The following is a 144,179-nucleotide window of genomic DNA, read 5'->3' as shown; positions in this document are numbered from 1 at the left end:
AGCAGGCAAGAGAGCTTGGGACAGGGGTCTTTCGGTCAGAGAGAAGAATGTGTTCCAAGCCCTGGTGTTAGCACAGCACACTAGAGGAAACCTACATGGTTTGGAATGATGTAGGCAGGACCAGGTCCAAGTCCCCAAGTACAAGAAGTGCAGGAGCATCCGAGATACAAGACTGGAGGAATAAGCAGGGTCAGATAAAATTGGATATTCTGTTCTGAGGCAATAGAGACCACCTGGAGGGTTTTAGGCAGGAAAAATGGCATAATTCACTTTGTGTTTAGCATAAAACTAGACAAAAGGAGATAAAAATGGAAGGGAGTAATGGACCAGGTGAGAGATGAAGGTGGCTTGAATGTGAGAGGTAGGACGGATGCCGGGAAGAAGTGAAGAGATTGGGCGGGGGGTGGAATCTAACAGAGCTTAGTGGCCGATTGGACGTGGCGGAATAATCATCAGTGACTTTCCTCCTGGTATCTATGTTGCCCAACTGGCTGGATGGTGGTGCCATTTAGTGGAAGAGTAGGAAGGTGTTTCGAGAGAAGACAAATGAGGGGTTCAAGTGTAGAGGAGTCCATGGGACATCAAAGCAGAGAGATGTCCAGAGGCTTCCTGGGAGCAGTCTGGGCTAGCAGCACCCGCATATAGGTGCTAATCAAGGCCACAGGACCAGATGAGATTACACAGGCAGATGTGGGTCCTGCAGCCACACCCTGCCCTATTCATTCTTCTCCTGCCAGACTCTTAACAGACCTGTCAGATCCCTGACCAGAGGTATGCATGTAGCTGAGCTCCCCTAAAATGGACTTTGTAGCAGCTTTTTTTTTTGGGGGGGGAGGGGAAGACAGCTTCCTTAGCATCAGGTTTGGGCAGCAGAAAAGCTTTCTGCTGTTTCCACTGTGATTCTTAGAGCCAGAAATGTGTATTTGGAAAGTTGGCTATTTTTATACTGCCTGTATTTGCTGCAATTATTTCCTTTCAGTTTCCCTTAGTGTTTAGTAAAAAATCTTTCTGAAAATATCAGCCTGTCTCAGTTGTGTTAAAGGGATGGAGGAAAACAGAGCCTTGTCAAGCTTGGGCTCAACTGTTGAAAGGGACGCTGTGGCCCTTGGAGGCTTGGCATGGTGTCCCAGGAGGAACCAGACAGAAAGAGACCCAAATGGAAGGTAAAACCCTAAGGAGTGGAGTCGGGGCCATTTGTACATCTGCCCACTCCAACCTGAAGATACAGTCTTCCAACCTGGTTCTCTACTCTCGCTTGCTCTGTGAGATATAGCAGAGTGCTGTGAAAAGAAAAAGAATGTGGGAGTCAGACAGAAATGGTTTTGACCCCTAATGCTGCCACTTAACAAGCTGAGAAACCTTGGGCAAATTATGTAAGCATTCTGAGCCTCTGTGTTCTCACAGTAAAATGGAAGTAATAATAACCAACCTGCAGGGTTGTGAAAATGATGTCTGTAAAGCTCCAGGCTTAGAGTAAGAACTCAGTAAATGGTGCCTGTTGTTATTATGATCCCTATCAGGGGTAGCCAGAAGTAGTGAAAACAGCAGAGAATTCAAACTCAGAAGTCAAAGAGGAGCCTAAAGGGAACGAATCTAGGGAACTTAAAGACAAAATTAGGTCAACAATGGGGGTGGGGCCAAAGCCAGGTTCGGATTCAAACCCAGCACCTGATCAGAAACAGGAGGCTTTTAGGAAGCAGAAGCAGAGAACAGAGAGGACATTAAGAGGCCCCAGCCTTCGAAAGATGTCAACTTGAGACTAAGTTATGCCCCCGCTCTTCCATTCTTGCATTTTTCCTGCTGGGATGGCAGCCTGGCCCTCAGCTCCACTTCCCTGTGATCTGAGGTTGGTCCAGTGGCCAGAGGGAGCATATAGCCAGAACTGAAGAGGGCATTCTGAGGTTCTTCCTGGGATGAAGTTCTCTATAGACCCATTCGCACTGAGCCCCTACAGCTCACCAGTGGCTCTAGGTGCAGCCCATAAGCTCTATCTACTTCCTACATCTACTCTTTCCTTCAATCCCCAAGACACCAAGCAGAAAAAGACCTCAGTTGCATCCCATACTGGTCACCTTTTAAAGGCTGGGTGAGTGACTACAAGAGCAGCCCATGTTCTCCAGTCTGCTTCCTCCCTTTACCGTTGTCTCCATTCTTCTCCCCACCTCCCATGGGAGGAGGCAGACAGAGAGCAGTCACTTCCTGGGAATTAGAACTGCAGAGATGACCAGATGGCTGGGAAGGAGGTACCCTGGCATGGATTTTTCTACATATTTTTAATGCCAGAGCTGGAAGCGTTCATTAGATCACAAAATCCAGGGGTTGCAAACTCAAACAGTCACCCCAATCCTGTGCCCTTGTCCCTAGGCCTATACCACCAGCCGTGGCATCCTCTTGTGGGAACAGGACTTATGCTGTCAAAAGAGAACAAGGTGCAAGACTTTTATTCACTGGTTGCTGGATGAAAGGCCATTTCCCTGCTCCTAGATGTGAGTGAAGAACCAAGTAGCCCCAGGAGCTGTCAGCATCTGTATCATTAACATAAGAAGTCAGCTTGAGATGAAAGCCAAACTACAAAGGAGAGAAGAACCAAGGGAGGTGGGGGGGGAACTGGAGCTGTGGCCCCACATCCATTGTGAGCCCCTAAATTAAACAGACCCTGAAACCTTCTCCACTTCTGGGTCAGTGCCAGTAAGCCAGCTTGAGGCAGATTTTCATTACTTGGAAACATCAGCACTCCTTCCTGACTTATTACTTTTAGAGACTCCTTCTCTTCTCCTCCCACTTTGGATCAACACGGGCCTCAAACAAGGGGCCATGTTGCCACACTCCTCACTCCCTCTGTTTGGAGTGAGGACTACCTTTTGACCCTGGATAAATTACTTAGCCTCTACACCTCTGGTTCTTTATCAGTAAAATGGGACAATAACAGATCCACCATATGTAATGTGCTTATGCCAGCACACGAGTGCTCAGTATATATTGGGAGTTGTTATTATAAGTAGTCGTAGAAGCAGTGGTAGAAATAGTATTACTGTGGGTATTACTACCCTCAACTCTGATTCTGGGCGAATCCTCATTCGCTTCCTTTTTCTGTAGCCTGGGTAAGTCACTGGGTAAAGATCAGTTAACTCTGTAACAAATATCCCCCAGGTCTGGGGAAGAGCCCAGGATCTGTGAGGTGCCTGGGCGGGACACCTAGTCAAGCATCAGTTCAGTGGACTGTGGTGTTATCTGGGTGACAAGGGGTGAGAGCCGGACTGAGGTTTCTTATCGAGGACTTGGGAAAGAAAACAGCTGACCAGGCAAGTCAAAGCAAAACCCTTACTGCTCATGGTTAGCCAACCTAGGCAAACTGAAGTCAACCAGCAAGCCCAAATGTGAAGAGCTGAGTCACAATTCAGGTACAAATCAGAACAGAACTGGAGCGGGGCAGGAGGAAAGAACAATTCTAAGGAGATTGCTATTCAGCTGTGAAGGCTTTGGTGAACTGGACCGCATCCTCTAGATACTATTGTTACCAAGGGAGATGCCATATTCTCCACTCCCTCTTACTGGTCACTGGCTGTGTGGGTCACAGGGCTGGGGTGGGTGAGGACTGGATTCAAGAATCAAGGTCCAAAGGGACAAGAGGTACTGAGGATTCGGTGTCAGTCATTGAGAAGCTTCTATGGGTTACATGATTCTGTGAACCCTAAAAACATAGGGGCCATCATCGCTGAGATTTACTTTGTGCAACTGGCAACATCAAAGCTTCCTGAAATCTTCCTCTGAGAAAGCAATCACCAGCCTGTCTGGTTCCTCCTTGATCAGCCCCTTCCCCTGCTACCAAATCACACCAGGTGGACAGAACAGTTCTCCAGGGAAACCAGGAGCTCTCACTTCCTTCCTTCCTAATACAATTGGTCTCTGACAATCTACTTGTCATATGTGACTTTCGCCCTCGCTAGCAGCAGCAACAAGGGCCCCTCTCATTACATGGCTGCCAGACCTGCTCCAGCCCAGCCTGCTGCAGAATTAACTTGTCATGTCCGCCCCACCACTGGGGACCCACAGGGTGTCACAGCCTCGAGCAGCTGAAGCGCCAGCGGGAACGAAGATTGGCCGCCTGAGTCACTCCCCATCTGCAGCACGTTAAGGAGTGCGCCGGAAGGTGCTGTGGACAGATCCACATACAAGCAGGATGGGGACCTGCTTTTGAACCCAAGGCCATAGGACACATGTTCATAAGACATTTTACACCTTCCGGAACAGCTTCTCACATTCTCATATGTGAAGCATGCCACGGGGAGGTGATTATTTCTCCTTTCACTGAGCTAGCTGCCAAGCTGCAGAGAAATCCCTAAACTCTGAGTCAGGGACACCCGTTGCAGTAATGTCTCTGCTCCTGACCAATTTGTGAATCTGTGCGAAGTCCCCTAGCTGTTTCGATCCTCCGTTTTCTCGGTTCCAAAATCAAAGCAATTAAAACCAATGTTAAGAGCACTCGATCAAACGAACAGAATTTTAAAATGCTTTGTAAATTTTAAGAGACTACACCCATCGATCCATTATAATGATTCTACTCTGAGATGATGAAGTGTCAGCAAAGGCAGGAAGAGGAGGGGGTGCCCTGGGGCCAGACTCCCTGGGCTCCAGTCTCTGCTCTTCCTCCTCCTCCTCCTCCTCACTCTGTGGCCTGGGGCATGTTCCTCGGCTTCCTTGTGGCTTCGTGATTGCATCTATAAAACGGAAAGTAATAAAAGCTACGTGGAGGTTTATTTTGAGGATTAAGTTAGACAGCACAGGCAAAGTCCACGGCACAGAGGCTAGAATAACACCGACGTGCAATGAATAGCTGGCATCCGTATCTTCACTACTAACTTCCAGTTACTGCACTTTAGGATCAGAATCCAGCCTCCATGATCACTGGTCCAGTGCTGCAGAAGTCCCCTGTCAACAGGATGACTCTAATGACCCTGACCTCAGACCACAGATGGCTGGAGTGAGGGGAACAGGCAACCACAGTCCCCCTTTCTGAAGTCCTCCACTTCACAGGTGGAGTTAGGGAAGGAGCTCAGACGTTAAGCCAAGTTCCTGGGCTCCCAATCCAATGCTCCTTCTACCATCCTGCTGACCCAGAGACTCACTGACCTTTGGCCTGCAGAAACTGAGAGACCACCGAGCTCACCCCTTTTCTCACAAAGGGAGGCAGTCTCGATGCGGACAAGGACAACCACATTGCTACCCAGCGTCTTCCTCACTCACCTCAAGCCGCCTTAGAACTTCACACTGACCACGACTGCGGAAGCGAAAATCGCGAACTTGCAAACAAAAAGGAGAAATCGCCTTCAGAGAAATAAAAAGGATAAGGTGACTCACTCATCAGCAGATACAAGGAATGCCAGAAACAAAAGAATGGCCGCTTTAAAGCTCTGGGGAAAACCAACCAACCAACCAACCAACCAACCAAACCAAACAATGGCCAGGCTAGAATTCTACTCAGAAAAACTGTGCTTCAAAAACGAAGATAAAATAAAGACATCCCCAGACAAACACATACTGAGAACATCTGTGACCAGTAGGCTTACACCACCAGGAATGGGTCTTTCCAGAATGCAGGGAAATATTCCAGACAGATGCATGCAAGTTCAAGAAAGAATGAACAAGCATTGGAGAGGATAAATATATGGGTCACGTTAACAAATATATTTACAGCTTAAAACAACAATAGTAACAATGCCTCTTAGAAAGCAGGCATGTGTTGAGGGAAACATACAACAACAAAAAACAGGATGAGGCTAAGTGGAGTTAAACTACAGAAAAGATGTAGCAGTGTTCTGAAGGTGATAAACAATAAAAAAAATTAGAGGGGATAAAACAGACGAAGGAAAATATGCACATGATAAATACCAAAACTAGTAAACAGGGAGTAATAAAGCAAAGAACATAAAGGACCCATAAAAAACAGCAAGATGATAAATTTGATCAATTTAACCTCAATTATATCAGTAGCGGTATTAAATTTAAATAAATAAATACTCCAATTAAAAGGGTGTCAGACTGAAGTAAAAAACAAAAACAAAACATAAGATGTGCCTATGTGCTGATTACAAGAAACATTTTTATTTTATTTTATTTTATTTTATTTTATTTTATTTTATTTTATTTTATTTTAAAGCAGGCTCCATTCCCAATGTGGGGCTCAAACTCACAACCCTGAAATTACGAGTCACATGCCCGACTAAGCCAGCCGGGCACCCCGAGAAACACATTTTAATTATTTATTTATTTTTAATTATTTTTTTTTTTATTTTAGAGAGAGAGAGAGAGAGAGAGAGTGGAGGAGAGGGGCAAACAGAAAGGGAGAGAATCTTAAGTAGGTTCTATGCTCTGCGTGGAGCCCGACCTGGGGCTCAATTCACAACCGTGAGATCATGACCTGAGCCAAAATCAAGAGTTAGAGGCTCAACTGAACCACTCAGGTGCCCCAAGAAAACACATTTTAAACATAAAGGACAGGTTGCCAGGATGGAAAAGTATATGTCATACAATATGCAAATGCTAAGCAAACATTACGCAAAAGAAAGCAGGCGTAGCTCCATTAATACGAAGGAATGGCAACTGCAAGGAGAGAGTTATGAGTGAAAATGAGGAACATATTATAACAAGACAGTAAATTTAATTGGAATATACAGCTATCCTCAAGTTGAAAGTACTTCATAATATACTGTTTATATAAACTTGAAGTAGGCAGAGCCAATAGGAGAGAGAGACACAAAACCACACAAAGGTTGTAAGTTGTCACACACGCATGTCAATAATCACAGACCAATCAGAAAATATTAGTGAGGGTACAAAAGATTAGAACCATGTGGCCAACCTGACCAGTCAGACCAAACTGAATACATTCAACCACGCCAAATATGTATCTGTTGCAAGTGTACGTGTAACATTCATCAAAACAGGCCAGACTATTTGCTAGGAATCCCATCTCAAAAAATTTCCAAAGAAGGCAATAACTTAATGTGTATACTCTGATGACTGTGGAATTAAATTAAAACTCAATCACAGAAAGATAACTAGAAAATCTTCAAATGATTGAAAATTAGATAACACATCTCAGACAGCCCATGTGCAAAATGGAAATTAGAATGGAATTTAGGAGATAGTTTCATCTGAATATTGAATATCTCAAACACTAAATATCTATATTTGTGAAATGAAGCTAAAGCAGAACCTGGAGGGAAAGTGTGTATTTATGTGCATATATTAGGGAAAGAAGAAAAGTTGAAAATCAATTATCTAAGCTTCTAACTCGATACACTTGAAAAATAAAAAAATAAATTAAGCCTAAAGAAAGTGAAAGGGAACAAAAGAAGAGCAGAAAAAACTATAAGACAGTGTAAAATATAAGACCTGTGACAGAGAAAGTAACACAGTCAAAAGTTAACTCCTGAAAACATTAATCACATAAATAAAAATAGAGCAAGACAAAGAGAAAATATGAAATACCCAACTACACATATCAAGAATAATCAGGTACATCATTATAGAATTTGCTGACATTTAAAGGTAAGAGTATACTATGAATAACTTTAGGCCAGTAAATCTTTTTTTTTTTTTTAATTTTTTTTTTCAACGTTTATTTATTTTTGGGACAGAGAGAGACAGAGCATGAACGGGGGAGGGGCAGAGAGAGAGGGAGACACAGAATCGGAAACAGGCTCCAGGCTCTGAGCCATCAGCCCAGAGCCCGACGCGGGGCTCGAACTCACGGAACGCGAGATCGTGACCTGGCTGAAGTCGGACGCTTAACCGAATGTGCCACCCAGGCGCCCCCAGGCCAGTAAATCTTTTAAACAGATGAAATGGACAAATTCTTGAAAATCATGATTTACCAAAACTCTTGCTAGAAGAAATGGAAAATGTTAGCTATCCTATAGCTAAATGGTTTCACTGGTGGGTGCTATCAGACAGTTGGGGAATAAATAATACAAATCTTTTTAAAACTCTTCCAGATAATGGAAAAACAGAGGACGCTCACTAACTTGTATTATGAATTCTTTATAATCTTGTCCTGAAGCCTGACAACAACATTCTAAGAAATAAAAATTAAGGTCAATATCCTTCATGAACACAGAAGCAACAATCCAAAACAGAATATTCTCAGTCTAATTCAGTGGCTATTTTTATTTGTTCCAGGAACACATTGAAAAAATAAAGATTACAAGAAACATTATTGAAAAACTGCATGTTAATCTCTCTTGTGAACATAGAAGTAAAAATCATAAATAGCAAGAAAAGGGGGGAGGGGAAGGAGAAAATCATGTAGTAAGATTTATTCTGGGAAGGCAAAGTTGATTTTATATTAAAAAATCAGTCCTATAATTCACCATAAACAGAAGAAAGACAAAAACTATATGATTATTTCAAAAGATGAAGAAAAAGCATTTGATAAAATTCAATACCCATTCATGATCTTAAAGAAAAATTCAATTGAAAAAGTTTTTCAATCTGATAAGGGATGTCTTCAACAAATACCTACCACTAACATACTTAATGGTGAAATACGACATTGGGAACAAGATTAAAGATTTCTACTAGGGTGACATTTATTCAATTGTACTGGAATTCTCAGAGCAATAGGACAAAAAAAAAATAGAAATAAGAGTCATAAAGATTCAAAAAGAAGGACTAAAACTATCTTTATTCCCAGAAAATGATTTGTAAAATTGTGTAAGGAGAAAATCCAAAGGATCCAACAAGGAAATTATTAGAGTTAATAAGTGGATTTAATAAAGTCAATGAAAACAATATAAGTATACAAAAAACAGGTCTATTTATATATGCCACAGCAAACAATTAAAAAATAAAATTTTTAAAAAGGAAAATATTTACAACAGCATCAAAAATATCAAATCCTGAAAGTGCTACACTTCCATACCAAAACAAAACAAAACAAAACAAATTAAAACATTGCTAAGGGACATTGGTGTGTTTAAATAAATAGATAATCCATATTTATAATTTAGAAGACTTCCTATGATAAAGATGTCAATCTTCCTTGAACGAATGTATAGATTAATGCAAAATAATTCCCATCAAAATACCAGAAGTGGTATGTGTGCACATGCATGTGTGTGTGTAAATTAACAAGCTAATACTAAAATTACATGAAAGTGGAAAGAACATACAGTAGTCAAGAAAATCGTGAAGATCAAATTTGGAGGGCTTCAACTATCACTATTAAGTTATAGTAATTATGACTGTGTGGTATTGGCTCAATGATAAATAGAACAATGAAAGACAATAGAAATGTATGTGAGACATAAATCCTCACATACATTGCACTTGATTTGTGGCGTGCACTCTGATGCAACTCATTTGGGGGCGGGGGGAAGAATGGTCTTTTAATACATGATTCTGAAACAACTGGATATTCATATGAAAGAAAAAAAAAGGACCTTGACTCCTATCCCACATCAAAAGTTCATTTGAGGTGATCACATTCCTAAGCATCAAAGGCAAAAATAGAAAGTTTCTGGATGAAAATGTGGGAGAATATTTTTATGACCCTGGGGAATGTGAAATTTTAAAAATAGGACAGAAAACAATAATCATAAATGAAAAATAGATAATTTGTACCTCATTAAAATTAAGAACTACTATTCATCAAAAGAAATGATAAGAAAGTAAATAGCCAAGCCACAGACTAGAAGAAATTCTCAATATATGTATCTGATGAGGACTCATCACCAGAAAGTATATTTTTTTAAATGTCAACCCAATTTAAAAATGGGCAAAAAAAATTGAATAGGCAGTTCACAAATGACAATATTCAACTGGCCAATAAGCCCATGTAAAGGTATTCAACACTGGGCAAATGCAACTCAAAATCACAATAGGACAGTGACTCACCCCCATGAGAATAGCTAAAACTAAAAAGACAATTCCAGATTTTGGCAAGGGTCATAAGTGACCAAGAAATCTCACTGCTATGTATGTATACGCAAGACAAATGAGTGTATATGCCCACCAAAAAATATGTACAAAATTTTTAGAGCAGTTTATTGATAATAGTCAAATCTTAGAAATGATCAAAATGTCTAACAACAGAGAAAGTGATAAAATTTGGTATATTTGGTACGGAACAATAAAATAAACAATAAAAAGGAACACAACATCCAAACATACAATAACATGAATGAATCTCATATTATCTGTATTAGGTTAAATGAAAGAAGCCAGTAGTTTCCATCTTCTGGTTGGACTCTGATGGATACAAGTACATACTATATGATTCCATTCATAGACCTTCAAGAACAGACCGAATTATTCTTTTTTTTTAAGTTTTTTTTAAAATTTATGTATTTTGAGAGAGAGAGCACACACAGTGGAGGAGAGGCAGAGAGAGACGGAGAGAGAGAGAATCCCAAGCAAGCTCTGCACTGTCAGCACAGCCCAATGCAGGACTCGAACCCATGAACTATGAGATCACAACCTGAGCCGAAACCAAGAGTCAGATGCTCAACTGACTGAACCGCCCAGGTGCCCCCAGACCAAATTATTCTATGGTTGATAGAAATCAGAACAGAAATTACCTCTGGGGTGGTGGTATTGACTAGAAAAAGGTAGGAAGGAATTTTCTGGGGTGTTGATGGTATTCTGTTTTGATCAGTATGGGAACTACACAGTTGTATACATATATATTCACTGAGTTCTTTACTGGATGTTAGGTCTCAATAAAAAAGAGAGCAAAAGGGGAACCTGGGTGGCTCAGTGGGTTAAGCGTCTGACTTCGGCTCAGGTCATGATCTCATGGTTCACTGGTTCAAGCCCTGCATCAGGCTCTGTGCTGATAGCTCAGAGCTTGAAGCCTGCTTCAGATTCTGTGTCTTCCTCTCTCTCTGCCCCTCCCATGCTCATGCTCTGTCTCTCTTTCTCAAAAATAAATAAAAAAACATTTTTAAAAATAAAAAAAAAGAGTGAATTATTGAACTGCCCTTTCAAATCAATTTTCCTGTTGTGTTATCTTTTCCTTGTCATATTTTAAGCACATTTTTATTTTATAGATGTCATGTCTTGATCTATTAGCAATATTAAACTTTTTCAGATCTATTATTTATTAATTCTGTCCACTGATTATGTTATGGTATCTTTCATCATACAGAGTTTTAAATTTTTTTTTTTAATTTTTTTTTTCAACGTTTATTTATTTTTGGGACAGAGAGAGACAGAGCATGAACGGGGGAGGGGCAGAGAGAGAGGGAGACACAGAATCGGAAACAGGCTCCAGGCTCTGAGCCATCAGCCCAGAGCCTGACACGGGGCTCGAACTCACGGACCGCGAGATCGTGACCTGGCTGAAGTCGGACGCTTAACCGACTGCGCCACCCAGGCGCCCCCAGAGTTTTAAATTTTTATATAGTTAAACATTTCTATCTTTTAAAGCATCTGGACCTGTAACTATGGTTAGGAAGTTCTCAAGATCAGATTGTACATGTAGCTCCCTGGACACTTTATAAGATTTTTATTCATTCATATATATGTATTTAAATATATTAATATATATTTAAAACTTTAATCTATATGGAATTTATTATTGTACATAGTGTTTTCTATGGACTGAATGGTGCCCCCCCAAATTCATATGTTGAAGCTCTAAACCCCAATGTAACATATTTGAAAGTAGGGCCAAATGGAGTAGTTCAGGTTAAATGAGGTCCTAAGAATGGGGTCCTGACACTACAGGATTAGTGCCCTTATAAGAAACATGAGAGAAATGATCTGCCTCTCCACCGTGTGAGGACCCAATGAGAAGGTGGTTGTCTACAAGACAGGAAGAGAATCCCCACCAGAAACCAAGCCCTTCCAGAACCTTCATCTTGGACATTTTAGCCTCCAGTACTGGGAAGAAATAAATCTCTGTTGTGTAAGCCACCCAATCTATGGTATATTTTTACAGCAGCCTGAGGAGACTAAAACAGCCTGTTATGGGAATCCATTCTTCTCTTCTCCCAGGTACATACTCAATCCCTCTTATTTATTTATTTTTTAATGTTTTTATTTATTTTTGAGACAGAGAGAGACAGAGTATGAGCAGGGGAGGGGCAGAGAGAGAGGGAGACACAGAATCTGAAGCAGGCTCCAGGCTCTGAGCTGTCAGCACAGAGCCCGACACGGGGCTCGAACTCACAGACTGTGAGATGACCTGATCTGTAGTCAGCCGCACAACCGACTGAGCCACCCAGGCGCCCCATAATCAATCCCTTTTAAATTACCTTTCTTTCATCTACTGATTGAACTTCTCAAGTATTTTGGGATCAACATGTGGATTCTCTATTCTATTCCATTGAAAAGTTTTCCATTTCCACATGAATTTCAATACCATATGAATGAAAAATGCCCAGGAACAGCCACGAAAAAGGAAGAAGAATACTAAGTATCAAACTATTATGGCTCCTGTCTGATTAATATGGGAGCTGCCAGTGGGCATCAACTGAGAAACATACGTTTATGTATTGTTGGTGGAAATGTGAAGGCCATAGCATTTGTAGAAAACGATGTGTTCAGCATCTATTAAATTTCATAATACATATTTCCTTCAATCCAGCCATTTCAATTCAGGGTACATGCCTATAGAAATAAAAGCTTAAGTACATGAAGACATGAATTCTAGGGTGTCCATTTCAATAGTGTTCTAAGAGGCAGTGTACTGGAAATAAAAGTGAATGTCCGTCAATAGAGAAATGGCTGAGTAAACTGTGGAGCATTCCTACCATTAACTACAGAAAATGAGTTAAAGTTACCTAAGGACTTGGAAAGCTTTCCAAAAGGCATCACTGAGTGAGAAAAGCAAGAAAATGCAGCAAATACTATGCAACTAAATGACTCTATTTCCTAACCTTCCTTGTAGAAAGGTGTGGCCATGTGACTAAGTTCTGTCCAAAGAAGATATAAAGGTAGTTGGTAACTGCTTCTTTTTTTTAAATTTTTTTGTTTGTTTATTTATTTTTGAGAGAGAGAGAGAGAGAGAGATGAAGACAGAGTGCAAGCCGAGAAGGGGTAGACAGAGAGGGAGACACTAAGTCCAAAGCAAGATCCAGGCTCTGAGCTGTCAGCACAGAGCTTGACACGGGGCTTGAACCCACAAACTGAGATCATGACTTGAGCCAAAGTTGGACACTTAACCAACTGAGCCATCTAGGCGCCCTTGGTAACGGCTTCTTGAAAGGAAGAGGATATGCTCATCCTTTGTCTCTTTTCTTCCACCTTATTTCCTCAAGTACGGATGTGATGCCTGGAATTTGAGCAGCCACCCTAGAATATGAGGATTAGCCATGAGGATTGAGTCTATCCCAGGAGTAACAGACACAAGAGCTGGAAAGTTCCAGAAGTAATCACCATTAGCAGTGGTCCCCAACTTGACTGCATATTTGAATCAGCTGGGTAGAATTTAAAACTCCTAATGTCCCCCCAAATTAGAACTTCTGTGGGCATCTGTATTTTTAATAGCTAGGGTTGCCTTGTATGGCCAAGGTTGAGAATGATTGTTTTAAATTCTCTTCAGTGTTTTCCCAATGGTGACCGAAGAATGACAAGAGTCCTTATGCCCATACGTGCCCATCCAATGGAAATTATAATTCAGTAGGGCTTAGGTGGGGGCCCAGGAATCTGTTTGGTTTTGGTTTGGTTTCTTGTTTTTACCAAGCACTCCAGGTGAAGCTTATCTTCAACCAGGTTTGGAAAACACTGGGTAGATCAGTGAGCCCAGATCAGTGCATCTAAATCAGAGTAAAGCATCAGGATCACTTGGAGAGCTTGTTTGGCTTTTTAACAGCTTTACTGAGGTATATTTTACATATCATAAAATTCACCCATTTCCAGTGTACAATTCAACGATTTTTAGTAACTTTACTAAATGGCATCGTAACTTTAGATGCATTTTCATCTAATTTTAGAACATTTTCATCCCCCCGCCCCCAGTAAGATCCCTCATGCCCATGGACAATTAATTCCTATTCCCACCCTCTGCCCCAGGCAACCACTAATATCCTTTCTGTCTGTATAAATTTGCCTTCTCTGGACATGCATAGAAATGGAATCACACAATACTTGTCCCATGTGTCTGGCTTCTTTCACCAAACATCATGTTTTTGAAGTTCATCCATGACAGCACTTGCCAGTAGTTTGTTCCCTGTTGCCGTAGTATGTGGAGAGTTTGTTAAAATCCAGACCTTGTCGGGCACCCGGGTGGCCCAGTCAGTTGAGCGTCTGACTTCGGCTCAGGTCATGATCTCACGGTTCATGAGTTTGAGCCCTGCATTGGGCTCCATGCTGACAGCTTGGAGCCTGGAGCCTGCTTCAGATTCTGTGTCTCCCTCTCTCTCTCTGCCCCTCCCCTGCTCATGCTTTCTCTCTCAAAAATAAATAAATACTTAAAAAATAAAATAAAATCCAGACCTTATCTTGGGCTCTGCCTTGGAGATTCTTATTCAGTGGGATTTGCATTTTTTAACATGCTCTCAGGTCCTGCTGCTGCTGCTGGTCTACAGACCACACCTGAGTATCACTGGTCCAGAAAATGCCAAACTAAGACCACCTAAAACTAACACACCAGCCTACAAGTTACCATTCCCCGCCAAGTTGCAAAACCTCATTAGGAATGTGCCCTGGGCACACGGATTCATCCTGAGAAGGTTTATCATCAGAAGTTGCCTTTTACTTTTACCTTGTCATTTACCAGCAAAGATGTCACTGCACACAGGTCCCTGACAAAAGCTCAGAGAAGCCAGTTAGAAAAATAAAGAGAAATCAGGTCATCAACACATGGGAGCAGTACATTTGTCCAACAATGGGGAAGAAAATGTTTAACTTCACTAATAGTTCGAAGGATAAAAAGTGAAATCATATTAACCGATTAAACTGCCAATGATACATTTAAATATCAAATAATCAGGGTGGATAAAGGCATAGCGAAATCAGTGCCACCATTTATAGCTGGCGGAAGATTAATTAATAAAACCATTTGGGATGGCAATACTGTCCGTATTGAGATCCTTAAAACGTTCACGCCCCTTTCTCTTCTTAATTCTGCTTTTTGAAATTAATCCTAACAAAATAGAAACACATGTATATATACAATGTTGTCTGAGGCTGTGTTGTCTTCATGTTGAAATGTCCAACACAGTAGAGAGAGGGGCTATACATATTTTAATGCATTTTAATGCATTAAAAATGGTCAGAGGCCAAGAGCAGTAATGAGTCTAACCTAGAGGAGTTGAGATCCCCGCTGTGCTGATTGCTGACCGCACGACAATGGGCAGATCACTTAATCTCTCTCTGCCTCAGCTTCTCCATCTGTAAAATGGCAATAATTATATTACTGACCTCAAAAATGTGTGATGATTATTTTTGTATGTCAACTTGATTGGGTCACAGGTCACAGACACTTGGTCAAATATTATCCTGGGTGTATCTGTGAGGGTGTGTTTGGGTGAGTTTAGACTGAGTAAAGTGTCCTTCTAATGTGAGCTTCATCCAGTCAACTAAATTAGGCATGAATAAAAAAAAAAAAAAAAAAAGGGTTGACATCTCCCCAGATAAGAGAGAATTCCTACTACCAGACTGCTTTCGAGCTGAGACATTGAAGTTTTCCTGCCTTTAGACTCAACTAAAATATTGGCTCTCCTGGGTCCCCAGCTTGCTGCCTACAGATCTTGGGACTTGTCAGCCTCCACAATTGTGTGAACCAATTCCTTATAATGAGTCTTTATTCCCCCTCTCTCTCTCTGTCTCATATCAATTGATTGGTCGATTGATCACCTATTGGTTCTGTTTTTCTAGAGAACTCTGATACAAAATAGCAATATGTCCAATAACTGGGAATAAAATGTTAAAAATAAATTTTAAATTTGTTCTGAAAATTAAAAATATAATTATCAAATGACTCAGCAATCCACTTCTGAGTATATACCAGAAGAATTGAAAGCAGGAACTCAAACAGGTATTTGTATATCTGTGTTCACAGCAGCATTATCACAATAGCCAAAAGGCAGAAGCAACTCAAGTGTCCATTTATCTATGAATTGATTTTTAAAATGGGATATATCCAGGGGTGTCCATGTGGGCCATTTGGTTAAGCTTCCCACTCTTGATTTCAACTCAGGTCATGATCTCACAGTTTGTGAGTTCAAGCCCTGCATTGGGCTCTGCACTGACAGCATGCAGCCTGCTTGGGATTCTCTTTCTGCCTCCCTCTCTCTTACTTTCTCTCTCTCTCTCTCTCTCTCTCTCTCTCTCTCTCTCTCTCCCCCCACCCCTCAAAATAAATAAATAAACTTAAAATATGTTTTTAATGGGGTATATCCATTCAGGCTTTAAATAAAGGAGATGCTGGCATGTGCTACAATGTGGATGAACCTTGAAGACATCATGCTCAGCAACATAAGCCAGTCACAAAAGGAAAAATACTGTGTGATTCCATACCTAGAATTATCAGATTCATAGACAGGAAGTAGAATGGCAGTTACTAGGGGCTGCAGTGTGCAGTGAAATGGGGGCTTAGTGTTTAATGGGTGCAGTTTTGGCTTGGAAGACAGAAAAGCCTAGAGGGGCACCTGGGTAGTTCAGTCAGTTAAGCGTCCAACTCTTGGTTTCAGCTCAGGTCATGATCTCATGGTTCATGAGTTCGAGCCCCACATTGGGCTCTGAGCTGACAGCACAGAGCCTACTTGGGATTCTCTGTCTCCCTCTCTCTCTCTGCCCCTCCTCTGCTCACTCTCTCTCCCTTCAAAAAAGTAAATAAATAAACTTTAAAAATTTTATTAAAAAATTTAAAAAAAGGAAAAGTCTAGGGATGGTTGGATGATAGTGCTGATCACACAACAATGCGAATGTACCTTGTGCTACGGAAACAAACACTTAAAACGGTAAATGTTACGTATATTTTACCACGATTAAAGAAATGGGGGAAAAAAGTATGTACCTCATAGGATATCTGTGAGAGGTAAATGAGTTAATATGTGTAAAATGGCCCAAAATAGGCATGATATCAGTAATATTTGATTCACAAATGAAGATCCTACATATTTCCAAGGTATATTTACATATGAAAATACTCATGGGAGAAGGTGAAATGAAAACACAGAATACAAAACCAGGCACTACCAGTATAATCTGAATTTGGCTTGAAATATTTTTTTGAGATCTACGAAGACCTGGGGCACCTGGGTGGCTCAGTCAGTTAAGCGCCTGATGTCGGCTCCTGTCATGATCTCGCGGTTCATGAGTTTGAGCCCCGCGTCTGGCTCTGTGCTGACAGCTCAGAGCCTGGAGCCTGCTTCAGATTCTGTGTCTCCCTCTCTCTCTGCCCCTCCCCCACTCATGCTCTGTCTCTCTCAAAAATAAGTAAACATTAAAAAAATTAAAATTAAAAAACAATGTACATATAGCTGTCTATGCACAGAAAATAATGCAATCAAGACCAAGCACATGTTAAACTAGTGAGTTCTGAGTGATGATATAGGATACTATATGTTCACTTGTCTTGATATGTTTCTGCTTGTCCCCATTTTGACTAAGGATATGTGTTATTTTTTATGTGTCACCCCTAAATGATGATTTTAGGTGTTTAAGGGGAGCATGTCTGCATCCCGTGACCTGTTTACATTTCCTCATTAACTGGATATGCCCTCCTCCTTCCAGGAGGCAGCCCGCTCTCTCCATCCCCACAAATGCCATCCACATGTCCAAGAAAGATCAGCAGTCCCTCTAGCATGGGCACGCCTGGCAGCTTCTGTCTCACTCCCTGCATACAGAAGAATTTCGAGAAGCAACAGGGACCTGGAGACTGGAAGTTCAAAGGAAGAGGTGTCAGGCAAGAGAGTTGGCTCTTGTCACTTATGGACACACTTGACACTTTTGTGTGTGACAATCGGTTCCGGTGACCTCAGGGAAGTCCCCCACATCCTGTGTAATCAGGGCTCATTTCAACATCTCCAAGACAGTACTCCTCTCTGGGCTCTCTGTGTCAATCACGCCCCCTCTCTTGGCTTCTGTGTGATTGGAGGGTTTCAGAAGAAAAGCAAAGCTCCAGAGAATGTCACTGCAGGTCCTTCACAATCCAGACTCAAGTGCCCCCACCCTGCTCCGGTGTCCGATATCTGAACATGAGGCTACAGCTTGCAGCATCCCATGCCATGAATGTTCAGACCGTGTGTGTGATTTTCTCTCTTCCTGGGCCAATTCTTCCTAGTCTTCTGCTTTTGTGAAAGTATTTCCCATTTTTCAAGGCCCAAGGGCATTGTCATCTATGTACAGCCTTTCCGATTCTCCAGGCAGAGTGGAGTTCTCCAGCCTCGGAGGGCAACTGGAAACTACCCAGCTGATTCTTGTGATGCACCTCCCCAGACAACTAGAATGTGAGTCTCCTATAGACCTGGGTGGTACTAACTCAGCTCTGCTAATACAGATCAGATATGTTTTGTTCAGTTTTACCTTGACTGTGACATATCACTAATGGGAGCCACAAGCTCATCTGTTACGTGGAGAGGCCATTCTTACCTACTCTGCATGGCTGGCAAGAGAAGGTGAAAATCTAAGAGGTTCTTCTGGTGGGGGTGGTGGAGGGGAGACAGTGAAATCTCTTATTCAGAAAGTTTTGAAATCATCCAAAGGATCGTGATAATAATCATGAACTTGCCTGACTCCAAATAAGCAAGTTGGGCCCAAAACATTGCCCTGGTCACAGCTTTGCTTTGTACTGCTAGAAATGGAAGCTTCGCTGCATTCGCCTGAATAATTGAATGGTTCACTGCTCGGGAGAGGAACAATTGAGCTCACTCCATTGTTTGGGAGAGGACTGATTGAATGTTTCATTGCTTGAGAGGAACAATTGAGCATGAGACTATTTGGAAGAGAAATAATTACGCATCCCATTGTTTCAGAGAGGAACAATTTAATATCTCATTCCTTGGGAGAGGAACATTTAAGGACAGACTTTCACCAATTTAGGACTCTATTCTACCTAAAAGTTAGCTTCCAAGCCATTTATTTGTTTGGAACAGAGAACACATTTACCCAGAGACACAATGTTTGCCATGATTTGTAGATTTGTAGGCTTCCTTCCAGAGTAGGACCTTCACCCCCATCAACGTCTATTATCTTTCCATTATATTTGAAGCACGCTGGCTTTGATTTCATTTATACCATACCGCCACTTCTGATACTGCATCCGTAAGGATTTTCATTTCCGAATCCAGCTCTAGGTGCCAAGAAGTTGCATGATCTGCCTTCACTGCAAACATGTGACCTCTGCTTCTACTGTCCTTGTCAGTTGTGTTCCTTCATAGATAGATAGGTTACATGATCCAGCTAGGTCGCTGTAACTCTCAACCCTTCCATGTAACTGAAGTCAGCTGTGTGTGTTTGCATGAGAGAAAGTAACTCTCTGGGCCAGTCACTCTCCCAGGTGTCGTAAGTGGAACACTGACTCAAATATTCTGCATCCAAAGGTCGTATTAAATCTCAGGTTACTAAAGTTCCATTGCTTTGTATGTATTGTCTTCCAAGTGTAAGTGACAATGAGTGGAACCATCTGCTGAGCCACTGGACAAGATTTTAAAGAGTTTCTTCAACTGGTTGTCCCATCTAGGCACTGAGATAAATCTCTGACATTGGGGCGCCTGGGTGGCACAGTCAGTTGAGTGTTCGACTCTTGATTTTGGCTTACGTCACGATCTCACAGTTCGTGGGATTAAGCCCTGCATCAGGCTTTGCACTGACAGCCTGCATGGAATTGTCTCTCTCCTCTCTCTCTGCCCCTCCCCACCCCTCTCACTCATGTGTGTGCTTCCTCTCCCCCTCTCTCTCTATCTCTCAATAAAAATAAACAAGCTTAAAATTTTTTAATAAAAAAATAAATAAATTTGACAGTGACAATGTCCTTCAGATAGGATCTTATTTTATTTTTTAAATGTTCGTTTATTTTTGAGAGAAAGACAGAGCATGAACAGGGGAGGGGCAGAGAAAGAGGGAGACACAGAATCCGAAGCAGCTCCAGGCTCTGAGCTCAAACTCACAGACAGTGAGATCATGACCTGAACTAAGGTTGGATGCTTAACTGACTGAGCCACCCAGGTACCCCCTTCAGATAGGATTTTAAGTAAGTCTTTCCATCTTTCCATCTCTCCATATTATGATGGATTGCTTGCAAAACTGGCTGCCGTGGTTATCCTCCCTGTAACCTCAGCCTTGGTTATCTCCTCCCATGCTGCCTTGGGTTTGGCTATATAACTTGACTGACCAATGGGACAACATGAAATACAATGCAGGCAGAGACTTGAAAAGTGCTTATGGACTGGAGCTTGCTCTATCCTTAAAACTCTGCTACCATGAGAAGAAGCCTGGGCTAGCTAGTTGGGTGATGACAGACACTTCGCCAAGTCCCCTCTATTGCCCCAACTCAAAGTCTGTAAACTTCCAGGTGTGTAAGTGAGGCCATAGATTACTCACTCAGTCACCAGTCTGCCAGCTGACAACACGTTCAAGAGCAACCTAGCAGAGCTCAACCACGATGACCCACACCAAGAGAACCAGCTGATCCACAGAATCAGAAGCTGAGGAAATCGTTGTTATTTTAAGCCAGTAAGTTTTGGAGTGTATTGTGACACAGAAAAAGCTAACTGGTACAGGAATTGATACCTAAAGGCTGGCTGCTGCCATTAGCAAAATCTTATACATGTGGCATTGGCTTTGGGACCAATGGATGGAGCCTGGAGAAGAAGCAAAGAAAATGTTAATGAAAGGGATAAAAATGATGAACAAAGTGTTAGTGGAAACTGGAGAAACAGTGATGGGAGTGCAAGAGAAACAGGAAAAAATGTTGACCTGTATTATATAGCAGTGGGGCAATCAGGGCAATCATCAACACTGTCATCCATGGTAAAATATAGCAAAGGGTCTCAAGCTTTTGGACTTTGGCAAAATCACTTCCAGGCATAATGTTGAAAGAATCAGTTGGCTTATTTAAGAGTCTGTGTAAAGATACAAAAAAAAAGAGGATAAAGGAACAATTATCCAGTTTTGGAAGCAGAATTTAGAAGGCATAGAAGGGTCAGAATTTTCTTGACGGTAACATAAATGTGTTTCTCAATCCAAGTCTTGAGCAGGCAAAAGATTCTCAAAGTAAGTAACAGCCTCAAGGTAGAGATAAATTAAGATGTGGCTCCAAAAAACTGTAAATCTCATGAAAAGACTTGATGAGCTGCCTATCAGACATTCTTAGTTAGAGAAAGGGACTTATCAGAGTCTTAGGGCAATTGTCCCATAGTAGAGATAAGCTTTTGTCAAATGGAGTGGAGTTATTATTTGATACCTAGAAAACCCACAATGTGCTGAGGGACTTTTATCAGTAAAAGAGCCATCAGCTTTAACTGGGTAAGACTGATATTGCTCAAACTGCAAAAAGACCTCTAGGCTCTGGGCTCTACATGGGCACAAAGTGAGCAGAGAAAGCTATTCAGCTGCCAACGTGGGCCATTTCTTATGGAAAAGGAAGTATATCTCAAAAGGTAAGGGTGAGAACCAAGAGAATGGACCCTTTAAAAATAATAGACTCAGAGTCCCTATCAAGGAGCTGACCTGAGTCCTCATCAAGGAACACTTCCTTTGTCCACAGTAGGGAGACAGGGCAGCATCTGCCTGGAGGGCTTTCAGAATTTCTCTGGGTCAGGATTGCCATGTGCATCCCATTATTTTCACTTGTATGGCTGTCCTTCCCTGTATTACTAAGGTATTTTGGAGGGGTTGGGGTCAGATAGCTTTACTAGTTCAAGGGCTCAAGATGAAGGGGAACCACATTCAAAGAACCACACCCAAGAAACCTTATCCATATCTGGACTTGATGGCGATCAGGAGATCCTGATGCTATAATTGGATGACATGTAGAGGACCCAGAGATGGGACAAGAACGTTTTGTGTGTGAGTGGAATGTAAACAATTTTGCAGAGGGCAGACTATGGTAGATTGGAAAGGTAGCCCAAGATCCTTCTTCAAAAGGCTTACCTCTGGGGTTTCCCAATCTTGGTCTTCTTGAATAAGCCATCATTTGAATAAGCTGGGCTAGCCTGCCACGTGAAAATTCCTGAGCTAGCCCCCTGGATGATTATAGATTGTGGCACAGTTACCCCCATTGCTCCTAACCAGCAAATCACCAGACATTTGAGCACCACCTACTATCACCCAGTACCAGCTAGCCTCCAGCCAACCTGCTAGGACCAAACGAACTTTTGATTGGATGCAAATATATGAGCAAACTCTACTGAGATTCACTGAGTCTAGCCAATCCAGAAGATCCACCCATCAGAAATGTGAGCAGAAGCTGACACACTTCTAAATATCTATGATCTATTATTAACCACCTTACCAGGAGGGAACTATAAAACCACTGGAATAAATTATACATATTCTAATTTGGAAGCCTTAACACTGGTTAATGACGTGCTCCATCCACGCTATGTATTTACCACTTCCCCTTCTCCATTCAAAACGCTTGCTACTTTATTTACTGTGGAGAAAACTCTCCCCTCTTTCCCAACTAGACTGTAAACTCTTTTAAGAGGAAATGTGGCATAGTAGTTAGTAGCACAGACTCTGCAGCCAGATTGCCTGGATTCAACCCCTAACTCCAGGACTACAAGTTCTATGACTCTGAGTGAGTCACGTGACCTCATTGTGCTCAAAGTCCTTAGCTCGAAAATAAGGAAAATAACGGTATTGGTTGTAGGGCTATGGGAGAATTACATGAATCAACATGTGCGTATCTGCTGACAATGGTTCCTAACATATATTAATAGTGAATGATATATGTTTGCATTATCTGAGGTTCAAGACGAGTCTTGGGAATGCTGGACCCCCTTCACTTCCTGGTGTTTTGAGGGGTAACACATATCTACAAGGAAGCAATCGTAAATCAAAGAAGTGGAGAATTCCAGGGCACTAATAAGACTATAAACCAGTGAAGCAGATGTAACATATTCATCCCATTACCAGTATAAGGTATGTGGGAAACACTTTTCATTTGAGGATCTGGGAGTGCTCCCCAGCTATTATCTCAACCAGCCCCGCCACACGCACTGCTAAGCTCTAAGCCCAAAAATAGGTAGATGATTTTTCCACATTGGTTCTCTGCTTTATTATCAGAATGTACCTTTGTGTGCAGAGGAAACAAGAAAACATCTGTTGTGCCACCTCAAAGGCTGGCCAAGGCTGAGAAGAGCCCCCACGTGTTGGCATCCCACTTTCTTGACAGAATCTACCATGTGGTCTGTGGGCTCTGATTTCACAAGAGATTTTTCAAATTGCTGGACAATGACTGGACAATCCCGCAGCACAGTTTCTTCGAAGGCAGTGCCACGACGCTGTTACCTGAGACAAAGCCTGGGAATGAGTCCTCTATGAGCCAATGACAGTAGAATTTCCTTCAAGGAGGATGAAATGATGAATGGATATTTCCATGAAAAGAGGAAGCTGCTTCAATGTCAAGAGTCTTCATCTCTTCAGACATGAGGTATGTCAACCTTGAGCCGCTCATGGTCCCAGTAAGAATGGGGACCATTGGGGCGCCTGGGTGGCGCAGTCGGTTAAGTGTCCGACTTCAGCCAGGTCACGATCTCGCGGTCCGTGAGTTCGAGCCCCGCGTCGGGCTCTGGGCTGATGGCTCAGAGCCTGGAGCCTGTTTCCGATTCTGTGTCTCCCTCTCTCTCTGCCCCTCCCCCGTTCATGCTCTGTCTCTCTCTGTCCCAAAAATAAATAAATAAACGTTGAAAAAAAAATTTAAAAAAAAAGAATGGGGACCATTGAGCAAGTCAGACACAGTTTGTTGGCATTGATGTAGACCTGCACAAATTCAATCTCTCCCTTTTGCTTATGGATATCTGTAAAATGTGGTCTTGACCCTGCATCAGTATCTCCAGGAAGCCAGCTACAAATCTGATGCTGAGGCTCAACTCAGACCTATCCAGTCAGTGTCCCTAGGGTGCATGGGGCCTGGGAAGCACCTCTCACCAATCTCCCCAAGAAGCACACCTTGTGTACAGTGACTGATATTTAGGTCAGGTGCTGGCTTGAACTATAATGACAAGAAGCACTGTGAAGAGATCTGGAAGTGAAGAATCAGATATCCTTTCTTAACAAGTTCCTCCAGTATTCAGAAGAAAGAGAGGCAGAGATAGAGGGAAAAGGAGGAGGAGGGGAGAAGGGTGGAGGAGAGAAGGAAGGGGGAGGGGGAGAAAGAGGGGAGGAGGAGGAGAAGGCAGGGAAGAAGAAAGCTAGAGAGAATGACTATTTATACAGAACACTTTTTACGTTGAGACCTGACATACAAGCCCACAAATGACACACACTTAACCAAAACAAAAGTCTCAGGAAACAATATTTACTGAAACCTCCTGACACAGTGTGGACACCTATTCTTTTTATTATATTTTTTGTGAATCCTGGTCACATCCAAGTAACTTGGTGCTTCCATCCACTAATGGATTGTAGAAAGTACTGGTGTGCAGGACCCAGGGGTAGTGGTAGTGGAAACGAAGGTAGACAAGAATCAAACAAGCCTGGGCTTTTTCTCTTTGCACTGACAGCTAGTGACTGTTACCAATCAGAAAGAGGATATGAGGAGACTCCTTCCTCCTCCAGCTTCAGCGATGAGCCTCCTGTCCTTTTTATGAAGCGCAAGTCACGAATCCCCTGAGATAACTAAAAATCTTGGGGAAAATGAATCGAGAACAAGAATGGTGGTTAGACAGGAACGAAACACACTGACCTGAGGGAAGAGAACAGAATACGATAATTTTTCTATTTGTGGGGACTCTGATGTTTCTCTCACGTACAAGAAACTGCACTTAGGTTAATATGAATCTATGAAGTTTCCAGAGACATTAACTGGTGCCTCTGTGGCCAGAACACTTAGTTTTCCATACCATTCTTTTGTTCGTTCAACATATATTTATTGAGTACCTCGTAGAACTAGCGATACAACAGCAAATGAGAGATGAATAGTCCCTGCCTTCATGGAGCTCACATATCAGCAGAAGAAGGCAGACTTTTTTTTTAATGAATGAAATATAGAATATACTAGATGGTGATAGAGAGTCCTTGTTTCCTCTGTTGGGAAGTGGTATCTGAAGACCACACTATGGAGACTCAGAGCGCTCACTGCTGCAAGGTTGGTCATTGTATCCAGGTCTTTCCAGTGGTCCAAGCTTGAAAACAAGGTTTTTGTGATCTTTTTGCATAGGAGGAAATTCATCACATGCCAAAACTTCCAAATCAAATTCAGGACTAAAGAGCCTTGACTTAATCTCTTCAATCTGACGCCTTCATATCATTTCCACCACACAAATAATTCTGGTCCTTGACAATATTAACACAAGCGCTTAATCTATCTCATGGCATACACACACACACAGGTCTCAGAAGAGCCCGATTAGGGGCACCTGGGTGGCTCAGTCGGTTGAGCAACCGACTCTTGATTTCGGCTCAAGTCATGATCTCACAGTTCGTGAGATCGAGCCCCACATTGGGCTCTGTGCTGACAGCGCAGAGCCTGCTTGGGATTCTCTCTCCCCTTCTCTCTTTCCGCCCCTCCCCCCTTGGCACTCTTTCACTCTCTCAAAATAAATAAATAAAAAGAAAAAAGAACCCCATTAACCCCACACCGACATTAGGACCACTGCAGATGTCCACGTTTATTTTACTAGTGTTTCTATCCATAGAGTATACGCCATTAGAGATGTAGTTATCTACATTTTGAAGTCATTTGAAACAATTCTTCTCTAATTTGATTGTTGAACACACACGTTCATTTATTTCACTTTGCTTTCAATCTTCAGAGACTGCTGTTTCCTAGGTGTGATTTTGCTTTGTAATTATGTAAAATGTCCTCCTGGTTCCAGGGTTCACCCTGCCTGTTTCCCTCATCTTGTTTCTTCACTGCTTTATAGATATGCGTAACCTTTCTTATCTGTGTTTGGTTTCTCTTCCTATCATTATATATATACATACACATATGTATACATACACATATACATATATACACACACATATATTTTATACATTTTATACATATACATTTATACACACACATATATTTAAAAACTTCTAAGTTTTTACATATATATGTGTGTGTATATATGTATACATATGTGTGTGTGTGTGTGTGTGTGTATATATATATATATATAATTTATATGCTTGTCCTCATGTTCTTAAATTACACATTCTTTTTTCCACTTTGCTTAATTTACTTCCTTTGGTCCAGAATATATTCCAGAGACCACTCCACTGTTGTCCTTAAACATATTCTCTCTTACAGCTTTGTGGAAATCTCAAGGTTTATTCAACTAGTGCCCTGTTGATGTACATTTAGCTTTTTCTACTCTTTTGGGCATCTTTCTGTTTGCCCAAGGGCATTTTTAGATCCTCCTGTAAATTTTATGAAAACTTTGGCTCTATAGACAACAGAAATCTCGAGAGACCAGTTTGGAGGTAATACATGGAGAGAAATATACCCTGTTTATGTCTTATTTCAACCTAACAAGGGTTATTGATCCTGTGTTGTGTCAAAAGCACAGCACTAAGTGTCAAGGGGGAACACCACAATATAGAGAACCATCCTGCCCTAAAGGGCCCCAAGTGGGTCAAAAAAGCAACAAACAATTAATTGTGTAATAAAAAAGTAGAATGAGCTCAATGTTACAATTATGGAGGAGAAAACAAAGAGAAAATATGTGATGATGTATAGATGGGAAGAATTAGATGTGACTCATGGTGAAAGACTACTGGATCCTTTAAAAAAAAACTGCAGACATTTTGGCCAACACGGGTGGAGGATGGTACCTGGGAAGAATTAAGGGCACAAACATAGATACGCTCAGGAGATATGTGAGGCAAAGCTTGCAACTATTAAGAGGTGACTTATGGAGAGTACAGTGGTTCAAGCTTGGGGTAGACACTGGAGTCCAAATCCCGGATGTTCACTTAACTCTGATCTTCACCAAGTTCACTCAACAGCTACCTATGCCTATACGGGATCAGGCATTGTGGGGTAGCCCTTGTCCAGCCAAGCCCTGAAATAGAATTTTGCAGTGTGTGACACCGTGGACGACCTCCGTCTTAAAACTCTTCGCCTTGAACTTCTTCCATGACCTCTCCATTTCCTAACAAAACTGTCTATTCTGCCCTCCCATGGGCTGCCTTTCTCCTAAGGACACAGGGGGCAATGTCTGCTGCAGAGGAAACCTGCCCTTTGTTCTTAGCACAAAGGTGTCTTCTTCCCCAGGTGGCCACCTCCTTGGCTGGAGATGTGTTGGCTTCCATGGCAACCACCTCTGCTACACACACATCTCTTCCCCCCCAGACACCTCCAGAGAACTTTCCCAAGCTTGGGATGTGGCTTGCACCTGTAGCGTCTCAGCCATCCCGTGATTCTATGTCAGACAAGATTCCCCACTTTGTCTTTGCCTCTAGCACACCTTATTCCTCAGAGCCGGATGAAACTCTTCCAGACATTGGGATGTAAAGTCACCCTTCATCTCTCCACAGTAACAACAATGGCTAGTTTGACAGCCAACATTTTCACATGCATTCGACAAATTTCTTTTGATTGCCTATCTTGTGTCTGGGAGGCTTTAGGCACTGAGGATAAAGGTGTGAACAAAACACCCGGATGAGGGGGTTATGGAGCACACAATATGTGCCAGGTGCTCTGCTAAATATTTTAGGGCAATCGGATGGTTGGATCCTTGCAATATGTCTCTGAGAGCAATATTTTTGTCAAGTCAATAGATAGGTGAATAAAACGAGTGTTGGTCAGATTAACTAACTCGATACCTGAGCTTGTATCTGGTTCTTGCTCTGACTTGTTATCCAACTTTAGGTAAGTTTCCTTAGAAGTGCTTGGGGCACCTGGGTGGCTCAGTCAGTTGAGCAACCAGCTTTAGCTCAGACCTTGATCTCACAGTCGGTGGGTTAGAGCCCCGGGCTCTGTGCTGACAGCTCAGAGCCTGGAGCCTGCTTTGGATTCTGTGTCTCCCTCTCTGTCTCTCCCCCACTCATGCTCTGTCTCTCTCTCTCTCTCTTTCTCTCTCAAAAATAAATAAATATTAAAAAAAAAAATCTTAAAAGAAGTGCTCTGCCTTACCTTCCCAATCTGGAAAATGGGGATTTTAGTAGCTACCTCATAGTGTTTTGTGAGAAATAAAGGAGCTTTTATCTGGAATGAAAGTAAAGGGGTACCTTACCTATTTCTAGTCTTATACGATGTAACGACCATTTGTTTAAGCATTTTCTCCTATTAGATCATGAGATTCTAAGGACTTCGAGTTTGTTTTTATCATCTTGTGTAAAATGGGGTTAATAATACTGACTTTGCAGCTGAGTTGCAGGATTAGGGAGAATGTTTCTACAAAGGACTTCACACAGTTCCTAATCTATGGTCAGTGCCCAGTAAATTTCCATTATTATAATTATGATTGTTATTGCTATTATTGCTACCAGTATTATTTTGTAATGATTAGCACAGTTCTAGGAATGGAAAGAGTGTTCAAAAAGCATTTTGTGACTCACATAGAAATAAATGGTGTAGCACTGATTCAGAAGCGCCCCCCACCGCCCATGGGACCTGAGGGATTAGTACTGCCTCCCTCTGTTTCCTGAGTGGCAACTCATCACTTGCTTTGGTTAACATTGAGCGGTAAGGGCTCACCCCTGCTAACTACTTAAAAACTAATATTGAGTTTGCAAAAACTGCTTTTTAATGATCTTTAACAGCCCTCCAGAAAACCTCATTAGCAGGCACCGAATCACTCAGGGCTGTGCAGAAGAAGGTTTGCACGCATGGCCAGTGGCCTTTAGCCTCATTTGTCTCTGACTGAAGGCCAAGCACACGAAATGTACAGGTTCACAGAGGCCCCTCCATGAGGTCTCTGAGTCACCCCTTCCCTCTTGTCCACCTTGTCGGGAGCCTTGGACCTTCCAGAAAGAGTATTGCAGTCACTTGTCAGCTGATCCAGCAGACTCCAGTATCTTTCTGGACAGAACCTCCCTGTTCCTAATAGCGAGGCATCACTCCTCTGCTCAAATGCCCAGCATGGCTCCCTATTGCCTCTTTTACCAACTCTGAGCTCTTCGCCGGGGACCCTTCCCACCTTCCTCCCTTGCCTCTCATGATACCCCCACACTGAGACTGCCTACATCAAATGAATTAGGATGCTTTTCCCAGATCAAAGGCTTGTGGTCCATTTTTCCTGCTTCTAAGTTTTTACACATACAGCTCCCATAGCCTGGCTTGGCATTGCTCATTCCACAGTTGTTGTTGGAACAATATAATGGAGGACAAAGAACTCAGAACATGGACTCTAGAGATAGGGGTTATCTCATTTTTGCCCTGACCAATTATTGGGTTGAGCCCAAATACATCATTCTATAGTCCACCTATTCTTTTCCATTGTTCAAAATATTACAACAGTGTTCCTAAAACTTGGCACAATTGATATCTAGGGCAGGATAATTCTTTGTTGGGGGGGAGTGCTGCCCTGTACATTGTAGAATATTTAGAAGCATCCCGGACCTTACCCACTAGATGCTAAGATCTGTCCCCTTTCCCCCAGTGATAACAATCAAAATGTATCCAGACATTTTCAAACGCCCCCCCTGGGAACAAAACTACCTACGGGGAAGGAGGTTTTCTTTACAATGACTATAAGAGCCCCTGTGATATTCTACCCAAGGTAGTATAATTTTCTCCTCTACTTGTCTGGACCCCTTGTTAATAAGAACAATCATAGCTAATACTTATGTAGCACCCACTATATGCTTGGCATTGTCCTTACGAGATTTACTTACATTAGCTAAGTCTCATCACTTACCCCGTGGAGTCCATGCTTTTGTTGTCCCCATTTTATAGATGAGGAAAATGAGACACAGAGAAGACAAATAACTTGTCAAAAGTCACACAGTCAGAATTCAGTTCCAGTTAGTGTGTCTCCAGATTCCCTCTTCTGAATCTATAATGCATCTTAGAATGAGCAGGTACTTTGAAATATGAAAGACCTACGCTTATATTCTAGCTCCAGCATCTATGAGCTCCAGAGCTCTGGGCAAAAGGTAGATCCCCAGTTTCCTTAGTCAGCAAGACAGAAATAATAAAATCTATACTGAGGGTTTGTTTGAAACTTAAAAATAACACATATATAAAACTCCTATCATTGGGTCTGACCAATAGAAAATGCTTAATGTTGGGGGCTGATGATGGTAGTGATTGAAATAAAAGAGACAAAGTTGAAAAAGCAGAAGGGAAACAACAAAACCCTGGGAAGAGTCAGTATATTCCTATGGTCCAGACAGTGCCTGGCATAGTATAGCTGCTACATCTCCGTCTTTCTGGAATCCTAGAGCATGAGTTGGCAAACTAGATCCCACAGGCCAACCCGGCCCTCCATCTATTTTTGTTAATAAAGTTTTATTGGAACACAGCCATGCCCACTCATTTATTCATTGTCTATGACTGCTTTCATGCTACAATGGCAGAGCTGAGCAGTTGCAACAGAGACTGATGACCCACAAAGCCAAAAATATTGCCATTAGGCATTTTTCACAATGGGGTCACTTACCTCTAATGTACAATTTAAATTAGAAAACACTGAATGTGAAGATCACTCATATCCTTTCGTGGCTCAAACACAATTCTGTGATTTTCTCAATTCTCAGCTCTAAATTTGCCTTATCTTTGTAACCTTCTGTAATTGACCGCATCCAGCAAGGGCTTTGTTGACTATTTCCTCTCATTGTCCACCCTGCACCCTTGGATGAAAGCACCATGCTATTAACTTTCACTATCTCTCGTGTTGTTCATATGCAGGTGTCCGTGAGTGCTCCCAGCATGTGCTTCTGCTGACAAACTCCCTAGTGTTTGCTCAATGGTGTTGCCACGGGCTGCCCTCTAAAGCTGTTTGACAGGGCAATTACCAGCCTCACATTCAAAGGGAATAACAGAAAAGACTCAGGCCAGCCCACAAGTGGCCCAGACCTTTCCATCTTCATTTCCCTTCCATCTTTGCTGGTGGCTCCAGACCTGGCTGGTCTCCTGTAGGCACCATCATGCTACTCCCTGCCTGTCAAAACTCTTCTCTGTCTTGACCAGTTATGGTAGGATAGATTCTCTCTTAAGAAGAATTCTGGGGATTCCTGGGTGGTTCAGTCAGTTAAGCAGCCAATTTCGGCCCAGGTCATGATCTCACGGTTCGTGGGTTCGAGCCCCGCATGGGGCTCGACGCTGACTGCTCAGAGCCTCGACCCTGCTTAAGATTTTGTGTCCCCCTCTCTGCCCCTCTCCTGCTCTCTCTCTCTCTCTCTCTCTCTCTCTCTCAAAAATAAACATTAATAAAAACTAAATATGAGCTCTGAACTGGAGAAGAACTCTGAAACTAGAGCAGGAAATAAAACAAATCTGAAAGTATAAAGAAAAATAATCTGAGTTAATTTTGTTTCCTAGGGACTAATGCTTAATTTCCAAGTTAGATTCCAACTCAGAAATTGCATCATTCTGCAGAGTGATGCTATGATATTAACAGGCATGGTGTTCAAAAACACAGCTCAGGGCCACCTATTCACCATGTGACAAGGAGGCATCTTTCTTCATTAGGGAAGAAAACTCTCCCCAGAAACACCCTCAGATAGGTTCCTGTGCTCCTGTCATAGCTGCAAGGGAGTCTGAGGAAGTAAACACCTATCATTTCAGCTTCTGTTGTGAGAAGTGGTCTCTTCCAGAAGGAAAAAGAGGTTGGGGAGCGGCTACTGAGCAGGAGCAATCTGTGTTTGCCCTAAGTAGTTTCCACTCGATAAAAACATATAATAAAACATCCCATTTCTATATCCAACAATGTATATTCTTGTTTACAAATGTCAGCTACTCAGAGGGCCCATGCTGTGAGCCTGCTTTCATCTTTGTTCTCAGAAGGACAGGCATCTGTTTTCTCTAGGATGATGAGTTTTTTCCCCTTCAAGAGGCCGGAAATTTCTAACAGATTCCTAGGGTCAATTTCCCAGAGTCTGGTGAGACTGGAACACTGGGGCTAAGAAAGGGAAGGCCCCAAATATTCACAGTTCCTGTAGATCAGACACTCTGCTAAGTACTATTTGTGTGTGTGTGTGTGTGTGTGTGTGTGCGTGTTTGTGTTTTATTTATTTTTGAGAGCAAGAGAGACAAAGCATGAGCAGGGAAGGGGCAGAGAGAGAGGGAGACACAGAATCCAAAGCAGGCTCCAGGCTCTGAGCTGTCAGCACAGAGCCCGACACGGGGCTCGAACTCACAGACCACGAGATCATGACCTGAGCCAAAGTCAGACGCTTAACTGACTGAGCCATCCAGGTGCCCCGTGTGTGTGGTTTTATTTGATTGTCACTGCAGTCCTATGGCATAGATATGATAATCACCAAGGCTGGGGGATGAGGGTGAGGAAGTGGGGTACGTAGGGCTAAAAATTTAAGGTGGCACTCATTCTCAGGGCCGAGCCAGTGGCATCCCTGCACCTACATGATCCAGAGAGTAAGTGCCCCCTTAAACTTTACCCACTAGGCTCATCACTCACCTCAGCCTTATCCTGGCCACAATCCTCGTGACTGTATAGATGAGACAATCAGGGAGGTGGCAATTTATCCAAAATTACATTCCTGAAAATTGACATTAAACCCAGTCTGCCCAACACCAGAGAACTCACACTGGGCAATGCTCCTTAGGGCATGAGTGATGCAAATATCATAGAAACAGGGTGGAGGTATGTTCAAAGAGCGGGAACCAACAGGTAGACCAGATACCTTGAAGAAGGAAGACTCTGCTTCACTGAGCGCTTATCCATTAAGCGCTCCATGTTGACCACAGCTGATAGAAGTGTCTGCCCACTTCCCCTCCCTGGTTTGCTGTCACTCCCACCCATGGCTCTGCCCCCTTTTGTTCCATTCTTCTTCTGTGCCATTTGCCATCCTTCCTGGTGAAACACACATGCAAGTCCCTATAGCACTACTGAACCTCTCTTTCAGATAACTAATTAAAAATCTAAAATGAAGCATTACCCAATGCCTTCCTGGTGTCACCCAATAAGAGATGTCTCCCAACTGGATGCCTTTGTTGTCTGCTCCTTAGTTCACATTTCCTGTATGGTAGCCACAGAGGAAACTGAGCAGCAGAGTTCTTTTCGACACGTGGGTAAATTTCACAGGCCAGTTCATCTAACTCTGCCTATGTTCTTCTAGCTAACCACTAGAATCTGAGTATAGAAAACAAATCCATCTGGCCCCTGGAAAAGAGGAACAGGTTCAAATGGTGTTTACTCCCTGATTAGCAAGTACACACTGAGCTGCTGTGATGTGTGAGCCACTGTGCACGTCTTTACCAAAGACACAAGGGCACATGTGCTGAGCTCCTGAGATTCTGCCCCCCTCCAACCTAAATGAATTTAAACTGGGGGCAATTAACCCCCACCCATAGGTCCACCCTGCCACAAACGTGAAGACCAGTGTTTATTAGCCAAGTAAGGGGTCCATTATGTGAACACCTCCAAATCTACCCAGTCCCTTGTTCTCACTTTTATTCCCCTACTTATAGGAAGTGGAATTTTATTATTTAACAATCAAGCTTCTCTCTACATTATATCCCCAGTTTAACAAGCCAGTCTCGGTCCATCCCACCAGACTCACACAGCTCCTCTCCTAGACCTGGGTAGACATCCCCGTGTGATGGAAAGAACACGGGCTTTGGAATGAGTTAGGTCTGCTTCAGAAAGCCTGAAGTTAAACAGAAAGACTAGCTCCTGGTCTAAACATACCCTGTTGACACCGGTTAACGATTATACAGCACAAATCACATGCCAGGGACTGTTCTAAGTGCTTAATGTAGATTGACCCATTGCATTCTCACAGAAGCTCTACGCAGTAGGCACAGTGTTGTATCTACCCGATCACTGAGGAGATCGAAGGGACAGAGAGGTTAAATTACTTGTCCAAATTTTCACAGCTGGAGAGCGGCAGAGGCAGGACAGCACAGCAGTCCAGCATGAGACACTGCACTCTTAACGACGGTGCTTCACAGCCTCTCGTACAGAATTCTTGGACAAAAATAATTACAACCAAGACAAAAATGCAGTAGCATTTGAAAGCAATAGGGAGGATTCTCCACTGCGAAAAAGAGGGAATTTAAAGCCAAGAGGTGAGCAAGGGCTGAGGGCAACATCCAAATTGGGCCTGGGGTTTTGATATCCACTCAGGAACAGGAACAGAGACCTCACTTCCTAGGTCCAGAGACACCTTTCCAGCACAGAATTTATAAAAACTCTGAGTAAAGTATAAACAAATGAGGAAATTCTACAGAAGCTAGAAATGATGGGAAAATAACAAGAGTCCGAAGAGAAAGTATCACTTTCGTTAGGGCTGACAATTCTGGGCAGCCAAGAACTTTGGTTTTAACAATCCATGCAGCTAGGGGACAGCAGACAAAATATAGGACTTGCAGTGGGGGGGGGGGGCTGGGGTGTCGGGGGAGTTGAATTTGGAACCCATATCTAAAGATAAGACTCTCAAAAGTGATTTAAGAAAAATTATTTTTTTAAGGTTTATTCATTTCTCAGAGACAGAGAGACAGAGCGTGAGCAGGGGAGGGGCAGAGAGAGAGAGAGAGGGAGACACAGAATCTGAAACAGGCTCCAGGCTCTGAGCTGTCAGCACAGAGCCTGATGCGGGGCTTGAACTCATGGACTGCGAGATTATGACCTGAGCCGAAGTTGGATGCTTAACCGACTGAGCCACCCAGGCACCCTAAAAATAATTTTTTTTAAAAGACTTGCTCTCCAAAAGCAAGGTTGGACTGTTTTTTTATCTCTTGGTAAACCAGATTAAAGCCTCTTCAAGAATCTCTCCTCTTGGGGCTCCTGGGTGGCCCAGTCAGTTAAGGGTCCGACTCTTGATTTCAGCTCAGGTCATGATATCACAGTTGTGATATCGAGCCCCACATTGGGCTCCATGTTGGGTGTGGAGCCTGCCTGGGAGTGTCTCTCTCCCACTCCTTCTTATGCCCTTCCCCACCATTCTCCTTCCCCCCCTCCCCCCCTTTCTAAAAACAAACAAATAGATAAAAAGGGTCCTTACCCATAAGTCTATCTGCATGTGGGTTCGGGTCCAGAATTCATATCTGATACATAGTCCAAAAAATATCCCAAACCAAAAATGTAGCTAAAAGTAGTCCAATATTGTAGTAGTGCCCCCAGGGTCCCTGGGGCCTCCCCTAAGAGGCCTCTGAAGAATGATGTTCCAGGGAACATGCACTCACAGTAACAAATTACATAACATATAGAAGCAAGTCAGTATGATTAAGATTAAAATCATGAACAACACTACCACCCCAAATTGCAGAACTAGACTCATAAAGACTCAGTGTTGGAACTGACATAGGAAGATAAAAATAAGTGTAAAAAATATATTTAAAGGGGTGCCTGGGTGGCTCAGTCGACTAAGCATCCAACCTCAGCTCAGGTCACGATCTCATGGTTCGTGAGTTCAAGCCCCATGTCAGGCTCTGTGCTGACAGCTCAGAGCCTGGAGCCTGCTTCAGATTCTGTGTCTCCCTCTCTCTCTGCCCCTTACTCACTTGTGTTCTGCCTCTCTCTCAAAAACTAAATAATAAACATTAAAAACAAAACTATATGTATATATATGTATATGTGTATATATATATACATATACTTAAAGAAATATAATAGGGTATTGAAGGTATGACAAAACACCATTCTCCCTCAAAAAAAAAAAAAAAAAACTATCAAAACCAACCAGGAAATATTGAAAAATAATAAAATGGAACTTTTAGAAATAATAAACAAATAAATGAAAATTAGAAACACTATGAATAGATTGAGAAGCAGATTACACAGAGATGAAGAAAGTCTTGCTGAACTGGAAAATAAGTTTAATTAATTACCAAGATTGTAGTCTGGAAAGACAGGAGGCAGGAAATATGGAAAAGGACTCACAGAGAATAGAGCAAGGAGGTCTAACAAACAAGCAACAAGTGTCCACAAGGGGCCAATAGAAAGACTAGGGAGATGGAAACCATGTGAAGATTACCATCAGAGAAATGTTCGGAATAACCAAAAGGCACAATTTCATAGGTGTGCTCAATCTAATGAATCCCAGAAACAAAAATGCACGTTACTATCAAAGGGGCTACGGACATAAGCTAACCTCTCATTCACCATCCACAAAAATGGAAGCCAGAAGTCAAAAGAATAATATCTTAAAAGTAGTGAAAGAAAATCTTTGTCACTCTAGAATATGTATTCTGAGAAATCATTTTTTTCAAGAACAATAGTGAAACGAAATCATATTCATACAGAAACCAAAAAAAAAGTACTTACTACCAAGAGACCTTCATAAAGAATGTATTTTGAAAAGAAGAAAAATGAGCCTCAAGAAAGGCATGGGATTCAAGGAGGGAGGGTGAAGGGGAAAAATTAACAGGTGTGAATCTCAACCACGTAGGAATGTATAAATAAATCAGATGTTCTCTTTGTGAGGTTTAAATAGAACGAAAATTGGACATCATTTTATTATTGGAGGGTAAGCAGCACAAAAACATCCTGTGATCCTTTTATTGTTTAGGAAGAAAATAAAGACAAATTTTGGGCTATTTGAAGTTAAGTGAAGCATCGAGGATAACCACAAAAAGAAACGAAATAGCTAACATGAACATGTGTAGTCATAAAAATATAATTGAAAAGATCTCAATTCAAAAGATGGCACAGAAGGCGTGACTGGGTGGCTCAGTCAGTTAAGCGTCCGACTTCGGCTCAGATCATGATCTCACAGTTCGTGAGTTTGAGCCCTGTGTCGGGCTCTGTGCTGACGGCTCAGAGCCTGGAGCCTGCTTCCGATTCTGTGTCTCCTCTCTCTGCCCCTCCCCAACTTGTGCTCTGTCTCTCTATGTCTCTCAAAAAATAAACAAATGTAAAAAAAATTAAAAAAAAGAAAAGATGGCACAGAGGGAGATAAAATTGATCAGCACATTGAAATCAAAAACAAACAAAAATAAAACGTATGATTTTTACCCCCTTCCACTGCTTGGAGAAGAGCAATGGAATCTGCTGATCCCCTGAGCTAGAGGAAGTCAGCCCTGAGTAATGGAAGCTCCCATCCTTGCCACGGAGCATGGCATCCAAGTTAACACTGTCCACATGGTGTCCACCCCAAACTGGGAAATGTACAAAAAGACTGATCCAGAACAAGTTAATCCTGTAGTTCCTCCATAGAGGCCAATGGTAAAATCCTCAATAGGATGCTTGCATAAGTCAGGACATGTAGGATTCACAAGAGAAAACAAATGCCACTGAAAACAAGCTTGCAGTGAAAAACTACAAAGTACAGGGGGAATAAATGTCAGTGTGACCCAGCCGATGGAGCAAATGTCAGAATCACATCCCATGGAAGAACCAAGGATAATAATAATAAGCAAAAAATAACAGCCACTATTCTGCAGACATAGAACTCAGTGTTTAGTGAAATTCAGTCGCCTTTCTAGTCCTCAGTATATTACACTTTATCCACATTTCTGACAGTTTTGGGGCCGAGGCCAGAGTGGAGATGCAGCTTCCACTTATGTATGTTTAAAATACTCAAAGAGAAAAAGGATGAAAGAGACTCAATAGTATAATAACTATGAAAAAAACTGCCTACAGATTTGAAAAAGAACCAAATACAAATTGTGGAAATAGAAAATATAGTAGTAGAAAATAAATAAATTAATTAATTAATTAATAAAACCTCAGTGGATAGCTTATATGATGAATCTGTAACAGAATTTCAATTCTACCACCTACTAACTAACCTTGGTTAAGGAAGTTATTTTATTTCTCTGACCCTTAAATTCCACATTTGTAAAATGGTCTTTTAATAGGTATTTCATTAGGTTATTGTGGCATTTAAATGAATAGTACACATAAAGCCTGGCACATGGTTAGTCTCAACCTTGTTCCTTTTTCACATTCCTGCCTAGTTTTCTGCTTTGTATTATAGTTATATCTGTATTTGGTTTTCCCACTATTAGACTGTGAGTCTTTCACAAGCAAGACCTAATACAGAGCTTGCATAAAGAAGTCTTTAGATAAATAAAATTGTATAGAATATACATAATATGGAACATACACAACATAAGGGAAGTAAAAATATATTTGAAAATGAAAGTAAGGGGAAAATCAAGGATCAGTATGCAGAGAGTAAATATTTTAGGCTTTGCAGATCACACGATTTCTGTTGCCACCACTCACTCGACTCTGCCCTTGTAGCTCAAAAGCAGCGGTAGACAGCATGTGAGTAAATCAGCATGGCAGTGCTCGCTAAGACTTTATTCATAAAAACAGGTATCAGGCTGAATGTGGCCCAAAAGCCACAGCTTTCCAACCTCCGAGGCAGGCTACTTTTTTTCTATGGCCTTCTGCCATTTAGTTCCTGCCTTTTCTAGCTTTTATCTCGCCACATGGATGTGAACTTCCCCAGGTTAGAGACACGAGTGATTCACTTCTACAGCCGCCATGAGTAGGTAGCAAAGGCCTGGCACTGGGTGGGTGGTCTGTAAATATTTGTTATGGAAGTGAGTGCTTGAGAGCTGAGGTCTATCTACTCCCCCTCCCCTTGAATCCATACCAGTTTTAAGGACTCCCTTGACTAACGGGATGTGATGAAAGTGACATGGGGGATGTCTGGGGCTATGACGTGAGAAGTCTGACAGCTTCTCTGTGGGTCTCCTGGAACACGGTCTGGTAGCCCTGAGAGCTATGTAAGAAGTCTGACTGCTCTGCAGGAGACCATTGGGAGAGGCAGACTCTGAGACTACATGGAAAAGGAGAGTGACCCAAGGCCATGCTGCCTGCTCTCGTCATCAAGGCATCGGGCATGTGAACAAGCCATACTGTGAACAAGCCCTACAGTAGCCCAGCCTCCACCAGCATGTGTGGCTGTAGCTGATGCAACGTAAGATGCAAAGATGTCACAGGAGACTACCATAAAATGGTGGCTGTTTCAGGCCACTACGTTTGGGGTAGTTTGTTATACCTCAGATTACTGGAACAGTTGGAGATATAACCACACCATTGGGCTCAGTAAGCTCCATCCACTTCTCTGAGTGCTACTGTCTGAGAAGCTGTCTCTCTCTGTCTTGGAATTTTCATGTCCTGTCCTTCACTCCCAGAGGGCTCCCCTGACTCTTGTTGACCTTTGAAAGTTCTGCCTTGATGTAGACCAGGCCACGGTCTACACCCTTCTCTGTATTTCAATAGTATGTATTTCCTGTACCACCCTTTGGAAATTCCATCCAAATCACTATTTGTATGAAATTGTTGTTTAAATCTTATCAGGGTTTTTTACTTTTGTTCCTGTATTTGTGGGAGGTGGAGCTATAGGACCCCTGAGTTCTCTTCCAGCTCAGCCATTTCAAGGTTCCACTGAGGATAGCTGAACACTTAACTCTAATCAGGTCTAAACTTCTCCTCTTTGGAGATCTATCAGGGATAGGGCCTGGGGCAAAGCCCAGGATGTCACTTAATGTGCAGGCAGAAGGGCAACAGCTCATGGCTCTCCCATCATCTCTGCATCCTGCAGCCGGGTGTGCTTAGACTTGGGCACAGCTGGACAACCTGTGGGTCTGGGCTCCAGGGAATGGACCCCTACCTGCTGCTCTGCCCTTTTAAGGGATGAGCATGAGAGTGGCCTCAGAGAAAGAAATAAACAATTTAGACTCAGATACCAACCAGATTGAGCCTAGCTGCCAGACATTTAGAGGAGCCCTGGAATGTCCAGATGCCAAGCACACAGAGACCTTGGGAAGTGGGTGTCAGGCATAACCCTTCCCACTAAAGGGTGGAGCTCAGACTTAGCTCACTGGTTGCCAAGCAATTTGAAGAGGGCTGAAGGGATCATTCAGCCCTTCTTGTCTGCACAGAGGGTCTTGCCTTCCCCTGTCATGTCCACTAAACCGTGGTCTCTCTTGTTTTGCCCCATTGACCCAAACCATCCTAAACCACTGTCTTTGTGTACCAGGCCTGTCCCCCACCAGCTTTGCCCAATGGAGAACAGACATGCTCTGTGCCTCTTCGGGGCTGTCAAGGATTTCTTTTGCTCACAGTCTGCATCCTTGAGCAGTCCTTCATGAATCCACAGCAGATGTTTCTTAGTCCTTTCATTTTCCGTTTTCAGAGGAATTGTAATCGGCTGTGCTTTAATTAGGATCTCCCTCAGGATACTCAGGCTTTTTTCCACACCCGGGAGTTTGCAGATTCCCTCTTAGTGCACCAGGCTGATTAGATTTCTTAATTCCCTAAAATTTGCTGTCTCAAAGCCTAATACCCTTGTAGTGATGAGGTCTGTTTCTCTTCCTCTCCTCTCCTTATTGGGCTAAATCCAGGTGCCAGTCACTGGTAAGGTGTTTAGTCTCTGACTTGGTATGAATGCCTTTCTGGACTGGGTGAGCTGGCCGTGCTGATGGAGCCTCTCCTGGATGGACAGATTTGCTGGAGCTGAAAGGTGCCTCTGCCCTGATTTGGACAGTCGTCCCCCATTCAGCAGAGTGGGGCTGGCCCCACTGCGTTGGATCTCACTTGGAGCGACCAGAGCAAGCCTAGCACAGCGCTTAGTTGTAGCCTCTCCTTTATTGTGCCATGAGTTTGTATTGGGGTCCCACTCTGTGCAAGGGGGACACAATGATAAGCATGGTTCTTAATTTGCTAAAAATTATTATCTAATGGGGGAGACCTATAAGTGAAAAGACAAATACTCTGTAATACTAAGAAATGTGCTTGCAGCAAAGCAGGACACCAGGCTCTGGGGGAACAGAGAAGGGTTTCTGGGAAAATCGACATCCAAATTGAGACTTGAAGGGTAAGTAGGAGTTTCGGGCCAAGGAGACTGAGGATAGGTTGAAAAGGCAAGGTAAGAAAGAGGAGAATTTTCTGGGCAAAGGGAAGACCCTATGAGGCAGTGAGGCTTGCCCTGGGATCTGCAAGCAACTCATGGCTGCTGGAGGACAACGCAAGGGGCAGAGAATTGAGGGGCATATGTGTGAGGGATCTTGAGAGCTGAGGAACAGCATGCAAGGACCAGTGGGCCATTTTAAGTCATTGACACTGCACTGGTGGAAGGGGATCTCGCCCCTTCCTATCATTTATAGTATGGATTTCAGGACCCAGAACATCATGCTCCCGGGAACTGAGAGAGCCCCTAAATACTCATGTGCTAGTGAAGACTGGTCCTGGTAGCAAGTGTCTCCAAAACCGAAAACACACACCATCTCTGCTAGTTGAGGCCTGCAAGCCTTCCGACAGAGGGAGCAGCCTTGGAAAGACAAAGTGGATCCAGCAGAGATGTAGATGGAAAATACCTACAGCCTCAGTGAACTAGGAGCTGGGTGTTCTGGGCACTGGAAGAAGAAGCCAGAGTGATGGGCCCGAAATGCTTTCAACTCTCTGTTGTCAGTAACATCCTTGCTAGTTCCACACATGGCCCAACAGCCGTGCCACGTAGACCTGAGTGTGAATACTTGTCACAGATACACGGGCAAGTTGTGACATTTCAGACTTTGTCTCAAAAGATTCTTGTTGGTCTGGAGGGTAGAAGAGTGGAGGAAAGGGGCAGAGAGGACAGGCATGTTTGTGTTATTTTTTTGTCCAGATTCAAAGCAAAGCAGAAAATAGAACTCTCTTGGAGGATACAAGTCCAGGAGAAACAGGAGCCCGTGGAGATTGTAGATCAGAGAAGGCTTGGAGTTAGGGATCAGGGTGGGAAAAACACAGATTAAAGGGTAAGAAGACACCAGAAGACGAAGTTGGCCAAAAGACAAAACCAAAAACCCCCAAGAGCGGATTGGACCAAACTATCAGCTACACAGAACATTACCAATTATCAATCAATTGATAACACTGTTACCAGTGTTAGTTGATAACAGTAATTGTTAGCAATGATACCATGGCTATCAACTGATTACATCAGCAATGATCATCATTGATAATAAAAATGACACGCGTTTGTCAGGCACTTCCTGTGTGTCAGACACTACATTTTATAGAAGATGGGCACACAGACACATGCATACATACATACATATATGCATGCATACAGTCAGGTTACTAGATACATAGGTAGACAGATAGCAGGAAGGTCTGTCTCCTTGTTCCCTCTGATAAGGAAATAAAACGTAAGGACTTCAAAGCCGTAATTGGGCAAAGTGCTTTCAAATTTAATAGAAAATGTCTATGTAGAGCAAGAAATAGACATATCCACTCTTATCAGATTAAAAATTATAGTAGTGTAAAAAATGGAATCTTATATGTATCCTGGGTGAGGACTATTGCTACAATATTAACCCATACAGGACAAGGTATCTGTTTTGTTTGGGGTGTTTTTGTGTTTTGTTTTGTTTTGTTTTGTTTTGTTTTGTTTTGTTTTGTTTTACTACTTCAGGATACTGAAGAAACATGGGGAGTAAAAAGTCAAAGGGGGATCCAAGAGCAGATGGTTCTCATGTCTTTCCCCAGCCCCACTGTGTCATCATGGCTTTCCATGTCCAGCTACTCAGCAGCAGAAACAGATGCAAGAATCCTGAGATGCAAAAGGAGCCTGGGAGCTTGACAATTGCTAGGGAAGAATGACGGTGTGGGGAAAGAAGGGAGAGGAAAGGAGGGGAGGAGGGGAGGGGGCTGCAGGAGAAAGGCAGTGACATTCTTCACTGGCTGAGAGATTGTCTGCAAGGCGCCTGGAGGCTGGCAGCTGGTGCCATGAGCTGCTGTGAAAGCCCTGTTATCTGGAATGATTAGAACCAGTGAGTTGAAAGAAGAAAATCTTTAAAAATGAAAGATGCACCCCTTAAACGGGGCGCCTGGGTGGCGCAGTCGGTTAAGCGTCCGACTTCAGCCAGGTCACGATCTCACGGTCCGTGAGTTCGAGCCCCGCGTCAGCCTCTGGGCTGATGGCTCGGAGCCTGGAGCCTGTTTCCCATTCTGTGTCTCCCTCTCTCTCTGCCCCTCCCCCGTTCATGCTCTGTCTCTGTCTGTCCCAAAAATAAATAAAAAACGTTGAAAAAAAAAATTAAAAAAAAAAAAAAAAAAAAAAAAAAAAATGAAAGATGCACCCCTTAAAGGTTTTGTTTCAATCTAAAACATATCAACGCACCTTTGTTTCCCTTTTGCTGTAGAGCGCACTTCTTTCTTCCAGTAGGGGCTTGCAAATTGGAAATCCCAATCTTCTTGTACAAAACTCCTTTCCCTTTCAATTTCCAGTTTCAAATCCGTTAAAACAGGATGAGGATGTAGAGACCGAGTGAAGGAGTGTGAGTGAAGGCTCGGTCTCTATTTTTATGATTGTTTTCCAGCCGCTTACAATGATCTCACACATATCTGAACAACATTTTTAAATGACTTGGCTTTTCAAGTTTTCTTCAACTGATTTAACTTAGTTTTTATGGAAACACTGCTCTATTTCCTTTTACATGCACATTTTATCGACTTATATAATTTCTAATTAGGTTAAGGTAATAAGAGTTGCGGGATAGCAAATGGAACTTTTACTGTTGACCCAGAATTAGCTACTCAGACTCAAAGCAAATGGCAAAGAGGCATCCAGTACCCCAAATTTTGAAGGGAACTGAGAGTACTGGGTGACCACACACCCCCTCTGGAGTGATGGCATCACTCAGCAGCTGAACCAATAACAACAGACTCCTTAATGCTATTAATAATATCCACTTCCCAAAAGCCTTATACCTCAACTACTACACATCTAGATTTAAAATCCCTTCCATTTGTTGTACATTTAAGTACATTATGTCAGTAATACAGAATGAAGTGATACAACGATATCAACTGTACATTAAGAAACAAAAATAAGTCCTCTTTGGGAGACCTGAAATGAGTTCCTAAGAAGAACGTATAAATACAGTAGTACTCTATGGAAAGTAACTTCTGTATAGTCAACCTCAAATAAAAAGGAATTGAATGGCTTAAAAACAAGGTTCTGATTAGAAAAATTATATCATCACAGGGTTTCATCAGAACAACTGAAGTTATGGTCTCATTAGTTTTCTGAGTATGTCTATTCTAATTATAAGAGAATAAGATTTAAAAGTGAAGCAGAAGAGGTGTGCATTGGTAGCTGGGTTTCCTTAGGAGAGAGAAAAAAATGGGTGGCTGTTTCTACACTAATTAGGAATAAATCATAAAAGGGAAGTCAAACTGCATATTGAACATGAACTTCTGCTCCCCAAGCCAGCAGACCAAGCTGTCCAGGGCAGCTTCGGTTAACATGCATCGTGATTTAGCAAGCATCTGTTTCTCCCCCACTTGTTGAAGATGTGCATTCAGATCCAGGCTGCAAAGTACCCTGAGTGAATATTAACCACTTGGCACTTGTGGGCTTCTGAATGGACTACCCTTGACACAGGTAAATCTGCTCTGAAGAAGGGATTAATAGGATCTTCAATTTTTGAAAAGCAGAGGCCAAGAAAGTATCTTGGTCAAATGTCTTTTGATTGCCAATGACAGAACCCAACTCAAACCACCTTTCAAAAGGGGGCGGGAGGGTGTGGTAAACTGTTTGTGGCTCGTTCAAAGAAAAAGTAGGGTATTCTAGCTTCAAGCAAGGCTGGATCCAGTTGGTCACACAATGTGGAAATAAATCAGTCTTTCTGTCCCTCAACTCTGCGTCCCATTATAGAGGCTTAATTTTCAGTCTTCTCCACACTGTGGAGGGTGGGGATAGAGGGAAGAAGCTCCTATGAGCTCGGTGCTTGTGTGATCCCAGCTTCAAATCAAGTGGAAAGACAGCTCCTTTCCAAAAGTAACAACAAAGTTCTATAAGTGCATTTCACTGAGGCCCAAAATAGGTAATATGCCCAGTGTCTTAGTCTGTTTAGCCTGCTCTAACAGAACACCACAGATTGGGTGGCTTAAACAATAGACATTTCTTTCTTGCAGTTCTGGAGGCTGGAAGTCCAAGATCAAGGTGCCAGCGTGGAGGTGTCTGGTTAGAGCCCTCTTCCTGGCTTTCAGACTGCTGCCTTCTTTCTGTGTCCTCACACAGTGGGGGGGGGGGGGTGGGGAGAGAGAGAGAGAGAACTCTAGTCTCTTCACTTCTTCTTACAAAGACACTAATCTCAGTACGGGGTTCCCCATCTTCATGACCTCACCTAAACTTATTACCTCCCAAAGGCCCACACTTACAGATACCATCACATGAGAATTTAGGGCCCCATATAATTTAGTGGGGACCCAAACATTCAGTCCGTAGCACTGAACCAACTACCGTTGAAAGGGATACTACACAGTGAATGGCCACACTCATGGGGTTTTATGCCCTTCCCTGATGCCAGAGGGGAAGTCAGCTCTGCCTGGACCATACACACTGACTGGACCAGGAGGGCTTTTTCAGAGGAATATTGAGACACTGTAATAAGGAGAAAGGGGATGGGTCCTTGGCAGGAAAAAGAGAGAGAGAGAGAGAGAGAGAGAGAGAGAGAGAGAGAGAGATTTCTTCTACAGCCAAGAAAGGTCATTGAACTACCATTAACTGAGCATATATTATGTGTGGAGTAGGCTACATGCGTTGTGTCTTTCGATCTATACAACCGCTTTCAGAGGTGGCTATCATTATCCCTATTTACTATAAAAGAAACTGAGCTCTGGAACCATTAGGAGACTTTGCCAGGCAGCACAGAACTAGTAAGTAGGGCTGCAGGGGCTCTAAGACAGAGATACCTCACCCAAGGCATCCGATGCCCAGTGCTCTGACTTCCACTGTGCCGTTTATAAGCCCACCAACATGGCATGCTCCTGCTCGGTCTGAGGCAGGGGTGAGGCTGGTGTGTATCTCCCACGTGCTTGGGGCCAGCAGGTAATTTCACAGATGAGCAGAGAACTGAACGGGACCCCGAAGTGGAGGCAGAGTTCATTCATTGGGAAGAAAAGGCACATTCAAAATTGTAAATACCAAAGAGTCTAATTCTGTAAAAATCCAGCCAGGAAAAAAAAAAGAAAAAGAAAAATATCTGCATCATATTCAAAAAGGTTGGGGAGTAGATGCTTCAGGGAGTTAAAACTTAAAGAAATTATTTTCTTCTTTATACTTTTCTGATCTTTCCAAATTTTATACCATGAGAATGATTTATTTTGAATCAGGGAAGATCTATTTTAAACAATCCTGGAAATACAAGGTGAGAAAAGGTAAAATAACCTCTAAGATTTTTGAACCAGGTTGATAAGCTGGAAAAAGCTGTAAAAACCTTGTCAGGTTTCTGTGAATGAATTTTTTTAAATGAAGCATTGGAGTTAATAGCAAATTCTCTGCATGAACAGAAGTTAATATTTTCGTGCCCTCCAGCACTTGGAGGCCAGCAGCACACAGTGCAGGCATATATATTAACAACCTGGACACTGGTGCAAATAGCAAGGTTGAAAAACTTGATGACTCAGCCAGGCTCCCCTGACTGGTGGGGTTGAAGCAAGGACAAATCCTGCGGACTCCTGAAGACTGGGAGATTCTAGGATCACAGGCAGAAGAAAAGTGAGCATAAACCTGAGAAAGGAAATAAAAGCGATTCTTCTCTGGAGCACAGGACCCTGGACAGCTCCCGCCCACTCGCCGCCTGAAATCCTGGTTCCTGGTGAAATCAGAGAAAAACAGTCCTCGTCACAATCATGATCCCTTAGGTGTCTATCACTCATCACAGTTTACAACCCGTTTTCTCATTCACTGTCTTATTTGAGCTTCACCTTTCCTCATGAGACAGGCAGAGCAGGAGAACCAGGTAAATAAAAGTCTGGCTGTAATTATCTCTCATTGGAAGATAAAGAAAACAGTAAACCTCAAGCTATGTTAGGGGCTGAACGAAGTGTTTTAAGAAAACCAAAGTGAGCCTGGAATTATTATCAACGGCTGATTGCAAAACTGTGTGCAGCGATGCTGTTGCTGTGTGTTGCACTGAGGGAGAAAAAAATAGATGTGAGCCATTAAGAACTAAGCCTCCCTCCAGTAATGGGACGAATCAACATCATAAGCCTCCCAACATGACACACCAAGAAGGACACAGCAGCACTTCTGTGATATCCCTGCCAAAAATTTGTAACCTGAATCTAATTGCAAGAAAACATCAGACAAACTCAAGTTGAGGAATATTCTGCAAACAACTGGCCTGTTCTCTTCGACAATAACAAGGTCATGAGCTACAAAGAGTGAGCAACTATTCAAAACTAAAAGACACCAAAAAGATGGCAACAACTGAATGCACCGTAGGATTCTAGATGGGATTGTAGACCAGCAAACGTTTTTGGTTTGTTTTTTTTGTTGTTGTTGTTGTTTGTTTTTTTACTGTAAAGATCATTATAAGGACTATTGACGAAATCTGAGTAAGTTCTATAGACTAGATAATATTATTAAATCAATGTTAATTTCCTGATTTTGATCATTGTACTCTGGCTATATAAGAGAATGTATGTTTTTAGGAAACACACACTGAAATATTTGGGGTAAAGGAGCAGGGGCATAAAGCTTGCAATTTGCTCTCAAAATGATAGCTGGATAGATAGATAGATAGATAGATAGATAGGTATATAATGATATAGAATGATAAAGCCAATAGTTACATAGGTAAAAAGACAGATATGTAGGTATAAGTATAGAAATGAAATGATAAAGCTTATTGACAATTGTGAAATCCAAGTGAAGTATTTCTTTGTACTATTCTTGCCACATTTTGAAACTATTTCAAAATAAACAGTTTGAAAAGAAGGAAAAAAATAAATAAGTCCTCATTTCTGTTTGGCAGGTCAGAAGCAAGTCTCCATAGCATTTGACAAAAGATGCAAGAAGAAATTAGGTGGTTGAATATGGTCACAGGTGAGACTCATAAAGTAAACATCGCTTGTTTGCGAAGTGGATTGGACCTGACTTGACCCTGTTCTTTCCTTACATATGCTACTGTCCTAGAGTACTCATTATGATCACTAAGAACTTCCAGCTGCACCTTTACCTGGAGAGACATCGCAGCTCAGGTGAATATCATCCCTGGAACCAAGGATTGGAGATGAGGGGGAACTAGTCGCTTATGACTCGTCTAATAAATAGACTTCAGTCTTAAAAAAAAAAGTAAGTGTTAAGGGGCACCTGGGTGGCTTAGTCAGTTGAGCATCTATCTGACTCTTGATTTCGGCTCTGGTCATGATATCACAGTCATGAGATCGAGCCCTATGAGGGGCTCCGCACTGAGTGTGGAGCCTGCTTGAGATTTTCTCTCCCTCTCTCTCTACTCCCCCGCTCAAAAAATTAAGTGTTAAAAGCACTTATTTGAGTTGGTCCAGGTGGACCGACTGCTGAGGACTGTAATAAGCTGTTCTTACAACTGAAATACTGGAGCTTACCCATGAGCTGAACACTACATCCATCACTTTAGCTATAGTAAGATGGCCCAGCAGAGCCCAAATGTTCCTGTCTTCATCCTACCCAAACAAAATGGATGGACCATAGAAACCCTGCCTCCTGCAAGATGCCAGAGTGGTGCATAAGACTCAGTACACAGACTAGAACAACATCTGCAGAAATGGGCACACAAAGACTTCTTAAATAATGTGTGTGACTTGTTCACAGTTTCTCAGAGGGCAATCGATACCATCCCACCAGTGGTTAAATTTCAAGTCCCCCAAGACAGGGTAAGGGCTGCTGCTTATTATTCTGGCTAACCCAAGGTCTATTTGGAGGAATAATATCATTTCCACCTTGAAGATGAGAAAAGCCGAGAGATGTTAAATGGCTTGCCCAAAGACACACAGAGCAAAAGCAGAGACCTGATAATTACACATTTTATATCCTCTAAATTACACACTTTACCTGAGACACTTCCAGAACTTGTGATTTCTACACTGTTTCCATTTTTTATCCCTGGCCATTAGACAAAAACATTTTGTGGACAAGATTTTTGTAGATTCAATTTTGAATGCACATCATTCCTGGTATAATACCACTTATATAGTTAGTGCACAATAAATGTGTTTTGACTAGATAGTAACGAAGGCTTTTGGCCATCTAGCCCTGTGGTTCTCAACCTTGGCTATTTATTAGATCTATCTTTGGATGGTTTTTTAAAAACCCCAAAGCCCAAGATCCACCTTAGACTGACTAAGTACAAACAGTTGGAGCTGTTTGTGTGAGGGGATGGGAAGGGATAGGTTCTATACCTCTTTAAAGTTCCCCAAATTGTTCTAATGCAGCCAGGATTGAAAACACAGATCTAACCAAAATATCTCACTTTTCAGATGTAGAATTCAGGTATGTGGAGAGGTGAAGTGGATTTCTTAAGGTCCTATGTAATTCAGTGGTACTATGGAACTAGAAGGCGCCCTTCCTGGCTCTCTGCCTTGCAATCTTTCCATTTATCATGCTGCTTCCTAATGCACTCATATTGTTTTAAACGCAATGATATGGGGTTCAGTGGTATGGAACAGAATGGAAAAGTATAGAAAGAACAGGAATAGGATGGGAAGGGATGGGATGGGATGGGAAGGGAAGGAATGGGATGGAATGGAATGAAATGGAATGGGATGGAATGGAATGGAATGGGATGGGATGGGATGGGATGGGATGGGATGGGATGGAAAAGAACAGAAAGAGGTGGGATAAAATGAGTTGGGTTAGGATGGATGGATGGATGGATAAAGTGGAGTGGGATGGGTGGGTGGATGGATGGATGGATATATGGACTGGAGTGGGATGGATGGATGGAGTGGAATGGAATGGAATGGAATGGAATGGAAGGAATGGGGGGGTGATGGAATGCTATGGGAAGTAAAGAAATAGGAGAGCTAGGGTGCAATGCAATACACTGCAATGTGATGTGAAAGGATTATAAAATGAGAAAGATACTGTCAAGCAGAAAACACAATGTGCATGGTAGCTCCTGACATTCATGGCATGAGATAACCTAGCACCTAGACAGTGCTCTTCAAACTCAAAATTTGGGGTGATTTTATTCCGTGCTTTTCTATCTTTTCTTCTCAGCTGAAGACACAAATCTATAACATAAGCATTTGATTTTCCAGTCAGGAAGCTCTGGATTTTTTTTTTACCCTGGCACCACCACTTTCCAGCTGGGAAATTTCTGGAAAGTCCTTCACATCACTAAACCCCAAACCCCCTTGATGGGAAATCATGCCTGTGTCACAGGGCTTTTGTGAGGAAATGTGAAATACGTGAGAAACATCAAAGAGAAAAGAACTTTTTATTCTGATTTTTATCCACTTTTACGTTCTCAGAATCTGGCTGCCTCTGTGTCCCAGAGGGACTGGAGAGCTAGGCCGAGCTGTAGGCTCTTCCCTTTGGAAGGGTTTCATCTCACCACTATCCACTGAGTGACCATGCCTGACCTAAGGCTGGGATCATGAACCACTGGGAAACCCAAGTTTCCTTATAGAAACTTATCCTCATACACACCAAGTAAACATTTTGAAAACATTTTATCCAAAAACAGATGATGAAACCATTAGCAAATGTAATGGAAAGTATAAAATGAACCACCTTATCTCTTTACAAAGCCACGAAAATGAGGCACCATTATTAATAATGAAAAGGGATGCTTCATTGCATTTGGCACAATTTGTGATTTTTGTATTTATTCGTTTTTTATTTTTACAGTGTCTCTCTCCCCTCTAGACTAAGCACCAGAGGGCAGGAATTAAGTCTTACTCATCAATGTTTCCCTAGTACCTAGTAGTTTCTAGCACATGGTAAGTGATAAATATATGTGTGTTAGGTGTATGAAGGGCAAATGAATGAATGAATGAATGGGATTTTCTAGGTCTGGAGGGGATTCTAAGAGCTGATGACTTTGGTTTGCATCCCTTGAACTTCTAACAGCCTATTCAATTCTCAAAAATTATCCATAGAGACTTGGAATATGTAAGTAGACATATTCTAAACCCATATTCTAATCTTGCCTACCTCAGTTTGCTGGGACTCATCCTGAGAGGATATGCCTCCAACCCCCTGGGTGCAACCATGTTGGAAGAGATTCCCTGTGTCCCTATTCTCAAAAAGCTGAAGATAAGTGTCCAGGGGACTGACCTGGAGCTATGTTCTGGAGGGATCTTGTCCCCTCCAGATGAAGAACCATCAGCCTTCCATTTACAAGCTAAAGTGGCCAATTAGTAGGGGACCTCAGAAACCAAAGGAGATCTGGAGGGGAGCCATTGGAAATCAAAGCCCATCTGCACAAGAGTCAGAGTAGAATGAGTTTCTGTGTCCTTACTACCTAGGCCTGAATCCCAGGTCCACCAGGCGGGTGCTCTGTGACCTGGGGAAAACCCCATCAGTTAGGAATACCTGTTTCCTTGTCCTTCAAATGGAATGGGACAATAGACTATATTTCAGAAGATTTTGTGAGCCATCAATGAGGTAATGCAAGTGAAGAAATTAGAACAGAACCAGGTACGTAGTAAGCACTCAGTCTTTGCTTTTTCTATGGCGAAAGATCCGGGGCAAAGAACGAACAGGTATCAACAAGAGACCAAAATAAGAAGACCTCAAAGTGGAGACAAAAAATGACTTAAAAACTTCATTAGAATGTTTCTGGGACAGGATGCTCTTAGAAGCCTGCAGCACAGCCTCTGGACCATGCTATAGCCTTCTCAAAGGTTCCAGGAGCATCTGATAATGGCCACTGCTGAGTGCTCAGAGAGCATGGCTGACTGGCAGAAATGCATTATGTGTCCTCTGCCTGAATTCAGGGTTTGCTCCCTCCTGCCCCATCACAGGCTCCTGAGAAGACCAACTTGAAGCTCATATCAACATTTAAATTGTCAGGATATGATTAAGCCTTGGAGAAGATTAATTACCAGCTTTCTTATGCATCAATCCCCCCTGCCCACAAATGTTCCCTACCCCCCACTAAGCCTCTGAAAGAATCTAACATTATAAACAAGGATCTAATTAGCAACTTGAATTCAGGCTTAAGATCTTTTGTGAAGGTTTGGTCACAGATGCTGCTTTAATCTCTGAGGATTATTCTTCAGCATCCGGAGAGACTTCAGTTACTTTCCTAGGCCTTTGAGGAATTTTATCTCACTTGAATACTGCTGCCAGCCCCAAGGACCTGCTGAGGAGTGGACCCAAGATTAGCCCTTGCTGGGCTATAAAGAACTCTCTTTTTTGTATTAGAATTCCTTCCCATTTCATTTGCATCTTCAGAGGAAGCTAAGTAGGGGGAGGCTCCCCCCACTTAAGTTTCTCTTAGCCGGGGTGACAAAGGAGATATGGATCTTCAAATGCTGGCTTCAAGCGGCAATTCAGCTTCAGTGGTAAAGGCTCACCATGTGGCCTCCAGGGCTCCTGTTTCTTCCCCTTCCTCATTCCCACTGTTCTGCCCTCGTGGACTCCACATCGCCTCTCGCCAGGACCACAGTCTATCTCCACTCCACCCCGTTTTCACTCCCAGATGGCTTTCACCTTCCAGCCAGATCACGGTCCTCCACATGGCTCTGGTCACATCGCTGTCCAAATAAAACCGTTAGAGGTTCCCAGCTGTCCAATGACGAACGTGCAGAGTCCTTACTCTGACACTGGCAAGCCTCCCTGCTATGGATCCAAACCACCATACCTGCCCTTCTGCTTTAGCTACTTTTCCACACCTCCATTCTATAGGTCTCCAAGCTGCAGGCAGTGGCTCATCAAGAAGGTCCTGAAATCAATCGTGTGTTGTGACCAGCATTTGTAATGTGGTTCACAGCAAAAGAGCAAACACTCACATGACTTTTACCATACAGCAGGCTCTGTGTTCAATCCTTCACATAGATTCACGGACTTCTCACACTGACCCAGTGATGTAGGCACTATTGCCATCCCTGTTTTACAGATGAGGATACCATCACATGGTGAGATTAAATAAATTGCCCAAGGTGATTAAGGTAGGCTTGCACCCAAGCAGCCATGGTGTCAGGGGCCATGTTCCTCATCACTATGCAATACTGCCTCAATATACTGTAGAACCGTGTGGAAGAGGATAGAAAATCTAGGGTGCACTGAACACAGAAAGGTGACTTTCATGAAGGTCTGTAGCAGATAACTAAAAATGTATACAGGCATAAGGGCAATAAAAAGTGTTCGTCGTATTGAGTGTACAATGTAAAATCTGTGTCTTGCTGTAGCTTGTGGTCAAAACAGGTGAAGTCCTAACCAAACCATAGGACTGGCCACCAGTCCCTCACCCTTCCTTGCCTCTGTGCCTTCTTCACCCACTCTGACCCTGGCCCTTAAAATGTCTTTCCTCATCTTTCCCCTCACTACACCTCTTCAGTCCAAATGTTGTCTCCTACACACAGCCTTTCTTAGTTCTTCTTCCATTCTGTCTTCTGAAGTATAAGCTTTCAGAGGACCTGGGTGCTTTGAGTTCCCCCCTGGGACTCACTTTCTGAATGGCTAAGCCCCATCTTCCCGGAGGCTTTCTTTTCTCCCTCGCTCCCTGTGGGTCTGACGGTTTTGCGGCACTCAACTTTCTGTGTTAATTCAGGGCAGTGGGAAGTGTGGTCCCCAGGCCAGCAGCTTCAGCACCCCCTAGGAACTTGTTAGAGATGCAAATTCTCAGGCCCCACCCAAGACCTGCTGGATCAGAAATTCTGAGGCGGGGCTACAGCCATTTGTGCTATAACAAGCCCTCCGGATGATTCTGATGTTCACGCAAATTTGAGAACCACAAGATTAAGGAAAAGCCATCTTTATTCAGTATCAGAGAAGGGGTCTCTCCATGAATCTGGGCCAGTTGACTGCAATGTGATGCTTATGAGGACAAGGTCATGAGATCATCCTCACGCATCAAGGCCAGTGATATTTCTCCCCCTATACCGAATCCCCTAACCCTAGCCTCTGTGCACTTGCAGGCTATTTAGTCCTAAGAGAAGGGAGGGACGTCGCAGTGCAAATCTGTTTGCTCAAGACTAATTCCCAGCTCTAAATTACTAGTGCAGTGTCCTTGCTCATTCGTGGAGCCCAGCTTAGGGCAGTGAGCTGTCTGCACCCAGAAGGAGGCAGTAAAAGCAAAACCAGGAATAGACAAGGATATTGTGCAAGGCCAAGGGAATTTGCGCAGAACACCAGTCTGTAAGGCGAAAGCATTTTAGGAGGTATGATCAAGACAGACTGCAAATGACAACAACAGGCAATGAAAGGACATGTGGGTTTAGAATAGGAATAAAATTTCACAGAAAATCCAAGGTCACGGAAACAACAAGCCAAGAAGGCCTGGGAGCTAGCTCTTGGATTCAGAAGCATTTGCATGAACATTTTATATTTGAAGAAACTCAGACCTGCATTCTCAGATCACACAGTGAGGAAGTGGCAAAGCTGGGGTGCAAACAGAGCTTTCACTGCTCCAGCCTGCCCACCCTCAGGGAGCTTCCCAGTCATCTGAGTGTTCCCCCCGCCCCATTCTCTTTCCTCTCTGCTCCTGCCACAGGTCCCTGATGTGCCACCATGCCTGACAGCAGGGCTCCACACCTTCTGGTCCTTCTGGAATCACCCTTCCCTAGATGTCCCTACAGCTGTCTCTGCTTATCCTTCCAGCCTCAACCCCAAGGTCACTTCCTCACAGAGGCCTTCCCTGACCCCTCAGCCGACCCTCTGCCCCATGCTAGTTTCCTGGGGCTGCCAAAGAAATCAATGACTACAGTGGGTGGCTTAAAACAACAGAAATGTATTCTCGTACAGATCTGAAGGCTGAAAGTCTGAATCACATCAGTCTCCGCCTGCATGCCACATGGCACTGTCCTTTCTGTGTCCATGTCCACATTTTTTTCACAAGGACACCAGTCATTGGAGTAGGACCCACCTTAACACAGTATGGCCTCATCGTTATATCCGCAAAGGCCCTCTTTCCAAATGAGGTCACGTTTCATAGGCACTGGGGGATTTCAACATGTATTTGGGCAAGGTGGTGGGGGACAGACATAATTCAGCCCGTAACAGTGCCAGACACTTCCCATCACAGCACTTTATTTTATCTTCTCCATAATGCTTTGCTTATCTCTACATGAAATTATCTATTTACTCAGAAGTGTATGTATCCATTGTCTTCCCGCTCCCATTGTAGAAAGTAAGCTCCTTGCAGCCAGGGTGCCTCTGTCTTGCTCACAGCTGAATCTCCAGCACCTAAAATGAAGCCTGGCACAAAGTAGTACTTAACAAATATTTACTGGCTGACAACTGTCTCTTCCCACTGGGGTCTTTCATTACACGGACCAAACTCACCAACCATAGGGATGAATATTTCCCCTAGGCTAGTCATTCAGAATCATTTTAAGAATAGACTGTGTGAGAGTGGGAGTCGTGCTCTTTCCTCTGAAGCTATTGGCTATGAGGATGATAGTCGCTAGCAAAAATACAGGATGCTTAATGCATTTTTAGTGTAAGTATATGCCAAACATTGCATGGGGTATACTTATGCATGCAACATACAATATTTTTTAAATGTATTAAGTTATCTGAAATTCAAATCTAACTGAGCTTCCTATATTTTTATTTGATAAATCCAGCAAATTAATGATGTCAGCCCCAATTTACCAGCAGCCATGTTTTCCACCCCATGTAGAAAGCCTGCCTAAAAGTGAAGGCTTTCTTCTTTTTTCATAGCTTTTTTTAAAGTTTCTTTGTTTCTTTTCTTTCTTTCTTTCTTTCTTTCTTTCTTTCTTTCTTTCTTTCTTTTCTTTCTTTCTTTCTTTCTTTCTTTCTTTCTTTCTTTCTTTCTTTTTTTGAGAGAGAGAGAGAACATGAGAGCTTGAAGGAAGGGCAGAGAGACAGAGACAGAGAGAAAATCCCAAACAGGTTCTGTGCTGTCAGTGCAGAGCCTGATGTGGGGCTCGATCTCACAAACCATGAGATCATGACCTGAGCCAAGATCAAAAGTCAGATGCTTAACCAACTGAGCCACCCAGTGTCCCAGGACAAAGCCTTTCTAGAAGAAAGCAGAACCAAGAAAGAAAGACTGATTCCTGGAGGTATTTTCCAAGTGCCTGGGTCCAGTCAGGCCTAAATGCTTCCTTCACCCCTGGGACTCCCCAGTAATCCAGGTCAATAAAATCCTCCTTTTTTTTTCTTTCTTAAACTTTTTGTTGTTGTCCGATTAAGCTTTGCCACTTTCAAATCAAGGAGGCCTGGGGCAAGCAAGTTACCTTGCAAGTTACCTTGCAAGTTACCTGCAAGTTACCTTGCAGTCTTCTCTCCAGGAATACCAGAAAGTGCACAATGTCTCAGTCTCCCTCCTTGCTCTTCCACCACTTCCCCAGGGGGCCCGATTTCTTTCTGATGTGGCCCTTTGTGTTCAGGCCAGACGTCTCAGCCACCACCCCTGCACCTGCATCATCAAGTCCCATCAAGACACAGAACAAGCACCAACAAGGCACAAAAAAGAAGTGAAGAAAGCAGAGAACCCCATCCTGGTTCAGCAAAAACCTCAGCCACGGCTCCAAAGAGACAGGCCCCGTTGCTAGGGCTGGGCACTGTGCTACAGGCAGCAGCAGAAGCCCAGCCTTTCGGTCTCTTCCCCAGCTTCACTGCAGTGGTTCAAGAAAGACCCAGTTGACCATACAAGAGTGAAGCAAAGGATGAGGTCCACAGAGGCAAGACAGCACCCAGACAGCTGTACCCACAGGTGATCTGTGCAGTATGCCGGCTATAAATTGTGTCCTTATGGTTCTGCATAATGAGTCTCTTGGGAAGTGACAGACAGCTGGGATTGATACATTTAGTTTTGGCAGAGCCTGATTTGATAAAGATCAACTCCTTCATTCCAAGAAGGAGAGAAAGAATAGGTCCAATACTAAGGTTTCAGTCCCTTAGCATCCGGGCAGGAGAGGAGACAGAAAACTCAGGGCCTTGCCAAGAAATCACTCAAATGGCCATGGGCAGAGACATTGACCTCCCTCCAAATTAAACACCCAGGCTTCTGAGCCGAGTATCTGCCAAGCATACACTTTGCAAATCGAGACATTGTTTATCCATCCCGCAAATATTTATTAAGATCAAACAACATGAAGACCCAGTGCTAGGCTCTTGGGAAACAATAACGGGCAAATGTAAACACTCCCCCTTCATCTGCCTGCTTCTCTCCTTGGGAATACAGACATTGATCAAATAAATACTTAGGTAAGTGGAAACATTATTGTGCTAAACGCTACCAAAGAGAGAAACGTGCAATATAAGAACAAGCGGGGGAGGCTTGACAGACTTCATTCGATATTCAACTAATTCTTTGCTGCTCTGTGCCAGACCCTGTTGTGAGTGCTAAGAGTGCTAAGCTACAACCACACTTTATCCATCCAGGGTTTGGATCTATTTATTAACTGGAATTATTTACACACACCCCCACCCCCATGTGGAAGCTCATCTCCGTCCTGGCTTGTGTGGTGAACGTTCCTCCCATCCGATTACCGGCTTCCTGGGTACCTCTGTCCCAGAATACACGCTCACCGTACTTATTAGTTCAAACCCAATGAAGTCCAGGGTCTGCAATCAGTCTCCCTGGGCTCCTGAGAAAGCAGGGCGCAGGCAAATGAGGACTCACATCAGAATGGAACAGGCTGTTATTTCAGTTTTTGGACTCCATCTGTGAGACTGTAGAATTCAGAGAATTACACAGTGGAATTAATGTAGTGCCCAACTGGTTCGTATTCAGGAGCTCTACACGTCGCTGGTGAGTCACAAGCCGGGCACTTTGGGATTTTAACTGCTACGTAGTAGCCTTTGCATTTTTGTTTAACATCCCTGGCCGCCCGTGGCTTCTCTCCAAGTCTGATGGTCCCCGTGACAGCTGGACTGCAGACCCACCCTCCACCGTTAGCTGAGGAAAACCCAGTGGTCCTTTCCTTGCCAGGAAAAGTGCCCTTGCTCTTCCCATAGAGTATTCTGGCTGTTTGCCCAGACTCAAAATTCTCAAAAATTCTATAAACTTAGAAAGCATCCTCCAGCTGCTCTGGACCTTAGCATCTCATGTGTTAGTCCTTTGGCTGAAGGTAAAAACAACCCACTTCAAATGAGCCTAAGCAGCAAAAATAGAAGTGGGGAGGGGGTGCAGGGGTTATTAATGGAACACGTGGATGAGTTACGAAACCCAAGGGAGAACACTGCTGGGCCCCACAAGGGTCGGGAGCCAGTAACTGAGAAGCCAACAGGAAGCAAGATGGCCCCAGATCCATCCCTCTGTGTCCCCAGGTCTGTCTCCACTGACCTCTGCCGTATCTGGATCATTCTCTTCCTCTGCAAAGTCCCTGTGTCTTTTTTCTGTGCGCAGATGGAGAGGATGACTCTTCTACAGCTCCTGCTCTTCCCTGTCCTTGCTTTCTGACACACCAGAGACTGACTAGCTGTCATTTTCTTCCGAGGTGCTAAAACCTGCCACTTATTCATTTCGCTGCAATTAGTAAGGACCCGCAACGTTCCAGACACCGTCCTAAGTGCACTACGAATATTCACTCATTGAGTCGGGCCCCTCAGAAACCCCAAATCATCACTGTTGGTTAGGGTCTTTTGTTTTTGTTTTTTAAAGTTTATTTATCCATCGAGAGAGAGAGTGGACAAGGAAGTGTGCGATGCGGGAAGAGGGAGAGAGAGAATCCCACAGAGCCTGATGCGGGGCTCACACTCACAAACTGTGAGATCATGACCTGAGCCGAAACCAAGAGTCCGATGCCCAGCCAACTGAGCCACAAGGTGTCCCAGTTCGGGTCTTCTGTAAGGGTCCAATAAACAGCATCCCCTCCCGCACCTGAGAGACGAGAATATCAAGCCAAAGTATTGTTTTTATTATTGATAAAGACTAGGTTGGATGTGTATGCTCTCTAAAACTGAACCCCAGAATTGAAGGGACTTACTTACCTTCTCAGACACAGACAAACCTGCCAGGATTGGCCTGGGGCTCTGAGCAAAGATAAGGTGCACTGCCTCAAGGAGAAGCTTAGAACTCATTTACCCTAAGGGCAGCTCAGTCCCAAGGAGAAACCAGGAAGAGCTGAGATGAGTGTGATCCATTTGCTTCTAAATTTACCAAATAGATAAATCCCTTCACCTCCCCTGGGGCAGGGTGTCTGAAGAAGCCAAGAGAGACAGAGAGAGGTCAGGAGGAGTGAAGCAACCTTTCCACGTGGAAACATTGAGAACAGGACAAGCACAGCGCATTAAAACAATCATATTCGGTACCTTTCTTTGTCTTCATCACTTAAGGGTTTTAAATCTTTCATTAAACAGTCTGATTTCCTACTTGGCCTAGTTATTATAGGGTTTATCATTCCAGGCCAATATCCCCAGGGTGTGTGAGTGTGTGTGTGTGTGTGTGTGTGTGTGCACATGTAATTTCTGAAAATTTTTCATGAATTATGTTTTGGTTGTTTTTCCATCCCACTATTTAAGAAAAAAATTTTTTAACGTTTTATCTTTTGAGAGACAGAGAGCAAGAGAAAGTGTAAACAGGGGACAGGGATAGATAATGGGAGACACAGAATCTAAAGCAGGCTCCAGGTTCTGAGCTGTCAGCACAGAGCCTGATGCAGTGCTTGAACCCACGAACACAGATCATGACTTGAATTGAAAGTGGATTCTCAACCAACTGAGGCACCCAGGTGCCCCCATCTTACTGCTTAAAAAGATGTATTCTCTGGGGCACCTGGGTGGCTCAGTCGGTTAAGCGTCCGACTTCAGCTCAGGTCACGATCTCGCGGTCCGTGAGTTCGAGCCCCGCGTCGGGCTCTGGGTTGATGGCTCAGAGCCTGGAGCCTGTTTCAGGTTCTGTGTCTCCCTCTCTCTGCCCCTCCCCCGTTCATGCTCTGTCTCTCTCTGTCTCAAAAATGAATAAACGTTAAAAAAATTTTTTTAAATAAATAAATAAAAAGATGTATTCTCTCACTGTGTTAAAAGGAAACTAAAAACAAAAACAAAAACAAAAATAGAGACCACCCATTATGTGTATGTTGTATCCCCTTTATCCACCTTCCATCACTATTGTTTTATTTCGAATCCATTCTCGTCCTCTCTCCAGGGACGTTTCATTTAACTCACTTTTCTTAATCTCTCTTCCACCTCACTCATTATGTTTTTCAGCCATGTGGAAGTCTTTATTATTGTGCCTCCTCTTGTAAAAATCTTCATTCTTGTGATGGTTTTATTTTTATCCTTCTCTCTCTTTTTTTTTTCCTGAGATCCACCAGATCACATTTAAACTTTTCTGTTGTTTTATGTTGTTTTATGTTATTTCCCCTGACCAATTTTATGTCCACTTTAGATTAATTTTACAAAGGTTTTTTTAACATAGTGATAAAATGTCTTTTCAAAATGTGCTTTATAGTAATATTTTGTAGAAAAAATGGCAAAGCCCCAGAGATCGGCTTGATCCTCAAATGCATATAACCCTGATGGGTATTGAGAAGGGCACCTTTTGGGATGAGCACTGGGTGTTGTATGGAAACCAATTTGACAATAAATTTCATATTAAAAAAAATAAATAAATAAAAAGTAAACAAACAAACAAACGAACGAACAAATGCATACAACCCTTGTGGTGCCTGGGTGGCTCAGTCGGTTAAGCATTCGACTTTGGCTCAGGTCATGAACTCGTGATTTGTGAGCTCGAGCCCCACATCAGGCTCTGTGCTGACAGCTTGGAGCCTGCTTTGGATTCTGTGTCTCCCTCTCTCTCTGCCCTTCCCCTGCTCATGCTCTGTCTCTCTCTGTCTCTCAAAAATAAATAAATGTTAAAAAAAAAAGTTTTAATGCATACAACCCTCCGACCAACCCACACTCATACACAAGGAACATACCCACAACCTCACCACCACAAACTGCCCGGGGAATGCACAAGACCAACCTCATCATGCCTGTATTTCTATTTGTCAGAACCACCAGACTTGTCAGACTCTCTGGATAGCACTTATCATTTTGACTCTCAATCCCAGCTGGTGATGTATACTCTTTTATTTAACCACTTGCCTACCTTGCTTCATTTCTGGGAAACTCTATTCTCTGCCCTCTGGAACTCATAGTCCATTATCAGCAAAGTCCCTTATATTCTCGCTTCTTCTCTGAGTTATTCCTTCATGTTCCTCCTCTCAGTGAAGCCTGGCCCTAACTAAAGACAGACAGTTAATCTCCTACAGAGTTTTCCAGAGCTGGCTGATTTCCCCCAAATCCCTCTGCACCACTGGACCTGGTATGGTGCTTGCCTGCCTACTCATCAGTGTTTTTTTCTCAAATAATTTTCACTGCTTTCCCCATGGAAAAACCTTGGCTTTGAAGCTTATACCATCAGCTTATACACCATTCACTACCCCACCCCTTCCTGCACTTGTCTACAGAAGTCTGGATCAATCCTCCTCATTCATCAAAGATTTTAGTACCTGGGTCACCTCAACACTCTCTGATACTATTCTCAATTATTTCAGTATCTCTACGTAAGATCCTCCCAATACCACATTCCCTGGGTTTCTTTTTGTCTTCTAGTTCAATGATTTCATTGTCCACCTAACCCAGGCTCTCATTCTTAGAATCACATTTGATTTTACCACTACTCCTGATTGCACTCCCTCCTCAACAGTTTTGTGCATCCTAGGCCCTACCTCCTTTGAAGTGTCCAGCCCATTCTTTCTCTTTTCCCAACACCAATGACTTCTGAATCCAACAAGGACCTTCAATATACTGATTCTGCCACCACTTTCCCAAATCCCATTTCATATGCTTATTTCCCTGCTTATCGAGCTCCGATTTTATGTTCCCTTATGTACATCTTCAAATACTTTCCTTTTTTCTCCCTTCAAGACATCATTAGCCTGGAGAAATAAAAGAATCTTGGTTAGATATTTCCTACCCAAACAAGTGAACCTGTTCATAAGATATGCATATTTACACACATGCACACACACACACACACACACACACACATACACATGCATATGCACACATTTTCGCTGGGCTTATTTGGCCCTGTGGCCATCAAATTCATATGGGCCCTTTAGGTATATCCAACAGCATAATAATAATTTTTTCCTTTGCCCCTTCATTCTCTCTTCTAGAAAATAGTTGTTAATTTTCTCTCTTCTCAAGTCTTCCACATGTCCTTCCCTACTCTAATCTCAGCTGATAGTAATGCCTTCTGTGACTTTGAAAGCATAGAAGCAATGAGAACCCCAATAAGCTCCTCCGACATACATGAACCCGCCAGATCTAATCCCATGTACTGCGTTCCCTTCTATTGCCAAAAATACACATGCTCCTGTTAAAAGTCTAGTTCTTCTCCTGTGTGGCAGACCCCCTCCTGTCTCACCTCTACAAGAATACTGCTCTCACATTTGCTTCCCTGTTCCCCCACCTTAGTGGGATCTCTCTTCTAGCAACTACCCTCAGCACCCTAGCATGCCCATGCTCTTGTATTAGTCAGGGTACTCCAGAGAAGCAGATCCAACCAATATATCTGTATCTATAAACAGAAAGAATTGACTGACCACACAAGCAGAGCTTTTGAACAAGATGATTTTGAAAAAGCCAAGGACATTTTAAGAAAGATGAGATCAAGTTAGAGAAGATTCCTCTCTACTGATTATTAGTTTAAAAGTTTTAAAAATAAAGTTCTTGTACGTTTCAAGAAAAAATCTATATCTACATCTTTTAAGAGTGTATTATGAGGAATGGGTTCATGCAACTCTGGAGGTGGAGAAGTCCTATAGTCTGCCATCTGCAAGCTGGAGACCCTACAAGCATTGGAGGCCAGTGGTGTAGTTCCAACCCAAGTCCAAAAACCCAAGAACCAGGAGAACCAATGATGTGAGTTCTAGTCCAAGTTTGAAGGTCTGAGAACCAGTAGCACTGATGATCAGAGTCTCAGTCCAAGTTAGGAGAAGATGGATATCTCTGCTCAGTCAGGCTGAGACAGCAAATTCCCCCTTCCTCCACCTTTTTGTTCTATCCAACCTCTGAACAGATTAGATGATGCCCACCCACACTGGAGAGGGCAATTGCCTTTACTCAATCTATGAATTCAAATGCTCATCTCATCCAGAAACACACACACAGACACACCCAGAAGTAATGTTTAACCACATATCTGGGCACACCATGACCCAGTCAAGTTGACACATAAAAATTAATCCTCACATTTCTCAACCCCACCTTCCTGCAGCTGCTACCCCATTGCTTTGCTCACCTTTATAGCAAAACTCGTGTTGCACTTCGTCACCGCCCATTTTGACCTTACCCACTGGGTTTTCATCTCTACCCTCCAACATCCCAGTAAATGTCATTCTCCTTTTCAACTGAGAAGGGCACCAGCCTCTTCTGAGCGAGTAAAATAAATAAGCTTCTTCATCACCATTTCTTTGTTTATTCGTGCCAGATGGTTAATACTGTTGCCAGGCTGGCTGAGAGCTATACACATTACTCTGTTCTGTAGGGGCTCACTATCTCTTCATCGTCTTGCAAGACTGATCCCAATCACTTCCTTTTCCACAATATTTCCCTTGAATTCTCCACCAGTTCAAAGTGAGGTCTTCGACTTCTGAGTTAGTTTGACACTTCTATCTGTATCTCTCTGATCATGTCTCTAATCTTCTACTTGACATTAAATAAACATGATGGAGGCTGCATTACCAGCCCCAAACCTTTTACTACCCTGTGATATTATAGATCTGCATTCTTGGTGTGGTCAGGAGTACTTGGCGTTGGGCTTTGACGTGTGACTTGCTTTGGCCAATGGGATTGTTAGAGAATGTGACTCAAGATGAAGCTTGAAATGGACCTGCAGAGCTGGGCCTGTCTTCTTGCATTTCGTTCTTTTTTTAATGTTCATTTATTTTTGAGAGAGAGCACAAGTGGGGGAGGGGCAGAGAGAGAGGGAGACACAGAATCAGAAGCAGGCTCCAGGTTCTGAACTGTGAGCATGGAGCCCGATGCGGGGCTCGAACTCACGAACCACAAGATCATGACCTGAGCCCAAGTTAGACGCTCAATCGACTGAGCCACCCAGGCACCCCTGTCTTCATGCATTTCTGCCTTTTGCCAGGAGAACATCCTGGAGGTACACACTGCTCTAAGAGGATCAGAAGGACCCAAACTACAACTTGAAACCAAGCCCAGCCTAACCTAGACCAGCCAAATCCCAGCCAATCCAGCATCTGCATGAGTGAAAAATACATGCTTGTTTTGCACGCCAGTGTGATTTTGCTAATGTTTTTATATGGCAGTCACAAACTAAACACACATCAATGCAATTTCAGCTCCTTTCTTAGCTGGGGCACTCCTGGAAGGCAAGCTTTCCAGCTTACTCTTTGTACAGCTTTGTGATGACAACTGCATCCAAACATTATAGGATGCTTACTACAGACCCTATGAAAAAGCTGAGGCCCAGAGAGGTTCAGTAAATTATCTAAAGTTCCCTAATGAACCAGTAGTGGAGATGGGGTTCCAATCCAGGCGGCCCGGCTACAAGGGCTTGATGCAATGCATCCATCTGCATAAATAAAAAGGTTCACAAAAATATTTGTGGATGCAAAGGAGAAAGAAAGGGAAAGATAAAATAAGAGGGGAATTAAGGAAGAGCTCTAAGATTTTTGTTGTATTTTTAAAAAATATTTCTACATTTACTACTGAGAGTTCTGAAGTATCATTGTAGTTTATGCCCTTGAAGAGGATGTTTATCGTTTGGATTGCTCAGGAGTCATTCCTCTCCTAAGAGCACCTGACTACCTTTTGGGGAACACCTGTACCCATATGTCTGGGTGAAGTGTGCATCCTGGCAAGGCCTCTCACTACAGAACCCCTCCATCTACAGGATTTCCTGCCCCTCTGCCACAGAACAGAACAGCCAAGGGATGGGCTTGTGAGCCAAACTGACCCACTGGCCACCCTTCCCAGGACTCAGGTGAGTGGTGGACGTGTGCACGCCAGACTCCCTGGTTGGGACCCATGGTTGGGGCTCCTATGCTGAGTTCTCCTTAGCTCTCCCCAGCTCCTCCCCCTTTCCCTGCCCAGTCTCAGCCTCCTTAATTTTTTTTTTTAAAGAGAGAGACACAGGCAGAGAGAGAGAGACAGACAGACAGATAGAATTTGAAGCAGGCTCCAGGCTCTGAGCTGTCAGCACAGAGCCTGACGCGGGGCTCAAACCCATGAACCATGAGATCGTGACCTGAGCCAAACTCAGACGCTCAACTGACTGAGCCACCCAGGTGCCCCTCAGCCTCCTTTAGACTGAGCCACCCAGGTGCCCCTCACCCTGCCAGTGAATCTTCTTGCACCTAAGAAACCCAGGGTTGGTTTCTGTTGCTTGCAACCAAAAACCCTGGTTGACTCTATTCTTCTTCCCAAAACAATCCACAGAGCTATGGAACTGTGTGCTCCATTGACCTGAAATCAGGAATGCCTTAGATTTTGAAAGAAGTCCGTTCAAGGCCAAGTTGCCTGTTGGTTGCTCTTTTGCCAACTGTGGTCTGAATGAGAACAGTTCTGGGCCCAGTAGTCAGTGGTTTGAACACATCTACTGTCCGGAGAGGAAAATGAACATGATCTATGTAACAGCTTCTGTCACTAAATCACAGAATGTTAAAGCTAGATAGGCTTTTAGAGAACATCTAGACCAACTCCCTCACTGAACACATGAAAATAAACAAGGCCCTGAGAGGGGAGATGACTTCTCTAGAGATGAACAACTTAACAGCAGGGCAGAGACTAGAATGAGGGTGTCCTGATTCTCATCCAGGTCGGGTTCCACCCCACCACCTGCTGTCCATCTGCCAGAATGTTTCATTCTCTTGGTATAGTGGTTAAGAGGGCAGTTTTAGTGGATAGACCACTGGGCTCATATCTTGGCTAAGCCACTTAGCAACTCTCCAACCTCAAGAGCACTGCTTGACTATTTGCACTTCGGTTTACACATCTGTAAAACAGAGATCATTACAGGATCTATCCCCTAGGACTGTGATGAGTAACAAAGAGTATAGATATATTATCTCAGTACCTGGCAGATAGCAAGTGCTCGATGAATATTAGACATCATTACAATTATTCATAGAGGAAGTGACCTTGAATATCAATTCTTCTTCATCTTAGCATTTTAGCAGAGGTAAAGGGAACGCACCAAGCTCATGCATCTTGAAACTGACATGCTATTCCCACACACCATGCATGTGTTGTCCAAGACCAGGCCATTTTCAGTTGCATTGACAGGAAATCTCAACCTCAGCAGTGAGAACTTACTGATTCATGTAACTGAAAACGATGGTTGCTGATGTCAGTACTGTTGGGTCCATCTACTTACACAGTGGTCTATCTGTCTGTCTGTCTCTTTCTTTCTCCCTCTGTCTCTTTCTCCTCCCACTGCTCCCCCACCTCTTGGCCTTGTTTCCTACTTGGTTGGTTTCATCCTTAAATAAGCCCTGCCCACATGGAGATTCATGTATCTCCAGGCTCAAATTATTATTATTAATTATTTTTATTATTTTGGGTGATAATCCCTGTGGGAAAAAAGAACTATTATTTCTCAACTATTCCTGCAAAATTTCTGGAATTCATGCTGATTAAAGTCAGGTGTTCGAGTCTAAACCAATCATGTTGGCCAGGGGCACTTGAGTGATGAGGCAGCCTGACTAATGTGCCCATTTCTGGATCTGATGGGATGGTCACTCCCACTTAATCACAGAGACAGAGTGTAGAAAGGGATTCAATACCAGAAGAGAGGATGGGGATGTGTGCGCCAATGCAACCAGAATCAGGGGCCCACCTTTCCACTCTTCTCTATTATGGAAAGACCCCTAAGGCACTCATTTGCCATCACTGCTCTTCCCTATGGCCTCCTCCATTCTGTCAATCTCTTCATTCTGCTTCTATTTCTTCTTAGAACTTAAAGTTTCTTTTTTTAATGTTTATTTATTTATCTTGAGAGGGAGAGACAGAGCACAAGCAGCGAGGGGCAGAGAGAGAGGGAGACAGAGAGAATCCCAAGCAGCCTCTGCATTGTCAGTGCAGAGCTCAATGCGGAGCTCCATCGCCCAAACTGCAAGATCATAACCTGAGCTGAAATCAAGAGTCAGACACTCAACAGACTGAGCCACCCAGGCACCCCTAGAACTTAACATTTCTGGACTCCTAAAAGATCCCCAGTCCCAAATCTGAGCCTCAGTCACCGTGTACAACTCCCTGCACCAAACACAGAAATGTGGTAACCTATAAGCACAGTTATCTCTGAAGCAGATCTGGAGACTCAGCCAAAAGGGTGACCTACTTCTCTTTTCTTTAGCACCTCAGACCCCTCCTGGGTCAGGGACTCATCCGTCAGCAGCCAGGATCCTCTAAAGAAGAAACAGTGGGGGCTCAGATTTGCTGAGAACCGGCATGGCCTTGAGCACGACCAGGGAAAGTCAGAGTCATCCTCTCCTACTGGTTATGGTACTGTAACAGCAAGCAGGCTGCCCACTTGCTCATTCATAAGCCTTGGGGCCATATAAAGGGGCACATTTAAGGGCTTTGGAAGCATGGGTTCTAATACCACATCTGCCATTAGTAGGCAATGACCTTGGGCAGGGCGCTTCTCCTCTTGGACGTCTCAGATTGTCACCTGTAATATAGAAACAATAATATCTATATGCCAGGGGTGACGTGAGCATCAGATGAGACAGTGCATGTGTTGACCTCTGGTGGGGCTCAGCACTCTTTGGTCCCCACCCCCTAGGCCCAGCCATTCCCCTCCTTTGGGATGAGCCAGGATCTGGGACAAATATCTCTACCTCCTTAAACAGAAGAATGCCAAACTCGTGAATTAGATCGCAAGACACAAATTGGGCTATGTGTTCAAAGGGTCAACTGTTCAATGGGTGAACAGGTCAGTCAGTGTAGACACACCAGGGCTCTCTTCCTCTTCCTCACCCCTGCAGTGTGAGCGCTGGGACTCCCTCTGGATGTGAGAGGACCCAGTTCTTTTTCTGTCTCTGTCTCTCTGTCTATCCCCTTGTGGCTACTGTTGTAGATTAAGAAATATTAGGGCAGGAGGTTCTCAACTTTGGGGTCGGCCTTTCTCTTTCTGTCTGTCATCCTGATGCCATACCCTCCAGGGCTGGGGGAGCCTCTCTTGCAGTGGCATACAGCTGTGTGACACTGGGCAAGAAATTTAGACTTTCCTGGCTTCAGTGCTCCTTTCCACAAAATAGAGATAAATAAGACCAGACCTCCAGGTCATTGTAAAGGTGATGTGGGATTTCAAGAGCAATGCAACTAGCACAGTGCTTGGAATATTGTAGGTACTAATTATAAGTCATTTATGCTTTGCTCTCGTTCTGCTTTTTTTTTCAATTTTTTTTTAACGTTTATTTATTTTTGAGACAGAGAGAGACAGAGCATGAACAGGGGAGGGGCAGAGAGAGAGGGAGACACAGAATCAGAAGCAGGCTCCAGGCTCTGAGCCATCAGCCCAGAGCCCAACGCGGGGCTCGAACTCACGGACCGCGAGATCGTGACCTGAGCTGAAGTTGGACGCTTAACTGACTGAGCCACCCAGGCGCCTCTTTCATTCTGCTTCTTGTAAACATAATGTAAACTGGCTCCCTGGCACAGCTCCATCAAGCAGCTTCTGATAAATGTATATCCTGCCCAGACAGTGGCCAGAACCCAGAACTTTCCTTTTGTTCCACTAGTTGTTTTTTTTTTTTTTTTATTCTCCTTGTTGGAATTCATGTGAACATCAGGTATTCCTGGCATTAGCAAGAACCATTTGTACGTTTGACATCTGACATTGGTCAAAAGGTGTCTGACCAATGTCCTGTCTACTCAGAGCTTCATGCCCTCACCGCAGCCAATAGGATCTTCTGATGGGCTTTTCTTATCTTTTTGGTGGCATTCATCCCATCTCGCTTTGTGGTTAAGGGGAAAAGAGTAGCCATGCATGGAGCCATGGACTTGTAGCCATCCTAGGTGTGAGTCTTGGCTCTCCTAAGTGCCAGCTGGGTGACTTTGGGCATATCACCGCCCCTCTGTGAACCTATTTCCTTTGGCGAGATGAAGATAATAATATTTTCTTCATTAGTATTGTGAGGATTTGGGGATGGTTATGATATAAACCCATGTACATATTGGGTATTACTGAATATTTTTTCTGTTTTCTAGAAATCTCTCTCCCTCTCCTACTACACAGTAGGTTCCTTAACGGTGATATATCATTGCATCGACAATACCATTCATTCATTTACCACTCATCATTTATCACTGATATGATTTGATGATGTCAATCATTCATTTGAGAACCCCACAAGTTCTAGAACACAGAACATATCCAATGTGTCGACTAATCAAAGGGATTGATGGGGATTCTCTTCTACAATATATTTAATTTATTTCGTTTACAGGACCCCTTGGTAAATAATCTTTCTGATTCATTTCTGGATCCCCATGTCTAGCAGCTCTCCAGTAAATACTTTCTAAAAGAATAATTGAATAAATGAGTGATAGAGAATTCATATCTTTCTTCTCTCCGTTCCTTTGTTTCTCCCTTCCTTTTAGCATACATCTACCACCTAGCTTGTGTTGGCCACTTTACTAGACTTCATTCACTCTGTGCCCTTGGCATACACAGCCTGCATCACACAGTAAGGAAGGGCATAAAGAGGCAGTATGGTGCTGCTGTTTAATTACCAGCCTCTGAACTAAGACTACCTGGGTGTGAATTCCAAATCTGCCACTTACTAACTATATGACCTTGTCCTGGTTAACCAACTCCTTCAACACTTAGCTTCCTCATTTATAAATTAGGAATGATAGTAACTATCTCACAGAACTTTTGTGAGAACTATATCAGTATGTATGTAGAACAGTACTTAGAACAGTACCAATACATATTATTAGTAGTACTACGGGCTGAACTGTGTCCCCTAAAAAGATATGCTGAGTCTAACCCCTGGTATCTGCGACTGTGGCTTTATTTGGAACTAGGGTCGCTGCAGATGTAATCAAGTTAAGATGAAGTCCTTAGGGTAGGACCTAATCCAATATGACTGATGTCCTTATGAGAAAGGGAAATTTGGACACGGAGACACAGACCTGCACAGAGGGAAGATAATGTAAAGACATGGGGAGAACACCATGTGAAGGAAGAGAGAGAGATTGGAGTGAGCCTCTATAAGCCAAGGAATGGCAAGGATTGCCAGCAAATAGCAGAGGCTACAAAGGAGCCAGGAAGGATCCTCCCTTAAAGCCTGGAGAGAGGGCATTGCCCTGCCAACACCTTGATTTTGGACTTCTACTCTCCAGAACTGTGAGATGATACAGTTCTGTTATTTTGAGTCAACCCACTGTGGTACCTTGTTATGGAAAGCCACAGAAATGAACACAATTAGCCGCCATTATGAGTATGTGGTTTAAGTGCTTTTTAAAAAAATTTTTAATGTTTATTTATTTATTTTTATGTTTTATTTATTTTTGAGAGCAAGAGAGACAGAGCATAAGTGGGGGAGGGGCAGAGAGAGAGGGAGACACAGAATCTGAAACAGGCTCCAGGCTCTGAGCTGTCAACACAGGGCCGGACAAGGGGCTCAAACTCACAGACTGTGAGATCATGACCTGGGCTGAAGACAGATGCTTAACTGAGCCCCTAGGTACCCCATGTTTATTTATTTTTGAGACAGAGAGCGCGCAGGGGAGGGGCAGAGAGAGAGGGAGACACAGAATCCAAAGCAGGCTCTAGGCTCCAGCTGTCAGCACAGAGCCTGATGTGGGGCTCAAACCCATGAACTGTAAGATCATGACCTGACCCAAAGTGAGACTCTTAACTGACTGAGCCACCCAGGCACCCCTTAAATGCTTATTGAATACAAGAATGACAAAGGGCACCTGGGTGGCTCAGTCAGTTAAGCATCTGATTCTTGATTTCAGCTCAGGTAATGATCTCACAGTTCATGAGTTCAAGCCCCACATCAGGCTCCATGCTGACAGCACAGAGCCTACTTGGGATTCTCTCTCTCTCTCTCTCTCTCTCTCTCTCTCTTCCCCTCCCCATTCACACTGTATCTCTCTCAAAATAAATAAACTTTAAAAAAAAAAGAATGAATTCATGTATTTTGGACTCTCTCTCTGGGTTTCTGGGACCCTTTGGGAGTCCAGAGTAATGAAAAGGATTTAGAAATAAATCTGGTTTGCAGAATCTTAGGAGATTTTTTTGCAACCATTGTTTCATGACATCATGGAAACAGGGCCATGAATATCTTCAGCCTAGTTTACTAGGAAATTTATTTTAAGTGTATTTATTTATTTTGAGAGAGAGAGAGAGAGAGAGAGAAAGGGAGGGGCAGAGAGAGGGAGAGAGAGAATCCCATGCAGGCTCCATGCTGACAGCACAGAGCCCAGTGCAGGGCTCGATCCCACAAACTGTGAGGTCATGACCTGAGCCAAAATCAAGAGTAGGCCACTTAACTGACTGAGCCACCCAGGAGCCCCTCACTAGGTGAATTTTAACTGAGGCTTTTATACAAATCACAAAAAAAAAGCCTGCTCCCTCACTAATGCCTCCTCATTCTTATACAGCTTCAACCTTATGCCCATCTCCATGATCAAGCCATATCCAAGGACAAGCAACAGGCATATCACACAGATGAAAAGAAACAGCCAGGTCATGCAGCCTCTGTCCCCATTTCAGAAGGTTGATCATCAGAGGTCACATCCTAATGGTCTACTCTCCGAATTTGATTTGATTCTCTCCCATGAGTTCTAAAAGGGTTCCACATGGAACCAGTCTTCAGTCAAAATTTTAGCACCAAGTATATATATATGACTTGAAAATCTCTTCCATGTCCTAAGAGTATTTTTCCATCAAACGTCCTCCTGGTGGTCAGATCAGTTGGAAGGTACGTACCTTCGTGGACTGATGCATATTCATGGTGGACTGAATTGGCTGCCTACCCAGTATCCTTTTGTCCACTTCTCCTTCTGCCTGCTCCACAAGCCACGAGCCTTAGGACACTCATACCCCTGAGTTCAGGAATCGATCCTAATTGGTCTAAGTGTAGTCTCATTTCCCTGGCCAAGGGTTGGTTCAGGAATGGGCACTACCCAATTCAGGGCCATAAAATGTGAGGGGTATTCTGCAGATGGGCCAGTGAAAAAATTTCCTCAATCAACCAAAGAGGCAAGGAGGGAGAAGAGGGGAGAGAAGAAAGAGATATAACCTCTCTCCTTCTCCAGACATTACTGACTTTTGATATGACACTTTCAGCCTAAGATGAAGGGAACACCCAGGATAGTGGAGGAGAGATTTACAAAGAATCTGGATCTTTAATACAAATATTGAACTGCTAAATCAACCAATTTGGAAGGCTGACATGTTTTTGGATATGTTCTATTAAATGAGCCTATAAATTTGCTTTATTATTTAAGCCAGATTGAGTCAGTGTCTGATACTAGCAAAATCAAAGCATTTCAATAAATAAAATATAAAATATTTTTTAAAAAAATTAAAATATTGAAAGTAATGTTTATCTTGCTTTTTCACTTACCAACAGATTTTTCCTACGTCAGTAGATAATCTTTATAAATTAAATTTTATAGGGACATTATTATATTTTGAAAATGCATCATAATTTATTTAACTATTCACACACTTTGGGGTAATCAGGTTATTTCCATTTTTCACTATTATAAATAACATTGATGTCAACATCTATAAACAACCCTATTTAGTTCCTTAAGATGGATTAGAGATATGGAAATTCTGGTTTCAAAATAAAACTTTTTAAAGGTTTCTGACATTGCCAAACTGCTTTTGAGAAAGACCAAATCAATTTATACTCCCATTAACATGGTATAAGAGAGCCTTTCTCACTACAACATAAGTCATAGGCAATTTATTAAGATAAAAGAATAGTATTCTCATCTTAATTGAAATATTTGATTACTAGTGATGCTGTGTTTCCTTTTATTTAATGGCCACATATATTTTTCTTCACCAAATTGCCTGTTCATGTTCTTACTGATTTTTAATTGAGATTTTACATTTCCCTACAGACCTTTGAGAGCTCTAGGACTAACATGTACAATTAACCTTAAATTCATAATTTACTTTAATACCCAATATAACTTTTACAGTAGGTTTGATTAAACCCATCTTACAGAGGAGAAGACATAGGCTCAGAGAAGTTAGATAACTTTGCAGTAGTCATCAAGGTGTGTTTCAAGTGTGAGGGCAGGTGCGCACACCCAAATACCAACTTGACATTTGCCACTTGGAGTGACTTCAGCTACCACCCACACTGTGCTCTTTTTCATGAGGGTGGGCCTTTATACCTTGGCAATTGTCTGGTTCTCCATGTAAAAGGGCTTCTGGTAATTCATTTTAATTTTTTTTAACTTTTTATTTATTTTTGAGAGATAGAGACAGAGCATGAGTGGGGGAAGGGCAGAAAGAGTGGGAGACATAGAATCTGAAGCAGGCTCCAGGCTCTGAGCTGTCAGCACAGAGCCCGACGCGGGGCTTGAACTCACAGACCATGAGATCATGACCTGAGCTGAAACCGGACGCTTAACCGACTGGATCACCCAGGCACCCCCCTGATAATTTACTTTTGAAAAAGGTAAGGTTGTATTTCTTCTACTAGGTATGTTTCCTCCTCTTTTGATGACACGTATAACCTCACCCACCTCCCTGTGAGTGAGATATTTCCCACCATCAGAATGCCTCCCAATGTGGCAACTGTAGCAGTAAATACAGATGTTCCTAATGCGTGAAATCCGGCCAATAACTGACTATACCACCTGCTTCTTGGTTGTTAGCAAGTGCAGGGATAATTGCATCCCATGCTTGAACTGACAGATGATACAAGTGGTAGGGGACACTTTGAGCTCTCATTTTGATAGAGATCATAAAAGGAATCCAAAGGAGGAAACTGATGGTGTTTATCGGGGCTGGGAACTATAAAGCAGTGGTTTTGAACCTGCATGTAAGAATCACCAGGGAGATTTTTAAAACCGCTCCTACTTCGGGCTACACTCAATACCAACTAAATCGGGATCTCATGGGGTGAGACCCAGACATCAATATTTTTTTAAACTCCCCAGAAAATTCCATTGTGCAGCCAAGTTTAAGCACCAATGCTATAGAATCACACCTCTGATTTCCTGTCCTAAAAAGGAAACCTTGCACTCAGAGATGCAGGAAGGCTTCAGGAGAGAGAAGAAAGGAGTGCTCAGGGAGAGTGTGGTGATCTGGCAGGACCAGCAAGACCACACTGGGATGGCATCGTTCCTCACAGCATGCCTCAATGTGAAGACGTCCTTTGATATAAAAGTAAGGTATCTCTGCTTGTTTAGGTGATACATGTTGAGAATCTCCCATCCACCTTTGAGTAAACTTGTACACTGAAAAAGTCAACTCACTGTCCGAAGAGAAGGGCTTGTGTCAAAGACTGAGGCAGGTCCTTGGCTCAGAAAGCAAGTATACACTTTTTTTTTTTTTAATTTTTTTTTCAACGTTTATTTATTTTTGGGACAGAGAGAGACAGAGCATGAACGGGGGAGGGGCAGAGAGAGAGGGAGACACAGAATCGGAAACAGGCTCCAGGCTCCGAGCCATCAGCCCAGAGCCTGACGCGGGGCTCGAACTCACGGACCGCGAGATCGTGACCTGGCTGAAGTCAGACGCTTAACCGACTGCGCCACCCAGGCGCCCCCTTTTTTTTTTTTTTTTTTTTACAAGTATACACTTTTAATAGATATCTCTTTTGATCCAGTGAAATAGATAGGAGCTTGGAGGCAGACAGGACCCAGGAACCCTCCTCACTGAGTGTGATAATGCTATGAGACTCCCCCAACTCCAAGCTCCACTCATGTGCTTCTGAGCCAGACATTTTCCTAGAAGCTGAGTAAAGCTGTAAGAGGATACCTTCCTTGCCACACCAAACAAACCAAAACAAAAAGGGCAAACATGTGGAAGTTACCACTGGCCTCTAAATACAGTGAACTCCCATTTCATCCTTGCCTCTTTTGGTTCTTCTTCACAACTCCACACTCTCTCTCCAGAGGCTAATTAAATGGTAGTTGTCTATGCACAAATGTGCTTCAACATTTCTGTTGTCTCAGAAAAATCTTGCTCTCACATGATCACAATTCAAGCTATTGCTTTATGTTTCCCTGTAGTTATGTGTTTCCTAAGCTTTCTTTCCCATCATAATTAGCAACAATGTTCTAAAAGTCCTCTAGTGCAGAGCAGGAACTACAATTCTCAACTCACATATGGACAGGTCAAGAGCATTCCCAGACCCAAAGCTACACAATGGGAAAGCTGAGGGACACTGAGGCAGGGATGTGCAGAGAGAGACAGCAGTTCAGAGATGATTAGAAAGCAGACAGATGCTCAAAGATCCAAAGAAGGAGAAAGACACAGAGATTCTGGGGGTTACAGAGACATGGAGACATAGGAGAAAAAGACCCAGAGTCAGGACTAGAAGGGTCTTACTTCCTGGTCTGAGAGTAAAGCACCTACAGGCAGGTCTTAGCAACAAAATCTACAGATGGGTGGTGCTAGGTCATTTCCACTGTTCCTTTCCCCTATACAACTGCTGTGACCAGATCAGGGGTGACAAACGAGTTTCAACATGCCAACTGCAATCAATCAGCAGTCACTTAAATGCTGTATTGACAGATTTGAGGCTACATGTGCACGCACAGCAAAAGACTACAGTGATGGAATCGCGATGTCTGCCATGGATGTGGGCGAGGAGAATTACAGTGCGTGTGCCAGGTGTTCATCTTGGAAGCAGATTACTTCTAAATTCAAATTTCAGTTCTAACAGTCTATGATTCAAAGCAACCATAGCAAAAATGCAAGATCTTTTCACTAGACCACGTTTTTCTCTAAAATTGTGACTATGACCTGCCACCATTGGGTATGAGGAGAAGAAAATACGATACAAGCAATATTTCAAGAGGGAACATTTGTGGTTTTTCTTCTTTTCTCCAAGAGCTTCTAGAAATATGAACATTTTAGAGTGCTAGAGGCTGCTTTTTGCATCCCTTGGAGAGGTGGAAGAAGGGAGACAGCTGGAAAAATTTAGGACAGTTCTAAATTATTTAAGACCCTTTGCTTTACTTGTACTTTCCAAAAGAACACAGGCACCAAGGTTTCAGCCACATGCACCCTGCCCGCTCAGTAAGAAATATGGAAGCTTAGGCTGCAAAAACTGAAAACCACAGCATGTGCTCAGAAACATCTGAAAGCTGGAGTTTAGTGATTTGTGTTTTACAGTACAAGCACTCTGTTCTCCAGGAACTGAAATCTGTGAAGGAGGAGGAATCATTGGCAAGGAGTTCAGATACATGGTGGTTCAAAGGGTGGTGATCTTTGGGAACAGAATATTCTAGCTTGGGGCCTAGCACCAGGCTGCCCTTGGGGGGTCTAGCCGTCCTATGCCTTCCGGCAGAGGCATCTCTATAATGAGATGCTCTGGGCTGAGACATCTAGAAACTGATTTTAGATTCTAAGAAGAGTGGGCCCTTGAACAACATGGGGGTTATGGGCACTGATCCTCTCACACAGTTGAAATTCTGAGTGTAATTTCTGACTCCCCAGAAACTTAACTATTAATAGCCTACTGTTCGCCTGAAGTTTATGATAACATAAACAGTCGATGAACACCTCTTTTGTATGTTGTATGTATTTTTATGCAGTATTTTTGTAGTAAAGGAAGCTAGAGGAAAGAAAATGTTAATAAAATGACAAAGAAGAAGAAATACACTTATAGTGCCGTAGCGTGAAAACTCCATGCACAGTTCAAACCCAGTTGTTCAAGGGTCAAGTATATTTCAGAAATCTTCTCATCTCTTTCTGACTCTCCTACTGCCGCCCTGGATGAGATCCTCATTAATGTTCTCGCAGACTCTACCAAGGTCTTGTTTCTCCTCTCTTTGTCTCTTGTGACACACTTGTTCATCCTCAACGCCGCAGCCACACTGACCTTTTCAAAGTGTACCCTTGACTGTATCGCTCCTGTTGAAAACCCTTGATGGCTCCTTTTACCTTTGGATAAAATCCAAGGCCCTGAAAATGTCCTAGGAGATCTGACCTTGCCCACGACTTCTGATCCCCACTTGTAATATGCCGCTACCTCCAACACAGTTGAGTTTTCCTGCGGAATGTGCTCTCTTCCCTTCATTCCTGTCTTCGCTCAGGTGGCTCCATCTGAAATCGATGATCCATAGGTGTTCGCCTGGAGAATTCTTTAGCCCTCCATTTTGCCTCCTTCTGCATATCATGATATTTACCATATTTTGCTAAAACAAGTATATTTTTTTCTTTGCTCTTCCAGACAGGAGATCCTTGAGAATAAGAACCTTCTCATCCCTAATTTTTGCCATCTGAATTTGTGCCAGGCACCTTACAAATCTTTGTTCAATAATACAATGAATGAATGATATAAAAAAAAGTACCTACCTTATACAAGACTCAGTCCTGTTCTTTAGCAAATTTACCCGAGGTAACAGTGCACCTTAAAAGGATTAAACCAAAGTCAACTTGAAATTTTAAATGGGTTATACTAATAGTCTACCTACCCTTTTTCTAACTAATCTTCCCATTTTGACCATTTTTTCAGTGAAAACTTACTCAGCTTCCCATCTCTTTCCAGTCATGTGGAGCTATTGGCCCTCCTCATGCCTGCCTTAACAGCTAAGTTCACATCTTCACTTCAGCACAAAGGGAATCTCAATTTCATATATCAATGTAAACGTCAGTCTCCCAAGCTAGAATCCAAGTGTCTTGAAGGCAGCAATTGTGGTTGGCTTGTTTGTCTTGGGAGTAAAAAAACCACAGTGCAGACAGTAATCATGTACTACTTTTTAAAATAAACCAGTGAATTCTTTTTTATTATAATAACTTATATTTACTGAGTATATATTAACTTCTCACAATGAGATGAGGTAGCTACTATAGTTTTGCTTATTTTGTAAATGAACAAATGGTGGCCTCTAGATGTTAGGTGACTTGTCTGAGGTTAAATTACTCCCAAGTGGCTGAACCAAAACTTGAAGCTGGAACACCATCTAGTGCCTCGATGAATGGATGAGTAGATGGATGAGTAGATGGAGTGATGGGTGGATAAGTGACTTATGGGTGGGCAGATGGATAGATGGATGATGGATGGATGGGTGGGTGGAGGGATACGTGGATGGACAGGTAAATGGCCAGGGCTCTGAAATCATATGGAAACATTAGACATTCTTCACCACCATCGCCCCCTGATGTCTTGAGAAGACTAGCAATTCTAGTATTCATTTATGAAATAATTTCAGTGGGAAGGAGAAGAGAAAATCTGAAAGAAAAAGCTTAGATTGATTCACCAAAAAAGGAGAGTGCCTTACTACCTATATCCTATCTGCAAATTTATTTTAATAAATAAATAAATTTTTTAAGTCTTTGTCCAGATTCCCTCATTTGTTTTGCTCTCTGAATATTGCTGTGTTTGTGTGTGTGTGTGTGTGTGTGTGTGTGTGTGTGTGTTAAGATGAGAACATTTTTTCCCATTTACAAAGGAAATATTGGTATTTTATATTGTAAAAGAAATTATATTGGGGCACCTGGGTAGCTCAGTCAGTTAAGTGTCTGACTTTGGCCCAGGTCACGATCTCACAGTTTGTGGGTTCGTGCCCCGCATCGGGCTCTGTGCTGACAGCTCAGAGCCTGAAGCCTGCTTCGGATTCTGTGTATCCCTCTCTCTCTCTGCCCCTCCCCTCCTCATGCTTTGTCTCTCTCTGTCTCTCAAAAATAAACGTTGAAAAAAAATTTTTTTAAGAAAATTATATGAATGCACTACAAGAGACAAATGGATTTATCTGGTTTCAAATGCTGCTAGAAAAAAAAAAAATTATTTCTCCCTGACTCTTGATGCTTTCCTGTTCCAGAAGGAATTCCCACTTAGTCTAATTAGGCTCTCTCTCTTCTTCACTGGGTCTCCATCACTCATTAGTTTCCAGCTGGGTGATGCATTACAAGGAGCTTTCTAATTACCTTCATTTTGTAGACATCCTAACTTGCAGGTGGCCAATGAATGCTTACTTAAGCCAGATTGCTGATCTCCACTGACCAGTGACCTGATACCTACAATCTGCTTGTTCTCCCTTTCTTATCCTATTAGGAAATCAGGAACCAAGACTCATACCAAACAGAATAAAGAGTATCACCATTACAGGTCTCTTAAAGGATTGACATACTCAAGGTAAAGAAGCAGGGATTCACTTTCTGTACCTTCTCAAAGCCTAGAGTTTAACACAAGATTTCTCCATCAGACCATCCTGGTCCAACAGCAGCTCTCTCTGTGCTCCATCATATAAGACCTATAGCTTGTTGCCAGCAATCACACCACTCTCTTCAACACATCGGCAGCTCACGGAAATTTTCAATAATCAGTGTTGCCGTATAATTTATCATCCAAATTAGGGAACTTGGGGAAGTCAAAGTAGGCACTATTGCAGCTACACCAGGAAAAAAAAGTGCCAACTAGGACCATCCTGATCAATAACCCTATCAATAACTGACTCAGGCATTTGTACATTTCTCCCCTTAACCTCCACCCATGTTTTCCAAGTCAGGTTAGGCTTTGTGGTCAGGCCCCTGGCCCTCTGACTCAGCTCTCACTGGACACACTGTGCGCCTGCACCAAACTCCCCATGTAACAGAGGTTTACTTTATCATGATTGCTTGGGTCATTGTGTTCCCTCAGAGACTATATGCTACATGATGGCACGCACTGGGTCTCTCCTGTGTCCCTAGCGCTTAGCACAGTTCCTTATACACAGTAAGTCTCTAATAAATAATTGTTTTGCCCTTGAATGTAGAGAACATACCATGTAACCTGGTGACTTGTGACCCAATTAAGGCCTTCAGATCGTGGTAGTAAAGTTGATGACAATTCACCCATCCATTCATTTTTCGATTAATTTAGATAAATGTAAATAAGTGTAAACAATAATAAAAGTAACTGATTCACATTCACAATTGCACCAAGAATCATAAAATACCTAGGAATAAACCTAACCAAAGATGTAAAAAATCTGTATGCTGAAAACTATAGAAAGCTTACGAAGGAAATGAAGAAGATATAAACAAATGGAAAAACATTCCGTGCTCATGGATTGGAAGAATAAATATTGTTAAAATGTCAATACTACCAAAAGCTATCTACACATTCAATGCAATCCCAATCAAAATTGCACCAGCATTCTTCTCGAAGTTAGAACAAGCAATCCTAACATTTGTAAGGAACCACAAAAGACCCCGAATAGCCAAAGTAATTTTGAAGAAGACCAAAGCTGGAGGCATCACAATCCCAGACTTTAGCCTCTACTACAAAGCTGTAATCATCAAGACAGCATGGTATTGGCACAAAAACAGACACATAGACCAATGGAATAGAATAGATACTCCAGAATTGGACCCAAAAAAGTATGACCAACTAATCTTTGACAAAGCAGGAAAGAATATCCAGTGGAAAAAAAGACAGTCTCTTTAACAAATGATGCTGGGAGAACTGGACAGCAACATGCAGAAGATTGAAACTAGACCACTCTCTTACACCACTCACAAAAATAAACTCAAAATGGATAAAGGACCTGAATGTGAGACAGGAAACCATCAAAACCCTAGAGGAGAAAGCAGGAAAAAAACCTCTCTGACCTCAGCCGTAGCAATTTCTTACTTGACACATCCCCAAAGGCAAGGGAATTAAAAGCAAAAATGAACTATTGGGACCTCATGAAGATAAAAAGCTTCTGCACAGCAAAGGAAACAACCAACAAAACTAAAAGGCAACCAACAGAATGGGAAAAGATATTTGCAAATGACATATCGGACAAAGGGCTAGTATCCAAAATCTATAAAGGACCCACAAAACTCCACACCTGAAAAACAAATAATCCAGTGAAGAAATGGGCAGAAAACATGAATAGACACTTCTCTAAAGAAGACAGACAGATGGCCAATAGGCACATGAAAAGATGCTCAACGTCGCTCCTCATCAGGGAAATACAAATCAAAGCCACACTCAGATACCACCTCACGCCAGTCAGAGTGGCTAAAACGAACACATCAGGAGACTATAGATGCTGGAGAGGATGTGGAGAAACGGGAACCCTCTCGCACTGTTGGTGGGAATGCAAACTGGTGCAGCCACTCTGGAAAACAGTGTGAAGGTTCCTCAAAAAATTAAAAATAGATCTACCCTATGACCCAGCAATAGCACTGCTAGGAATTTACCCAAGGGATACAGGAGTACTGATGCATAGGGGCACTTGTACCCCAATGTTTATAGCAGCACTTTCAACAATAGCCAAATGATGGAAAGAGCCTAAATGTCCATCAACTGATGAATGGATAAAGAAATTGTGGTTTATATACACAATGGAATACTACGTGGCAATGAGAAAGAATAAAATATGGCCTTTTGTAGCAATGTGGATGGAACTGAAGAGTGTTATGCTAAGTGAAATAAGTCATACAGAGAAAGACAGATACCATATGTTTTCACTCTTATATGGATCCTGAGAAACTTAACAGAAGAACATGGGGGAGGGGAAGGAAAAAAAAAGGTTAGAGAGGGAGGGAGCCAAAACATAAGAGACTCTGAAAAACTGAGAATAAACTGAGGGTTGATGGGGCTGGGAGGGAGGGGAGGGTTGGTGATGGGTATTGAGAGGACACCTGTTGGGTTGAGCACTGGGTGTTGCATGGAAACCAATTTGACGATAAATTTCATAATACATACATACATACATACATACATACAATATTAAAAGTAATATAAATACATATTAAAAATAATTTTAAATAAATATTTACTGAGCCCCTAATTATCTGCCAGCCACCACATCTTTATTTGCAGGCAGACTAAGTCAGGTGTATTTGGTCTCTGTAATTTTGTTTTTCATTCTCTTCCACAGTGAATCAGCTGATAGATGGAACCTATCCCTTTTAATTCCTAAATTTTCATTTTCCTTTTGCTGTTTTTTTTTTTTTCTGCCCAAAACACAATGCCTATTTCTTGGCTGTGAAGGTTGTATCTTTTTTAAACTGGGTCAGCAGATTTTGATCCCGATACACCACAATGGGATAATATGATAGATTAAGCCTAGACAGTCACAATTAATTCCTAAACAGACTTAATTTGATTTCCCTTCTCCAATAAACCCAATTTACCTCGGTGGAGGTGTGACACGTCTGATTAGGCACAGCGATGCTCTGAGCAACCAGCCTGAGAGGAAAAGGCTTGTGTGTGCAGAGCGATATGAGGTCAAAGCTGAGTGGGATTCCTCCACACAGTTTGATTAGCTGTAATTCAGCAGAACCTCCGGATTGGTGGTCTGCCCTTTGCTCTTTAACTGGAGAGATAATTACACGAGCAGGTGGGGAGGGGGAGCCAGGGTCAACCCTCACTTAGCACTGGCATTACAGAGAAGAGACTAGTTCAGGGGAATAATTACATAATTTTCTAATGCTAACCCAAAATCCAAATTCATCTCCCATGGCATCCCACTGAGGAGAGAATGGGGTCAATTCCAGTGCTGTGGAGACAGCCACCTTCCTCAAGAGAATTAAGAGACGCTGATGTTTAAGTCAATATGCAAAGTATTTTTTTTTAATTGAACAAGTGTTGATTCGGCCCTATTCGTGTTTGGGGCACAGGACTTTTGGACCACACCGTTTTGACTTTGGGTGTTGAGGGTAGTGAAATTAAAAAGACACACCAATTCTTGTACCAGTTCTCAAAACCTTTAGAGGTTGAGGGTTGCAGACTTTGGATTTCCCCCATTTAGTCATCATTGTTAACTGCTCCTGAAAAACCTTCAGATATTCGAGAACTCATCCCTTATGTGGGCAATTTTATCAACCTACCCCTCATTCTCTTTCTTTTTTTTAAAGTAGTCTTAATACCCAGTTGGAGCCCAACACAGAGCTTGAACTCATGACCCTGAGATCAAGACTTGAGCTGAGATCAAGAGTCAGATGTTTAACCGACTGAGCCATGCAGGTGCCCTGTCCTACTTCTCATTCTCTAGCATTCCTCCCATGATGTGATGCAGACAGCTGACTCTGTGTTTTCAATTCTTGTTCTTGCCCTGACAAGCTGTGCAGCCTTAGGCGAGCTACCTAACCTCCCTGAGCCTCAGTTCCTTCTCAGGATGAAAGAGGATGATATTACCTGCCAAATCTCCATCAAATAAAGTAGCTAACAAAAACTATTACTTCGTATGTTCTCAATAGAACACAGTGCGTTTCTTTTCTAGGAGTTGTGCCAGTGACATACTGCCCATGAAAATATTTCAGACCATTTCCTGATTAAGCAAGGAGGCATCACGATCAGGGGTCCAAAATGACAGCAGAAGAAAGGAAGACAAAAAAACACCTCTTAATTGTGACTCTGTTGAACAGAACTGAATTTTAATTAAGCAACAACATGGGAGACACCATGCATTTCCAGGCAATTATGGAACACTATAGGGGGTGTTTGTAAGGTAGAAGGCTGCAGGCTGAGTGACTTCAGAAGTTCACTAATTCCCACTGACACACAGCCCAGGATGTCTTGTAGCCAATAGGGAGCGATATTTGTCAACGAAAATAAGAGACAGTTCTGGCACTGAGACAGAGAAGGTCACCAGAGGGAAAAGATGGAATTTGGCGGGGAGGGGAGGGTCTGAGCAGAAGGATGCAGGGCCCTTTCCATCTCATGCTGAGCGCACACAAAATACCTCCTGATGGACAGATTTAATATCTTATTTAATATCTTACCCACAGTCGGCTCTCCTCACGTCAGCCTCAGGACCAGAGGAAGCAGGCAGGGCACGTGCGGGGAGAGATGCAAGGACCAGAAAAGCTGGCCGGGAGACCAGGAGAGAGAACCCGCAGAGGAATGTGGAAATCTAGAGCCAAAACAGAGGCAAAGAAAGGAACCTGACACAAGACCCCCAGTGGGAATACAGATGGTATGTCAGTGCTCATTCACATCCTCAGAGCAATGCCAAGTACTTTATAGACACAAGACAAAGTCTGGTTTATTACACTTAACAGAAAAAAAAAAAAAACAATTGAGGCTCAGAGGGATTAAATATATATGTTTTGGAATTTCCCCAAAGTTACATAGCTAGTAAGTGATGACTGAGGATTTCAATCCAAGTGCTTGATTCAAAACCCACACTCGATCGCTACACAATCATGATATATAATCGATACATTCAGCGGGATTCAAAATTGGAGGAGACGGTTTCCGAAAGCAGGCAGGTGGAGGGTTCAGAGTGCATACCAAGAGTGAAGCTATAACCTGGGTGGGAGTCCAAACATCATAGCTAAAATGTGGAGCATGAAATCACCCTGTCAGGCCAAAGCAGAGAGATGGTCGAGAGGCATGGATGTAGTTGCACGGGTCAAGATCAAGGCAAGGAGAGCAACCAGCCAGGAGAACCTTTCATACTATGCCAGCCCTCTGTGTCAGCCTAGGAGATGTGTGTACTCCCTGTCGAGAAGGGTCCCGTCCTCGGGCTTTTTAAACCACTCCCTGGGGTGCTGCGTTGTCTTGTCTGCCTGGAGCCTTCTTACTCACTGGTTCAAAGGCACAGGTTGAAAACTGGCAACCAAAGCATCCTGCACGTGAGTGTATTTTGCCAGAACAGTGTTCTTTATTTTTTTTTAATTTATTGATTTAAATTCAACTTAGCTGACGCACAGTGTAGTAGTGGGTTCCAGACTAGAACCCAGTGATTCATTACTTACATATGACACCCAGGGCTCATCCCAACAGGTGCCCTTCTTAGTGCCCATCACCCATTTAGCCCATCCCTCCATCCACCTGCCCTCCAGCAACCCTCAGTTTGTCCTCTGGATTGAAGAGTCTCTTATGGTTTGCCTCCCTCTCTGTTTTTATCTTTTTTATCCTTCCTTTCCCTTATGTTCATCTGTTTTCTTTCTTAAATTCCACATCTGAGTGAAATCATATGATATTTGTTCTTCTCTGACTGACTTATTTCACTTGGCATAATACACTCTGATTCCATCCATGTTATTGCAACTGGCAAGATTTCATTCTTTTTGATCACTGAGTAGTATTCAGTTGTATATATATACACCATCTTCTTTATCCATTCATCACAGTGTTGTGTAAAAGGTTCCTTTGGAGGGGATGGGTATTCCGTGCTTGCAGGATGCCTCTTCTCTCCCAATTGTCCCAGATCTGGTCACTTTAAATATTTATTTTACCTGTCAGCTCCAGGAAGGATCTGAGTTTGTAAGCCCAGTTTAAGGATAACCGTTGTGATGAAGGTGCCCCTGAATGACTCAGGCAGAACCTTCCTCTCTGCTCCCCAACACCTTGCATCTAACTGCATCCTAGAGTTTATCATGCAGCCAGTGTGCTTGTGTACTTCTCTCCCATAAGAAAAAGTTCTCGCGGGACAGGTTCCCAGGCTTGTTCATTTCTCCAGTACTCAGCATACTGTGTGGAACACAGAAGGAGCTCCATAAATAGTAAGTGGATGAATGAATATTTGGACCTTGGAGACTTCCTGGGACAGGATGGGACGATGGTTGAGATGGTAACTCATTGGCTATCCTCATAGAAATCTATACAGCCAGTGCCATTTTCAGCCCAAGAGACTAAGAGTTTGGGTCTCAGATGTTCGTCCTCCTGTCTCAATATGCTGCTGAAGGCAGCAGAGGTCCTTGCCATAAATGTTGATAGCAAGAGCTATTTCAGTGGCATGCCAGCTGCTGGTGGCCATCTTGGAAGCTTCTCCATTCCCAGAGTGGGTATGGGGGGGGGGGGGGGCCCACTTACATGTTCCTGGGAGAGTACCTAATCACACCACACACATACATGTGCACAATACACACCACTCCAGAGTCATCAAAAAGTCATCTAAAGTAGACCTATACAGAAACTGTGGAAGACACATGGTGGCAAGGAGTACAGCCTTAAGGCAGGAAGATGTGATGGAAGAGGGCCCTGGGCCACCAGGCAGGCTTGGGAAAGCCCAGTTGTGTCACTAATAACTTCAAACTGGGCACGTCAGTTATCCTACATAGGGTACGTAGTAGGACGGTGGGGGAGAGTTTCAGGAGGCATAAAATCCAACTTGAGTGGCTTAAATAAAAGGGGGATATTACTGATTCATATAAAAGCAAAACACAGGAATAAACTGAGCTTCAAGTATGGCTGGATCCAGGCCAGGGTTAGGTGATCGGGACTGTTTCTCTCCGTCTACTGGCTCTGCTTTTCTTTGTGTCGGCTTCATTCTCAGGCAGGCTCTCTTAAACCGGTGGCCCTCAGAAATCCCAGGCTTACTTAATATTCCTGGGTTCGAGTCCAGCCCACAAGAGAGCATCCTCCTCCTAATAACCACAGAAGTCACCAGATTAGCTCTGATGGACATTCTGGGTTACATGATTACACCTGGAGCTGCAGAGCAAGTCAGCTCACCTTGAACTTCGTAGAGGACCTCCGAGTTTTGTCCTTGTTCCTTTATTTTTCTTTCTATAATTCCCCTCTAAATGATCTCATCCAGTCCAACAGCTTTAAATATCTTCTATACCCTGAAGACTCCTAATACGTCCCTATAGCTCTGACCTCTCTCCTCCAGAAGTCCAGACTCATGTATCAAACTGCCTCCTTCATGCATCTCCACTTATTCATCTATTAATCATTTCAAAGAAAATTTCCAAAATAGAATTGTTCATTTTCTACCCCAATCCCTCTTTTCCTCTAGTCTTCCCAATTTCATTAAACAACACCACCACCCACCATGCTGCTCAAGACAGAAACGCAGGGGTCATACTTGATTCCTCTCTACCTCTGCATTTGTCTGATCCATCAGTCCCTTTAGTCCCTCCTTCAAAACACATCCCACATCTAGGGAAGAGCATGGAAGTTTTTTTGTGTGTCTCACATCCCTGAAATACAGACAGATCAACACTAAACCATCCTGCATACCTAGAAAACTGATTTGAGGATTAGCACAACAATCTGCACAAACTGAACCACGGAATTCAGCAGGTACGTGGTGTGGAAACGTGAACTTGGGGAGAGAGAAGCCACGGAGGGCAGGGAGCTGTTTTTGCATGCAGAGAGAGGACGGAGATGGGGAGGGAGGGAAAATATGGGAAAAGCACCCCGCCCTCCCAAAAGCAGCTGGAGAGAAAGTGAAAAAATGGAAACAGCCACAGGGACTGAACTAAAAGGGGAGAAGTGAGAAAGGAGAGGGTTTAAATTCCATTAAGACTCTATAAACAGGGAAGTGCAGAGTCTGAAACTCTGCAGCTCAATACCTGGTGGTGCTCTGGTGAGAAGGACAAATCCTCAGGAGCAGAGTGGAGGCTGGAGGTCTTCGGGCCACATGGAGAGAGTTGGTTCCCCTGCAGGAAGGACATCTGGTAGAGGCTGTGTGGCCCTCCCCCCACAGGCAAAGGCGCCACTGGTCGCGGGAGAAAAACTACATTCGCTGGTGCTGGAACAAGGTCATTAAGGGTGAAGTCTGGTGCCAGATACGTGTTGTGATTTGCTATAATCCCTGAAACGCTGCTGATACACAACCACCCAAACCTTTTCTGGGGCAGGCTGACACACGGCCGCAGTCTCTGGGCATCGGCAGCAGCACGGTCCTGTGAACGTTCCTGGGTATGGCCGGTATCCAGCCATTGCTCAGTGAGACCCTCTGCAGAGGGGCAGAATGGGTCAAAGCCACAATCCCTCAGAAATAAGGGGTCAGGAAACACAGACGCATCTGAGACAAAACTCAGAAGGGAGGTGCTGCTTGGGGCTTGGTCACGGACTGTGTAAAATCGGGGAGTGGATAGAAACTGAAGACAAAGGACAAGTGCGTGATTGCTGATCAGGAAGAACAGAGTTCTGATACTAGAGACTGGGTAGCTAGGTGACGCCATTTTCACTGCTCCCACATATGTGCATACGCACCTACAAGCACCACAACAATCCACCCCAGTAAGCTAAGCAGCGCCATCTAGTGGAGAACGGAGCCATTACACTAAGCCCCGCCCAACTGGGCCAACCTTGCTCTTCAGGAACACAAATCTCGATGCCTGCTTACTTTATGGACTATAAAGTGCTTTGTAGTTCAACTTCTAGGGGAAAACAAAATAATTTCAATCATATTTCAATCTGTTCTCTGGTCTATCTATTCAATTTTCTTCTTTTTTTTCTCTTTTTGAGTTCTTTTCTTTTTCTTGAATACAGGAAAAGAAAAAATTTATTTTTATTTTAAATGTTTATTGAAAATATTTTTCTTTAATTTTTTCTACTATAGTTTTTGCTTTTGTGACAGTTTTTTTCAAATTCTATTTTACTTCCATCATTTCATTTTATTCTATTTCCGTTATTCATTTTTTTCAAATTTTCAAACAATTTCCTTTTTTTTCCTTTCCCCTTTTCTTCTCTAATCTATCAAGCCCCTTTCCACACCCAGACCAAATCACACTTACGATCTAGCATCATTTATTTGATTGTGTGTGTGTGTTGCTTTTATTTTTTAATTTTTTTAATTTTAATTTTTTTAATTTTTTTTCTACCTTATTAATTCCTTTTCTACCTTCAAAATGACAAAACAAAGGAATTCACCCAAAAAGAGCAAGAAGAAACGACAGGCTGTGACTTAACCAACATAGATACAAGTAGGATGTCTGAACCAGAATTTAGAATCAAAATAATAAGAATACTAGCTGGAGTCAAAAATAGATTAGAATCTCTTCATGTGGAGATAAAAGAAGTAAAAAGCTAATCAGAATGAAATAAAAAATGTCGTCACTGAGCTGTAATCTCGAATGGATGCCACAGTGGCAAGGATGGATAAGGCAGAGCAGAGAATCAGCGATATAGAGGACAAACTTATGGAGAATGATGAAGCAAAAAAAGAGGGAAACTAAGGCAAAAGAGCTCAATTTAAGAATTAGAGAAATCAGTGACTCATTAAAAAGGAACAACATCAGAATCATAGGGGTCCCAGAAGATGAAGAGAGAGAAGAAGGGGTAGAAGGGTTATGTGAGCAAATCATCGTGGAAAACTTTGCTAACCTGGGGAAAGACCCAGACATCAAAATCCAGGAAGCACAGAGGACTCCCATTAGACCCAACAAAAACCGACCATCAACAAGGCATATCATAGTCAAATTCACAAAATACTCAGGCAAGGAAAGAATCATGAAAGCAGCAAGGGGAAAATGTCCTTAACCTATGAGGGAAGACAGATCAGGTTTGCAGCAGACCTATCCACAGAAAATTGGCAGACCAGAAAGGAGGGGCAGGATATATTCAATGTGCTGAATCAGAAAACTATGCAGCCAAGAATTCTTCATCCAGCAAGGCTGTCATTCAAGATAGGAGGAGAGACTAAAAGTTTCCCAGACAAACAAAAATTAAAGGAGTTTGTGACCACTAAACCAGTCCTGCAAGAAATTTTAAGGGAAACTCTCTGAGGGGAAAAAAGATTAAGTAAATACATACATACATACATACATACATACATACATACATAAATAACAAAAGCAACAAAGATTAGAAAGGACCAGTGAATACCACCAGAGACTCCAACTCTACAAGCAACGTAATGGCAATAAATCCGTAACTTTCAGTACTCACTCTAAACATCAATGGACTCGATGCTCCATTCAAAAGATATAGGGTAATAGAATGGATAAGAAAACAAGATCCATCTATGTACTGTTCACAAGAGACCCACTTTAGACCTAAAGACACCTTCAGATTGAAGCTAAGGGGATAGAGAACCATCTATCATGCTAATGGTCAGCAAAAGAAAGCCAGAGTAGCCATACTTATATCAGACAATCTAGACTTTAAAATAAAGACCTTAACAAGAGATGAAAGGCATTATATCATAATTAAGGGGTCTATCCACCAAGAAGACCTAACAATTATAAACATTTATGCTCCAAATGTGGAACACCCAAATATATAAATCAGTTAATCACGAACATAAAGAAACTCATTGATAATAATGCCATAATAGTAGGGGACATCAACACCCCACTTACAGCAAAAGACAGACCATCTAAACAGAAAATCAACAAGGAAACAATGGCTTTGAATGACACAGATGGACTTAACACAGATGGACCAGATGGACTTAACAGATATATTCAGAACATTTCATCCTAAAACAGCAGAATATACATTCTTCTCCAGTGCACATGGAACGTTCTCCAGAATAGACCACATACTGTGACACAGATCAGCCCTCAACAAGTACAGAAAGACTGAGATCATACCATGCATATTTTCAGACCACAACTCTATAAAATTTGAAATCAACCACATAAAAATTTGGAAAGGTAACAAATACTTGGAGACTAAAGAACATCCTACTAAAGAATGAATGCATTAACCAAGAAGTTAAAGAGGAAATTTAAAAATACATGGAAGCCAAAGAAAATGATAACACCACAACCCCAAACCTCTGGGATGCAGCAAAGGCAGTCATAAGAGGAAAGTATATAGCAATCCAGGCCTTCCTAAAGAAGGAAGAAAGGTCTCAGATACACAACTTAAACTTACACCTTAAAGAGCTAGAAAAAGGACAGCAAATAAAACCCCAAACCAGCAGAAGACAGGAAATAATAAAGATTAGAGCAGAAATTAATGCTATTGAAACCAAAACAAAAAAAAAGAAAACAAAAAACTAGTAGAATAGATCAATGAAACCAGAAGCTGGTTCTTTGATAGAATTAACAAAATTGACAAACCACAGCAAGTTTGACCAAAAAGAAAAAGGAAAGGACCCAAATAAATAAAATCAAGAATGAAAGAAGAGAGATCACAATCAACACAGCAGAAATAAAAACAGTAATAAGAGAATATTATGAGAAATTATACTCCAATAAAATGGGCAATCTGGAAGAAATGGACAAATTCCTAGAAACATATACACTACCAAAACTGAAATAGGAAGAAATAGAAAATTTTAACATATCCATAACCAGTAAAGAAATCAAATTAGTAATCAAAAACCTCCTAAAAAAACAAGAGTCCAGGGACAGATGGCTTTCCAGGGGAATTCTACCAAACATTTAAGGAAGAGTTAACACCTATTCTCCTGAAGCTGTTCCAAAAAATAGAAATGGAAGGAAAACTTCCAAACTCTTTCCATGAAGCCAGCACTACTTTGATTCCAAAATCAGACAAAGATTCTACTAAAAAGGAGAACTATAGACCAATTTCCCTGATGAACATGGATGCAAAAATCCTCAACAAGATATTAGCCAACCATATCCAACAATACATTAAAAAAATTATTCACCACGACCAAGTGCGATTTATACCTGGGATACAGGGCTGGTTCAATATCTGCAAAACAATCAATGTGATTCATCACATCAATAAAAGAAAAGCCAAGAACCACATGATCCTCTCAATAGATGCAGAGAAAGCATTTGACAAAATACAGCATCCTTTCTGGATAAAAACCCTCAAGAAAGTAGGGATAGAAGGAGCATAGCTTGAGATCATAAAAGCCATATATGAACGACCCAATGCTAATATCATCCTCAATGGGGAAAAACTGAGAGCTTTCCCCCTAAGGTCAGGAACAAGACACGGATGTCCACTCTCACCACTGTTAATCAACATAGTACTTGAAGTCTTATCCTCAGCCATCAGAAAACACAAAGAAATAAAAAGGCATCCAAATCAGCCAGGAGGAGGTCAAACTTTCACTCTTCATAGATGGCATGATACTCTATATGGAAAACCCAAAAGATTCCACCAAAAAACTGATAGAACTGATTCATGAATTCAGCAAAGTTGCAGGATATAAAATCAATGCACAGAAATTGGTTGCATTCCAATACGCCAACAACGAAGTGACAGAAAGAGAAATCAAGGAATCGATCCCATTTACAATTGCACCAAAAACCATAAAATACTTAGGAATAAATCTAACCAAAGAGGTGAAAAATCTATACACTGAAAACTATAGAAAGCTTATGAAAGAAATTGAAGAAGACACAAAAAAATGGAAAAAGATTCCATGCTCCTGGATAGGAAGAACAAATATTGTTAAAATGTCAATACTACCCAAAGCAATCTACATATTCAATGCAATGCCTATCAAAATAACACCAGCATTCTTCACAGAGCTAGAACAAACAATCCTAAAACTTGCATGGAACCAGAAAGACCCCAAATAGCTGAAGCAATCTTGAAAAAGAAAACCAAAGCAGGAGGCATCACAATCCTAGACTTCAAGCTGTATTACAAAGCTGTAATCATCAAGACAGTATGGGACTGGCACAAAAACAGACACTCAGATCAATGGAACAGAACAGAGAACCCAGAAATGGATCCACAAACATATGGCCAACTAATCTTTGACAAAGAAGGAAAGAATATTCAATGGAATAAAGACAGTCTCTTCAGCAAGTGGTGCTGGGAAAACTGGACAGTGACATGCAGAAGAATGAACCTGGACCACTTTCTTACACCGTACACAAAAATAAACTCAAAATGGATGAAAGACCTAAATGTAAGACAGGAAGCCATCAAAGTCCTCGAGGAGAAAGCAGGCAAAAACCTCTTTGATCTTGGCTGCAGCAACTTCTTACTCGACACGTTTCCAGAGGCAAAGGAAACAAAAGCAAAAATGAACTATTGGGACCTCATCAAAATAAAAAGCTTTTGCACAGCGAAGGAAACAATCAGCAAAACTAAAAGGCAACCAACAGAATGGGAGAAGATATTTGCAAACAACATATCAGATAAAGGGATAATATCCAAAATCTATAAAGAACTTATCAAACTCAACACCCAAAAAACAAATAATCCAGTGAAGAAATGGGCAAAAGACATGAATAGTCACTTCTCCAAAGAAGACACCCAGATGGCTAACCGACACATGAAAAAATGCTCAACATCACTCATCATCAGGAAACTACAAATCAAAACCACAATGAAATATCACCTCACACCTGTCAGAATGGCTAACATTAACAACCCAGGCAACAACAGATATTTGCAAGGATGCAGAGAAAGAGGATCTCTTTTGCCCTGCTGGTAGGAGTGCAAGCTGGTGCAGCCACTCTGGAAAATAGTATGGAGGTTCCTCAAAAATTAAAAATAGAACTACCCTATGACCCATTAATTGCACTACTAGGTATTTATCCAAGGGATACAGGTGTGCTGTTTCAAAGGGGCACATGCACCCCCATGTTTATAGCGGCACTATCAACAATAGCCAAAGTATGGAAAGAGCCCAAATGTCCATCGATGGATGCATGGAAAAAGAAGATGTGGTGTATATATACAATGGAGTATTACTCAGCAATCAAAAAGAATGAAATCTTGCTGTTTGCAACTATGTGGATGGCACTAGAGGGTACTATGCTAAGCAAAATTAGTCGGTCAGAGAAAGAGAAATATCATATGGCTTCACTCATATGAGGACTTTAAAACACAGAACAGATGAACACAAGGGAAGGGAAGCAAAAATAATATAAAAACAGGGAGGGGGACAAAACAGAAGAGACTCATAAATATGGAGAACAAACTGAGGGTTGCTGGAGGGGTTGTGGGAGGGGGGAGGGGCTCAATGGGTAAGGGGCATCAAGGAATCTACTCCTGAAATCATTGTTGCACTAGATGCCAACTACTTGGATGTAAATCTAAATACGTGCATACATACATACATAAATAACACATCCCACATCCAACCATATGTCATAGTTGTAGTATCCTCCTAACTGAATCCTCGGCTCCCTCTTTTTCTTCGTATAATTTATTCTCCACACAGAAGCTTCAATCATCTGTAAAGGACATAAATCCTTCTCCTACCAAAACCCCCCCAGTGGCGTACATTCACTCAGAATAAGATCCAAATTCTTTTCTAGGACCCACATGATCCTACATGATACAGTCTCTGCTGGCACCTCTCTGTTTTTATCTCCCTTCACGCACCCTTGCTCGCTCTACTTCAGCCATGCTGATCTTTTTGCTGTGTCTGAAAATGCCAAGCTAGTTGCTACCACAGGGCCTTTGCACCTGCTTTTCCTTCTGCCTGGCACACTTGCCCCCGACAACTATCATATGGCTTGCTCTCTCACCTATTTGATTTTCGACTTCAGTGAACTTCCTCAAAGAAAATTTCCTTGCTACATAATCTTTTCCCATCCTTCCCTATACCTAATTTCTATACCTAATTTATTCTATACCTAATTTCTCTTGATCACATTTGTCCCTTCTGTAAATTACATATTTAACTTATTTCCAATTTTCCCTACTAGCATATAAGCTCCATCAGGACAGGAATCTTGTCCGTCTGACTCACCACATCCTTTATACCTTTCTTAGTATGAAGCACACGACATAAGCTCAGTAAATAAAGAACGAACTGATGGTGGAGGATGGGTAGCTATGTTTTTAAAAATGAGGGCGAAGGGCACCTGGGTGGTTCAGTCAGTTAAGCGACCGACTTCGGCTCAGGTCATGATCTTGTGGCCCGTGAGTTGGAGCCCTGGATCGGGCTCTGTGCTGACAGCTCAGAGCCTGGAGCCTGCTTCGGATTCTGTGTCTCCCTCTCTCTCTGTACCTCCCCTGCTCATGCTCTATCTTTCTCTGTCTCTCAAACATAAATAAACGTTAAAAAATGTTTTTAAAAAACGAGGGCGAATTTACTGGCACCAGGAGACATGAATGTAGGGCAGGTGCCGCCCACAATATAACCCTACCTAAAAATATCTGATGATCGAATCCACCCATTTTCTCAGAATTTCCAGTAACTAAGAGGTACCACACGTGGTTACAAACAGAAGAGTCCAACCTTTTCCTAACTCATCCCAATGCTAGATTCATGAAATACTTCAGGTTCAAGAAAGACTACAGAGGTTGATACAGGGCTACAGATGGAGTCTGTGTAGGGCCTTGGTTCAGAAGTTCAAGAGTGAGCACAGAGTTTGTGGAGTGGCGAGCAGAAGCTGTGGTCGGGAAAGGTGCACAACACCAGCCTCCATCACATACTTCCCTTCAGCATCAGGGCACGGTGAGGAAATGTTTCCGTTTTCCGTATTCACACAAGACGAACTGTGAGGGTGGGTATTTAAGAGGGTGAGGGTAAGGGTTCCATCATCCTGAATGGGGTTGATTTCATTTCCTACATAAAAGTTGAATGACTCAGAATACATGAACTAGATCATTCTCTTCCTATTAATACACCCGAGCAGCCTAACCTATTTTCAGATTGTGTGACACCTTTTTATTTTTTTCCTCCTGAAGCTTGTAGTAAGAGTCTGATTTTAAGAGCAGGTGAGCAGCAATGTGGCCTTATTTGCAATGATGACAGGCTGATATTGTTTTTACCCGTTTTCTTTACCCTCTTTCAATCAGTTGCCTTGAGATGTTAGAGATAGCTGCATTGATTCCCCAAATCTCCCTATCCACCCTCTATCAATACTGAGTTCAAGGTTACAGGAGTACCATTTGTCTTATTGATGTAATTCCTCCTTCTACTTCCACTGGCCTACCTTGGATCAATTTTATTAATAATACAATTGGTATCTTTCCACACCCTGCCCCTCCCTCAATCCTCAAATACATTTCAATGTTTGCCTCCCCCTTAAAAGCATTCACTCTGTCAGAACATTCTGAAAAACTGCACTCTCAAGAATGAACCCTCCCTTGATTGTCTCTGAGCTGAGGGTATTCAACCTTCGAAGAATATTTTTAAAAGCTACATGGTGTATTTAAGAAGGTACAAGCTTAGGGAGTCTTTATTTCCAATGTTTACATGTTCTTTTCATTCCATAGGGTTCTAAAGTCCAAACTCACTTTATTTATCCTTTCACTAGGAGAGATTATTGGTTTTATATACTTCAAATTCCTTTTTCTATTGTAAGCTTCTTGAAGGTAGATATTGTATCTCAGCCACCATTGAGTCTCCCTCAGGGCTTAGCAAAGATCTTGGCAGATAGGTGGCCCTCACTAAGTATTTGGAGAATGCAGAAGCAAGCGAATAGCTAAGGTTTCTGCAGGGGCATATATGTTATCCACAGATTTCCTAGAACATAGTCTCAAAATGAGTGAGCCAAACACCCTCAAATGAGCTTCTAAGAGCCTGGGTGACCCTCACCTCTGTATCCCCAGGAACAAACCAGCGCAGCTCATGACAGAGAACAGTAGAGTGCTGCTAAATGGGAGAACAGCAATAATTTAAATTACATATCTACTAAAGTGAAAAGTTGCAGGTAATGCTCCTTGGATTTCATAGGATGTTAGACTTTCTCTGCTGGGAAGAGAAACTTGATGAGGGGCACTTGATGAGTTGAACGGTGCCTTCCCTTCCCCAAAAGAGAAGTCCACTGGAAAACAGTCTGGAGGTTCCTCAAAAAATTAAAAACAGAACTATCCTACGACCCAGCAATTGCACTACTAGGTATTTATCCAAGGGATATATGTGTGCTGTTTTGAAGGGACACATGCACCCCAATGTTTCTAGCAGCACTATCGACAACAGCCAAAGTATGGAAAGAGCCCAAATGTCCATCGATGGATGAATGGATAAAGAAGATGTGGTATATATATACAACGGAGAATTACTCAACAATCAAAAAGAATGAAATCTTGCTGTTTGCAAGTACGTGGATGGAACTAACATGTATTATGCTAAGTGAAATTAGTCAGAGGAAGACAAATATCATATGAGGACTTTAAGATACAAAACAGATGAACATAAGAGAAGGGAAGCAAAAATAATATAAAAACAGGGAGGGGGACAAAACATAAGACACTCATAAATATGGAGAACAGAGGTTTACTAGAGGGGTTGTGGCGGGGGGATGGGCTACACGGGTAAGGGGCATTAAGGAATCTACTCCTGAAATCATTGTTGCAGTAACTAATATTCTAACTAAATAAGTTATTTAAAAATGTTTTTAAAAAAATAAATCTTTTAACAAATGGTGCTGGGAGAACTGGACAGCAACATGCAGAAGGATGAAACTAGACCACTCTCTTACACCATTCACAAAAACAAACTCAAAACGGATAAAGGATCTGAATTTGAGACAGGAAACCATCAAGACCCTAGAGGAGAAAGCAGGAAAAAACCTCTCTGACCTCAGCTGCAGCAATTTCTTACTTGACACATCCCCAAAGGCAAGGGAATTAAAAGCAAAAATGAACTATTAGGACCTCATGAAGATAAAAAGCTTCTGCACAACAAAGGCAACAATCAACAAAACTAAAAGGCAACCAACAGAATGGGAAAAGATATTTGCAAATGAAATCCCGGGCAAAGAGCTGTATCCAAAATCTATAAAGAACTCACCAAACTCCACACCCGAAAAAAAAAAAAAATCCAGTGAAGAAATGGGCAGAAAACATGAATAGACAGTTCTCTAAAGAAGACAGACAGATGGCCAACAGGCACATGAAAAGATGCTCAACGTCGCTCCTCATCAGGGAAATACAAATCAAAACCACACTCAGATACCACCTCATGCCAGTCAGAGTGGCTAAAATGAACACATCAGGAGACTATAGATGCTGGAGAGGATGTGGAGAAACGGGAACCCTCTCGCGCTGTTGGTGGGAATGCAAACTGGTGCAGCCACTCTGGAAAACAGTGTGAAGGTTCCTCAAAAAATTAAAAATAGATCTACCCTATGACCCAGCAGTAGCACTGCTAGGAATTTACCCAAGGGATACAGGAGTACTGATGCACAGGGGCAATCGTACCCCAATGTTTATAGCAGCACTTTCAACAATAGCCAAATGATGGAAAGAGCCTAAATGTCCATTAACTGACAAATGGATAAAGAAATTGTGATTTATATACACAATAGAATACTATGTGGCAATGAGAAAGAATGAAATATGGCCCTTTGTAGTAACGTGGATGGAACTGGAGAGTGTTATGCTAAGTGAAATAAGTCATACAGAGAAAGACAGATACCATATGTTTTCACTCTTATGTGGATCCTGAGAAACTTAACAGAAGACCATGGTGGGGGGGGGGGAGAAAAAAAAAAAAGGTTAGAGAGGGAGGGAGCCAAAGCATAAGAGACTCTTAAAAACTGAGAACAAACTGAGGGTTGATGGGGGGTGGGACGGAGGGGAGGGTGGGTGATGGGTATTGAGGAGGGAACCTTTTGGGATGAGCACTGGGTGTTGTATGGAAACCAATTTGACAATAAATTTCATATTTAAAAAAATAATAAATAAATAAATCTTTAGCAATTAAAAACAGAGAGAAGTCCAAACCCATGGATGTCCAAACCCATGGAACCTGTGGATGTGACCTTACTGGGGAAAAGAGGCTTTGAAGATGCAATTTAGTTAGCAATCTTGAGATGTGGGACCATCCTGGATTACCTGGTGGGCCCTACATTCAATGACAGGTGTCCTTAAGAGAGACAGAAGAGGAATATGGCACAGCAAAGAGGAAAGACCATGGGAGCAAGGAGCCAGAGATTGGGGTGAGGGATGCCACAAAGGAGGGAGCAGACACCAGAAGCAAGAAGAGGCAAGGAAGAACTCTCCCGAGAGCCTCCAGAGAAAGCACAGCACTTCTGCCTCCAGAGAAGGGAGAGACTGAGTTTCTGGTGTTTGAAGCCACCACGTCTGTGAAGTGTTTTCCAGTAGCCTCAAGAAACCGACACGGGCACGCACACTGGGTTTTTATGCCACTGAATCCTCTCAACACTTAGTGTTTTCATTGTTACACAGGAGGAAAGTGAAGCATGAAGAGTGAAACAACACTGGTGTCATAACCAGTCAGGAACCGAACTGAGGTTTCAAACAAGGCTGGCCTTGAACAGCGATGCACCAGACCTTCATTGAAACGGGGCTTTGCTCCCGGCCCAGGTGAGGCTCTGGGAGTACAGACCACACAAGATAGGAGATCTACTCGTGAGGGCCTTCCAGGGGAGGTACAACCTCCAAGCCCAAGTCCTTTCCTCTGTACACGTTGTGAAGAGAAACCTCGTAGCACCACCTTACACACTTGTCCATCCTTGCTTCCACATGTCCCAGCAAGCCGTCTACGAACAGTCTACCCAGGGTCTGAGACACAGGAAAGGAAAGGGGGGAAGAAGAAAAAGTCGATTGACCAGGAAGGGGTAGTAGCATGGGAGTTGTTCTAGAATGAAGGACACTGGCTTACCTGATACGCACCTGGTTGCCAGTGCTGCCCTTGGGAGTGACAGAGACAGAAAGAAAGCCCCTTCTGTCTTCCCCTGGAATTCCTTCAGACATTTGAGAATAGCTGCTGTGTGCTACCCCTGCGTACTCTTTCTCAGGCTAAATCTACCCATGGCGTACTGCTTCGTGGTTTGTGAAACCTATCACCACCCAGTACCATGTTGAACTTCCACAGTCTAAGGAGGTCGGAATGGTTGTTCTCACTTTGTAACAAAGGAAGCAGTTGCATAGATGTTCGGTGACTTTCCAGGTCAGAGACAGGATCCAAACCCAAGTATTCTGAATATGGATTCCCCTGTATCTACGCGTGAAAATTTATGAACAGAGACGCTTTGTATCAGGGAATGCTAGTCCCCTAGTATCTACTCTTGCTTTGGATTTTAGCAGGGCATCGGGCCACTCAAAATGAAAGCAACATTTCCTAGCCTCCCTGGCAGTTAATTATGGCATGTGGCTGAGTTCTAGCAAAGAGACACGTGCAGAAAGTTGCATCCAATTTCCAGAACAAATCCATACATGGAGGAACTGTCTTTTTTATTTCTCTGTCCTTCCCACTCCTGGCTGGAATGCTGATGTGCTGGCAGGACCTGAGCAGCCACGACGGACTACTAGCTGAATGTTGTTTTGAAATGGCAAAATACCTGCTAGAAACGATCTGGGACCCAGTGATCAAGTAACTGCCTCATCCACCCAGCATTATCTATATTTACCTATATTTACATGGGGGGGGGAATGAATTTCTCCCCATTTTGTTTAATTCTGTATTGTCTGGAGGGTTCTGTTATTTATCAGCCAAACCTAATTTTAAGTGATATGGTGCCTAAACTTTCAAGGAAACCAAATAGTTTAAAATCTCTTGGTTTTAAAGAGTTCAGGTTGGGGGGGGCACCTAGGTTGCTCAGTCGGTTAAGTGTCTGACTTCGCCTCAGGTCATGATCTCTGGGTTTGTGGGTTCAAGCCCCACCTCAAGCTTTGTGCTAACAGCTCAGATCCTGGAGCCTAATTCAGATTCTGTGTCTCCCTCACTCTCTGCGCCCCCCCCCCACTCTGTCTCTCTATCAAAGAAAATAAATAACATTAAAAAAAACTTTTTTAATAAAATAAAAAATAAAAATTCGGGTCATTTGCTGGTTCTTGTAAGTTTCCTAAAACTGCTTCAGTATCTGAAGATTGTGAAGATGGGGGAAGTTAAAATCAGAATTACACCAAAGCCACAGAACAGTTAGGAGGCGTCAGGATTATATTAAGAAAGAATTACCTACATCAATACCGAGGCATCTATTCTTTTAGGTCTTACTACAGGTTGAATTATTGCCTATTATAGAGACCACTTAAACAATTACATTTTTTGTAGCCTGCTTATTTCATCCTTTTCTTGGTACCAGCTTTATAGAGATATAATTCATGTACCATTCAACTCACCCATTTAAAGTGCACAATTCCATGGTTTTTATAGTCACAGAGTTGCTGCAACCATTGCAACAATCAACTCTAGCACATTTTCATCATCCTGGAAAAGAAACCCCCTGCACCATAACAGGCACTTCCCACTCCCCCACCCCTCCTCAGCCGTACATAATCACTAACCTACTTCCTGTCTCCGTGGACTTGCGTACTCTGGGCATTTCGTGTACAGATCTCTCTTGACGTACGATGGGGTCATGTTCCGATAAACCCATCACAGGTTGAAAATGCATTTGCTACACCTAACGTATCAAGCATCCTAGTTCAGCCTAGCCTACCATAAATGTCCTCAGAAGGCTTCCATTAGCCTACAGTTGGGCAAAACCATCTAACACAAAGCCTATTTTATAACAAAGTGCTGAGTGTCTCACGTAATTCATCGAATACTGTACTGACACTGAGAAACAGAATGGCAGTCTGGGCGCAGAATGACTGTCAGTGTCCAGGTTGTTGACCCTCGTGATCACATGGCCGACTGGGAGCTGTGGCCACCTCTGCCCAGCATCAGGAGAAAACCATCCTGATATCACTAGCCTGGGGAAAGATCCAAATTCAAAATTCTAAGTATGGTTTCTACTGAATGCCTATCGCTTTAACACTATCATAAAGTCAGAAAACCCTAAGTCAAATCATCCTAAGTTAGGGACCTTCTATAAATGGAATCAGGCAATATGAACGTCTGTGCCTGGCTTCTTTCATGTAGCACAATGTGGTTGCAGGTTCATGTATGTTGTCATATGTAACAGTACTTCCTTTTATTGCCAAACAATATTCCACTCTATGGATATACCACATTTTATTTATATAATTGTCAGCTGACGGACATGTGGGTTGATTCCAATCTGGGGCTATGATGAATAATGCTGCTATGAACATTCCTGTGCTATTTCATCCTCAAAGAGTTCTATTACAGGGCTCTTTTTTTAATTTTTAATTTTGTTTTTAATTTGAGAGAGAAAAAGAGAGCATGAGTGGGGGGGGGGGAGAAGAAAGAGACAGAGAGAGAATCTTAAGCAGTTTCCATGCTCAGCACAGAGCCCGACACAGGGCTCAATCTCACAACTGAGAGATCATGACCTGAGCCAAAATCTAGAGTCAGACACTCAACTGCCTGAGCCACCCAGGCACCCCCCCCCAAAAGCTCTTATTTATATAAACCACATTCTAGCATTCTCTAAGTTACAACTTAACGTTTATTCATTTTTTGATAGAGACAGAGCATGAGTGGGGAAGGGGCAGTGAGAGAGGGAGACCCAGAATCTGAAGCAGGTTCCAGGCTCTGAGCTGTCAGCACAGAGCCTGACACGAGGCTCGAACTCATGGACCGTGAGATCATGACCTGAGCTGAAGTCGGACGCTTAACTGACTGAGCCACCCAGACGCCCCACAACTATTAGTCTTAATTTAATTTTTTGATAATTATTTTAGGACAAAATATGTTTTGTCTGGTAACCTGGTGTTATAATCACAGTACTGTGGGAAAAGCAACCTGTTCCTAGCATCAGAGGTTAACAGCACCAAAGTTACTAATATGTTACTAATAACAATAATAACAGCAGCTACCAGTTGTCGAGATTCTCCTATGTATTAATTACTTTCCATTCATTCAGTTCAGGCACCTAATTTATCTAATAAATCTCCTATTGCTGATGAATTTGGGCTGTTCCCATTATATAACATTAAGGTTAACACTTGAATAACCATTTCATGCAATTTTTTTTCCTTCTTCCCGAAGTATTTTCTCAGGATAAATTCATAATCCTGGTAAAAAGGATAAACCCTCTTCTAGTCTCCATGCTTAATTGCTGTATTGATTTATAAAAGTATTTAGAAATACCTGTTTCAGCACACTTCACCAGGGACAGGTGCTGACTTCCTAAACTTTGACAAATGTTGTCTGTGAAAAACATAAACTCCTCCATAATGCTTTAGTTTGATTATCTTTGATTACTTCTTTGTTGTTTTGTTGAAGAGTAAGGCTGGGATACCTCATGAAGTCTTTGTCAAAAGCTAAAATTAAATGAACACAAACTTTGACCCAAGAGCCTATGAAGCCTGACTGAAGGGGTGATAACATAGTTAAATTAAAGATGATTATTTGGCACAAGAGCGAGCCTCAGAGGAATTACCCAGAAATGGCTGCAAAACTCAATTCAATTCAATGTTTTATCATCATTAATGATTTGGAAGAAAAGAGTAAACAGCACTGAAATTAACTTCACAAATGGCTCTAAACTGAGAGAATTGTAAATAGCAATGAATAATGAGAAATTTCCCAGGGACCAGAAAGGTGAGAACTCACAATATATAAAAGCTAGTCCATACTGGAAAACAAGGCTGCCAGGTCAGGAAAATAGAGCATCTGGTACAAAAGTAAGGAGGTGCCATAGGCCCACATCCACCGGTCACCCACCTAGCACATGACAAGTATGAGGGCCTCTCATATCCCCCAGGTAGCTGCCTTTTCAACGCCCTGACCACTCACACATGCTGTTCCTTTTGCCTGAATATATTATCCTCCCTTATTTGTCCAACGGACTTCTCCTGGGACTCAGTTCAGACAGAAGTTACCTCTTCTAGCTGACCTCCAAACCACCCTCCATCCACCTTTCTTTGCATCTCAGGGGCATCCTGTGCCTACAGCCTTTTTGGCACTTTTAAGACTACATTTTGGAGTAAAAAAAAAAAAAAAAAAAAAGATGGCTACTATGGTATACTAGATTTTGAATCCCTTCCCATAAAAACATACAGAACACTTGGGATAGCCAAACTGAAATTCCACAGACAATATCTACAATACAACCAGATGACTAGATATTCTCATCAACACCATAATAAGACCCAGTGAAGACAGACCACTGCCCTTCATCAGCATGTGTATCTGTGTGTAACGTAGGAGAGGGAAGCAGAGCGGCATCTGACAGACTGGGACTGGAAGAACTCTCAAAAGAGCATCCCATATTCCTCAAACACATAAGTCAACTTAAGAATAATAATGGACACTAGGAGAGATTGCCAACATAATCTGTGAGTGAATGCCAGGGGGTTCACACAACACCGGAAAGGCTGAAACCATCTATGCCGTATCAACACCCCAAATTAACTGGTCAACATAACATGCTCTTTAAAACAAAGTTCCGGGAGCACCTTGGTGGCTCAGTTGGTCAAGAGTCCACCTTCAGCTCAGGTCATGATCTCATGGTTTGTGAGTTTGATTCCTGCATCAGGCTCTGTGCTGACAGCTCAGAGGCCTGGAACCTGCTTCAGATTCTGTGTCTCCCTCTCTCTCTGCCCCTTCCCTGCTTGCACTCTGTCTCTCTCTCTCAAAAATAAATAAACATTTTTATAAATTTTTCTAAAAAATAAAACAAAGTTCCACAGCGATGACAACTTCTGTGAATAGAGGTGAAATTAATAGGATGAGGAGACAGGAGAAAGGACAAAGACATCCAGATAAAAATGGAGGAAGGAAAAGGGGCCAGGAGATGTCAGAATTAATAAGGACTTGATTTTTGAACACTTCACAAAACAACAGAAGAGAGAAGTCCAGAGCTAAAGGTAGAAAGTCTTTCCTACCATCCCCAGAGGTGCCAGAGAATACATTCATGTAAAAATGACCATCAGGAAAAGATTATGCACAAATCCCACACAAAATTATTGTGAAAACAGCCACATGAGCACAGAAAAATGTCTTCCCATACCAAGGACAAAAGAATGACCAAAAATTGAATGTTTTTAAAGAAACAGACGAGGGGCACCTTGTTAGCTCAGTTGGTTGAGGGTCTGACTCTTGATTTTGGCTCAGGTCATGATCCCAGGGTTGTGGGATGCAGCCCCACACTGGGCTCTGCTCTGTGCTGGAGACTACTTAAGATTCTCTCTCTCTCTCTCTCTCTCTCTCTCTCTCTCAATCTCTCCCCCTCTGGCTCTCTCACCCACTCATGCACTCTTGCTCTCTCTCTCTCTAAAATAAAACAAAATTGAAAAGAAAGAGAGAAAGAAAGCGATGAAACTGTTTATAATCTAATATTTCCAGTGATCTAACAGAAACTAGAAGTGATCATAGAAGATGTGAACTAACAACATAAGTCAGAATAAGAAATACTAAAAAGTGGGATAATACTCAGGAAACCATAGAAACAAAGGCAAAAGAGCATTTTAGAAGTGGAGATTCACACTGAAAAAAAAACACAAGAGGAAAAGAAACACAACAGATAATGCCTTAAAAGAAATAGAAGATGTAAAGGAGGAGTTTTTAAATAAAAAAATAAATAAGAAGAATTGAACGAGAAAGTGACAAATGCAGAAGATAGTCAAAGACAATCCAGTACATGTATAATTAGAGCACTCGAAGAAAAACAACCAAAGAAAAGTAACCGAACAAATTCTAAAACTATCGCTTAAAAAGACTACCCAAAAATACTGTTTTTTTAAATTTGAAACCACAGTTAAAATGCCACATCCTATATCTGGGTACAATCAACCCAGGACAACCAGTATAGAGACACATTCTAATAAAATAGCTTGACTTTGAAGGAAAAAACACCTTAGGGCATCCCAGTACAAAAACTAAGTCACTTCCAAGGGAAAGAATATCAGATTGTCATCAAACGTTTTGAAAGTACTACATACAATATGCCGGAAGACAAGGGGCAACAGTTAGTATACTCAAAGAAAGAGAAGGTGAATGTTGAGTGAATGAAGCCAGTCCTAAAATACCACACTTGTATGATTCCATTTATTTTAATATCTAAAATAAGCAAATCTACAGAGACAAAAAGTAGATGAGTGGTTGCCAGGGCTGCAGGGAGGAATAACTGCTAACAGATACAGGGTTTCTTTTGAAGATGATGACAGAGTTCTTGAAATAGACAGTGGTGGTAGTTTCACAACTTGGTGAATATATTAAAACCATTGAATTGTACACTTCAGAAGAGTAAATGTTATAATATGTGAATTAGATCTCAATAAAGCTGTTAAATTTAAAAAAATGAAAGGAAAGACGATGTGAGCCAAAGATTTTATATCTAGCCAAACTAACCTTCAGGTATAAGTGCTAACAAATGGTTCTCATCAAGAAAGTACTCAAGGAGGAGCACCTGGGTGTCTCCATCGGTTAAACATCCAACTTTGGCTCAGGAAATGATCTCGCAGTCTGTGAGTTCGAGCCCCATGTTGGGCTCTGTGCTGAAAGCTCAGAGCCTGGAGCCTGCTTCAGATTCTGTGTCTCCCTCTCTCTCTCTGCCCCTCCCCCACTCATGCATGTGCACGCTCTCTCTCTCTCTCTCTCTCTCTCTCAAAAGTAAATAAACATTTAAAAAAATTTTTTTAATAAAAATAAAAATAAAGAAAGTACTCGAGGAGTACTGTTCCCAAGAACTCTTCCAAGCATCCACTTGAGTGTGAGCTTCAGCTTGCCAAAATCACTGGAATATTAAATACATATAAATATAAATAGATAAGTACTTGTATAAATATATGTAGTAGAGCTAAGACTTTTATAAGGGAGAGTATGCAGAATGCAGTGACTATATGTGTGACAGCATAGCTATCAAAAATGGGTGGGAGAGACAAATAAATAAAAAACAGATTCTCAAATATAGAGAACAAACTGGTGGTTGCCAGAGAGGTGGCGGGCCGGGGATGGGTGAAATAGGTGATGGGGATGAAGACTGTGCTTAATCATGATGAGCACTGAGTAATGTACAGAATTGCTGAATCATTACATTGTACACCTGAAACTAATGTAACACTGTATGTTAATTATACTTGAATTTTTTTTAATGGGTGGGCGATGAGGAGAGTGCCTAAGAATTCAGTTAAGCTAGTTGATTTATAATTTTTAACTGGGTATTAGAAGGTTTTACTTGGGGGGAGAGATGAGCAGAGGAAGAAGAGGTTACTCACTGATTTCAATAATGCTCATTGCAAAGAACCAATAGACTATAATTAAGAATGAGGAACTGAAGATATTATGTAAAGCTATTAGTATACAGCTGGAAAAAAAAGAAATGAAGTGTATCTCTATATACCCCTATGGAGTAATCCCAAAATATATGCTTCAGAGAAAATAAGAAAGAAGAAATAGAAAAGCACACATAATATGCTCCTGTTGATTGAAAAAGGGGGGTATACATATTTGCTTCAATTAAAAAATCAATGAAAGATAAACCATAAATTTTTAATGGTTGCCTATAAGGGAGGAAAGGAATAAGGTGAAAGGTACAGAGACAGAAGCCAGACTTACTTGAATATATCTTGTTTTGTAGATTTCATTTGGAGTCACGGATTATTTTATGGAATTGTAAAGTAAAATGAAAAGCAATGACTAAACGTTAAAAATAAAGAAGTTTAACAATATCAAAGATCTCCAAAAGCATATCCAATTGTCAGCAGAGCCACACAGAGAAGAATTATTCCAAATAACTTTAAAGATAGTAATTTTAACTGTAAATCCTTAGTAGACTATACACCAAGATCCACCACATTATTGGAGCAACTACTGCTATTGTTTTTCTGTTCAGGTGTGTAATCACAAAGCAAATTTTTATGATACTCTCATTCTATTATTCCCAATTTTCATGAGATCAATCCCAGAACAGAAGAAATACAAATGTAATAGAGAAAAGATTAAGGGAAAGCTCTATATTCCTGACATTTGATTGTAAGTACCATGAATTCAAGTATTCAAGTATAAATTCATGATGTATTTTATCTGTTAAAAATGTCTTAGCACAGTCCACTGAAAACACCTAAAACCCCAATGAAAACCCCAACAGCAATGAGCATTCCTAAAGTACAGATTGTACTCTTGAAATTTCATTTACCAGTAGAAGAAATCAGTACTCCTTGGAGAAATGACTGATTCCGGATCTGGAGCAGGAAACACACAAGGCGAGCCTAAAACAGATTGCCATACCAAGATCCTAGAAAACTATCAAATATTACTAATGTCAAAACAGATCAGGAACCAAACTGAAGAGACTCCCCCTGGCCAAAAATAGGACATTTGGAGCTTCAGTGGATTGAAATACATGGAATTTATTTACACCCACGAATAAATAATGATGCTTTAAAAATTTAAACTAATCGATCACTGTTGGGATGATATAAGAGAACTCAATTTACTATTTTTAAACACCTACTTTCCTTTATTTCTAGGCAACTAAATAGAATTACAATGTTGCCATTTTATAACTTCTAATTCATTAACAAACGTAGGCATTGATCATCACCAAGATCACAAAAAGAGACACTATTGCCTCCTGATGGAAGAGTCTTTCTAATAATAATAATAATAATAATAATAATAGAACCTGAATCTGATCATTGCCAGTTTATAGGAAGTAGAAAGGACAGAGAGATAGTTTAAAATATAACAGTTGGGTACAATCACTCAAATTCAGACCAGCCACAAAGAACAAAATACATACTTGTAATGGGGTAGGGAAGAAAGAGAGGAAGAAAGAACACATTAGATTTTAAGAGTAAATTACATATCAAACAATCACAAGGTATTGAAAAAAGAAGTTATTAAAACTGACACGAAAAATGGAAATTTGACCAATATCTTAGTGTTTGATGGTATTAAAGAATTACTGTTAAATTTTTAAGATATGAGAATGATATTGTGGAATTTATTTCAAAAATAGTCCTTATTTTGTAAAGCTATATAACTATAACAATTCTGGGAGCAATTACATAATGTCTGAGATTTGCTTCAAGATGATATGGACAAAACACATACATACAAAGAAGTACAAGAATACAGGAAAACCTGGAGAAATCTGAATAAGACAGGAGATTCTATCAATGTCAATATTCTGGTTGTGATATTATACTATAGCTTTATAGATATTCCCACTGGGGGAAACAGGGAGAAGCATACACAGATTTCTGTGTCATTTTTTTTTAGGTTTTTTAAATGTTTATTTATTTATTTTGAGAGAGAGTGCGCATAGGCAGGGGAGGGGCAGAAAGAGAGGGAGAGAGAGAATCCCAAGCAGGCTCTGCACTGTGTATACACAGCCTGATGCAGGGCTCGATCTCCCAAACCATAAGTAGGTCATGACCTGAGCCAAAATCAAAAGTCAGCCACTTAACTGACCGAGCCACCCAGGCACCCCTCTCTGTGCAATTTTTTATAGCTTTGTGTAAATCTACAATCATCTCAATAAAAGTTCCAATTTAAAAAAAAAACACTAATATGGAAGATGTTGGTGGAGGTAGAGACATAGTAAGATCAGTGAGGCTGGCAATGAATTGAGAATTGTTGAAACCGAGTGATAGGTTCAAGGGAGTGCATTATATTATTTTATTCATACTTGTATATGTTTGTAATTTTCTATAATCTAGTTTTTGTTTGTTTTTAACGTTTATTTTTGAGAGAGAGAAAGAGGGAGTGTGAGTGGGGGAGGGGCAGAGAGAGGGAGACACTGAATCGAAGCAGGCTCCGAGCTCTGAGCTGTCGGCACAGAGTCCAACATGGGGTTCGAACTCACGAACCGAACTGCAAGATCATGACCGGAGCTGAAGTTGGACACTTAACTGACTGAGCCTCCCAGGCGCCCCTATGATCTAGTTTTTAATGCTCTTTTTTTCATATATCTCCATCTATGTACTTCTGAAGACAGGATTTGTGTATTATGTATCCCGGATTACTTGCGGAGGACTTGGATGAAAATATGTCAGTTAGATAAACTCATGAAGAAATGGATGGAAAACTAGTTATGAATGAGTGTATAACCAGCTGGAAAAATACATAAAACTGGTGAAGCCTTCAGTCCCAGATCTGATGCCAAAGCCTTATTGTTACCAATCAGTGCCAACCTAAGGACCAAAAAACACCTACATGGTAGACTAAACTGCTTACCAACATCTGATTCCCCACCTTGGCAGCGGATTATAATTCCACGGAAATCAGATTCGTGGTATGACTTCCTCTGGCCAATTAAATATGATTAAAAAGTCATTTGTGTCATTTGCAGGAAAATCTTCAAGAGACCATTCACCGTGTTCCCTCTCTTTGTCGTGGGCAGGGACTCCAACAGAAAGTGGCCACGCCATTCCAGTGTGTGGGTCCCCTGAGTAACATGAGGAGGAGATACAGCTGGTCAGTGCTGAGTAGGTAGTATGTGCAAAAAGTAAACCTTGGCTGTTCCACACGACCGAGATTTTGGAGCACTTTGTTATTACACCATACAGTAGCATAACCTGATAGAATTACCAGGGTTTGCTTTGTTTTGGTAGAGCAGGAGCAAGGAGGGTAAAATCCGGGCTTGCAGTAGCCCAGAGCAGGTAGTGAGAGTATAAACCAGAGCAGAGGCGACAGAAAAGAGAGCTGAGATGCTATAGAGGGAGGATCCACAGGGCTGGGAGGATGCATAGCGGGCATGAGGGAGAGAGACGCAAGGATGTGGAATGAATGGCGTCATGGTTACTGAGGAAGGGAGGACTAGGAGTCGAGGGGCAGGCTGTTACTGAAGGGGAAGAGGCGGATGACTTTGGTCTTAACTTGAAAAGGCTCAGGCAAGACGGCGAGTACGTTTTGTACATTCCAGCTGCAACAGTAAGCAAGGCAGAATCTCAACACCGACTGCAGGAATGGGAAGAGTGGCAATGTGAATAAAGGCCCCCCGCCCCGGCCTCCAAGCTGGGCTGGGCTCGCAAAATCCCTGACAGATGGGCACGTTCCCGCTTCTCAACCTTTGCCAGGAAAGGCGAGTTCCCTGACTTCTCCAGGAACCCGGCAGTGTCTGACAAGGCCAGCGGTCAGCAGGTTTTCCCCTTAGTAAGCAGGCAGCATTCACCCCTGGGGGAGGCAGACCACAAGCATTAATCAATAATCACTTCAATCGGGGCTTTCAAGAATTGGCTTTGGAGGTAGGGTTCCAGAATTTCTGAGCTTTAACCTTGAAATGACCTCTTTCCAGAAGTCTCTTCTTGTCAAAAGTAAAACACGCCATGAGAGATCTAAGTAATACATCTTTATTTGGTAGTTTCCCACAGTAGCAGTCTCTTTATATACAGAGACTTTATATATATTACATATAAAGCAGGCTTTATGTACATTACCTCACTCATTCATGTACCCCTCAAATCAACCGTATGAAGTTATAAAATAATGTGATAGAAAACACAGACATGGCATGCCGACCGAGTAAGGCAAATTCTGGGAGTATGGCTTTTCTGTTTGCTGAGCAAGGTGACGGTCGTGGGGATGTAAGCTTGGAAGAATCAAAGGTAAATTATTGTATCTAATCAGAGGACAGGAGGATGCAAGAGACAGAAGAAGAAGGTGGAGGAGCTAGAGGACAATGCCTAGAAGCTGCAGCCCTGAGTAGGAGAAAGAACAGTGCATGCACACGCAGGCACATGCACAAACACCCACACACACTTGGTGAGGCATCTGGAAATATCAAACAACTTGATGTTTGTTGCAGTGCATAGCAGGTGAAACGTCTCTGAGTTCCCTCTACAAAATCTTTAATGAAATATACATTGCACACTAATGCTTTGAGAGGAGGATTTTGTTGGGGGGATGGTTATAAAGAGGTAATAATGCCTGCATGAAGGTTAAGGAAAAGTAAAACCAAGGATGCTCAAGGCATTATTCTAAGTGAAATAAACCAAAGATAAATACTGTATGGTATCACTCAGCTGTAGAATCAAAAAAAAAAAAAAAAGACAAATTCATAGAAACAGAGTAGAATGGTTGCCAGGGACTGGGGAGGGAGGGTAGAAGAAATGGGAAAATATTGATCAGAGGGTACAAACTTCCAGTTATAAGATGAATAACTTCTGAGGATCTCATGTACAGCATAGTGACTACAATTGATAATACTGTATTGTCTATTGAAATTTGCAAAGAGTAGATCTTAGACATTCTCATTATTAAAAAGGTAATTATATGAGGCGATGAATATGTTAATTAATTAATTGGGGCAAATATTTCACAATGTATACATATATCTAATCACCTCATTGTACATGTTAAACATATATAATTTTATTTGTCAACTACACCACAATAAAGCTTGGGGGGTAGGAGAAAGGATGCTCATGAGTTCTTTATAGTAACAATGACAGCAACATTTATATTAAGCTAAAAAAAAATCCAAAACTCTAAATGGACCCATCAAACTGTGGTACATCCATACAGTGGAATACTACCCAGCAGTAAAAACGAGTAAGCTATTGATCCAATGGCAACAAAGATGCATCTTAAATACATTTTGCTAAGTGAAAGAAGTTCAGACCCAAAAAGCTTAATGATATATGGTTCTATTTATATGATAAAATGAGGGGCACCTGGGTAGCTCAGTCATGTAAGCATCCAACTTCGGCTCAGGTCATGATCTCATGGCTGGTGGGTTCGAGCCCTGTGTCGGGCTCTGTGCTGATAGCTTAGAGCTTGGAGCCTGCTTCAGATTCTATATCTCCCTCTCTCTGCCCCTTCCCCACTTGCACTCTGTCTCTCTATTAAAAATAACTAAACATTAAAAATTTTTTAAAAATTATATGATAAAATGAAAAAGGCACAACTAGAGGGGCAAAAATCAGATGAGTAATGGCCAGGGGTTGGGAGAAGGGGAGGGGTTGACTCTACTGGAGCACATAGGGGAATTTTTAGGGTGATAAAGCTGTTCTGTGTGTTCTGAAGTGGTTAAATACATGAATCCACATTTGTCAAATCCTTACAGAGTAAACTTTATTGTATATAAAAAATGTTTAAGCAATCAGAATGTCTAGGGATCTCAGGATGGAATGCAGATCATGAAAAATAAATACCTATATAAAGTACATATCACATAACCTTACTGATGGGAAGGAGTTGATGTAGGTAATTTGATTGCTTACAGTATTTTAGCAATTTATATAAATAAGTTGTAGGTAACGAGAACTAGATTTCCTGTCTGAGAAAGAAGGTAAAACTCAGAGAGACAAAGCTAGAATAAAACCTTGGGTATAGGCTGGACTTATGACTCATTTCCAAGGAATAAATTATGGAAAGGGGAAAATATAACCCTTAAAATGAAGAAAGTGGCAGACCCAACTGGAACCAAGAGATCAAGGTTAACATCGTGAGTCTTAAGTCATATGGATGTCCTGTTTCCTGGACACGAAGGAACAAGGAACTTCACCTCAGTGGTATTCTTCTCCAAATCCCATAATCCTAGTCTAATCATGAGAAAAAGAAATCCAGAAAAACTAAAATTGAAAGACATCCTAAAATATAAAATATTGACCAGTTCTCTCAAAATTACTAAATTTGTGAAAAACAAGCACTGAATGAGAAACTGTCACAAATTAGAATAAACTAAGGAGATAAGGTGAATAAACGTAGTGTGGCATCCTGGGTTGGATTTTGGAACATAAAATGGGGTAGGAGTGGAAAAACAGTGCCATCGGAATAAAGTCTATAGTTGAGTTATCAGTAAGGCACCAATGTCAATGTCTTAGTTTGACCAGTCCGTCATAGTTATGTAAGATGTTAACATTAGGGGAAGGGGTGTAGGGCCTATGGGAACTCTCTACTCTATCTTTGCAACTTTTCTGTAAGTCTAAAATTATTTCAAAAGAATTGGCATGGGCTGGGAGTAGATTATACCACCTCTACCCACACGCTATTGGCTAGAAACACTACACATCCCTAATCAACCGTAGGGTATCTGGGAACTATAATCAGCCTGGGTGCACAAGAAGGAGAACAAAACATGATTTTGCAAACACCTAGCACTGTCTCTATCTACCACTCTAAAGGTACAAGGCAGACACAACGAGCAAGAGAAAATTCACCATCCCAAGCTCCAGCAGCATCTTCCCCCAAACCTTGGGACCCTGACCTTTAACTGCCCACAGAGTAGCCAGCCACCATTTTGGGAACAGCTGTGGTGCTGGGAGAAGAGTTTGTGCAGCAGTGTGGGAATGAACACTTCCAGCTCGTGAACCACTTTATGCTTTAAATGTATTGTCACATTTTATCCTTTCACCAGCCTCCAGTTTTAGAGATGAGGAATCTGAGAGGTTTGGAGGTTCTCACCATATGGACTTACCAAAGGTCTTAGTGGATGTTTGATGAGGCCATGTAGTTAAAATAAAATAAAACAAAACGAAAAACTTACTGGGACTCTGTTATGGCCTGAATTGAGTCCTTTTTCCCCCAAATTTATATGTTGAAGTCCCAACACCCAGAACTTAGAATGTGGCTGTATTAGAGATGTGTTTTTTTTTTTTTTAAGCTTAGTTTATTTTGAGAGAGAAAGAGAGAGAGCTTGCTCTGGGGAGGGACAGAGAGAGAGGAGGTAGATAAAGAATCCCAAGCGGGTTCTATGATGTCAGCACAGAGCCTGATGTGGGGCTCAATCTTAGGAACTGTGAGAGATCGTGACCTGAGTTGAAATTAAGAGTCAGACACTCAACTTACTAAACCACCCAAGTGCCTGAGATATGATCTTTAACAGGAGATTCATTCTGCCCATCCCCACTACCGACCTCAATCACCTTTCCAGGTCTAGCGTGAAAGGCGAGGCCATGTCCCTCACCAGCTGAGTCACCTTGAGAGAGTGACAACCTCTCGAACCCCCACCCCATCAAGAAAATGAGAAAAATGGGCAATGCAGCCCAACAAGGTGTTAGTCAAGCTAAATTGGTCTAACGTCTGTGAAAGCTCTAACACCAGGCCCAGTATACATCCAGTCAAAACATAAACAGCATCCCCCATCACTACAACTTGGATATTCTTTTCTCCTGTGAGTCACGGCCAAGAGTCAGGATGCAGGAATCACTGACACCTGGGCACACATCCCCAAGTGACCTCAGTTAAGTCAGCCCTCTGAACTCTGCTCGGCTGTAAAATGGAACAGTGGCTCCCTCCCAGGGCTTTTCTGGGCCCTGACGAGATCGTATGCATAAAGCTCTCAGCGTGGAGGCTGGCCCATCGTTACGCTCATCGCCAAGGTTATTAGAATGTTGAGTTTTGTTTCATTTTCAAACATCTCTTTTTCCGTTTCCCTGTGACGCTGCTAACATGAGCACAGCTCACATAAACTCGTCTGAGGCTACCGTGCTTTAATCACCATTCGGACCAGTCTGCGGATGGGCAAACGTGGGGCCTCATCGACGTTCCTTGGACTGTGTTTTAAAGCAGCCTTTTTTGGCTTCTGGGGAATGGATACCTCCTTACAAATCTTTGTTTTAGAGATGGCTCTACTTAAAAGGGCAAAAAAATGTTCAAGGAAGGAGTATTATATTCTTGTTCTCAGACATTGTTCTGGAAAAGGAACAGAAAGTACCCAACAGGTCGGCATCAATACAATTCTATATTAATCGTGTGGTTTGCTTTTGTGAATTCTTTATTAGCCGGTCATTAAGAGCATAATCGCTGATTGGAATCGGTGCACAGGGAGGAATTTTCTTGCCTCCTGCTTCTGAATCTTAATTGTAAGGCAGATGGAATGAGTTTGTGTACTGACCTGGGAATGAGCCTGAAGACATCTTTTCAGCGGCGTCAAAAACAAACAAACCAGCCCACGCGCCGCCTGGCTCAGAACCGAACAACCTGGAAGGTGGTTGGAAAAGGGGAACTGGAGACAGACCCCTCTGGGGCTGAACTCTGCTTCCAGAAGCCAAGAAATGTGAAGTGTGGATTGACCGCCAGAGACAAGGGCGAAGGAGGCTGAAGATTTTCAAGCTTGTACTGAGCCCCTAGAAAGCACCCCACGCTAGGCACTTCATGGCATACCAACCACACAGCCCTGGGAAAGCTCCCTATTCTCTGAGCCTGATTCCCTCGCTGTAGAACGGAAATAATAATGCCTACTTACTAGAACTGTCATGAGATTTAATGAGCTAATGTCTAGTAATGCGGCTGTGCAGTAAGAAGTACTGTGGATAATATTTATTAAGTGTTTACGAGGTGCCGAGTGCTTCCCATGGCTTGTCTCATTCAACACACACAATCCTATCATTCAAAATTTCTTATTTTAAAAGAAAAGAAACTTTAGACTTCAGGGAGTGGAGAAGCGTGCCTTGCCCTCAGATCCGGCAAATGTAGGCTAGAACCAGGCTTCACGTTCAAGTTATTGATTACAGTCTCAAGTCTTAATTAACCCAATCTCGTGGTCAGTGGCAGAGGCAGGGACATCTGCATTCACTGATAATTAAGCCACAATCCTGGCCCCTAAATAGCTTGCAGACTGATAGGGGAGCCGGACACTGTAAACACATAAATGACTTAACAATGCGTTAAGTACTGAAACGGAGTCACAGACAAGATGCTGTGAACATGTAAAGGATACAGGAGCTCATCAGCCTGTTAGAGCTAAACAGAATCACCGAGGAGGTAATATTGAAGCTGAAGAGCTCGCCAGGCAGAGAAAAACAGGAGAGGTGGGGGCAGAAAACAAAACCAAAACCAAAAATACCTTCAAAACAAGGTATGAAGTCACAAGATCATGAAAGAACCTGTTTTGTCCAGGCCATGATGACAAGCCCAGTGTGCCTTTACTTGATGGTGCATGCATAGGGCGAGCAGTTAGTCATGCACAGAAAGGTCCACGGAGGCCAGTGATGAAGGGCCTGATGGACAGCAAGTGATGGAGTTGATCCTTGTAGAAACCAAGACGTGAATGGCGGTTGAAGCAGGCAAAAACTTATCAAATTGTGTTTTTAGGAAAAACTCTCCTAGCAGCGGCTGGCATAGTTGAGACAGTCCCTGAGAAGATGAAAAAACTCTGAGAATTCGATCAGGACTGATGAGTGAGTGACAATTAGGACCATAGGGTCTGCAAACCGTAGCTTACAGACCAGGCAGGATGGGCTCTGTGGTCTAAAATGAAATACACGTTCCAGAGATGGAGAAGTGTGTCTGCTTGGAGGTCAGATACAGCAATGGAGGAGGCCTTGACATGAGAAATGAAGGAAGGGGCAAGTCAGATAAAACCTTTTGCTGGGAAAATAAGGATGCATTCAGACATTTGACAAATTCTCACTAAGCTACTTATTAAGTTGTCGGGGCGCCTGGGTGGCGCAGTCGGTTAAGCGTCCGACTTCAGCCAGGTCACGATCTCGCGGTCCACGAGTTCGAGCCCCGCGTCGGGCTCTGGGCTGACGGCTCAGAGCCTGGAGCCTGTTTCTGATTCTGTGTCTCCCTCTCTCTCTGCCCCTCCCCCGTTCATGCTCTGTCTCTCTCTGTCCCAAAAATAAATAAACGTTGAAAAAAAAATTTTTTTTAATAAATAAATAAAAAATAAATAAATAAAATTGTAGGCACTGGAAGCACAAAGATGAACAAATCACCATAGTTCCTGATCTTAAGGAACACACAGTCAATACATGTGAAGAACACTGAGTGCAGGAGGTGTCCAAGGGTCACATGGGAAAGACCGTGGTCAACATGCCCAGGGGCTCTCCACCTTCCTGCAGAGCAAACATGGATGACGAGCAAGGTGACCTAGCGGTCACTACCCAAGGAGGCAGTGCACTCCCAGAGCATCACTGAGACCCAAGGAGGCAGTGCACTCCCAGAGCATCACTGAGACCGGGTGAAACACGATTCAATAAAGGCTGACCAGGACATAAGAAAGGATTCTTTTTCCCTTCAAGATGAAAACAATGGAGATTCCACTGACCAAAACTGGTGACCTAAGTGAAAATGGAGCAGCTTTCTATATTAGCATTTTAATAAGATAGAATCACCTGGCACCATTTTAGGAACATAGGATTTGGAGTTTTGCCAACCTGGGTTGCATGTCACACTCCCAAGTTGGCCATCTGAGCGATCTTGATTGGTTGCTGCATCTTTCTCCTGCTTGTATGGTCTCTTTATCTGAAGAATGTGGACAGTAACACCTTCCACTTAGGTTTGTGGTGAAACATACATGAGGGAACATTATAAAATGCGTATTGAAGGGCCTGGAATACAGCATGTGAATGTCAGAGTCTCTGCAGCACATCCAGTACATATATATCTCTCCTCCCCATCTAACTTTCTAAACAAGGAGAGAAGTAAAAAGCAAGAGCAAAATAGAGGCCAAATATCAACTTTATTACTGATCATCTACTGCTGTATAACAAACCACCTTAAAATTTAGGAGCTCGAAAACAATATTTATTGTGCTCATAAAGCTGCCATTTGGACAGGGCTACATTTTGGACTCCCTGTCTCTGCTCTACTCACATTGGTTGGAGCAGCTCAAAGGTCCAGGGCTAGAATCATCTGAAGGCTCTGTCACTCGCATGCCTGGCAGCTGGGCATGTGACCCCCCTGGCACCTGGGACCTGTGACCAGGACAAGGATACATGTCCTCTCCATATGCTGGCTGGGTTCCATGAGCAGGCATCCCCGGAGGACCAGGTGGAAGCGATACTGCCCCCACCTTGGACTCCAATGACTCAGCCTTGGAATTCACGTGGCGTTTCTGCCATTTTCATAGTCCTGCCCAGATTTAAGGAGGGAACATGGAGACTCTCTTGGTGGAAGAGTATCGAGATTATGTTTGAAGAAGGAAGGGTGGGATGGGATATATATTGGTGCAGCCATCGTTGACTAACCCACTGATAGAAGCTAACCAGTCAGGCTAAGTTACGGAGGAAGGTTTAATAAAGCATCTATTTATAGGCACCTGGGTGGCTCAGTCGGTTAAGCGTCCGACTTCAGCTCAGGTCATGATCTTGCTGTTTGTAAGTTCAGGCCCCACATCAGGCTCTGTGCTGACAGCTCAGAGCCTGGAGCCTGCTTTGGATTCTCTCTCTGCCCCTCCCCTGCTCAAGCTTGCTCGCTCTCTCTCACTCTCTCTCAAAAATACGTAAACATTAATAAAGCATCTATTTACAAGGGTATGGGGAAGAATTTAGGAAAAGCGACTAGACCTGCATACAGTGGGAGCTGTCACTATGCTTAAGCTCTAAGGCATAAGGGGAGGGAGTGACTGCCTGAGAGAGTCACATACTTTAGTTAAGGAATGCAGCTGACCAATGACAGCCGGCAGGGAGAGAGCCATGGGAATAAATGCACCAGCCTTACCCTCTTCCTTCCAGACCTCCCCGGTCTGAGACCAGGGCTACACGTATTTTCTGAGACCGGGGCGAGCACATATTTTTGAATGCAGCAAAGAACAGAGAAGGTAGGATCTGGAGGGGTAAACAAAAGTCATCAAGCACAAAGTCCATGTTGGAATATCTGGGGTTTTGGTGGGACTGCTAAATGGATCCATCATCTTCCGGCCTCCTGATCCTGAGCTACAACCAGCCCATTGGGAAGAAGTTTGCATCTGCATTTACTGGGGTCATTGCCTCCTGTTGGTCATGTGGAAGAGGAGGATAAGGCCAAACCAGCCCCCTTTGTTACTTGAGTCCAAACAGAAATGTGGACAGATCACCACCCCCACAAAGCACACACCCCAGACAATTTACTGCACCACTCTGGAGGTGGGAAGCATAAGAAATGCAGGGGTTGCTGTTTTTGTAATAGGAAAAGTCCATACCAAGAACATGGGAGGACTCCCCCCTACCAGGGCTCAGCCGTGTTCCTCCTTTTGTTTACCTGCCCCCTGCCTTCCACTGAAAAGGAAACCCGGCTGTGTGAGTGCAGTGCGTAGCATAGAAGGAGAGATTTTTGTCTATATTAAGCCAGCGGCATCATCCATCAATTTCAGGCACATCAAACAGACCAATTTAAAAAAAAGACTTTTCATTGGATTTCTGCATTTCCCATGTACAAAATAATACGAGAGGAGACAAGCAATGCCTGAGCATTTCAATCTTACTCCTTCCAGATCTTAACAAAACCTGACATTCTTCAGGGCAACTTTTCAAACAAACAGCCAGGGATGGACAGGAGGCAAATGCTTTGTGCAAACACCAATAATTCTCATTCTATCCCCTTACATATTGACATGTTCTAGCTGTAATCTTTTTATTTTTTTTTTCTTAACCTGTTCTGCTTTGGGAGAAAGTGAAAAGTCTCAGGAGGCAATTTAAGTGACAGAAAGAGTAGAGGCTCAGTAGTGGCCCCCCAGGACCTGCCCCAGATCTCCCAGGCACTGTTGACCACTCCCTCTTTTCACTGCCCCCACGCCATGAATTAATTACACGTGGCATTTCCTTGTTCATGTGCTCTACCCTTCCACCCTCCTTAAAGGTAGAGACAGCTTCTTGCAGGTGGAAACTATGTCTTTCTCAGTGCTACATAGCTGAGTACCTGGCTCATTAAACATGAGGGGTGTGACACCAGCTCTGGAGATAATTGTAACACTCTTCCCTTCTCCAGTGATACATGCTCAACAGATAAGATGTGTGAGATTGCTGTACAACCTGTAATCCCGTTACTACATCGTACTGGTTAGTCCCAGTGCTGGGAGACACAGTGGTCAGGACCCCGAGGCTCCACCGTGAGACCAGAACAGTCTATTTCAAATCCCAGAAATACAGCCCAGAGGTTAAAAGCGGGACGGCCTCAGTTCATATCCCAGCTGAACTCATTACTAGCTGTGTGATTTTGGTGAGGTCACTTCCCTTCTCTGTGTGCCTCAGTTTCGTCATTTGGAAAATTGGGAGTATAACAGAACCTACCACCGAGTGGCTTGAGAATCAAATGAGCCAAAACATAAAACTTTTGGAACAGTGCCCGGCATATGGTAAAGACTATATTAACATTAGCTACTATTAATAAGCATTGTGATTTTCATTATTAATGTTACTAGCTCGTCTCTGGCTGTTGCCACAGTCTCCTGAAATCCCAGAAGTGGAGAGAATCTTAGAGGTCCTGCGTTCCTACCTCCTGCCAGCGACCTCTGATGGGTGGGTGGCCGACCACAGAGGGAATTAACATGTTTCAAACACTACTATGTGCCAGAAAAACTGCTACATGTCTAGCCCACTGCATCACACTCTTGTCTCGATAAAATTCGGTGAGAAAGATATGGCTGTTCCTCCATTTTACAGGGGGAATGGAAGTTCGAAGGGAAAGCTGCCTCTGGTCACACAGCTAGGAAAAGCTGGAGGCGGATTCCAACTGGGATCGCCTAAACCCCTCCTTCACAATTTGTTGCAATTTGTTAGCTCGAGTCCCGCCCTGCGCTCCAGTCACTGTGTGAGTGCTAGCCTTCTCTCTGCAACCAGACTCAGCACCTGCCATTTCCTCCTGCGCCATCCCTCCACCCACGCCCATTTAATAAGTGTAAAAATACTTTCACTGAATCATTTATTCATAATTCTCCAGACGCCCACCATATGTCAGTCACTACCATGTGTGCTGTGGGTACAACAATGAGTAATCCGTAGTCCCTGACCATGGAGTCTAGGGGAGTCTTGGGAACTCTGTGCTTCTCATGCCAGGTAAATATCAATTAGGCCATTAATTGATTGAGACAGCGGAAGAGATAGACAGCCACAGTCAATGTCTTAGACTGAGTTTCCTCTGGAAGCAGGGCCTGAGTCAAGGACTTGCATGCAGGTAATTTGTTTCAGAAAGAGCCTAGGAACAGGAGTGGGAGAATGGATAGAGAAACATGGAAGGGGGAAAGCCAATGTAAGGGCATGATGTATAACACCAACTTGGTCACCACATGGGCAAGGGATGTACTTCCCTGGGACCTTCAGAGCCACGTCCAGAATGCATCTCCAGAATGAGGGGCGCCTAGGGGCTCAGTCAGTTTGGTGTCTGACTCTTGACTTTGGCTCAGGTCATGATCCCAGGGTCGTGGGATCCAGCCCGTTACAGGCTCCACATGTGGAGCCTGCTTGGGATCTCTCTCTCTCTCTCTCTCTCTCTCTCTCTCTCCTGCTGCCCCTCTCCCCAGCTCACACTTCTCTCTCTCTCTAAAAAAGAAAAAAAAATTGCCTACTACATGTAACAGCAGCTCTTATCTTCTATGGCTCAAGGGTTCATCATGAGCCTTAAGTGCCTTGCACTTCCAGACAGCACATGCTGGAGCCCCAAGCAGTTTCCCTGCAAACATCCACTGCTAAAAATGCAAAGATGCCCCAGGGCAGAACACGTGGCAACTGCATTCACTTGGACAGAGGACGTTACTTCTGAACAGACTGGAACAAGGAACAAGCAACATCAGCACCACATCAGAAGTTAGTATAAATACAATTCTCATACCCCACCCAGCCCAGACTTAACTGACTCAGACACTCGGGGAGTGGCTCAGCTATCTGTTTTACCTCCAGGTGATCCTGGCCACACACAGACCGGAATCTCTGGCCTATGGAACTTTGGGTCAGGATGCAAGAGGAGTCCAATCCAGTTAATACGCTGATCTAGAATTCTAGCAACTGAAAGGTCCAATAACTTCAGGTCCCGAAGTAGAAATCTGCAGGTGGCCTTCACTCACCTCCCAAGTCTGACACTGCCTCTCTCCCTACAACACCTATTGTCTATGGCCACTGTCGTGCAAACCAGACCATGTGGTCACAAGCCTACAATATTTACGATTTAACCCTTTAAGAAAACTTTTGCCAACTCCTAAAAGACTCCAAAAATACCTACGCAGATATGGTCATAACTGACTTCTGACAAAGTTGCAAAGGCAATTCAAATGATAGTCTTTGCGGCAAACAGTTTGGGAATGAATGGGCATCTATACGCAAGAAAATAAACTTCAACCTATATCTTGCACCTCATACAAAAATTAATTCAAAACAAAACAGAGACATGAGTGGAAAACACAATCACATAAAACGCTTGGAAGAAAACATCAGAGAAAACAATTGTGGCCTTTGATTAAGCAAAAGTTCATAGACACAGTAGTGAAAGCATGATCATAAAAATATAAATTGATCAATTATGCTTCCTTAAAACCTTTGGTCTGAGGGTGCCTGGGTGGCTCAGTCGGTTGAGTGTCTGACTCTTGATTTTGGCTCAGGTCACGATCCTACAGTCATGGGATCTAGCCCCACATCGGGCTCTGGCTGAGTATGGAGCCTGCTTAAGATTTTCTCTCTCCTCTCTCTCTCCTCTCTCCTCTCTCTCTCTCTCTCCCCCCCCCCCCCCGCCTCTCTCTCTCTCCTCTCCGCTCTCTCTCTCTCTCTTCTCTCCTCCTCTCCCCCCTGCCGCTCTCCTCTGCTCACTCTCTCTCTCTCTCTCTCTCTCTCTCTCTCTCCCCCTCTGCCGCTCTCCTCTGCTCACTCTCTCTTTCTCTCTCTCTCTCTCTCTCTCTCTCCCCCTCTGCCGCTCTCCTCTGCTCACTCTCTCTTTCTCTCTCTCTCTCAAATAAAAAAATAAATTAAACAACTTTGGTCTGCAGAAAGCAATGTTCAGAGAATGAAGCACAAGTTGAAGACTGGAAGAAAACACTTTGCAAATCGCTTTTCAACAACAAAAAAGAGCTTCTAGTTAGAATATATAAAGAATGTCAAAACTCAACAATAAGAACACAAACAACCCAAGTTTTGAAATGGACAAAAGAATGGAGCAGATACTTCACCAAAGAAGATATGTGGATGGCAGAGAAGAACAGGAAAAGATATTCAACGTCATAAATCATTAGGAAAATGCAAATTAAATCGTGAGATATGCCCACACATCTATTAGAATGGCTAATTTTTTCTTAGAAAATGTTACATCTGACATGACTAAGTGCTTAGGACAGGTGGCAACTGGGTTCTTGTGCATTGCAGTCGGGAATGGAAAATGCCGCACCCCTCTAGAAAATACCTTGGCAATTTCTTTGAGAGCTTAAACATACACACACTGCATGACCAAGAAATCACTCCTTATATGGACCTTGGAGGAATGAAGACGTGTTCACTCAAAACCCTGTGTGTGAATGTTAGTCAAACCAGCCAGTGGGACGCCTGGGTAGCTCAGTCGGTTAAGCAACAACTCTGGACTTTAGCTCAAGGCATGATCTCACATTCTGTGAGTTCAAGCTCTGTGTCAGGCTCTATGTTGGCAGGATGGAGCCCTTGGGAGTCTGCCTCCCTCGCTCTCTGCCCCTCCTCCACTTGCGCTCTCTCTCTCTCAAAATAAATTTTAAAAAATCACCCCAAACTGAAAATAACAAAAATGTCCTTCAGTAAGTAAATGGATAAATAAACTGTGGTACATTCATACAATGAAACGCTACTCATCCATAAAGGAACAAACTATTGATAGTCACAGCAACGTGGATGAATCTCAAAAGCATTATGCTGAGTGAAGAAAGTCAATTTCAAAAGATTATGTACTGTATGATAATATAGGACATTCTAGAAAAGACCAAACTATAGTGGTTGCCAAGGCTAGGGGTGGGAAGGATGAGATTATAAAGGAACACCGTGAGGCTGATTTTTGAAATGGTGGTGCTGTTCTGTGTCAGAATAGTGAAGATGTTTACAAAAATCTACGCATGTATTAAAACTCATAGAATCATACGCCAAAATAAAATGAGTTGTGTTATATAGCAATGAAAATCAAGCATCCAAGAGCACAGAAGGCAGGCTCTGGGTCACTTGAGCCCTTTGGTTCCCTTCTGTAACTTTACTGGCTGTGTGACCTTCAGTGGGTCACTTAACCTCTCTTTGCCTCAGCTTCCCGAATTGTAGAATGGAGATAATATTCCTACCTCATAAACTTTTGTGACGATCAGTTAAGAAAATCATATAAAGAAAGCACCCAGACACAGCTTGGCATATGAAAGAAATGTAATAATAATAATAAATGCTCTCTCGTTGGTGCCTGGGTGACTCAGTCAATTAAGTGTCCGACTTCAGCTCAGGTCATGATCTCACAGTTTGTGGGTTCAAGCCCTGGGTGGGGCTCCATGCTGACAGCTCAGAGCCTGGAGCCTGCTTCGGCTTCTGTGTCTCCCTCTCTCTCTCTGCCCCTCCCCTGCTCATGCTCTGTGTCTCTCTCTCAAAAATAAAAACTAAAACATTTAAAAGGTTTTTAAATGTTTACTCTCATTAAGGTTAGTCCAGCTGTTACACTGAATGGATTTTATCATTCAAAAACTGATCTCTTCAGGGGGCTTGAACAGTAATTCTCGCTTAATTCAGAATATCCTATTTCATATAGCAACTCTTCCATCCATACCAGATTCAGAAGGATTTTTATGAATTTTTGTGATTTATCCTTGTAAGACCATGAGATCATCCCTCTGTATTAAACTGTCCGTCTCCCGGGTTGTGAGGCTTTCTCCAAGTCTAAGAGTTTAAGATAGTTTGGGAAGAAGTCAGGACCCAAAATTAGAGTCCAGAAATGGAGAGACGCCTCTTCTAACACTGTGTAGTTGATATTCCTTCCATCTAGCCTTGAATCCCATTACTTTGATGGAGTGAATCATGATGCTTAACACCGAACAAGTGACTCACCCTCTGTTCCCCCACCATGGAATCTTCTCAGTTCTTTCCTTTCCTGTCCTGGGTTCTTGCAATAATCCCTCTTTATATCGCTTCTATTCTCCTGCCCAGAGCTTTCCACCAAACCCAACTCCCTGAGTAGATGATGGCCTTTGATATGTCATTTCAGTCTTCAATGGCCCCGAGATCTCCTTCCCCTTCACAAATCATCATTAGGTTTCTTTAGCACATTTTCCACTGGATAATTGTTGTGACATGTCCTCGATCCCTTTCTAATGAGAGTGGAGCGTAACCCAGGGCTTTTCAAAATTTGAACAAAAGGACTTCACCTCAATCATACGTAATACAGTCATAGCCAGCTGTCAGTTCAATAGCTTAACAAACGTATATTGAACATCATTTGTGCCATGTGTGGTGGGAACAAACATGACTAAAAATGGCCCCATGGAGCCACAGGGATTTTCATATACTGCTGGTGAGCATGTAAATTGGAACAACACTCGAGAAAACAGTGTGCCATTATTATCAAAGCTGAAGATGTATCCTATGACCCAGCAATTCCACTCCTGGGTATATATCCTAGAGAAACCTATGTGCACGTGCTCCAAGAATTGTATACGAATGTCATAGAGCATTCTTCCAACAGCCCCAAACCAGAAACAACCCAAGTGCTTATCGGCACTTGAATGGATAACATTGCTGTATATTCACAGGATGGAACATGGAAATGAAAATAAGGACAGCTACACACAACCACATAGGTGAATCTCACCCTGGTGAACACAGGAAGCCAGACATAAAAGTACGATTCGATTTATGCAGTTCAAAAAATGCATAGCTACCGTGGTATAGATGGCAGATAAAAGATAAGTTCCGAAATGGGCACCATCAAGTCCGGAGATAATTGGTGCTTCTAGCAGGAAAGTGAGAGAGTCATCACGGACGCTTTTGGGATATCGGTAACCTTTTACTTCTTAACCTGGAAGATGAGAATTCGAACGAGCAAACGGGAGGTGAGTCTGCCGTGGCTTTTCCTCTGGTGGTGCCCAGCGGGTGCACACAGCAGCCCAAACCCAGCAAGTGAGCACCAGGTGAACACAGACGGCTCCAGGAGCAGCTTCTGGTCGTGACTCCAGGCGCAGGACAGGGCACATTTTCCCCTCTCTCCGTTCGCAGATCTAGACCCCAAGCAATCCTGTGATGTCAGTGCCAGAGGCCCAGCAGGAGGCTACGGGGACCAAAACGCTGAGGGAGGGGGCCTGGCTCAGCTCAGTGCAGCAAACACCCATTGAGGTTTTTATATTTTTAATTTTTTTAATGTTTATTTGAGAGAGAGAGAGAGACGGATCGTAACCGGGGGGAGGGGGGGTGTGCAGAGAGAGAGGGAGACCAGAATCCAAAGCAGGCTCCAGGCTCCAGCTGTCAGCACAGAGCCCAAGGCCAGGCTCGAACTCACCAGTCAACCAACTGATACACCCGCGTCCCTCTCCATTTGTGTTTATAAATGCACTTTTAAACTCTATTTATTATTTATTGAGAGAGAGAGACAGAATCCAAGCAGTGTAGGAGCAGAGAGAGAGGGAGACACAGAATCTGAAGCAGGCTCCAAGCTCTGAGCTGTCAGCACAGAGCCTAACATGAGGCTCAAACCCACAAACTGTGAGATTATGACCTGAGCCCAACAGAGCTGCCCAGACGCCCCTGCACTTTTTAGTTTAGAACAGTTTTCAACTTACAGACAGCCCTGAGGACAGTGTTGGAGATCCCCATGCACCCCAGAGGCAGTTTTCCTATTGTTAGCATCTTACATTTGTCTCTATTTCTCTGTCTTCCTGCAGCTTGGCCCCAGATACAGGCATAGCTGCTAAGTGCTTAGCAAGGTAAGCTAACTAAAGCCCCAACTTTCTAGCCAAAGGAAGGAAAAGGGGAGCCCAGGAAAATAAATGAGAAGCACCGGAGACATAAAGCAGACACAGGGGCTCAAGAGAGAGGACCCCCACCCCACCCCGTAAAGTGGTTGATGAATTCGTGTGCTCACACCCAAGCTGTGCCTGCATGGGGTCGGATTCAATTCAGCATACCTAACACTGAGACTGGACTCACAGATGTACCCTGACCCTGTCTCTAGACTGACCACCGGGTGGCCGCAGCGGTGGCCAGATCTAAATAGCTGGACAGAGGTTTGAAAACAAACTCCCGTTGGAGCCAGAGTTCACAAAAGGGAGGTTGGAACTTGCTACTGAATCTAACCCATTGATTTCCTGCTCAAGCAAAACAATTTCCATAAGAGTTAGTTAAATAAGGACCAGAGTTGCATAATATGCAACCCAAATGTTCAGAATCTAACTCAAAATCAGTCAGTATACAAGCACCAGAAAGCTCTTAGCTCCCTTGGGAAGAAACGGTTAACAGAACACAGGTGTTGGAATTAGTTGACAAAGGCTTTAAAGCAGTCATTATACAAATGCTCCAACAAGCAATCATAAACCATCTTGAAACAAATGGAAAATGGAGAATCTCAATAAGAAATAGAAGATCTATCAAAAAATCAAATAGAAACTTAAAAGTAGCTAACTGAAATTTTTTTTAAAGAATTCCCTAGGATGGGCTCCATTGCAGACTAGAGATGACAGAGCAAATATTCAGCGAACTTGATATTTTAATAAAATGATCCAATCTGAAGAACAGAGAGGGGGAAAAAAAATTACATAAGTGGACCATTATAGACCTGTGGCACTATTACAAAAGGTCTAATTTTGTGTTATCTGAGTCCAAAGGGGGAAGATAGAGAGTGTGATGCTGAACACCTTTAAAAGATAAACTGAGGGGTGCCTGGGTGGCTCAGTCGGTTAAGTGTCTGACTTTGGCTTAGGTCACGACCTCATGGTTCGTGGGTTCGAGCCCCACATCGGGCTCTGTGCTGACAGCTTGGAGCCTGGAGCCTGCTTTGGATTCTGTATCTCCCTCTTTATCTGCCCTCCCCTGCTCTCTCTCTCTCTCTCTCTCTCTCTCTCTCAAAAATAAATAACATTTTAAAAATTAAAAAAAAAAAGGCTGAAAACTTTCCCCACGTTTGGCAAAACTATATAAAGCTACAGGGTAAAAGTGTTCAGTGATACCCAAACAGGATATACCCAAGGAATACACATACAGACAACACATCACAGACAAACTACAAAAACTAAGATAAAGAAAAATTCCGACAGCAGCCAGAGAAAAAGAATGCATTACTTAAAGAGAAGCAAATATTCAATGACTATGAATTTCTCATCAGAAATTATGGAGGCCAGAAAAAAGGACTCTAATGTTTTTTAGTGCTGAAAGAGAAAAATCGCCCATCTAGAATTCTGTATGTAGTGATCTGTAACAGAACAAAGTTAAAATAAAGGCATTCTCGGATGAAGATAAACAGAGAATTTCTTGACAATGCACCTGTAAGATACACCTGCTTTTAAGGAATTTCTAAAGCAATTTCTCCTGGCATGAATGTACATGAAACCAGAAGAAGACGAAATATTGTCAGAATGAAGGAAGAACAAAAGACATAGAAAATATCAGGATAAAATAATAGGCAATTCTCTCCTCTTGAGTTTTTTAAAATGGATTTCACAGTTGAAAGTAAAGAGCATTTTCTGGTGGAGTTTAAATGAATTCAGAAGCAATATGTAAGACAGATACAAAGGTGGGGGTAAAGGCACCTAAAGGATGGTAAGTTTTCTATATGTGTCTGTTTATAAGTAGATTACAAGAAAATAAGTATGTATATTGACATCCCTTTGTTGAATACTGAAGTAACTATAAAAGAGATATAGTCAAAATCTAAATATATAATTAAAATAAAACACTAAAACTATTAAAATAACCCAATAAAGGGCAGGGAAAGGGAAACTGAGAAAAACAAAGGAAACAAAAGGAGAAATAAAATGATAGATCTAAATAAAAACGTAACCGTAATATATTAAATTATAGTAAATATAGTAAATTTTATTTACTATAGTAAATATTACTACATTTTATAGTAAATTTTAAATATAGTAAATTTTCTAAGCACACTAAATAAAAGAGATTTTCAGAATGGGCAAAAACATATGCCCCAACTATAGGCTGTGTATAAGAAACTCACTTTGACTATAATAATATAGCTAAGTTAAAAGGGGAAAAAATGAAAAATGACATATCACACAGACACTAATATTATATATTTTTAACATTTATTTTTTTGAGAGACAGAGAGAGTGGGAGTGAAGGAGGCACAAAGAGAGAGGGAGGCACAGAATCCGAAGCAGGCTCCAGGCTCTGAGCTGTCAGCACAGAGCCCGACGTGGGGCTCCAACTCACAAACTGCGAGACCACGACCTGAGCTGAAGTCGACGCTTAACCGACTGAGCCCCCAGGCACCCCTCATAGAGACACTAATAAAAGGAAGCTGCAAGGGCTATTCTAAATAGACTTCAGAGCAAAGAAAACTACCAGGCCCGAAACATAATGGTAAAAAGGTCAATACGGCAAGAAAACATAATAGTCCAAAATGTGTATGCAACCTAACAACGATTTCAAAGCACACAAAGCAAAACTGAAAAACTGAAAGGAGAAATGCATAAATCCACAAATACGGTTTCAGATCTTAACCCTCCTCTTTCAGCTATATATAGAACTAACACACAAGAAATTAGCAAGGACGTCAACCAACTGTATTGAACTGATATTTATTAATTATGAGTGTTGTGTGCTTTCCACACAACAACATCCAAATACACATTCTCTTTAAGCGCACGTGGAATATTTACCACAATAGACCATATTCTAAGCCATAAGACAAACCTAACAAGCTTAAAAGAGTTGAAACCATACAGAATATGTTACTGGACTCCAATGAAGTTAAACAATAACAGGAAGTCTGGAATATCTCAATACCACTTGTGTTTTAACAACATACTTTTCAATAATCAGTGGGTCAACCAGGAAGTCTAAAGGGAAACATACACTGAACTGAAGAAAAATTTGCCAATCTGTCAGCTGCCGCTAAAGTGCATAAAGTGCATAAAGGAAAAATTATAATATTAAATGTTTATTAGAAAAGGAGAAAGGTCCCAAAGCAATAACCTAAGTTTCCACCTTAAGGATTAGAAAAAAATAAAAGCAAAATAAAAGCAAGCAGAAGGAAGAAAATAACAAATGTAATGAAGAACGGACAAAGTGCTTGAAAAACCGTAAACTACCCAAGGTGAAACAGATAACCCGTAGCAGGATTCTCACAGAGTCCTGACACTGAGGCTTTTTTTTCCAGGAAGTGACTTTATTCCTGTTGGCACAGCTCAAATGGGTTTGTACCCAAAGAACTGAGCCCTGAACGCCATGTGGCATAGTTTTTTGTAATATATTTTTTACTCTTTTGTCTCCCATATATGGTGACACACAAACATGCAGTCTGATTAAGTGGTCTCATTGTTACAAGGTCAGGAGGGATGTTGTCACATATAGCCAGGTTGCCTACAGGTTTGTCTGTTTTTATTCTTTCCTTAGGGAGGGGACCCTACCACAACACGCACAGACTTTTAACTATTAAGTTCAATTGCGGGCATCTGGGTAGCACAGTTGGTTAAGCGTCCAACTCTTGATCTGGGCTCAGGTCATGTTCTCACTGCTTGTGAGTTCAAGCCCCACATCAGGCTCTAGGCTGATGGTGCAGAGCCTGCTTGAGATTCTGTCTCTCCTTCTGTCCCTCCCCAGCTCCTGCTCACTCATGTTCCTCTCTCTCTCTCTGAAAATAAATAAATAAACTTACATATATAAATAATTTTTTAAAGTAAATTTAATTCAGAGCATAAAGTCTTCCAAAAAATAAATCTCCATGTCCAAATGGTTTCACTGGAAAATTCTCCCAAACGTCGAAGGAATACATAACACCAATTCTGTACAACCTCTTGCAGATATTATAAGCAGAGGAAACACTTTCCAACTCATTTTATGAGACCACATTCCCCTAATATGAGGGGAGAGTTTGGGGCTGGCGGTTGGAAGCTGGCAGAGTAATAGCAAATAGCAGTGCATGTAAAAATGCAATGGCTGAGATGCCCCAAGCAGAATGCATCTAGTAGAAAGAACTGGGGACCCAGGAGAGAACGCTGGGAAACCACCAGGGACTGGCAGGACAGAAGGATGTCAGTGAAGGAGACCAAGAAGAAATGGTCAGAGTTGAGACCAAGGGAAGCAACAGCTTCAAAAACAAATGAGGGGTCAATAGTATCAAATGAACTGGTGTGGTTCAGACAAGAATAAAGGTGCCCACAGTTAAGAAAGAGTGTAGGCTCCCTAAAAGGGAACCATTGTGCACTGATGGTGGGATCATAAATTGGTTCAGTCACTATGGAGAACAGTGTGGAGGTTCCTCCAAATATTAAAAATAGAACTACCATTTATGATCCAGCAACCCCACTTCTGGGTATACATCCGAAGGAAATTAAAATAGGATATGGAAGACATCTATGCCCTGCAATGTTTTTTGCAGTATTATTCACAATAGCCAAGATTTGGAAACAACTTAAATGATCATCAGTGTATGAATGGATAAGAAGATGTGATGCACACACACACACACACACACACACAATGAAATACTATTTAGCCATGAGATAGAAGGAAATCCTTCCATTTGTAACAACATAAATATGGACCTTGAGGGCATTATGCAGCATGATACAAGACAGAAAAAGACAAATACTGTATGATACCCCATATATATGGAATCCAAAAAGAATCCATCTGGAAAAAACAAGAAAGTAGAATGGTAGTTACCAAGGACTGGGAGGTGGGGAATAGGAGAAATGCTTAGGGGTACATACTTGTAACTAATGGATACATACATGAGTCCTGGAGATCTGATACACAGTATCAGATTATAGAAAACTGTAGGGAAAGGTCATCAAGAAGACGTGACCGGCAGTTGACCTGTTACCACAAGGGGATCAGAGTCTCTTCACCCCCATCCTTGTCCTTGGAATGTGGGTTCTGGTTGCCTTTACTCCCCCAGAGGCTACTCCAAGGACATAGCTTTGAGATAATGTTTCTATTTACTAAAATTGCCACCTAACAACTTAGAATGGCCTATCTCTTTCTTCTCTCTCTGCCCTCCCAGTTCAGGGGGCCAATTTCCATTACACCCAGGAACGCCTGAGGAGGTTACTAACGGACATGAAACTGTACTATAAACATTAGACTTGCTAAAAGAATAGATCTTAATTGCTCCCACCTCTAGAAGAAATGATCATTGATTGTGTGACACCACAGAAATGTTAGCTAGCTCTACAAGGGCAGTCACGTTGCACTATAAATGTATCAAATCAATATGTTGTAACCCTCACACTTAACAATATTATATGTCAATTACAGTTGACCCTTGAACAGCATGGTTTGAACTGCACTGGTCCACTTATGCACGAATTTTTTTTCCATAAAGATAGTATGGTACTTTAAATGCTATGATTTCCTTAATAACATTTTCTTTGCTCCAGCTTACTCCATTACAAGAATACAGTACATAATATATAAAACATACAAAAATATGTGTAATCAACTAGTTTATGCTATCGGTAAGGCTTCCAGTCACTATTAGCAGACTATTTAGTAGTTACGTTTGGGGGAATGAAAAGTTACACTCAGATTTTCAGCTGTGTGGGAGGTCAGTGCCTCTACCCACTCATTGTTCACTTGTAAATTGTAAAGTAATAAATAATCAGCTTTAGAAACAGCATTAGTTCCCAAGTCCATCCTACTGGGCTCAAACCCTGTTTCACTACTTAACTCAGATAAGTTACTTAACCTTCTATGCTTCAATGCCTTTATCTGTAAAATGGGCCAATGATAATCCCTGCTTCGAAGATTGCTGTGAAAGAAAAATGAGGTAACGGGAGTGAAACATTAGCCCATAGAAAGTGCTCAGCAAATATTACCTGCTAATACTTCAGCACCTTACCTGCCAACTTGCCTAGCAAGAATCAGACCTAAAGTATGTGGAGGAAAAATGAAGCAAATAACAGCCCCTTACCTCAGGCTGGTCTCGTTGCAAACATGTCACTCTTGTCTTGGCAGTGAACCCTGCTGTCAATAAAGCCTCAGTCCTTCTCTGAAAATTCTCAGCACAGTGAATCCCTAATTATAGGCATCATCTTATTTTCTGATTGTTCCAAGTCAGTAAGCCTTATCTTCCACATATAATTAAAAGGCAGCACGGTATTTACATAGGATCGGTAGTCCAGTTCTCCAAAGGCAATGTTTGCAGCCCTTGGCTCAGCCACCAAAGGGCTGTGTGAATCTCGGGCAATTCCATCGACGTCCCCGAGCCTCAGTTCCTGGTCGCCACTGACATGCTTCCTTCTTAACGTAATGGGTGCAACAGCTTGAGCAGTCCACTGACAGCAGAGTCTTGACCTTCCTCAATATTCCCAAGCATCGCAAATAGGCAGCTGTGTCTAAAATTCCAAGCCTGAAACAAGTGAAGATTTTGAAGATCAGCAGGCCAACGTGGATGACCGAGAGAGAGTGACCACATTGCCTCTGGTTTTTTCAGATTCCCTTTCAACCTCTGCTCCATACTTCCAAGTGATGGAGATCTCACTGGTCATCAAGACCAAGCCCCAAGAGCCTGGTTCCACCTTTGACCAGCTCTCACCACCCAAAAGACACCTTAGTATGTGGAAGCAGAAGAATCCGGGGAGTCAGGGCACCTGGGTGCCCAGCCAAGTCTGACCCTAATTAACTATGAGATCACAGACAAGGTAACTCCTCTCTGTGGGTATCCGTTTTCCTCATCCAAAAAATGAGAGTGTTGGCCTGGGCCCTGAGAAGTTTGCTTCTAGCTCTCAGATCCTTCATCCTAAAATGAAAGCGACAGAGAAGTCTTCCTGAAATTCAGTGAGAGAAAACTTACTGGAGGAATCACCTAAGCATGAAATAACAACACAGTTAACCACTAGTTCTCCAGAGTCTCTGGGAACCACCCATGAGCATGTTAAGTTTGCAACCCAAAGTACATTGTTGCTTTTTAGCAAGGAATCCACCCCCCCCTTCTTTCTCTCTTGGGTTGGCATTAATGTCCACAGAAGAGTAGGTTTTATTATTCTATTTTTTTAATTTTTTTAAATGTTTACTTATTTTTGAGAGAGAGCACGAGCAGGGAAGGGGCAGAGAGAGAGAGAGAGAGAGAGAGAGCGAGAGAGAGACAGAATCCAAAGCAGCCTCCAGGCTTTGAGCTGTCAGCACAGAACCTGATGCAGGGCTCCAACCACCAAATCATGAGATCATGACCGAGCCGAAGTTGGAGGCTTAGCCGATTGAGCCACCCAGGCGCCCCAGAGGGTTGGGTTTTAAAAGCTACAGTGCAGAAATGCAGTATGATGGTGACAAGAGAGCTTATTCTCAAAACTGCTTGTTGTTCAAGGCACAGAAGGAATACAACCCACTATCATTTCCCAATTATTTTTTCCTGAAGCTCATTAAGGCTTTCTCAATTCATATCAATACATTAAAGTCCCTCTGTTTTATAAAAACAGTTCATCAATATTTTATGGTTTTAATAATTTATGTTTTATTACAGAAGCAGATGGAACCCTACAGCACACATGTTCTCTAGAGACGCAGAGGAGAGAGAAACCGAGTTGCAGATTCCAGACTTAACTAATCAGCCTTTCCGGGCCTCTGCCTCCAATTTGGAAGTTTTGCATGGTGGTGGGTGAGACCCACTTGACTATGAACTTCATGAAGGAAGGGATCAGTTCTGATTATTTCTTCACCATCTTACCATGTGTCAGCCACTATGCTAACTATTTAACAGACACTCCCTCATCTACTCCCCCCACCCCGCCCCCACCAAATAGCCATAGTGGAAAAGTATTATTGTCCCCACCGCACAGATGAAGAAACTGAGGCTCAGAATTAGCAAGTAACTTGGCCAAGCCTGCACAGCCAGGAAATGCCAGTGCAGGGTTTGAAATGAGGTCATCTGGCTCCAGCATCCATGCAGTTTGACACCTCTGCCATACAATGGTCAACATTCCTTCGTTTGGAAATATTACTTATTGAGCATCGACTTCTGTAAGCAGTGGGGATGCTGAGATGAACTGCACAGGCCGACCTGAACACGTGGGGCTAATGCACTGGTGGGGTTAGACCACAGACAAGCAACGGTTTTTAAAAATCCAAAGAACTGGGAACTTCCACCAGATTCCATCTAATTCCCCCCTTGTGGCAACGCTTCCTGCAGCCCATTTCACTAACCAGGTTGTGGCATGACTTGGTCATCTTTGCTGGGCTCACGTGGTCCAGAGCAGAGACCTGGACTGGATGGTGGAGAGACCAGCTTCCAAACACGTGCTCCAGTGGGGTACATGTTTTGAGGACCTATCCCCTGGGAATGTGTTTTCCCAGCGCACTGGTGAGTGGTCTCCTGGGTGTTAATGTTTTCCCAGTGGCTGTTATTCTTAGGGGGCCTGTGGTTTATCAGGACAGTTAGCTTCTTGCGAAAACACACAAAGGAACCTCCGGCTGGTGGAAACATTTTGCTTCAGTTTCCAAGGTGGAGACCAAATGTATAAAGGCTCCTGTCACTATAACTTCATTGTCTGCAATGCATCTATTTCCCACATCAAGTTATTAAACCTGGGCTTTATGTTTCTTTCAGTGCCTAACACAGTGTTTGGCACGCATTAGGTGCTCCATAAATTAATGAAATGAATCATTGTTTGAGTTCAAAGCTGGGGCACATTTACTTCCTGTGCAACCTTGAGCAATTTACTTAACTCTCTGTGTCTCAGTTTCCCCATACGTAAAATAGGGCATTGAATAGTACCTATTTCTTTTGTTTTCTTTTTTTTTTTTAATGTTTATCTATTTTGAGAGAAAGAGCGTGAGCCAGAGAGAGGCAGAAAGAGGGAGAGAGAGAATCCCAAGCAGGCTCCACACAACATCAGGCTCTATCTCACAAACCATGAGAACATGACCTGAGTCGAAATCAAGAGTTAGACACACAACCGACTGAGCCACCCAGGACCCCAATTTCACAGAGCTTTTATGAGGAATAATTGAGTTAATAGGAAGCCATCAGTAGAATGCATGACACTTGATATACACAAAATAAATGACAGTTTCCTGTTTTTCACAGTATCTATAACAGCAAAGGCCATTTCCAGATGAATGTAATTTTCCCGTGCATATTTTCCCAGTGAGTATTTGTTCAATGCAGGATATGTTTCTGTAGGTAATTTTTAATACTAGGTGCGATCTTTCCCCCCAGACATTTTTCTGCGCATATTTTTTGAGTGGTCATTTCTCCTAGTGAATGTTTTCCTGGTAGGCATTTTTCCTAGAAAGTCTCTTTCTCCAGAGGTTATATCTCCTCCCCGTTTTTTTTTTTTTTTTTGCAATTATTTTTTTCCAGTGGATACTTTGCCTAGTGAGTATTTTCATGGTGAGCATTTTCATAATACAGTTTTCCCAGAGAATATTTTTCCTAAGGAGCATTTTTGGGGAGAATTTTTCCTGTTGGATATTTTTACTAAGCAGTATATGTTTTCATCAGATATTATCTCAGAATGAAGTGTGTTTCCAGTAGTTATTTTTCCAAATAGGCACTTTTTCCTAGAAGTTACATGTTTTTCTGTGAGTGTTTCCCCAAAGAAGTATGATCCCATTAGGAACTGGATTATGTCCTCAGATTCATAAATTGGAAGCTCTAACCCTCAATGTGATTGTATTTGCAGATGGGGCCTTTAAGAAGGTGATTAGGTGGGGTGCCTGGGTGGCTCAGTCAGTTAAGCGTCCGACTGCAGCCAGGTCACGATCTCGCGGTCCATGAGTTCGAGCCCTGCGTCGGGCTCTGGGCTGATGGCTCAGAGCCTGGAGCCTGCTTCTGATTCTGTGTCTCCCTCTCTCTCTGCCCCTCCCCCGTTCATGCTCTGTCTCTCTCTGTCTGAAAAATAAATAAACGTTAAAAAAAAATTAAAAAAAAAAAAAAAGAAGGTGATTAGGGCTTGATGTAGTCATTAGGGTCCAATAGGATTAGTGTCCTTCTAAGAAGAGAGACAGTCACCAGAAGGGTGTAAACACCAGTGGAAAAGCCATGGGAGGATACATCAGGAAGGGGACAATCTGCAAGCCATGGAGAGAGGCCTCAGGAAAAACCAACTCTTCTGATACTTTGATCTTCTGGAGACTTCCGGCCTCCAGCCCTGTGAGAAAAAATAATTTGTTTTTTAAGCCCCCACCCCCAGTATTTTGTTGTGGCAGCCCAGGCACACTCTTGTAACTCCAGGACTTTGTATTTTTGTGGCTGGAGCCGAAACAGTGGCAACCTCTTTCCTTCAGGCCACTTCTGCTGGTCCCTCAAAGGTATCTCTTGTTCACCCCACATTGAACACTAAGTCCTAACTCAACACAATTAGAAGGTCTATACTGGCCTGTGGCTCCCTTTAGTGCTGGTGAAGGAATATATTGTCCTTAATCTGATTTGTTTCTCAGCCTGAAGCTCCCCATAACTCCAGTCCTGCAAAACCAGCCCAGTAACAAGTGCCCTGTTCCCATCCACGCAGCCCTGAGGTTGTACCACAAAGCGATGCAGACACGTAAAGATCCTGAGGAGTGTGGAAGAGGTGGCTTAGGTCCCTTTGCCTGTATGACCTTAGGGGAGGGACACCCAGAGGGTTTATCCCTCCTGATCTGAATGTGTTTCCAGAGATGTGGAGAAGTGTTTGGAGACTCTCTTCACCAGAGGGCTTTCCCTGCTGATGGCCATAGCCATCATAGCTGGGAAAGGCCACCTTACACATTCGAATGTCAGACTTTGGGTAATCATATATTAATTCCATGTAGGCATAGGGACAAATTCTGGGCACCACAGACCAGAAGAGCCAGAGAGCCAGGCTAGCTCATACTTGAAAGATACTTCACCATCAGCCCCCACCCCCCTCTGGGACCCCAGGAGCAAGGACCTGGGACCACCACTCACACCCAGCCTTTCACACTGCCTGATAGATTGCATTCCTTCTACACCGAACGCACCAAAATCCCTTTACTCCCTTCTTATGTTTTTTTCAGTAACAAAAATCATCAAACACAGATCCGTGCTGGGGCGCCTGGGTAGGTCAGTCGGTTAAGTGTCCAATTTCGGCTCAGGTCGTCGTCTCACAGTTCGTGGGCTGGAGCCCTGTGTGGGGCTCTGTGCTGACAGCTCAGAGCCTGGAGCGATCCTGTGTCTCCGTCTCTCTCTGCCCCTCCCCCATTCGCACTTTGTCTCCGTCTCTCTCAAAATAATAAATAAACTTTAAATTTTTTTTTAAATAAATAAATAAAAGATTAAATTCCTTAAATTAAAGGAGTAAATATCTGCTATATGGAGTTTGCAGGATCAACTAACTGGGGGAGGGATGATTGGCAGGTAGCAGCCATCTGCCCTGTACCTTCTCTACCTTTCCTGCACCTGGTGGATGTTCTAGAAACAAAGTCATCTTGCAGGATGCCGCAGGGCGCCCAGGAGGGATCCTGCAGATACCAAACAAAGCTCAAGATGTGCTCCCCTCTACTCAAGTCAGCACAAGACATTTTGTAGAGTGAAATTTCCCATGTGTAGGAGAAAGGAAAATGCCCCATCAAACATGCAAGCAGCTATAGGCGTCCATGTCTTTTCTGCTGCATTAGTCCAATGAGGCTCTGCCTCTTACCACCTATTTGGTTCTGGTGGATGTGACTGGTGCTCACTGACCTCCACATTCTCCTCTTCAAGGGCACATGGCCACACAGCATTTCCCAGCCATGGCCACAAAACGAGGTTCTGGACAACAGAATGGGAGCAGAAGTGATGTGTCCAACTGCTAAGTTCAGCCCATAAAAACCTCCTTGGGGTGATTCTCACACCTCCTTCTGCAGCTGAGCAGCGACCGTCTCTGGGGACTTGTAGCTGGAAGAAGCCACGGTGTGAAAGGCACCTGGCTTCCCCAAGGGACTGGAGGGAACAGAGCCCCTGCCCGTCCACGCTGGACTGTGATATGAGTGAAAATTTAAACTCTATTGTAGCAAGCCACTAAAATTGGGGGAGTAATTAGCCTACAGTGAGCCATTTACTGGCCCTCTCTAAGCCTCAGTTTCTGGACTAGGAAAATAAGGAGACCATGTGCTATCTGAGATTACCGGTCATGAAAATCTCTGCAGGTCTCTGCCTTTTTCAGAATTTGGTCCCAGGTCTTTGGACATAAAGGAAAAAAAGTGCATTTATCCACCAAGTGGGCTCTTAGTGTTCTATATGTTATGCTCAGAACACATCCATTTCTTTTAATAATAGAACAGCAGATCCATCCATAACTGGCTCATTCCTGAGACAGGGTTTCAATTGACTGAGCCTCCAAGCGTTTGAATTTCATAACATAAAATCAGTCAGCAATTGACTGGATTTAACTAATTTCAGTTTGTGGGAAGTCTCCTGATTTAAATATAATTTCTTTTTTTTCCCCCCACTCTAACCCAGCTCCAAGCCTACTGTACCCTACAGAATGACTATCATTCCACATTTTCCAGCCAAGAGAGCTCTCGGGGGCTTGTCCACCTTGAGGGAACAAACTCTTGCCTTGATTTCCTGTTCGGGAACTTTGGAGGCATTCCTGGAGGCTAATATTCAGGGTCAGTGATGAAGTCTTTCCAAGTTCCATGATACTGGCTTTGAGTGAGACCCACCAGGGTAGGTGAGTTTTATTTGTTGGACGATGCTCACTGATCTTCCTAATGGTCCCACTGTTTCCCTGCTTTCCCCTAGAGTTTACTCTCAACACAGTAGCCCGTATGATCCTGTTAAAATGCAAGTTAGATCAGGTCACTCCTCTACTTGCAGAATTCCAAAGAATTCCATCTTGCTCAAAGTAAAAGCCGAAGTCTTTATTAACCTGGCCCATGAGGCCCTACATTTTATGGTCTGGCCACATTTTCTTCTCATCTCTCATGGCTCTCTCCACCTCAGCCACATGTACCTCCTTGCTGTGACTCAAACACCCTAAGCAAACACCTGCCTCAGGGCCTTTGCACTTGCTGCCTCTGCTTCCTGGAATATTTTCCCCTAGATATCTTTTTATCCTCCCACATTTTCTTAGCTCTTTGTTCCATTAGAGAGCTCTTCTCTGAAAATTCTATTTATGATTATAACTCCCTTCACCAATAGGACTGCCTAGCCCACTTTCCAGATTTTATTTTTCCCTATAGCCCTTTTCTCTTTCTAGCATACTCTAGCTGTCATACCTAGCTTTCTTCTATTGTCTTTCCAGCCCTTCCTGAATACGAACTCCATGAGACCACATCATCGTTCTTTCACCGCATTCCCCCAGCACCTAGAAGATTGAATGGCACGTAGCAAATGTTCAATAAATACTTGTTGAATAAAAGTAAAATTTTATTCTGCCCTCGAATTTATCAAATCATACTAGAGGCTCCTTATATTTAACATATTTCATTATTTTCCTTGGACAGATGTCAATTATTGTTGTTCTTACTGTAACTCTAGTGTAAGTTCAATTTGGTCACCCATGTTCCATAGACAATGGAATGGCATTGCCCTACTGAGAAAAGTCAGCCGGGGAGGACAAAGAGGGTGGTGACAGGTGCTGAAGTGTTGGGACCCCATGTCCTCAGAGTTGGAGATACCTGGGCCACAGTAGAGGTTGCTGACCCAAGATATGTGGACCCCAAAGTTTCAGGCCTATAAATCATCTGAAACCATAGGCAAAAGTGTGTCAGTGTGTGTGTGTGTGTGTGTGTGTGTGAGTGTACATGCGTGAGTGTGTACGTGTGTGTAAGAGTGTGTATAGAGTATGTATATGTGTGGGTGGACGTGTGGTGTGTAAGAGTGTGAGTATGTGCATACGTGTGTAACTGTGTATGTGTGGGTGGATGTGAGGTGTTTAAGGGTATGTGGGGGGGTGTATGTATGGGTTGATGTGGACTGTGTATGTGCATAAGTGTGTAAGAGTGTATTTGGAGTGCGTGTGTATGTGCGGGTGGATGTGGAATGTATGTGAGTGTGTGTGGAGTGTGAGGTGTGGGCAAAAGTATGGGGGGATGAGTGTGTGGGTGGATGTGGGATGTGTATATGTGTGAGTTTGAAAGGTTGTATGTGGAGTGTGGAGGTGGGGTTATGCATATGTGAGTGTGTAAGTGTGTAAGAGTGTGTGTGGAGTGTGTGTGTATCACTATGGAGAATGTGTGGAGTCGTATGTGTGTGGGTGTGTAGATGTGGGATGCATACATGTGTGAGTGTGTATAAGTGTATAAGAGTGTGTGAGTGTGTGGGTGGGCAGATGTGTGTGCAGTGTGAGTGTGTATAAGTGAGTAAGAGTGTGTGTGGAGGGTGTGAGTGGATGGGTGTGGAGTGGGTGTGAGTGGGTGGATGAGGAGTGTGTGTGTGTAAGAGTGTGTGTGAGTGTGTGGGCGGGTGGGTGTGAGTGTGTGGATGAGGGGTGTGTGTGTAAGAGTGTGTGTGAGTGTGTGAGCAGGTGGGTGTGAGCGGGTGGGTGTGGAGTGGGTGTGAGTGGGTGGATGAGGGGTGTGTGTGTGTAAGTGTGTGTGAGTGTGTGAGCAGGTGGGTGTGAGTGGGTGGATGAGGAGTGTGTGTGTGTAAGAGTGTGTGTGAGTGTGTGGGATGGGTGTGGAGTGTGCGTGTGTTTGTGCGAGTGAAGCATCCGTGTACGCTCCCCCGTTCTTTTCACGACGCCCACAAGGGCCGACCCCCACCGTCGGGCTGTAGGATGACCACCGGAAGTCCCTGCCCGGGAGCAGCTCGCATTCTGGGGAGAGAAGACGCGTGAGGCCCACGCCTATTTTCTACAAGTAACAAAGCTAAGAGGCCAGAGAGCAGGCAGGCTGCCAGGGAGCCCTCGCAGGTAGCTTGGGCTGGAAGGTCTCTTCGCGAAGGTGGACCTTGAGTGGATATCTGAATAAAGTAAGGGAATGGGAAGTGCAGTCGTCTGGGGCACAGTGTTCCGGACGGAGAGAAGAGCGGATGCAAAGGCCCTGAGATGAGGTATTAGCATGTTCACGAGACGGGAAGGATGCCAGTGCGGCGGGAGTGTGGTGAGCAGTGGGGAAGATGGCAGGACAGGAGGACAGAGAGAGAGATTAAGATGCATGTAGCATCTCGCTGAGCGATGTGTTGGCTTGGTATTTGATTTAGCTGTGAGGATAATGGGATTCCAGCAGCCGGCTGTGAGCAAAGATCCAGCACGATCCGACTCGGGTTAAGGGCTCGCCTGGTGCAGAGCAGACTGAAGGGGGCAGCGTGGAGCAGGGAGACAACAGGAAAGCAGAGACCCACGTGAATGGATGGCCTGGACCTAAGTGGCAGTGGAGGAGGTGAAACGTGGGGATGCTGACTGATACATGCAGATACGTGGTCGTGTTTCTGGAGAGACAGTCTCTGCTGGCCATCAGTGTCTCCTGACCTCCCCGCATGCATTCCTCCTTCCTCTGGCGAAAATACATCCGCTTCACATTTGGCCAACTACCCTGCCTTGATGGACACAGTAGATATGGAAACGTCCTGCAAAGTTCCCAGACTCTCCTGGCTGAGGGGCCAGCCCTGGATCTCAGCTAGGCAGCAAAGGTCTCTTCCTGGAAAACTGTGTCTTTATTCAAATGATGTAGTTCTGAAACTAGAATATATCCACCCTGACAGGGTTCCCCTGAAGGGACTGCCCATGCGTTCTGCTGGCCAGACCCTAAGGCTTCCTTGGTCCCCTTCTTTTCCACTGACTGGAAGTTCCACTTCTTCCCTTTTTGTACTATCCCATTATACACACACACACACACACACACACACACACACACACATGTGAACATATATACACCTACATGTATGAATATATACATACATGTACCTATACACATTCATATATAGACCATATGTTATTATATATGATTGATTATATTACTCTATGCTGTGTATGCTATGTTATGCTATGTACATTAGCCAAAGTTTCTGTTCTCATCAACCAAATAACCTTAAGCAACACAGAGTCCTTAGCTGTAATCAGATTGTCGAAAGGGTCCAGTATCTCCAAAGATTCACCAATAGTTTTCAGAGCCTTGTGAATCAAAGTGTGGTCTGCAAACCAGCATCACCAAAATCACAGAATCCTACACCCCACCCCAGACCTACTAAATCAGAATCTGCACTGGCACAAAATCCCCAGGTGATTCCTGTGCCCGCGAGAGCTTGGAAGCTCCAAGAGTCAGTATGACGTGGGAAGAAGCTATCAGAGAGGGATTCAGGGAACCTGGGTCCTAGATTTGGTTCTGGCACCAAAGAGTCACATGATGTTGCCAACTCTCTTCCCTTCAAGTCTCCTGCATTTTGTTTTCTCGCTTCTTGCAAAAAAAATAAATAAATAAAGTGGATCCGTGACTAGCTGTTTGCTGTGATGACTCTTTGTACACACCCACATTCCAGCAAGAGACACAGAACATTATAACCGGTTCAGTGTCTGCATCCTCCACCATCTGGAGGAGTGGGCAGCTTTATTCATTCACTGAGAAAGGTTTGTGGACTCCATTCCATGTGACAGGCACCTGCAGTGTTCTGGGATGATTACCTGTGCCCGCCCCGGCCCAGTGTCAGTGTTCAGTAAATGTTTTCAAACAAATGATTTCATTAAAGGATTCCTTTAGAAATAAGTGAATGTGTCAAATGTACAGTGTAAGTTACTTTTTAATTATTATTGTCTCTCTATAGAGATCCTTCTCCGGTTCCAACAGCCTAGGAATCTATGGAGTGAGTCATTTATCAGCTGAAGGGTTAGCAGGATGGATCATATCTTCTGGAAATCCCAAACCCTCACCTGATGCTTCTCTTAAGTAGATGCCATTAGCAGGTTACTCCAACCCACCCAAAGAGACCTTCTTAGAATACAATTGGTAGGCAATTCACCTGCCTGGGAAAACAGGTGCTAACTTCTTTGTAGCTAAGCTGTTGGGGGGGGAGGGGGGAAGGTAAAAACAACCATTTCCATAGCAACAGAGATGCACAATTTAAAGGACATAGTGTCTCGCTTAAATCTATTTATAAAGAATGTGTAGGAAATACAATTAAGGAAACAGCAGATGAAGTCCTCAGGCTCTGACTTAATTGTCTGT

The sequence above is a fragment of the Lynx canadensis genome, chromosome B4 (genome assembly GCF_007474595.2).
Source record: "Lynx canadensis isolate LIC74 chromosome B4, mLynCan4.pri.v2, whole genome shotgun sequence".
NCBI classification, from domain to species: domain Eukaryota; kingdom Metazoa; phylum Chordata; class Mammalia; order Carnivora; family Felidae; genus Lynx; species Lynx canadensis.
Note: the sequence above shows the minus strand (reverse complement) of the source record.